Genomic DNA, 115589 nt, shown 5'->3' on the forward strand with positions numbered 1-115589 from the left:
CTACAAGAAGAAGAAAAGGGAATGACTGAAAGCAACTTCAAAATCAGGATCTGGATAAAGAGGGCGTTTGCCAGTTCACAAGGAAAGCTGTAGGACGGACCTCAAGAGATCTGGGTTCTGTTCCTCTACTGTTAGCTTGCCAAATGTCACTGACAGCTTATTTGTTTTTTTCAGTCATCTTGCCAAATGCCTGGAGAGTGTCAGGCTGAAAACCTTTACGCAAGGTGGCGATCCACACCAAAACGTGCCCGTTTCAGCAGCAGCTGTTCCCATTCACATTTCCTCCGTGCGTCTTTGGCTGTTACAAACACGGGGAAGCTGCATCCAGCCCTGAGCTTTGAGAAGGAAGCTTGCATCTTGGCCTTAACATCTCATTGACAAAATATGTCACAGTTTGTCATGAAACACATCGAGCAAACCTGAATTTTTGGATACCTTTTAAATCAGTACTACCATTTTGAAGACCTGCTTCTGATTTGGACAGCTCTGCTTCGGAGCGCCGGATTAGTGGCTTGGCAGCTCTGATTTGCACAGCTTTGTACCCTCCTTGCAACAACGGGATCTGGCAAACCTGGCTACCTCTGATGATCAGGTTGTTTTATGGCATGTAGAAGCAGCTGCTAATGAAGATTCAGCTTTGGCTGCTGAAAATCCTGCCCCAGGGCCTTGGCATTTCTCTATCTACTAGAAATCAGGGTGAGACAGGCTATAAGGAAAGCAGATTGTCCCATCCGTGCCTCGTGCAGCATTCCTACGCCTTACTCGGAGACCTGGCGCTGGCTGCCATTGACAGCTGTTTACGAGGGCAGATACAGCCCCAGGGCTGATCCAAGCTGGGAGCTCCCTTGCTCCAACCACTCAGGTTGGGCATCCAGACCCAGAATGGCCAAAACTAAGCTTGCATTTGCAAACACTGGCCAGTGCTGCCAGTGTCTTTTTTAGCAGGTGACATATGCTAGGAAACTAAGGTCTCGATCCAAAGTCTACTGACGTCAATGGAAATACTCTTGTTGACATCAGTGGGGCTTGGATCCACGCCTACGTTCCACTTCTTTATTTCAGACTGCAATCTGTCAGAGGTAGAAAGGTCTCTCTTCTACTTAGAGACTTTAGCACGTCTTTGAAAGGTCTTGCTTCTTCCAAAATCATTAAATTTAGGATACAGAGTACAGAACAATTCTGAGAGCAGGCTCAAACCTGTTAACGCTGTGCACGTTCCCTCCAAGTTGCTGGCTGTTAGCCAGGCTGCTGCTCAGGTTTAAGCGCTTGCATCATATGCAAGAAAGGTGGTGGCCTCAGCTGTGACATGCTTTGCCTACCCAATGCCTGCTCTAACCTGAATCGGAGCTTCAGACCTGCCTGAACTGCTCAAGGTGGTCTAGCTCAGTGCTTCCAGGAAGCTCTGGAGCTTGGCCAAAGCCCTTCTTGTGGGTTTAAGGGTTTGTCAGGTGGATGATGAGTGAGAGGCTTTGAATCTATCTTTCACAGCAGACCCAGGAAGCTCTGGTTTTCTTTCCAACAGGAACAAAGTCTCCAGAGCCCAATTCACTGTCCCCTTTCCAGATAGGGAGTTTCCCAAGCTGGGAAGAGCATGTCTGGAGTCAGCCCTTCTGCAGAGTGCCATGCTAGCACTTGCCATGCTCCGCTTTTGGGGCAGAGCCAATGCACCAGCGTGGTGCTAAGAGACACGTGCTGAGCCAGTCTGCTGCACCGCTTCCCTGCCATGCCCAGGGCTCACACAGCATCACCTCTGCTGCCTCTGTGCTGCTGCCAGGGTCCTGGGGGCTCCTCCATCACCCTTATATAACTGCAGAGGTGCAAAGAGTGGAGTCTGGGGGTGAGCCTGGCCTAGCACACCTCCAGGAGTCATCAGCCAGTGAGGTCCTGGTCAGGAAAACCACCCTTTCCCCACACTATACTTGTCAACTAGATATACCTGCTAAAATCTAATCGATAATTATATTCTGGATCATAAAATCTGCCCCCACTGCTTTAGTTGCTAGCAGTTGTGTAGTGTTGCTGTGCACTGTTAAAGACTTGCCATTTCGCACCCTGGAAGCAGATAATTTCATTGCTAGATAAACTCAATCCTGTTTCCCTAAGGATTTCCGAGAGCATTAACCCCACAGCCTGTGCAGGGCTCCTGAATATTTGATCGTTGCTACCACAGGGACCTGCAGTCTTCTGCAAACGGTGGCCCTTCCCATCCTGTGAAGTGCTGGAGCGTAGCAGCATGGCAGGCTGGCTTCCTCTCCTGATTCAGAGCATGTATATATAGACCACACAGTGCTCCAGAGTAAAAGGAGCAGTGGGTGGAAGGCGAGATATTAATATCCTCACCTGCTGCTGCCGACCAAAGAAATAAGAGACAGATGACAGGAAATGAGGACTTCAAAAATAGACACCTTTAATGTCAAAACGTTCACAGATTAGTGAGAGCACCATACAAAAAACAGAGAAACTCTCACACTAGTTACCATGTACTCTGAGTGTATGTTGGAGGAGGAAATATGTTGATGTAGCTAAGAAACCTCTCCGTATTCACTCATTGCCCAGATCTTGTCCAGAAGAGCCAGAGGGAAAAATTCTGACCAAAGAAACTGCAGGGTTACTGAGACATGAACTGTAAAATCTTGCTTTGCTGTTTGGCAGATCCTCCTTACCTAGATGATTTGCAATACTCTTTCACAGAGCAGCATGCCCAAATGCTTCAGCTTACTTCTCCCCTTAAGCACTGCCTCCACAAGGCTGGAGCCTTGCAGTGCTCCTCTTACAGCTCCCCTGGGACAAGGGTGGCAAAAGTTTTGATGTGAGCCCTCTTTATTAAAAAAAAAAAACTCTTTGCATATGGAAAATATTTGTTAACAAATAGAACTCTATCCACTTTTCTTAAAACCTCTTAAATATATTAAACATCTAATTTGGCCTCACTTCAATATTTATGTACATCCTCTGATAGTTCACCTCCCCATCAGTACAGTCAAATCGCTTTTTGCCAGATCAGTGTCTTTGCTGTTAATTCTCTTTTTCAAGTCGTACCAATGGTCTTGGTTGGATTGGAACTGGGTTGTGACAGCACCAGAGAAGGTTGGGCCCAAGGGAGAGGAACGCTGGATCATTTTCTCTCTCCCACCTCACTGAAACTCAACACTGGTCCAAAGTCCAGAACTTGCTATATTGAGTCCTAGACAGGTGCCAAGACAACAACAAAGAAAAATAGCAACAGTAGATGAAATTTCAGAGACCTGATGTTTTGCAGCACCAGAGGGCTAGAAATTGGCACTAATCCAGAACTACTATCCATCAGTTACTAATCCAGAGAAAGGAGAATATGGTATAAAATGTTTGATTTCTAGCTCTTGTGGTAAAGGAAATGTCAAACCTTGGTCACGTCACTCCAATGACCATCTTACTGCCTGGCTTTGCTCTAACATGACTTCAGTAGCTGGTAGGTCAAGGGGCTCCAAATCCATAGAATGATGTTTTCTCACTGCTAGAAATTGGGATCTGAGCCTTGAGCCCATTTTATTTCTAAATCTGTAAGGTTCCTGAGCAAAAATCTGCTGCAGTAACTCCAGAATAAATGTGTAAAACAAGCTTACTGAAAGGACCAATATCCTGTAAGGTACCAAATTTGTGCCTGTCAGGAGCACTCAAAGGCTTGGCGGGTCAGGGAAGTTCTCTAAATACCTCTTCCAAGTGGTGGGATCAAAATAATAATACCGAGGACAACACGAGTGAGCAGGTGCTCAACCCCTGTGTGTTTCTTTGATATGGCTTGCAATGTCCTGATCTGTAGGGGAAAAAAGATGCATCGGAATCCAAAATAAAAAACTGTGAATGGTCTTCTGGGAGAGGAAGGAGATTCGATCGATGCCAACTTCCACACTGGTGAGAAAAGTGGATACAAATGAATGTTTCACCGTCTTTTATCTCCCTCCCGCTCCAAAGATCTGGCTCTCCAATTCCACTTTGCCGCAGAGATATTCGATCCTAGCTAAGGCATCTTTCTGGATCTACAAGGTATGATTCTTCAGTCAGCAGCTCTCGTGTTACCCCTTTGGACTGTCCCTTGGATGTGTTCCCTGTGCTGTATGTCATGCCAGCAAGTGCCAGCCAACAAGAGTTAAAAGTGCATCTGAATAGCCCAAAGACTAGAGGTGAGGAGGAGGAGGAGTAAGGAGAAAGAAGTGTGCCGGCAGCCTGCCCCAGCCTGGAAGATGTGCAGTTTCTCAGCATTGGGAAGGAAGACACGGGCATCCTCCAGGGCTCCGTGAGCTGCCATGGTGAAGTTGGCATCCCCTGAGGTCACCACGTCGAAGACACACGACTGGAAGTAGACGTCCTCCACGGGCAGCATCTCCTTGCAGAGCTCGCGGGCTGTCTCGGCTGCCATCTGGCCCCGGCAGCACTCGCTGCGGGAGATGCGCTGGCTGAGGGGGCAGCCACCCACGCAGAGCTGCAGGTCTTGCTCCTCTGTGAAGGAGCGCGCCACCTCCTCGGCTGCCCGGATGGAGAAGGAGAGCTGGCGCCCAGCCTGGCGGATGGCAATGGTGGTGCCGATGTACTCCGCCTGGATCTCCACGTGCCGCCCGGGTGTGTGTTCCCGGATAGCCAAGCTGCTTCCCCCCGGCCTCTCACCACCATTCACCGAGCCGTCCTCAAAGGCAGCAGGAAGGTTGTCTATCTCAGCCTGGTAGACCTTCTGGTCAATGCATTCCTTCATGTTCTTGAATATGATGGTGAGCTGCACACAGAAAGCAGATCAGAGGCAGTTGGATTTGTCTCGCCAGGCTCCCCCATGGGAATCATGGCTGTGTCCCCACCCCAGGTACCAGCTCACCCTCACTGGAGCATCCCCCTCTGCTCCATACCATCTCACCCATATTGCTGCAGTCCTGCTAGGAAAGCAATTTGTGTCCTTCTCTCCTTAAAGCTATTTAAGCAGCTGAAAACTGAGAAGGAGACAGGCCTGGATACTGACATAACCCCTGGACCACACAGCTGTCCCCAGGCAGCAGCGTTATCCTGCTGGGCAGTGGGATTGCTTGCAGGTCTCTCTGGTCCCCTCAAGGACCTTCATCCCACTTGTTCCTGGGAGCATTAATTCTTGATCCCACGGGAATTTAGCTGAAGCTGTTGCTACCCTCCCCAGCCCTTGTAGTGAGACACATCTTCACTTTAGGCATTGAAATACCCTGTTTGAACAGTGGGGTGGGACTAGATGGTCTCCAGAGGTCCCTTCCAAACTTAACCATTCTGTGATTCTGTGAAATAGGTGGTGGTTTAAGGGAAAAGGTGATGCGGGGGCATCTGCCATCTCTGTTACAGAGAGATCATCTCTGTTACAGGGTGGTCATCTCTGCAGGGAGTGCCCAAAGCCATTCCTGCATCCCAGAGGTGAACAGATTTGCTGCCATGCCCTAGGCAAGAACGTTACCTTGCTAGTAACTGTAGCATTGGACCCCTTGGCCACTGGTGAGCTGGTTGCTTGCACAAACAAGTAGTCATTGTCCAAGAGAGGCCAAGAGCCCTCCACCCTGCAAGTGTGGAAGTCGTCATGGAAAGTACGGATGTGGGGGTCCCCGAAGGCCGCGCAGTGCTGGTAGCTGGGGGGCTGGCCGTGCTTATAGAGAAAACTCTTCTCATAGTTGCAGATATCCAGAGACGCGAAGCCCTGATGGTTGGGGGCTGGTGGCCGGGGCCGGGGTGGTGAAACAGGGCCTTCCTTGGAGCAGTTGTTCTGGATCATGAGGTCCTCAATGCCGTGGACGGCAGAGTGGTAGGCCAGGTCGCCCCGGCAAGTGCGGGCTGTCTTGCGGGTGCAGTGGGAGTAGGAGCGGAGAGCGCTGCAGTATGCCGCGTTCCTGTTGGAGCCGCGCAGGTTGAGGGTGGCAGCCACATACTCGGAGTTGCAGCGCAGGATCTTGCACTGGGAAGAAACTGGGGGAGAGACGGGATGGCCCGGGGCATGCCAGGAGGGATGGAGTGCTGAGGAAGGGGCACCTCCCTCTCATCCCACCACTTCCCCCACATGGCTCACTCCAGATCTCATGATGGAGATACCTGCTGCAAGCACCTCTCTGCCCGTATTAAGTAACATGGTGGCTAATTTAAATTACTTGGGTTTTGAGTGCCTGAAGAGATGGCATCCAAGATTGCTGCTGCAGAAACCAGTGCAGAGAGCAGCCCAGGGCAAAATCACGGGGCCAGAGGGGTACGCTGAAACAGTTGGGATGTGAGACTGTACCGGGGCATGAATGTGGCTGAGAGCCAGGATGCCAGTTACGACTGTGACCTGGAACGTGGCACAGAGAGAGATTCTTTGTCCCAGGGCTCGCCAGTGGCCAAATGGGAATTTCTGAGCTAGAAAACCCCTTCCTGCCGTTTCAAGCCTGGCCGTGCTGTGCAATCACTTTTTCATGGTGGACTGGGCTGCCCAAAGGTGACCCAACCCCTCAACTGAGATTTCTCAGGGCCACAGAAGGCAGTGCCATGTGCCACAGCTCCAGAAGGGCCAGCGAAGGGCCAGCTAAGCCCGGCCAAGCAGGAACCACACAGCTTGTTAGGCAGAGGGGTTATAAGGGGCAGCTGCCCACCATGGAGAAGAAATCTGCCCTTGGAGGAGGTAGCTGCTGGCTGTGGGGGTTCTCTGGGCTGAGGTGCCCTATGAGAGGGAGTGGATCAAAGCCTGCTGTTATCTGGGTGCTGGGAAGTGAGTTTAAGCTTTGGGATGTGCAGGTCTGAGCTCTCCTCATAGAGGCTCTGGGGTGCAAGGAGAAAAGCGAAGGTCTGAGCGATGGACATGACTGATGCCTTTTGCTGGAAATGGCTCTGGAAGAGCGTGGACTTTGGCTGGTGGCTGGTTGAGGGGAACAGTGATGGTGCCCTGCTCTCCCTGCCTTATCTCTGGAGATAAGAAAATCTGCTAGGGGCTCTCCCAGGGAAGCTGCTGGACAGCAGCGGGGTGCTCTCCTTGCTGGGGGGGCGATGGTGATGGGAAGTGCTACCTTCAGTGCACTGTGTTTCCCTGCAGCTGAGCTGGGGACAAGGGTGCCCTGAGAGCCTCAGGACTGCAGTGAAAGGCTCTTCTGCTTTTTCAAGTCACCTCTTAGGAGCTCTGCCATGGTTTTACCCTCCCTGCACCCTCAGGCTGCAGTTCCCACTGGCTGTCCTTGCCATGGGCATGGCTCTGGCATGACTCTGCCCATCTGATTCCTTACCATGCTGGCAGAAGAGGAGGAGGAAGAGTGCTGTCAGGAAGAAGCAGGGAGTTTCCAGCTGCCTCGGGCTCTTACTGCCGGCAGATTTCCCCATTCCAATCCATCCAGAGCTGGGGGAGCTGCTTACCCGCTGGCTTGTCTCTGCTTCATTCAGCAGGTCACCTGGAAGCAAGGGAGACACAGGGTCTGAGATGCACCAGCTAATGCGAGCAGTGGCAGGAGGTGCCCGGAGCTGCAGGTATGGAGCTGCTAGGATCCAGGCAGCTGCAAAATGAAGTCCTGCAGGGCTTGGCTGCATCACTGCTGCTCCTGGGGAGAGGCAGGCTTTCAGGCAAAATCCCAAAGGGCTTCATTTCTTTCTTTCTTTTTTTTTTTCAGCTGCTCTCAGCCCCTGCAGCTCTCATCTTCCAGCCAGAGGCAGCTGCATGATGTAGTTCGCCGTGTCAAGCAGTTAAAACTTCCATCTGCCCTCAAACAGGATCGGTTAGCCCTGCAGGCTTCAAGAAACTTTGTGGCATGGATGAGAGCTGCCAATGAGTGCAGCAAGGACCCAAGCTGTCCTGGATGTTGGGTACAGCGTGGGCTGCCTCTGGCACGCTGCTATCTCCAGCCGTGACACCGGCTGGAGAGGATCAGTTAAAAAGAAAGATGTGCAGCCCAGTATCCGAGGGAGTAAGAGCTGAAAAGCCAAATTCTCAGCGTCGCTACTATGAGGTCCACAACCGGCATCACTGGGAGATGTGGCACCCCCTGCTCTGCCGAAAACCCACATGCAACGCGCGGCTCTTCCCCTCAAAGCTGGGAAAGGCACTTGCTGGCTCCCGGCACTCCCTGCGTGCCGGGAGGCTCAAGCTGGCCGAAGGGGGAATGCCAGGAGCACATCCCTGCTCGGTGCACGCTTAATGTCAGACAGCTGGCCGCGGCAGGAGGAGGTGCAGCCGTGGTTAAATTTATCTTCCCTTCTGCTTCATAGAGGCTGCGTATTGCTGTCCTCGGGGGCTCATTTTAACAGCTGGTTATTAGTCACTTGTTAGTCAGATAGCCTTCTGCAAAGGGCCTTTGCAAAGTGCTCCGTGTGAAATGAGTATTTCTCCCTCCAAGCTTGTGTGAGATGCCGGTTGCCAGGGGCTCATGCCCACAGGGATGTGCCTGGCACCTGAGGAGCCCAAGGTGTGCGGATTAGTGATGCTGTGACTGCTATTAAGTGCAAGCTGCAACCAGGCGGGAAGAGAAGCCAAAATCCCATCCTTCCCAAAAGGATGGGAAACTGCAGTCCCTCTGTCTAGCACCTCTCGGCTGCCTTTGCCTTGCTGCAGCAGCCAAAAAATGCCATTAGTCGTGCGGGCTGGCGCGGTGACGTAGCTGAGCACTGGCTGCCCCCGTGTGCCTCTGCCAGCTGGATTAATGGCTGAAGGGGGCAGATGTCTGGAGCAAAACCACACTCCAGCTCTGCTGGCGATGCTCCGGCTGCCAGCTGCTCTCAGCCGCGAGCACTAGCTGAGCCGAGTGCGCCGGAGGAGAGGAGCTGGGGCATGGGGACACGAGAAGGGACCTCTCAAGTGCTGCCCCCAACCCCCTGGAGGAGGTGGCACGGGGGGACCTGTCCCTGCCGTGACGCCTAGGAATAAACACCTGGTTAATGTGTAGCAGAGACGTGCAGCTCTGGCCGGGGCTGGGGGGTGGAGAGGCCCTGCCACGGGCCCCGCAGGCGGTGGGACTTTCTCTGGGACGTCCCCATCCCTGCAGTTTTAGGAGGAGAGAGGCAGTGGCTGGAGGCCCCAGGGCAGCTGGAGGTGATCCTGACTCCCAGGGTCCACCAGGCTCGGACCACCTGCGCCCAGGACCCCGGGGCACCCCTGGGTGCCGCTGTCCTGCTCTCCCCTCCCCTCAGACCCTCATCCCTGCCCTTACCTGTGTCGGCCTCCTGCGGAGACGACCTGGCTCCCGGCGTGGGGACTCCTTCCCTGGAGGACACCCGGGCTGCCTTGTCCTTGTCACCTGGCTCTACCCCCGGTGACAGCCAGGGAGATCCATGGGAGGGCAGCTAGGAAAATGCCACCCTCGGTCCCGGGCATGGCTGCGTAGCCGGATAAAATCCTGGGTGCTGCTGGGGAGAGCCTTGCCGGGGCGCAGGGTGCCGAGCGGCTCGCGCGGCCCCTCCGCGGGGCGGCCGGCTCCCCGCTCCTCCTCCCCTAGCTACCTTTGCTCTGTCACCTTCCCCCCGCGGGGCAGCGGGTGGGTGGCGAAATAGAGCCGCCTAAATTTAGCCAGGCTCGAACCCAGCCAAGAACAGCGGGCGCGTGGTGCGGAGGGGGCCGTGTGCGCCTGGGGGGCCGGGGAGCCCCCCGCCTGCCCGGCCCGGCCGAGCTCTCCGGCGCAGCAGCTGCCTCCGCGGTACCGGCTTTTCCTTCCCTTTTTGGCTCCTATTGCAAAATTGGCTGCAGCCCTGTGGGCTGAGTCTCTGTGACTTTGCTTCCCACCAGGGCCTGGGGAGTTTCGGTCGTTTCCCGGAGAGCTCTGCTCCCATGTGGGGAAACTGAGGCACAGGTGGATTAGAGGGGACGTGGCAGAGCTTCGCCACGTCCCAGGCCAGCCACAGTGCTTGGAGGAGACCTATTTTGCCCCACAGGGAGGACAGCGAGCAGCAAATGGCTTGCAGGTGCCCCGCAGAGTCCCGAGCACAAACACGGCATGGGCCAAAGGTGGTCCGCGTCGCCGGGGGTCGGTGAACGCCAGGCCACGCGGGCTTTCCAAAAGCCACCTGCAAGGGCTCGGATGTGGCAAGCAGCCACATGAGCCCCTACCACCGCAGGGAGGAGGAAGGGGGAGGTTATCAGAGAAAATTGAGTATCCAAGGAAGATGGTTTTGGTATCCTTCATTCGCTGCCTGTCAGGCTTCTCCTGGGGTGACCCATCCATCAAGGATCCCCAGGCTTGGGGCTGCAGCGAGGATTCAAAGCAGGTCCCTCCGCACCCCCAGAGCCAAAGAACCAAGCCTCTGGAAACATTTCAGAAAAACCTCTCCACTTCCTAACCCAAACTCCTGCTCTTTTCCAGGCCTTGCTCTTCACCGCGAGACGCAAAGCGTTGCAGACCCGCAGCGCCCTCGATGCATTTGCACCAGCAGCCTCACACGAGCCTCCGAGGACGGGGAAGGACGCAGAGGGAAACCAAACAGCCGGGTTTACCTGAAACAGGTACTGCAGTGCACTTCCTGGGGGAATCGCTTCTGATTTCTGCAGCTTGCCTCTAAATAAGTTTGGGTTCTTGTTTAATGATGAGGAAAGGGGCTTTCCCCCCTCTGACTCTCTGCTGACCTGCTCTGACTGGGTCATAGCAGCTGCTAAACTGCTCTTCACCCGGGGAACAGGGGAGGGAAGGACGGATGGCCAGTGTATATTGTAGAATAAGCTTAAATCTACAGCCACAGGCTCATGTTTAAGTCTTTTGGAGTTTCCCTTAGAGGCAATGGTTAGAGGAAAGGAAAACAAAGAAGAAACTGCAGGCTTGGGTTGAAATCCCAGCTGGGATTGCCATCAGCAGCCTCCAGCAGAGGAAGAGGTTTGGGACTCCCAAGTCTTTGCTGCTGGGGCATGTGGAGGCTTGGTGGCTCTTTTCCTGCTTGATGTTTATGCGTTGGGTCTCTGTTACCTGGTAACAAGGGGCCGAGATAGCCAGGCAGTGGAAAAAGTCTTGCTTAAAAAAATAAATAAATAAACCCCAAATCCCAGTGTAGCCTGCCGAGGCCCGTCCCAGCCTGGTGTCCTCTCCATCTGTTGCTGCACGCTTCCCCGTGGCGAGCCCCAGGCGCGGACACTCACTGGGGGAATCGGTTACATGCGGGCCTGGAGACAGGGGCAGGCAGGTGGGAATTCTTCTGGGAACAGCAGACGGTACCATCTGGGCATCCCACCCGCCCGCATCGCCCCAAGCCTCTGGACAGGGCTGGGAAACTCCGAATGGAGAAACTGGACCGGGAATCCCAGGTTGCTGCTAAGGCCAGGTCTGGGGTCTTTTCTTCTGCCTCGTAGCCCAGCTGGGCGTTGTGAGCGTGTCTCCCCTTGGGCGTGTGCCGTATTTTGTCCGTGCCGCGAAACCGAGCTGTCGATTGCTTTAACGCCGTCAACGCGCAGCAGCTCTCCGAGCCAGGGGCTGCAGGCATATGTTGGGCCGAGGAGGCTGGGAATTTCTCCCGAGCTGGCAGAGAGTCACGGTACCAACACAGAAGCATCTGTGATCAAACCACTCAGGGACGCCAACTCCCCCCCTTCCCACCGACAAAATCAGCTGGAGGTTTAGGAGGTACAAAGCACCGTGTCGCGCCAGCTGGATGGCCAAATCCTGCCACGGTGGGGACCGGAGCAGCTGCCATCCCCCAAACCCTGCGGACGAGGGTTTCCCAAGCCTTGCAGCGTGTCAGGAGGGAGCTTGTTACCGTGGCCCTGGCCTGGGGCTTTGCTACCGCAAGGTGGATCGCAGTGGGCTGATGCTGCTGTTTGCCCCCAAACTCTGGTGCAAATCACAGGGGAGAGACTGCAAAATCCTGCCGTGGCGATGGGCAGGCATGGCGCAAGCGCAGCGGGAGGTGCACGGAGCCGCTCGCCCGGGCGCCTCCCGGCCTGGCACGGCTCGCTGGGCTCCTTTGAGCAGAAGCTGCCTCGTGGCTGGGAGCGCTTGGATGAGCCACTGCTTCGGCAGGCGGCAGCCGTGAAATCCCTGGAGAAGGGCAGACTTGGAATTCGTGAGCATCGCTGAAGCGGAGCCTCATCCGACACGAGCCAGATGTGGCCGGAGCAGTGCCAGCCCTCTGAAGGTCGAGGCAGCACCGTTGCAGGTCAGTCCCAGCCCTCACCTAGCCTGATCATTAATGCAATGAGTTTGGCAAGGGAATGGTATAAGTCAAGTGCTTGGGGGTGTTAGTCTGCTTAGGGAGCAGCCCTCACCCGGCTCTGAGCTGGTGTCAGTTGTGTCTGCAAACCCACGGCTACAAGTGACACCGGTAGCACCAATTTGCATCCAGAATGGCCTGTGTGGATGGAGAGACTTGGAAAAACGCATCCAAAGAGGCATCGGTCTCAAAGGAGCTCATCTGCCTCCGTCGGAGCTGTGGACACGGGCAGCCGGCACAAACCTCCTGCCGCAAGCGTTGCTCCCCCGGGAAGGGGAGTGAGCGCAGCTCGCAGAGACTTTAAGCACATCCACATGGCTCTCGAATACGCTTCGGTTAATCCACCCTCGGAGAGAGCTCAGCCAGCCTTTCCCAAGCACCCTGGGCAAACGAGCCCGGATCAGCCAAGCTCTTGAGGTTGGGTGCGAGGAGATGAGACAAGCAACGATCATCACCCCCGGCCAACTGCCAGCTGCCGCCGGGAGCTGGTGCTGATGCCACAGGGGAGACCAGGGTCGAGCACTGGGATTAGTGTAAAAAGCAATGCAGGTGCCTGGGGAAGCAGGGATTTACCGGAGGAATTTGCCGGCTCCTTGGGAGAGGATCTCATTGCTTTCCGGGCGCGGGCAGACCCAGCAATGGGAGGCACATTTGCACGGTGCCCACCTGAAGGATTTGCTCTTCTCCTTCACACACAGGTTCTGGCATAGTGCCCCCGTTCGTCCCTCCCCAAAAGAGCCTGAATCTCTGCAAAGGATCCCAGCGCTCCACTTACCCTGGCGAATGCTGCTTCAGCCAGCGATGGTTTGGTCAGCCAAACGCCCCTCTGGGTGCGGGTCCCGACCCCGCGGCGCAGATTCGCCTCCAGGATCCTCTGGCAGGCAGAAGCGCTGGCGGCCAGGAGGGAATCACGCCTGTTAACGCCCCGGGCTCGACGCAGCAGGAGCGGCAAACAGCTGAACTTTACGACAGCCCGATCCGTCACTGCGAGCTGGAGGAGCAAGGGGCGAAGCCGATGCTTTAAAAATAGCCAGTAGTATTTTTGATCCCGAAAGCTGGATTCCAGTGGGGAGGGGAAGAGAATAGGGAGGGAGAGCTGAAAGCTTCCCTGTTGCATGCATTCCCGTGCTTCGAACCTGGGCTCAAAGCAAACCACCTGCGAGATGAACCAGGTCCTGGCAGGGCCACGTACAGCTGGAGGCCTCCGAGGCTGATCTGGGAAAAGCAACTTAGTCGGGAGGACGAACCGCTGCTAGAAATTCAAGGCAGGCTCCTCTTGCAGCAGCACCTGCCTCGTGGAGCGTGGGAGAGCCTGGCCAAGGGGCCTTCCCACCGCCGAGGCATGGGCTGGAGCGGAGGGCCTGTGCCTGGGAGAAATGGCTCTTCCCTCAGCTCTGCAAAGAGCTAGATGGAAAAACCAATGAAAACGCATGTCTTAAGTTAGTCTTCCTCCACTTTTTGCCAGCCTGGATCTTTCCTTCTCCTCAGCTTGGGAAGCTCAGGAGACCCGGAAGGAGGAGGGACTCCAGGTGGACCAGAAATCTTAGTGCCTTAGCTGGAAGATCTTGAGAAGGGTGGGGAGGAACCTGGGAGATGTGTCCTTCAGCTGCCCCATGGGGGTGGCACATCCAAGCAGGGCTGGCACTCTTTCGCCAGGGGTGCCCGGTGGGAATTATCCGTTCACCCGTCCCTGCCCTTGTCCGGTCCCCGCAGGCGCTGCTCAAAGACGCTCCCCAGATGCTGATGCGTGGAAAAATCACCCGCCACCAGCACCTGCTCCAGGCTCAGCAACTGCAGAGGAGGGAAGCGCTGGCCACCGAGGGGCTAAAAAAAGCTCGGAGCAGATGGGACCGGAGCCCGTTTGCCAGTGCGTCGCCCCGTGCGAAGGGACTGGGAGGCACCTGCTGCCCAGTTTGGCCACAGCCAGCCACCAACCCTGGAGCGAAAGGCATCAGGCTCCCTCCCCACCCGCTGCTGCCCGTGGTGCCTCCGCTCGTGCACGGGGCTGCCCAGCCCACAAGCCCGTCCTCTGCCTCAGTTTCCCCATCGGTTAACATGACACGTGTTGGCCTCTGCTTAGCCGTGAAGCACAGAGGGAGAGTGAGCTTCGGGGTGTCTTTGCGTGGCCTCGTTGCAAGGATGCCGCTGGGTGCATGTGTCCCCTCCGGACACGTATCTGAGCCCGGGGCCTGCGTGCACCCACCGTCGTGGCCGTGTCCGGCCGCTCGGCTGGGGTGCAGGGGTCCCTGCCAGGTCCGGCCAAGCGGGGGGGGGGGGGGCTGGCAGGGACAGGGGATGTGACACCACGAGATGGCAGCAGCACTTTGCAAGTGGCTGCGGGGCTCGCAGGGGCCGTGGCCAGGCTGCAGCCCCCGGGGCCTTCCCCGGGCACAGCCGCAGGGCCGTCCCCGGCGCTCCGGAGCGGCGGCGCTGGCCGCTGAGCCCGGCTCTCCGCTCGCCGCTTTGCTGCGGGAGCTGCCGCGGAAAAGCTGCTCTGCTGCGGACGTGCCCGGAAGACCTCCGGCGCACGGGAAACGCGGGCGTGCGAGGTCCCAGCTCTTGGCGTCGGGGCTGTGCAACCGCCCGGGCGCCGGCAGCTTCGGCGTCCGTCTCCCGCGTAGCTGTGCCTCAGTTTCCCCGCCAGCGCCTTCACGTTACCCCGGGACTCTCGAGGCAGGGGGCTCACGCTGGGGCTCAACTGATAAGTGAAACGAAGCTGCTGGACTGGGGAAAATCAACCCTGGGCGTCCTTGGGAGTTGTCCCAGCCTTCCCCAAGCCCGGGGGCACGGGCAGCCCCTCTGCCTCCTGCCGCTGGCGTCTCCGAGCTCCGACACCGGCTCTAAGCCCAAATCTGCGGTTCTCCCACCCTCCGGTCGGCGGTTGCAAACCCTGAGCATTGCTTCCACTGCCATAAGCTGATGGAGAGGCTTTGGCTCGGCGCTGATGGATTAGTAAAGAGCCAGGGAATTGCCAGAAAGCTGCTGTACACGGGAATAACGCCATTTCCCGGGAGCTATCCGGTACCCTGCAAGCACCAGGCCTCCAAAATGCTCCGGGGGGGATTTTTGAACGACCTTTTGGATGCTGCAGCAAAAAAAGTTGGTTTTCTTTGGAAGGAAGCAGAGGCCTGGGGCGAAGATGGGCTGGAGCAGGGAAGTGTCTCTGACCGCATCCGTCCTTTAGGGCAACGGGTTCTCCTTGGTCCCAAACAGGAGAAGGAAATGAACTTGGAGTCGAGCTCCTGTTGGTGTCAGCCGTGACCAGATCAGCCCAAGAATACCTGGAAACGGTTGGATTTGCAAAGGGAAAAATAAACAATCTTCAATTTATGGGATTGTCTAGGAAGGGAAATAGAGAAATCTCCCCCCCCACGCCGCCAACGTGGGGATCGGAAAACGCAGTAAATCACCGAGGGCCCTTTCGCGTTCGCTTTAATTGTGTCCGTGACACGGGATTCGACGGGGTTTCCTCTCCGCAACGGGGCTCTGCCTGGGAAGGGAGGACAAAATCCGGGGGCTCCCAGCGCCCTGCCTGACCCGCTGAACTCCAGCCTGGAAGCGCGGCCGCCGGCGGGAGCTCGCTCCGTGCCCGGTGATGCAGGGACCAAAGCGGGACCGACGGATGCAGCATGGCAGGGGCCGCGGGCGCCGTGGCTGCGGAGCACGCGGTCCGTCGCGCGTTAAATGTGCAAAAGCGTCGGTGCGGCTTTTTGGGGGCGATGCAAGCGGGGTGCACGCAAGCTCGCGCCTGCAAACCCCTCGGCGCCTGCCTTGCTCGGGGCGCGAGCGCAGGTCCTTCCTCCCGCCGGCAGCACGACCGCTAAAATATCCGGCCCCGAGCCACCCTGCCCAGTTCCCGCTGCAATCCGTCACCCGCTTTTCCGTGCATCATCCGCTACTTGGCTGTTTGGGAAGGGGGTATCTGGCCCAAACCCTCCGGCTCGGTGCCCAAACCACCTTCCCCCAGGTTTCCGCTCCCCGTTGGCCCCTGGAGACTCCCAATCCCAAAGGTCTGAGCCATCCGAGGCGGAAGCTTTCCCCAGGGTGAACCCGCTTCGCCCTCGCGGAGGTCTGCGATCTGCGCCAAAATCGGGGCATCTCGAACCGGGGTCCTGGGCTCTCGCCGCGTCCGGATCCGGCCCCTGCCACCGGGAACGCTGCAAAAGCCGTGAATCCACAGAGATTAGAGGGTTGGGTTGATGGGTTGGGTTTTTCCCCCCCCCCCCCCTTTCTTTTCTTTCTTCCCCCCCGTGCCATGCAGGGCTCAGAGGCCGCTCCCGTCCCCCCGAAGCCGGCCAGCTCCCCAGCGCTGCTGTGCAAACCGGCCAGGGCTTCTGCAGGCCGCGTTAGGACGCGGATGAGCAGCAGCTCCGGGGGTTAGACGCCGCCGTGGGCTTGCGGGGCTGGTTTAGGAGAGGCAAAATGAGAGAGGAATGGTTGACTGATTTCTGTGATTAAATAAGAATCAACTCAGAATTTGTCAGTGCGATGGTCTTGCTTTCACTCTTTTTTTTTTTTTTAATTTTATTGCATTTGGGGATCCCATTTGCCGGGCTCGGACAGATCGCGGCTGCTTCGCTTTCACCGGGAAAAAAAAAATCCCGAATCTGCACCTTTACAGGCAGGAGCTGCTAAGCCGCCCCCACCTCGGCAGCAAATCTGGTGCCTGCAGGCAGCCGCCGAGAATTTCTCTGTCAGCAAATCGCGGCCCCGTCTCGCGCGCGGCGGCAGCGGTAGCGCCCGGCCGCCGTCCTGCCCGTCGCTGCGACTTCCCGGCCGCCCTGCAAACTCGTAGTTGACTCGTTCCCCCGGAGAAAAAGCTCGCCTGTGGCTTTCTTTTTCCTTTACATTAAAAAAGAAAAAGAAGGGGGGGGGGAAATTGCAGCAAACATTTTTTTTTATTTATTCATTTTTTTGCAAAAGCAACTTTGCTGCTTTTCTGCGCGCTGGGCTGGGGGGGGACCCGCACGCGCGAGGACGCTTTGCCTTTGCGCTGGCTCGCGCGGCCGGCGAGGGGTTAACGTGGGAAGGACCGAATAGACCGGGCACCTCCGTGGAGACCTGCTGAGGGGTGTTGGGTTTGGGTTTTTTTTTTTTGTTTTTTTTGTTTTTTTTTTAATTTAATAGCCTTGTCAGTCACCGCCTGCTTGCAGCCCTGCCAGCCCAGCAGCTCTCGCTGAAGTCCTTTCCCGCGCCGAGCTTTGGCCCCCGCCGAGGCCGGGGCCCCGACGCGGCAGCTCCGCCGCCGGGCAGCCCGGCGCGGGGTTTGGCGGCGCCAGGACGGGCGCGGGGAGCGAGCGACGGGGAGCGATCGCCCGCTCGGTTCGTCCGCGTCCGTTTATCGCCTTTCCTTCCGAACGAGGGAAACGCTCGAAATAAAGGAACAAAAGAAAAAAAGAGGTGCAAATAAAGCAACGGGCGTCTCTTGAGGAAAGGAGATGGGAATCGAGGCACCCGAGTCAACCGCCGCCGCGATGATCCCGGAGCCGGAAAACCCGGCTGCTGGGCCCGTGCAGAGCTCGAGGCCGGGCAGAAAGCGGCAGCCGGGCTGGATTTAGGGCAAGGCCGCCCGAGCTCTGCGCCGGGGTATCGTCTCCGGGAGCCCCGGTGTCTTTTCACCTGAGTTTTTGCTGACTTAGAGGAGGAATAAAGCTAATAAAAGCAGCCCCACGTTGTCCTGGCGGGGAAAGGCCAGGAGGTGATTTAGCCCTGGAGCTAACGATATATTTATTCCTTCTCTTTTCGAGATGCTCTAGGTGAATCCCAAGCTGGGCCCCCACTGGCGTTGCCCCAGGTTTCTCCTCTGCGACCTCGGCATGGCTGAGGTTTGCAAGCAGCCTTTAAAAAACAGCAATAATGTCCAAAAAAAAAAAAAAAAGAAAAAAATATAAAGGCGGTGGGGGCACCCGGCTGCCCGCGCGGGGCTTAGCTGCTCTGCAGCGAGTGCCCGCGTTCGCCGCCGCGGGTCGGGAATCCGCCTTTGAGGGCTTCCCCGCCTCGCACGGCACCTTATTTCCCCCGCCCGAAGCACAGGTAGCGCCGAAAAGAAACAGCACCGAAGAGGTTGCGTCGCGTTTGAATTAATCCCCTGGCTGGTTTTATCTTTCCGAGAGGGATTTTAATGCAACCGGTTCTTCCAGGGACCGGACACTAGCAAAGCATGGTGAATATCTTGTCCTACGACCGCAGAACAGATCCTGCCAGGAGAAGGGAATGAAGGACTGAAAAATGTGGTTTCAGGAGGAAATATTGACCTGGCGTAAAAACAACCTGTGTTGCTTTTTTCTTTGCAGAACGAGGTAAAGCAAGTCTCGCCGAGAAGCACTTGGGGGCGGAGGTGAAGCTCCTCGGCCCTCTGAAAAGTTTGATTTTGGGCCGACTTAATGCTGGCCGGGCACTGAAAATATTGGGGAAGTGGCCTTCTCCAAAGGCACAAATAACTGAGTCCCAAATCGCCGTGAAAAGGGACAAAGGGGATTTACTAAATCTGTTTAGTAAAACTATCCATTAATACGTCTCCATTTCCCTCCCAAAATACCTTACCAAATACATTCACCGTGTTGTTTCTAGAATCTTAGAGGTGCTTTGTGCTAGATGTGGGGGTTTAATTCCTCTCCTCTTTGTCTTTTGCCCGTTTTCTCCTGGATCAGACACGTCTTTCCGGGTGAATCCTGTTCTCTTTATTCCCACCGTCCTCCCCCAACCCCACGGCAGGTCCTTGCTCGCCCCGGCGACGATGGCTTGGGGGGTAAAACCCATCACCGGAGCAGTTTTACACCCCGTGAGGCACCTCCCTTGGCTTTGAGTTTTCTGCAAAACCCCCTTCCGAGGACCCGAATTAGGTGCCGTATTTAGCAAACCGCGATTGAGCGATCGATGGCCGCGGCATCGACCCGGCTCCTCAGCCGGGATGCTGCAAATGCTCTGGGCACCGAGGTCCTCCTTATGCCAGAGATATCGTAGCAAAAACTGCTTGAAATATCCTCTTCAGTAATTGCATCCAGCAGCTTTCGTGTTTCTTAACTAAATTTATTTGCAGCAAAACTCATCCATGGCTTGCATAGGGTCTGGGAAAGTTTAAGTAGCAATTACACTTTCCGAAGCCTCGGCTATTTACTGGAGGAAAAATAAATGCATTTTTAAAGCGGCTTTAAAATGTCTTAAACACGCTCCGACTGGGAAAATCATCCCCTTCGTCGCTCCGCCTGACGATGGAGTTGGACCCGCCGAAACCCGCCTCCGTCCCCCTCGTTCCCGCGCCGGCGCCGGCTGCCCTTGCTGCGCCGCTCCCGGGCGCTCGCTGCCGCGGCTTTATCCCGGCGCCCGGGGAGCCGAGCGCGGAGCTGCGCTGCCTTTGCCCCCTGTGTGGCCGCTTAGGAAGGCGATTTCCCGGCGTTTTACGCCGCTGCTTGTCCCTCAGGTGTAAATGAGCGCACACAAAGTCCAGGGCGAATGAGAGCCGGAGAGACCTAAAGTGCCGGTTCAATACAAATCCTGGGGCTTTGTTCGAGACATGCTAAATACCGCCGGCACACAAGGACCTTCCCGGAGCCGGAGAATAGAGCCGGGTTGTTATGTAGGGCATTATCCAGCCTCAATTGCTTTATTTTTTTTAAACCCTACTTAATAGTATTAATCTGCAAGTATCTTTTATGCTCTTTTCCAAGATAGCTGCGGAGGCACGCCATGCTCTCGCCGGAAAACTCCCTACTTTTTTCTCCCCCCCCCCACTCCGTCCCTTCAAGAAGCGGGCAAAGTTGCCTCAACATCTGCTGAAAATGCTTTGGGCTGTTGCAAAGGGAAAAATAAAGTTTGGGAGCAGCCGAGGGGAGCTGCAGCCGGCGGCTCGGCCGCCGCGGCGACCCACAAACCCCGCTCTAATAGCGATGCTCCAGCCCGCGCCCCGCGTTTAGAGGGGGGGGAAAGGTCCAACCCGAGCCTCTGTCCTCTCTAATCTCTCTCCATTCTTTTTTTAAAATTATTTTTATTTTTTTTTGTAATGGGAACATGTGTTTTAAAAGGCAGCCCCGCGTTTGCCTGAGCAGCGCCCAGGTTCGGGCTTGCGCTGGAGCGACACGGAGGAGAAATAAATTCCTGGGGGATAAAAGCAGCGCTGCGACGCGGCGCTCGAGGCGTCGGCAGCGCGGCGCGGACGGGATCTGTTTAACGTGGCTCCGAGCCTTCTTAAAACACAAATTAATGAACTTGTGGCGGACGCGACGTTGACGGTAATCTTTCCTTTCTAATTTGCTCGCTTGCCCGTCCGTTTTTCCTGCTCGGCGCTCGCTGGGGCTGACAAGGGCTCTGCACCCCGCGCCGGCTCGGAGGCGAAAGGTTACGGTCCGGCAAGGTGGGTTTTTCAGGATTTCTGGCAAACACCTCATTTCGCAAAGCCTCGGAGGAATGTGTCGGCGTCGCCGACGTCTGGCGGCGGGAGCGGAGAGGCGAGCTGCTGCGCTGGGGGCCTTTCTGGGCAGGGGGGAAGGAGTCGTTCACATTTGCAGGCAGGATTAGGGCTTCATTTAGGCTATTGGGGTTTGCAAGCGAAGGAGTTAGCGGAAGGAAAAGGAGATTTTTATTTTTAACCTCCCAAACCTCTGCTCAAAATTCCCCTGGTTTTGTTTGCTTGGGTATCCAAATTCCTCCATTGGGAAGCTCAAAACCCAAGTTACTCTCCAAAAACGGGTTGCAGTGGTTCGGGGTCTCCTCCCTCTGTTATGAAACGGTGTCAAAAGTGGAGGGTTTTATGATCCTCTTTCCTCGTTTTAATTCCTTTTGCCGCTTCGCCATGCTTTTGTGTTAAAAAGAGGGGGCATAAAGCAGCAATCCTGCAGCTCTGACTATTCGGGAGGATACAGGGAAAACGGACACTCGTGTTTTAAAGAGAAGAGTGTTTTTTCTGCATTTTTTTCCTTTTTGTTACCTCCAAACGCAGCATTAAAAATACCGGGCCAGAGGCGCGGTTCAAATCCTGCAACGGCTTTCGCCGCGCTGCTGCTCGTCCCCGCGAAGCCGGCGCGCGTCCCTCCGCCCCGCGGCTGCGGCAGCGACGTATTTGTGTCCTTATTTCGTAGCAATTTTATAGATTTCCTATAATCAGCCTCGCTGGCTTTTGCTAAAGGTTACTTTGGGGCCTTTCGTGCTTTTTTTTAAAAAAAAAAAGAAAAAAAGAAAAAGAAATGGATTTGGCCCTCCCTGGTTTAACTAAAAGGTGTCGGGACTTCGGGGTCGCAATTTTGAGGAGGAAAATGAGGTTTTGCCGACGGCAAACGCGCGGCTCGGCCGAACGAGCTGCTTTAGCCTTCCGCCTCCCCCAATATTCGCCGAGACCTCTTAAAAAAACCTCCCCGCCGCGCGCCCCGTTTCGCAGCCCCGCGCCTCGGCCGCCGGACGGCGTCGCCGGGCTTCGGCCCGCGCGCGAAACTTTCCCCGGGGGCCGCCCGAGCCGCCCCGGCGGCGCTCGAGCCTTCGGCTCTGCCGTGCAAACCGAACCGGGGAATTTCTCGCCGGAGACCCGCGGCGCGGCGGCGCGGCCCATCCCGCCCGGGAGCCCCCACGCAAGGCCGCCGCCGCCGCCGCCCGTGTGAATTAACCAACTTTGTTTTCCGCCCGGCTTTTCCCTTAATAGCCTTCCCCCTCCCCCTCGCTTTTGCCGGCGTTTGAGGAGAAGTGAGGCGTGAGAGATCCTTTGGAATAATGAGGTGTAATTAGCCCTGGCAGCTCTTATCTTCCACCCCCCCTTCAATTAGATTGAAATAAAAAAAAAAAAAAAAAAAAAAAAAAAGAAGCAAGAAAAAAAAAGGACGAAAAGAACCGAGGGAAGAAAAGGAAGGTGGGAGGGAGCGAGAAAGAAAAAGTTTGGGGCCTGGTCCGGCTCCGTCCTTCGGGGCCCCGGCCGCTTCCCTGGGGGGGGCTGGATCTGTCCGTGGCACCGGCTGGGTGCAGGATGTGGCCGCTGCCATGTGTGTGTGTGTGTGTGTGTGTATGGGGGGGGGGGGGGGTGTCTCCGTGCCTCAGTTTCCCCTCTGCTCTCATGCCCCGGCGGGGGACGAGGGCAGACGGGCGGCTCCGGCCACGGGGGGGGGGGGGGGGGGGCCGCGACTTTTTCCCGCGGGGGCGCCGTGGGAAAAAACACCGTTGAGGGGGGGAAACCGCCGCGGGAAAAACCAACCACGGTGGGAAAAATCAGACGCCGGCACCCCGAATCAGCCCGGAGCCGCCCCGGGGGGGGCAGCGCGAGGGCCGTTAGGGTTTGCAGGCGCCCGGGGCCCCGGCGGGGGCAGCGGCGGGGGGGGGGGGGGGCCGAGGCCGGCGAGCGGCGCTGAGCCCCGCGCGCCCGGCCCCGCTGCCGCCCCAGCCCTGCTCTTTCGTACCCGTGACCCCGAGCTTGAGGCCGACAGGCTGACGGATGGGCAGCGCCCGGCTGATTCCCGCCGTCCTTTAGGATTCGGCAAAGCCGGGGTGGTGGTGGTGGTTGGGGGGGGGGGTCGGGAGGGGGGGGGGGGCCCCCGCGGGTGGCCGGCGGGGAAGGCGGCCGCGAGATTTGTCAACCTTTGAGCCGGGGAGGCGGGGAGGGAGGAAAGTGCTCCGTCTGTCCGCCGTGATTTGTACACCGGCGCTGTGATTAAATTGGCCTTAGCTAATGATAACGAACTTGTCAGGGGCTGACCTTTCCCTGGCCAAGGGGGGGGGGGGGGCCGGGAGCCACGCTGCTGCGGGGTGTCCGGCGGGGATGTTTCTGCAGCACCGCGCCTTTTTAAAATAAAATTCCCCCCCTCCCTCCTCTTTTTCCCCCTCTTTCTCTCCCTCCCCGTTTCCACTGGCGTACCAAAGCGGCGGGATGCCCAATGGCCCCGCTCCAGGTGCTGGGGGTGGGGGGTGTTTGGGGGGGTGTCTCGCCGCACGGCATCGCCGCAGGGACCCTGGATCCCGTAAATGCAAGCGGGTTTTCATCATGGGGAAAGCTCGGGAATAAATAAGTAAATAACTGTTTCCGGGTGGAAACGCTCGCCTCGAGCGGGGAGAGGGATGCCGAGGGTGTCCCCCCCCCCCCCTCCCCCAACCGGCACCCCCTCCCCACGCGCCCCCGCCCCGGCGCCGAGACGGGCCGACAACAGCGGGGCCGAAGGGGCGATTTCACGGCGATTAACCCCGCGCCGTGTGCCGGGGCGGCTCGGCCCTCGGCACCGGCTCCCGCGTCGGGGCCGCCGCGAGCCCTCGATGCCCGCCGGAGCGCGGCAACACCGCCGGGGGACGACGACAGTGAGCGAGGGAGCCGGGAGCGGGCGGGCGGACGGACGGACGGACGGATGGACGGACGGACGGGGCGGTGTAATGACACATTCCATTAAAGCTCCCTTCGGGGCCGCCGCGGCCGCCATGTGCTCCCCATTCTCATGGTAATCGCGAGACAGCTGTATAGAGGCGCTTTTCTCATCGGGGATGGCTCTCTTCAAAGACGCTCCTGGGAAACCCTTCACCCCTGACCCGGCGGGTCAGGCCGAAACGCGGCTCTATAGTGCGCCTTACTGTAAAGCCGAGTATCCTTTTTCCTCCGCAAACCTGGCCCGGGCCCGGCTTTTTTTTTTTTTTTTTTTTTTTTTTTTGGTGGGGGAGGTGGGAGAGGGGGGAAGGCGGCCGTGCCCTCCCCGCGCGCGCGCCCCGGCTGCCGTGGGATGGGGGCTGGGGGGAGGAAAGGGGGGGGGGTTGAAGGAACCGAGGGGCTGGGCCCCCCCATCCTCATCCCCATCGCCATTGCCATCGCCATCCCCATCTCCATCCCCATCCCCATCCCCATCTCATCCCCCCATCCCTATCTCCATCCCCTCCCCATCCCCATCCCCATCCCCATCCCATCCCATCCCCATCCCCATCCCCATCCCCATCCCCATCCTCATTCCCAACCCCTCCCCCCCATCCCCATCTCATCCCCTCCCCATCCCATCCCCATCCCCATCCCCATCCCCATCCTCATTCCCAACCCCTCCCCCCCATCCCCATCTCATCCCCTCCCCATCCCATCCCCATCCCCATCCTCATTCCACCCCCTCCCCATCCCATCCCCATCCCCATCCTCATTCCCATCCCTTCCCCATCCCCATCCTGGGCTGATAACAGTGGGGCCGAAGGGGCTAACCTGGGGGGGGGGGAACTGAGGCGTGGGGCAGCCGAGCCGGGCGGGGGGGCGGCCAAGGGGCCTTCGGGCAGCGGCAGCCCCCTCCGCGGGCTCGGCCGCCCGGGGCCGCGGGTGCTGAAGCATGGTGTTGACTCAACAGGGAATTAAGCTCATTATAAACCACTGGGGACCCGGGCAGGAGCCGCCGGGGGCACGAAATCCTCGGGGGCGCCGGGGGCTCGGCCGCCCCGGCGAGGGGGGGGTAGGTATCAGCGCCGGGGGGGGGGGGGGGACGGCGGAGAGGGGACGAGGGAGGGCTCCCCTCGCGCCCAAGGGGCCCTTTCGCCTCCCCACGTCCTGCCCCGCCGCGGCCGGGGAAGGCCTGGTGGCCGCGGTGGATTCTCTAGTGTCTGATAAAAGGGGTTGAGCTCCCCGACGGCCTGCTTTTTCCATCTTTATTTATTTATTTATTTATTTATTTATTATTTTCCTTTCTTGTGTCTCCTTGCGTTTCTTTCAGCAGGCCCCAGCCCTCCGTCACCACCCGCGCTGTGACCGCGGCGGTGCCGGCGGCGGTCGCTCCCGTTGTGCCTCGTCTCCCTCGCCGGAGCCTGCCCGAGTCTCGGTCTTCGTTGGCACCGTCGACCCCTTGTTGTTCTCTTGCCGCTCAGATTTTAGGAAGTCTTGGCGCTTTGCGGAGGGCGTTCTCCCCGCCCGCCTGGCGCCGCCGCCCCGGCGGTGATGCCGGGCACCGCGGCGCCTTTCAAAGCCGGCTGCAATCGCCGGCTGCTTTGCGGCCTCAGCGTCCGCCCGGCTTCGGAGCTGCCGGCAGCGAGGGCTGGGAGCGGGCGGCCCCGCCGGGTGCCGTCCCCGTCCCCATCCCTGCTCCGAGCGGCACGGCACCGCTCAGCCCCCGGCTGTGGCTTTGGGAGAGGGTCGATCCCAGAGCTTCCCAGAGAGTCAGGGGCTTCCCTGGGGATGAGGATGAGGATGGGGATGAAGAAAGAGATGGGGATGAGGCTGAGGACAAGGAGGGAATGATGGGGATGAGGATGAGGATGGGGATGGGGATGGAAATGGGGATGGGGAAGGGGATGAGGATGGGAAGAAGACGAGGTCGAAGGTGGAGATGAGGATAAGAATGGGGTCAAGGATGGGGATGAAGATGGAGATGAGGAAGAGGATGGGAATAGGGAGAGAAATAGGAAGGAGAATGGGGAAGGGGATGAGGAAGAACATGAGGATGGGGATGAAGAGAGAGATGGGGATGGCAATGTCATTGGGGAGAAGACAAGGATGAAGATGAGGATGATAATGGAGATGGGGGCGGGAACGGGCATGAAAATGGAGAAGGGGATGAGGAAGAGGATGGGAATGGGCATGAGATTGGGGCCAGAAATGGGGATGGAGACGAGGAAGCAGATGGGAATGAGGATGAAGATGGAGAGGAGGACGGGCATGGGGCCAGCTAAGCCATGGGGAGGGGGCTAAAGGGCCGTGCAGACCTTTTTGGGGGTGCGACGGCTTCCAGAGCCGGGAAGGGGCCGGGCGCCTCCGAGCTCTCCGGCCCCCCGTGCCGGCCGATAAATCCTCCCGTCGTATATAAGCCACCCGAGCGCGCGCGCGCGCGCACACACGCGCTTGCCGGATTTTGTCTGGTGCCTTAATGTCAGGACTGTAAATTAGCTCCCGGCAAGGAGGCGACCTTGACGGGTTCCCCGCGGCGGGGAGAGGGGGCCGCGGCGGAGGGGGGCCGCGTCGCCCCGGGGCCCGCGGCCTCCTCCCGGCCCCCCGGCCGCTCTTCCTCGGCGCCTCCCGGCTGCCGAAGAGTTAAGGAGCGGAGCGCGGCGCAGACCCCTTCGCAAGGGTCTAGCTACTGACCGCAAACTTACCTCCGAATTATCGATCGGCTCCCCCCGCCCCGGCCCCGTGCACCGCCACGCGCGCGTGCAAGGGCGCTCACGCGTCGACGCCCGCGTGCGTGCACGCCCACGTGCATGCATGCCGTATATCCCCCCCCCCCCTCCGCTTTTCCATCTGCTTTTTTAGGGCTTTTCATCGCCTTTCTGCAGCTCCCCAGCCGAACCGAGGGGCCCGGGCATCCCCTCGCACCCCTGCGCCGGGGCCGGATCCGTGGCCCCCGGCGCCAGCCCGCGGGAGGAGCTCGTGGCCGTCGAGCATCTCGCGAGGGAATTTTGCCATCTTCTCTTTTAATTGACATAAATTTCGATTTAACAGATTTTCCTGACAGGCAATTTTCACTTGTTTAATTCCACTGACAATCAGTAAATTCGGTGGCAGATGGAGCGGCCCGTCGCGGCGGCCAAGCGGCGAGCAGGGCTGCGGCGCCCGTCCCCGGCTAGCTGCTGGAGCTGGGCGCCGGTCTCCGATCGCAGCCAAACAGCTACTTAATCGATCGATCGAGAAATTTATCCGCCGCCAGCGCCCGCGCCGCTGGATCGCCTCCCCGGCTGCTAAAATTAGCGGCCGCCAGCGCGGCGCTGGCTCCCGGGGAGCACCGCTGCGAACGTTGGGACGGAGGGGTGCAAAGTTTTCCCCGGCGCTGCTCACCACGCCGTGGGGACTGCGGATGGGCTCGTCGCTTTGAGATGCAAATAGATGAGGCGCCGGGGAAATGGCAATTGGAATAGCCCCGGTGGATAGCGAAAGGCAGCAATTTTGTACTTTCTCTGGACATATTATCCACTATTAAGTTTTTTTTTAAAAAAAAAAAAAGGCTGCATTTTGATGTGCAAAACGGATGCACCAACCCCCGACGCTGCTCCAGCAGGAGCTCGAGTATTTAAGAGTGGCTTTTTCCCCCCCTTTTGGTTATTATTTTTAATTTCCGCCTCCCCATGTGGCCCCCGTTCTGCTTCCAAGCCCTCCCCTCCGCTGATTGACGGCTCGGCCCGGCATTTCCAAGGAGGCAACTTCTCGATTTGCAGCTTTCTCGCAATATAATTTTTTGTTGTTTTGGGGTTCCCCCGCCCCCTTTTTCCCAAGGACTCGAGGTTGGGGGGAGGGGAGCTGCTTCGAAGCGGCAGCTCCCACCTAAGCCCCGAACCCCGCTTCGCTCGGAGCACGCCGAAAGCTGCAACCTCTGCCAGGGTGCACCGCGTCCCACCGCTCCCCCCCCCCCCCCCCGGGGCAATAACTTTCCCCGTGGCCTTTTCCGTCTCGTCCTTGAATTAATTCCCAGCGCCTCGTCTCCTGTTGCTCCGCGCTGCCTGCATAACTCACCCCGCTTGGTGTTTGTTTAAAATATTCCCCGCCGGACGTTATTTATAGAAGGGTCAAATGAAGCTGGGCCCGTGTCCTTTGGTTTGAAAAGGCCACTTTTGACTTTTCTCTAATGGGCTTTTAAAAACCTGTAATAAAACACGCCGGGCTCCGGCGTGGGCATCGGCCGCCCGCCCCGGCCGCCGCCGCCGGCTCCGCTCCCGCCGCGGCGGGGTCGATGCCGCTGCCGCGGGGGCCACGGCTGGGCCCGGGGGCCGCGTTCGTCACCGCCGTGGTGGCCCCGGCGGAGCCCCCGTCACCTGCCCCCGGCCACCGCGCTCACCTGGCCGCGGGGGAATGGGGGTGCTTGTACTGGGAGGAGGCTGGGGCTACGGTGGGATTGGACTGGACTTGCACTGGGGTCAGACTGGGAGGGCATGTAGGGATGAGACTGGGACCATGCAAGGATCGGACTGGGAGGGGGTCAAACTGGGATCAGACTGGGGTGGCAAACAGTGATGAGCCTGACACTATGCTGGGATCAGACTGGGGTCCATCCTGGGATCAGACTGACACTGGGCCCATACTGGGATCAAACTGGAGGGGGGGCATGCAGTGATAAGACTCGCACCATAGTGGGGTCAGACTGGGGGCCCATACTGGAATGAGACTGGGGCCCATACAGGAATGAGACTAGGACCATACTGGGATGAGCCTGGCTTCATACTGGGATCAGACCGGGGGACCACACAGGGCTCAGACACGGCAAGCTGGGCGCAGACAGGGCCGTGCTGGGGTGAGACTGGGCCATAGTGGGAGCAGCCGGGCTCGCGGCCCAGCTGGCTGCCACGTCGGGCCCCGGCGCGCAGCCGCGGGCCGCCCAGCGGGCGAGCGCCGCTGGCGAGCATTCAGCAGTCGTCAGCTCTCATTATAATGCCGATTGCACCAAAAAGGAAAAAAAAAAGGTGTCGGATTTTTTTTTTTTAAGAACAGAAAAAAGGAGGAAAAAAACCAGCTCGCGAGCCACCGGGGAGCTCCTCATCTCACAGACAACGGAAGAAAAGGGGGGGGACGACAACACGCGCTTTTCTCGCCCAAAAGGAAAGGGAGGAATTAGGATATAATATAGGTTTTATTTTATTTTTATAAATAGTCCACAGCTCTCCCGTTGCCCAGGGCCCGGGGACTGTCCCCCGCGCGGCGCCGGCTCGGCCTCGCCTGAGCTGCTCGCGGAGTTTCTCGTCGCTTCGGAGCGGATTTTTCCGCCGATCCGAAACCTTCGGTTGTTTTTACTCCCCTCAAACAGGGAGATGGGGAGGAAGGGAGGGGAAAAAAAAAAAAAAAAAAAAAAAGGAAAGAAAATCGCCGTCGCTGCCAAGGCCACTGCGGTCACGAGTTCTCCGTTCTCGGGGGGGGGTCGGGGGCAGCGGCGGCTCCTCTCGGAGGCCAGCGCCGGGCCGGCTCCCGCGCGCCGCTCACTGCATGGCGATGTAGGGCCAGTTGAAGGTGGAGCCCGAGAGCAGCATGTCCCGGATGAGCGTCTCGATGGGCGTCTTGCCCACCAGGCGCACGAAGAAGAGCTGCTCGATGACGGGCGCCGAGACGAGGCGCAGCGAGGGCAGGCGCAGCAGCAGGCGCCCGAAGCGGCTCGGCTGGCTCGGGTGCTGGCTCCGCACGTACTCCTCCAGCGCGCACTGCGACTTCTCCTGCACGCTCTCCACGGAGCCCAGCTCCGACAGCCCCACGGCGTCTGGCCCGGGGGAAGAAGCAGAGGGACGAGGCGTCAGCGGGGCCGCCCCGAAACCCGGCCGCCCTGCCCCGCTCCGCCACCCGCCCCCCCCCCCCCCCCCCCCCGGGCAGAGGGGAGGGTGTTGGTGGAGGAGCGACCGAACCGCCGGGGGCTGTCGGGGCTTTTGCTTTTGCCTTAAAGCTCCTCTCGCCCTTCCCCTGCCACGAAACCGCACGTCAATAGTCGGGCAACCCCAGCGCCGGCCGCTTTCCGTCCCCGCTCCTGTGGCCGGCAGCTTCGGCAGCACCGGGAACAGGCAGGGAGGAAACAACGGGGCCTTTGGAAAAAGCAAAATTTTGGCTCCCGGCGTCTCGTTTGCTTTCTCTGGCCAATCTGGACCTTTCAGCATCGTGCGGCTGAGCCTCGCAGGACTTGTGCGTGCCCTGAAACGCAGGCACGGCTCTCCACGCCCGGGAGCACGGTCCGGGCTGGGAATTTGGGCATCTCGAAGAGGCAGCAGTAACCATTTCCAAATGCTTTTCTCTTCCAAAACTCCAGATTTCAGGGTTAAGAAAAAAAAAGAGCGTGTCGATCACTAAGAGTGTAAACCTGCCCTGAATCCAGCTGTGACTCCCCAGGGATGCGGGATCCAGGGTGAAGTTGCTTTGGGCCTGCTTCAAAGGGTGGAAAACACTGCAAATCTCACTGGACCCCCCTGCTGCAGCGCCCAGCCGGGCTCGAACCCGGCAAGACGAAAGGTCAGTGGCCCTGCGGCGGCTGCGTCCCAGCTGCAGGACGCCGAGCAGATCCCCCCACCCCTCCCAGGGTACTGTCCAGAGTGGAAAATCAGCAAGGTTTTTTCTTTGTTTAGTCCTTGTCCCTCCCATGCTGCTATCTTTTAGCTTTGATTTTTTTAAGAATTAAAAAAAAGGGGGGGGGGGGAAAGCATCTCAACTGGTTTCGTTTGGAGACTGCTCAAACGTGGTCATCTGGGAGGGAAAAATCAAAACCTTCATTTGAAGCCAAACAGCCGGGTTCATTTGGGTTCGTTTTGGGTAAAACAGTTCTTGCGACCCTGGCAGACCCGGCTGCCGTGGGTCTCCCCAGAGCAGCCTCCTTCCACAGGTGGAACCAGCCAGAATCGTTTCCCCAGGGCCTGGAAGGGGCTCCGTGGGGCTGACGGTCCCGGGGAGAGGCGAGGGGGCAGCGCACGGAGGGGTTTCTGTGCAGCAGCAGCTCTCAGCCGCCACCACCGATCCCTCCCTTTGCCGGAGGGGCGGAAACCAGTGTTTTCAGGGCCTGGTTCCCGCTACGGATCCATGTTCTGCGGCACGCGGCGGGGCGGGGGGTGCCGAGCCGCGATGGGACACAGAGGGGGAATTTGGGACAGCGAGGAGGCGTCGGGGGAGCTCCCAGCCCTTGGCCCCCTCATCCTCGAGTCATCACATGGAACAGGAACCACCGAGGAAAAACAGTGGGACTTTCTTCCCCGCCTTGTTTAGCCACACCCCCTTTAGCCACACCCAGCCACACCCCATTAAGTCCCACCCATTCGACTCCACCCCATTTAACCCCACCTTACCCGCTTCCCATTCAGCCTCCCTTTATTTTGCCCCGCCCTCTTAAGCCCCGCCCTGCTTAGCCCCACCCCATTTAACCCCACAGAGCACCATTCAGCTCCAGCACACCCAGCCCTGCTTCGTTCAGCACCACCCACCTGGCTCCACCCATTCATCCCTGCCCCGCTTAGCCCCGCCCATTCAGCCCCATTCACACCCTGCCCCACCCATTCATGCCCATTCACACCCTTCCTCATTCACACCCAGCCCCGCCCATTCATCCCCCATTCACATCCAGCCCCACCCATTCAGCCCCATTCACACCCAGCCCCAGCCCCACCCATTCATCCCTCATTCACACCCAGCCCCACCCATTCATGCCCATTCACACCCTTCCTCATTCAACCCCAGCCCCGCCCATTCATCCCCATTCACACCCTGCCCCACCCATTCAGCCCCATTCAGCCCCTGCCCCATTCACACCCAGCCCCGCCCATTCATCCCCATTCACACCCAGCCCCATTCACACTCAGCTCCACCCATTCATGCCCATTCACCCCCTGCCCCATTCACACCCCATCCCATCCCACCCATTCATCCCCAGCCCTCTTCACTTCCAGCCCATTCAGCCCCACCTTTCCTAGCCCCACTCGACCCCCCCCCCCCCGGAGTCCCACCCTTCCCTGGTCCTCACCCGGCGTGAAGAGTGCCACGGCCTTGAGGCAGGCATACTCGGCGGCATCGACGTGCAGCGCCTTGAGCTTCTCCACCTGCTCCTGGAAGACGCGGATGTGGTCCATGAAGGCGACGACGCGGTCGGCTGACATGGGGGCGGCGTGGAGGCCGGCGGCCGCGAGCAGCGGGGCCACGTGCAGCGGCATGGCGCACTGGGCCGCGTTGAGTACGAACAGCTCGCTCCACGTCATGCGCAGCAGGGCCACCTGGTCAGAGAGCTGGAAGTCCGGGAAGAAGGGGATGCCCTTGGCCCACTCGATGGCACTGAAGAGGAGGCGGGCGGCCAGCTCGCAGATGTTCTCGATGCCCATGACATTACTGGGCTGCAGGCACTGGGCTCCGTAGCGGGCGGTGGGGTAGGGCTCGGCCCGCAGCAACAGCGAGATGAAGCCGCTCAGGTAGCTGTGGCCGGCGTAGGGGTCCCCGTTGCTGAGCGGGTACTGCCCGGGGCTGCTCTGGGGGTGCGCCATGCGGCCCCGCTGCACGGCTGCGGGAGTGGAGCACGGAGGTCAGCGCGGGAGCCCTGGCGTCGTGGCCCCCCGCTAGCTCCCTACCCCCGTCTGCAGCACAGCCCCTTTGCATCAGCCTCGCAACACCCCCCACCTCGCGGAAAAAGAGGCCGGGTCACCCATCCTCACAAGGAGAAAGGGGCATGAGGGACATGCCACCCCAGTCGGGGACAAATCCCAGGAGCAAGCAGCCCCTCTGCTTCACAGCAAAACGAGGATCGAGTCGTTAGCCAGCCCAGGCAACGCTGGCTCGCCGTGAGCTTTTTATTAGGGAAGGGCACAACAGAATTTCGGGCCCCCACATAGGCGTTCAGGATCGCTGCTTCCTTGCGTCCAGAGCTAATGAGATGGGGCTAATGAGAGGCCACCTCCAAGGAGGTGTCCTGGGCACCTGCCAAGCAGCAAACCCCCCGACGGGCACCTGTTAGCTTCCCTGCCTTCATCCTGATTTTGGCCTTGAGTTCCCTCCAGTTTGGAGAGTTTGGGATGAAAAACCTCCCCGAATTGGCTTGGAAACCCTGCCCAGGCTCCAGGGCGGAAAGATCTAGGGAGAGCCCCAAAAAAGCAGACGGAGGAAGAACAGAGGGCTGGAAGGAGGGGAGGGAGGGCAGGCGGGGGCTGCGCTACCTGTGCTAACCGCGGCCCAGACGCCGGCCGCCCAGCCAGATCCGAGGCAGCTTGAGGCCAGAGGTCAGCCCCCGCCGCGCCGGCTCGCACATCCTCCACGAGCCACCCCAAGCGGGCTCCGGCACCCGGCCCCACGCTCACCCCGGGCATCGCCGCCCCCCGCCGCGTGGGCAGCCCTTGAGGGAGGCTTAGCTTAATGCGGCTTGACAATCCCAAGTGTCATCCAGCGGTCGGGATCGCCGCCCCACGCCGGGTCCCAGCTCCCCCAGCTCCCGGCAGCAGGAGCGGCCGAACCGCAGGGCCGCGGCGGGCCGGGCGCTGCGGCGTCCCGCAGGACGCCTGTTCCTGCTCTCCTCCCAGCGCTTCCATCGCTTTGGCTGCGGGATGCAGCGGCACTGGGCGCATCCCACCCTGGCTGCATTGCACTCTTTACCCTTGATATAACCCCCCATTGCATCTCCGCTAGCCCCAAACCAGTCCCCCTCCAGCTTTCACTGTGCACAACAGCAGCACATCTCCATTTATCTAGATTGTTTTGCTGTTGTTGTTTTCAAAAGATCTCCATGCACAAAAGCTATCGGCCTGCAAGGAAGCAGAAGAAAGCAGCCGCAGCTGCGAGGGACGCCAGGTTTTGCAAATGGGCCCAGACAGCCCCGTGGAGCTTTGTACGACATGAGGGAAAAGGCGCCCCGAAAGTCCACGCAGGGCAGCCAGGCCAGTGCTTCGCTTCGTTGCAACCCCTTTCTGCACCGCCCTGGGCCAAAACAGTTGGTTCAGAATCACCAGGTTTAGTTCCCAGAGGATGAAACGACCCTTTTCAGCCAAAAACACATGCAAAAAAAAATAAAGGAAATGCTCACAAAGGGCTTCCCCTGGCCCGAATTACCCACCGCCTGCACCACCTTGAGCTGCAGCCTCCGCCGGGTCACAAAATCACCCGGCGCTGGCAGGGCCGGAGGCGGCAGCCGAACAGACCGCTAACGCCAGGCCGCAGCTCAGCTCCATCGGGCCGAGCTGGTTCCTGTCCCGCACGCCTTGCCCAGAGGGATTTTCCAAAAGCCAAGATTTGATCTCCCCTTCCTAAATCCTGCCCGACACCAGCTTGGTTCCTTGCTCCATTCCCTGGAAGGAGGAGAGAGAGGTTTCTGTCGGTGTTTTTCACCTAAAACATCTTTAAGAAATAAATTTGGCATGTGGCACGGCCTCGCTCCTTGCACCTGGTGAGGAGCTGGGGTGGTCCCGCGGGGACGGCGTCCGGTCTCCCCTTTCTCGAGTCAGGCGAGACGGGGTCCCCACCCCAGTGACGCCATCGAGGCTGCGGCAAGGGAAACTGAGGCACGGAGCGGCCGGTCGCCCGACACCTGCAGGGCTCCTCCCTCCATGCCTGATTCCTCCCTTGAGCCGGAGAAGCCGCCAGCGGCTCAATCGCAGCCTGCGGATTTCCACCGGCCTCACATAGAGCAGGAAATAAGGCAAAACAAAACCAAAAAACAAAAACAAAACAAAAAAAAGAGGCTGTTTTCCCGGTGTGCACCCAAAAACCATAACCCTAACAACGCACGAGCCCAGCGAGGCGCCCGCCGGCGCCGAGGCACCTTGCAGCGGGGACCTGCCCTGGCGCCCCGGGACCGAGGCAGGGAGAGCGCGATGGGAAGGGGCGGGCGGCGAGCCGGCGGAGCTGCCCGACGCGCCGGGGTGAGCCGAGAGGCCGCCGCCGACCTGCTCCCCCGGCCGCACACGGGAATATTTCACCCGAACGCTTTTTAATGGGCGTCTTTTAAAGGTGCTTTCACCTGCGCGCACGCGTCTGCGCCTGGAGGAAAACCCTTCTCCCGTCTCCCAGCATCTGGAAATATCCTAAAAAAAATAATAATAAAATAAAAATAAAAATCAGAGTTGGGAGTGGGGCTAGGAGGAAGGGAGCTTCTGGCAGCGCTGGACCCCGGCGTTAAATCAGCGCCACGGCGCTGGGAACGGGTGCTGGGGCGAGCGGCAAACAAAACCCGCCCGGGCCAGAGCCGTCGCTCGTGGCAATTCCCTTTTTTGAATTAAGACAAAAGGGAAAAAAAATAGAAAAGAAAGGAAAAAAAGCCAAATTCTGACCCTGAACGACCCTTGCTCAGCGCAGCGGCAGCTCCCCTGAGCAGAGTGGCCGCAGTCCCGCGGGAGTGGGGCAGGTTGGCTCAGGACCGGGCTGAAACGACCCATTTTTTGCACAGCCCGTGAAACCCGGTGGCTGCACCTTTCCCTCCGCCACTAAAATGCCACAGCATTTTCAACACAGGAAAACAAACTGATTAAAAAAATAAATAAAATCAAATCAAACATGGCCCAGAAGTCTCCTTTGTTATTAGAAGAAATTAAAGCGGGGCCATGCCGCACGGACAAGGATGCAGGTTGGGCTCAGGAAACGGGGTTAAACTCCACATCTCAGGCAGCCGCAGCACAAACATCAGCTGCAAGCAAAGATGCCAGAAATCCTGGGGAATTTGTCCAGTTTCAGGAAAAGGAGTTACCCCCCCCCCCCCCGCCTATTTAGCGTGGCAGGACGAGGCAGGTTTGCTCGGAGCGGGTCTCGCTGCCCAGCGGGTCTGTCCGAAAAGCCTCCCCTTACGCACACGCCTCCACGCTGCCTTTTTGGCGGCAGAGGCTGCAAATCGCACCTGGAGGCGGAAGGACTCCCTTCGCCTTCGAGCGGGGGCTTTGGGCACGGTTGAGCCCTTTCCAGCTCCCGCAGCAGGCGGCGATCCCGAAGCGGCACGCCGGGATTTCGGTGCCGCGCGGGCGGCTCGGCCGCAGCCATCGAACGGCGCCCGGGACCCTCTGCCAACCCCCCCTCAAACCCCAAATTAACCCCCCCCCCCAGGGCACAACCAGCACCAACACTAATCCCTTCCCTCCTTCCCTTCTAGCCAACACAGAAACATTTACATGGAACAACATTCATACGAGAAAAAAAAACAATAATAATCCGGGAGGAGCGCAGGGAACGGAGCCGCTTGAAAACGCTCTCGGCTTTTGCAGCATTATGTTGACTCAAGCGCTGAGAAGCTGTTCAAAACCCCCACGCTGGTGGTCAGAGCCCACGCGGGGCCGCCAGGCTGTTTTCCTTGCTGCAAAGGGACCAGTGATTTTGCTGCGCTCCGGCACCGCCGCGACACGCCACGAGGTTTTCTGCTTTCTCCGAATTTTACTGATTTTTTTTTCTTTTTTAAAAAAAATCAGAGTGGTGACTTTTCAGCCACTCCACGAGTCACAACCGTCACTGCTCCGACCCGCGGTGGAAAACCCCGGCCGCAAACCGGGCGCCGGAGAAGGGTCGCCTGCCCCCGGCAAGCCGCTTCCCGGCCGGCGGGGAATCACCCCCGGCCTTCGGAGAGGGGTTTCAGCAGCGAAAACGAACCCGTGCGACCAAACACGATGACGAGGGAAGAAAATAGACGGGTGCAAACCTCACACCTTGGCCGTGCCGGGTGGGTTTTGGGAGGCCGGCACGACCGGGGCAGGGAAATGTTGTCCTTCACCCCTTCCCCTGGCCGAGAGCAATATTGCTGCGGTCAACTGGGGCGATGGAGGTAACGGCCCAAATTTGATCAGCTCTAAACTGGAAGGACTGAGCCGAAAACCACCTAGGAAGAATAAAATCGGTGGCGGCTTTGGGGCTTTCTCACATTCCCGGTTCGCCTGCCTCCGGCACCCTGCAGCACTTCACCGCTCGGGTCCGGGGAGCGATCGCTCGCCCGGGAGGCGAAGGGGCCGCGGCGTCGGCTCGCGGGGTCCCGCGAGGGAGCGAGGTCGAACCGTGTCGATGCAATTAAGAAACAAAAATACAGAGAAAATAACAGACACCGGCGGCTCCCTCGTTACGTGCTGCGCGCAGCGGACAAGTCATTCTACACGCTGCTCGGGGCTGAGTTTTCGGCTCGGCATGACGGCATCTAGCTGGGAGAGCCCCCCGCTAGCCGATACCCAAATATTTCACGATCGTATTTTTGCCCTAATGTACAATTTCAGGCTTAAAAAGAAATACACCTACAGCTGATGCTTTTTTTCAGGGGGAGAGGGAAGCGATTACATGGCTGGTCAAAGTCAGACAAGGTAGCAGCACATGTCATATTCTCGTTAGCCTGAAATGCGATTTTAATCCCGGTCATGCCAAGTATTAGAGCGGCCGATTCAGACTAATTAACTTCAGATTTGCCAGACACTCCTCCCCAAAGCCAAAATCCTAATCTTTTAAAGAATATCTGCATTATCACCCTCTAATTCCCTGCTTTTTTAAAACTAGCACATCCCCGATCTACATACAACGGAGAGGAAGAGTAAATTGTTCCCATCCCCGCACAGACACGAACCTATAAATCAAACCTCAGTTAAGCCCAAAAGCCACTAAAAGTTCACTGGTTCAAAAGAGCAGTTTTGCTAATGATTTAATTAAGCCAAATAAAAACAGGTTCCCTCCGCAGAGCCTTTTGCTGCGCAGCTAAAAGCGGAGGGTGCTCGGGCAACAGTTTACGGCCGCTGTCATGTTTCCTTCTCCTTAAAAGCAAATAAAAGAGGGGCATGGGGGCTTCGTTTCGCTTGCAGGAGAAGACGAGAAGCGGGACCGAGCCCGGCGACCGCTGCAGGGCAACGGCGGCGCATTTGGGATTGCAAAAAGGAGGGGGAGGAAAAAAAAAGAAAAGAAAGTCAGGGAGGTTTGCGACGGATGAGGGATTTCGGAGGCGCCAGGGGAACGCCGGGCTGCGCGGCGCGCAACAGCCGGCACGACCTCGCCCCGGGGAAGTTTGTCCCCGATTTTGGCGCATCTGCACCCAAATGATGGGGCAGAGGTGGAGAAGGGCCAGCAAGTGGGTCCCAGGGATCCACGGTCCGGGGGATCCCGCGGCCCTGGCGTCGCACCCAGGCCAGGCCTCGCCGGAGAGGGGACAGGAGGGAAGGAGCAGTCGCAATAGGGGAAGGGAGGATGGAGGGAGAGACAGAAAGAGGGATGAAGAGATGGAAAGAAAAAAAAATTAGAGCAAAATGGAGAAGTTTTCTCTTTCTTTTTGCCCCCCTTTTTCTTTCTCTTTTCTTTTTCCCTCTTTCACTTTTTCTTTATTATTTTCCTTTCTCCTTCCTTCCTTTCTCTTCGGGCTTCCTTTTTGCTTTCTCTTGCTCTCCGCTTTCTCTTTTCTTTCTTTTGTCTTTGTCATTTTTCCTCTCCTGAGCTCTTCCTTCTTTTGCCTCCCTTTTCCCTGTTTCCTTCTTATTCCCTTGTGCTTTTTCTTTCTCCCATTCTTTTTCCTCTTTTCCACTCCCTCCTGCTCTTCTTTCTCCCATTCTTTTTCTTTTCCCCCTCCCTCTTGCCCTTTTTCTCCCTCTTCCCCTTTTCACTCCCTCTAGTCCTTTTCTCCCATTTTCTCGTTTCATTCCTTTTTTTGCCTTTTCTTTTTCTCTTTTCCTTTTTCTCTTTTCCTTTCCACTCCCTCTTGCCCCTTTTCACTCTTTTCCCATTCCCACCTGCTCCCTTTCCTCCTCTTACCCTTTTCCCTCTCTCACCCTTCCTTTCCTCTCCTTCCTTTGCAATCTTTTCCTCCTTTAAGCTGCGCTCTCCTTTTTCTTCCTTTTTTCCTCTCTTTCTATTTTTATTTTTGCTTTCTCTTCGCTTCCCTCTTGCTCTTTTGGACTTTTTGTTTTCTTTTTCTTTTTTTTTTCTTTTTTTCCCTCTTTTTTCCGCCCTGCCGCTTTGCTCCGCTCGCCGCGCCCCGCGCTGCCCGGGGCCGGGACCGGGACCGGGGCCGGGGCCGGGGTTGGGGCCGGGCCCCGCTCACCTTCCCGCCGCATGCCGACGCGGAGGCACTTGCGGAGGCGGCAGTACTGGCACTGGTTGCGGTGATGCTGGTCCACGGGGCAGTCGCGGCCGCCGCGGCAGCTGTACGAGAGGTTGCGGCGCACGGAGCGCTTGAAGAAGCTCTTGCAGCCCTCGCAGGTGAACTGCCCGTAGTGCTTCCCGCTCGCCTTGTCGCCGCACACCAGGCAGTCCGCCGCCGCCGCCGCCTTCTCGGCCGCCCCCGGCCCCGCCGCCGCCGCCGCCGCCGCCGCCGCCTTGGCCGCGCTCGCCGGCTCCGGGGCGCAGGGCGGCGGCTCCGGCCCCGGCCAGGGCCCCGCCGCCGTGGCCATGCGGGGGGCGGCGGGGCCGCTCCGGGGGCACGGAGGGCTGGGGAGGGGGGCGGGCGGGCGGGGGGGTGCGCGGTCGGGACGGAGTGCTGGGGAGAGGGGGCAGCGCGGACGGGCCGGGGGGACAGGGCAGAGGAGCGCGGTCGGGACGGAGGGCTGGGGAGAGGGCCGGAGGAGGAGGGTGCTCGGGAGAGGGGGACGGGGCGGAGGGGAGTGCGCTCAGGACGGAGGGATGGGGAGAGGAGAGCCGGAGGAGTGCGCTCGGGAGGGAGGGATGGGGAAGGGAGGGATGGAGGAGTGCGCTCGGGAGGGAGCGATGGGGAAGGACGGGCGGAGGAGTGCGCTCGGGATAGGGGGACGCGCGGACGGGGCGGAGAAGTGCGTGAGGATGGAGGGATGGGGAAGGGAGGGATGGAGGAGTGCGCTCGGCGGGGAGGGATGGGGGGGGAGGGCCGGGCCGGGAGCGGCGGCGGAGTGCGCGCAGGCCGGGGGGACGGGGAAGGGCTGGCGGAGGAGGAGGAGGAGGAGGAGAAGAAAGAGAAAAGTTCCTTCCCCTCCCAGCGAGGGGAGCGGGGGCCGCCGGCGCGGCGGGAGGGCCGGGGGCGGCTCCGGGGGCCCGGCGCGGCGGCAGCCCCGGGGCCGCCACCGGGGCCGTCGTACCTGCCCCCGCCGTCCCGGCCGGGTCCCCGCCCCGCGGGGGAAGCGGCCGCTGGCCCCGAGCGCCTGCCTGCGTCCCCTCCGGCCCGGCCCCGGGAGCGGAGGGGCGGGTGCCGGGGGGGGGAGGCTCGTCCCCCCCCCCCCCGCACCCCCGGGGGAACTGGGTGGAAACCAACAGAAATTAGCCCCGACTGAGCGGGGCGGAGCTGCCCCGGGGCCGGACCGAGCGCCCCGCGGAGGGCGGAGGATGCCGGCGCCGGGAGCGGGGCAGCGCGTGGGAGCGCGCGGGTGTGCGCAGCCCCTCGCGGCGTGCGTGGCGTGTGCGCGCCCCCCGCGCGACGGGTGCGCCTGTGTGTGCGCACGGGCGCGTGTGCGCGCGCGGAGCTCCGCGCGACGCGTGCGAGTGCGAGCCCGGTGCCGCGCGTGCAAGGCGCGCGAGGGGGGAGGCATGCCCGGAGCCGTCTGTCTGTCTGGCTGTCGGTCTGTCTGTCCGAGCCTGGTGCCGCGTGTGCAAGGCGCGCGAGGGGGGAAGGCATGCCCGGAGCCGTCTGGCTGTCTGTCCGAGCCCTGTGCCGCGCGTGCAAAGCGTGCGAGGGGGGAAGGCATGCCCAGAGCCGTCTGTCTGTCTGTCCGTCCGTCCGAGCCCGGTGCAGCGCGACCCCCGCGCCGGGGCACCCCCGCCCCTCCCGGGGCACCCGCGCCGGGTCACGTGGCGCCGCCGGAGCTTCCCCCCCCCGCCCACAACAATGTGTTTGCGTAGGCGCTGCCCATATAAGGACCTTCCCGCCATAAAAGGATAAGAGGGGGCGGGGCGGCTGCCGGCGCGGGCTGACGTCAACAGCCCCGCCCCCTCGGAGCGCCGGTGAGGCGGAGGGTCGCACCCAATCAGCGCGCCGGGGGGGGCGTGGTCTAACGGGTGCGTGGCCCGGTGGCGGAGGGGGCGTGGCCTGGGTGGTCCCTGGGTTCAGGGCCAGGTGAAAGGTGTCTCCGGGGCAGACGCGACGGGACGGGGATGGGGACAGAGCTGGACCGGGGAGGAGCAGGGCTATGTCCCCAGGGAGGGCGGGTCAGTGGGGGGACAGGGATAGAGACGAGGATGGGGACTGGAAGGGTCCCAGAGGGAGCCCAGGGCCACGTCCCCAGGGGGGGTCAACTGGAGGGTCACCACGGGGGAGAGCAACGGGGGCAGCAACAGGGATGCAGAAGGGTGATGGGGAGGGGACCCGAGGTTGTGTCCCCAAGGAGTGATGGGGGTGGGGACCAGGAAAGGGATGGGGACCGTCCTGGGGGGACCCAGGGCCACAACCCCGGGGGGAGCCAGGTGGAGGCGCTGCCCCTCGCGCAACGCGCCGCATGGCATTAAATAAGGGAAACAATTAATTGCGAGGAGAGGGTGACCACATGCTGCTGAAAAAGATTTAAAAAAATAAAAGAGAGAGAGGGAGAGGGAGAAAACCCTCATCGAGGCATTGTGAAGCTGCCATGCATCCGTCTGCGCCGGCTGTCGAGACGTGACAGTTTGAACGAGAGGGGGGGAGAAAAAAGGGAAAAAAAAAATCCGAGTGAGATTTTAAGTGTCGCCAGGAGGCTTCGTGCTGCACGCGAAAGAAAAAAAACGGCCTTCGCCCGGGAGGCTCCGGCAGCCGCTGGTGGGCACCGAGGAGGCCGCGGAAAACACGGGGAGGGGGGCAAGGAAAAAAATCCATTTCCCATCTCCCCCGCCCCCCGAAAAAAGAAATGTAGTAAAACTGCTTTTATCCCCGTTCACCAGGGACATGCCCGACCTCCCCTCACGGAGGCTTCAAACGGCCACAGCGTAAATCAGCAGAGCTCGGTGCTCGGGAGCCGGCCGCTCGCTGCCCCTCCGCGGGTGTAACGAGCTCGCCGTGCTCAGCGGCGGCTCCGAGATGCACATCCATCTCCCGGCCCCTTTTGAGCTACGCCGTTGGTCAAAGGAGACTGTAAATAAGCTGTTTCCTATAATTGCTCATAAAAGTCGTCACTCGAAATTTCATTCTTTATTCCCGGGGGGGCCACCGGCCTCATAAATCCCCCCGCGGGCTCTCTTTTAGGCAAAAAAATTCATTAGCTTTTACCTCCCGACAGCGAAATCCTTGCGCTGAGGTCGGCGTGTCCAAGGGGGATTTACGGGCTCTTTCCATCAGGGCAGCTCACGCCTGGGTCGCTTTTGGGGGCAACTCAGAAGTTTTGGGGCCGGCTGGTTCTAACAAGCCTCGTCGGGGCTCATTAAGCTTTGTCAGTGGCCCATGATGCTTTTTTTTGGGGGGGGGGAAGGCACAAACCATAGCCTGTGTGCCCTGCTCAGCAGCCTCAAAAAGCACGTTTTGCAGCTGTGACTTTTTCCCAAATCCCTCCAATATTTGTGCGCTCACTGTGCTTTCCAGGCATGTGCTTAAAATGCAACATTAAATAAATTTATACCCGCCCCCGACCAGTCTGTCTTGCCCAAACTGGGGCCCCAGGCAAGGATTATCCACTCCCGCACCCCAGAAGCGGTTGCATTTGGCTGCGCAGGGCGAAACCCCTTTGGGCTCCGATCCGGAGCTTTTGCATTTCTGTATTTTTCTAAGCATAAAAAAAGCAATGCAGCATGTTGCAGCAGCTACTTCCCGCTGCAGGGGCTCGGCCCCGTGGCGCGGCGCCTGTCCGCATCGCGCATCCCTGGGCCCGTCCGAGACTGCCCCAACTCGTCGCAGCTGTGGGGCATCCGCTAGCAGTTATATATAGCGGCGGCTCCCAGCGCCCCCGAAACAGGGGCTGTCGGATGAGCCGGTGATGGATGGCGGCTCTCGCGGCGGGTGTCGGAGCGCCGGAAGAGCCGGGGGGTCAGAGCCCCCCTCACCCGGCCGCTGCGGGAAAACAAGGAAAGAAAACAATTCCTCGCCTCGCTCCCGGAAAAAAAAGAAAATATAACCAGCGACCCCGGGGAGGTGGCAAGGGGGGGACGCCGGAGAGCCGGCCCCGCACGGCGCCCGGGTGTCAGCGCCGGGTCACGGCAAGCAGGCGGCCGCCGAGATTTACGGCCCCGGTGCTGCCGGCTGCGGCTGGGCCGGCAGCACTGTCCCTGGGGGACCCTGCGGCACCGGGGGCTGGCGCCGGGCCGTGCCTGGGGCATTCGTTACGTGGCACGAGTTTGCCAGGCCTCTGCGGCCGAAGCAGGGGCAAATCCCATGCCGCTCCCCCCTTCCCGCCCCCCCATGCAGAGCACCCCGTGCCGGGGTGTCGGGAGGCGATTGCATCCTGTGCCCCACCAGCACCCACGGGTGCCCCCCTCCGGGGCGGTGCAAGCTGAGGGAAGCCTGGGGGGCCCTGCAGGGCTGCCCCCTCCCCCTGGGGACTCCCCCAAAGTGGGCAGCAAGGTCGGGGTGCTGTGCGCTGGGCTGGGGCTCCTCCACGTGGGGACACAACGGACTGCAACCGGGTGCCAGCACACGCAGGCCGGCCGGAGTGGGGTTACTCTGGGTGTCAGGCAGCAGCACGTGGGTGTTACGGCAGCATTGCAGGGGTGTTACACCGGGGTGATGCAGCGTTGCACAGGTGTTACACCAGGAGTAATGCAGCACCATTGCAAAGCTGCCAGGTGTAAGGCAGCATTGCACGGGTGTTACACCAGGAATAATGCAGCATTGCACGGGTGTTACACTGGGAGTAACGCAGCATTGCACGGGTGTTACCGCAGCTGTAAGGCAGCATTGTGCAGATGCTACAGTAAGAGTAATACAGCATCACTCCTGTACACACACAGCTGAGTGTAGCACAGCGTGCCACCAGGTGTAACACAGCAGCACACAGGCGTTACGCTGGGTGTAACTCAGCACCAGCGGTACACTGGGTACGATGCAGTATTGCAGGGGTGTTGCGTCAGCACGGCCCAGGCATCGCACCGGCGTAACGCACCACCGCACTGCCCCTACGCTGGGCGCAACGCAGCGTTGCTGCGGGTGTCACAGCGGCTGTGCCACGGCCTTGCGGAGCTGTGACACCCGGTGCGACGCGGCGCTGCACGGGTGTTGCGCCGGCGGGAACCTCAGCCGTGGAAGGGGGGGGGGGCTTGCACGGCACCCCATGGGGCTGCCACGGTGCACCCAGCACCAGCACCTGCACCTGCACCAGCACCAGCACCTGCACCTGCACCTGCACCTGCACCTGCACCCAGCACCAGCACCAGCACCAGCACCAGCACCAGCACCAGCACCCAGCACCCAGCACCCAGCACCCAGCACCTCGCACCCCGCCGCAGCAGGACTAGCAAGGGCAGGGGCGGCGCGGGGCCTGCTGGGACTTGTAGTTCTGCCCCCGGGCCACGTGACGGGGCGGACCGCGGGGAGGACTCCAACTCCCAGCGTGCTCAGCGCGGCGGTGCAGGGGCGGTTGGAGCCCGGGTAAGGGCCGGGGCGCCCTGGCCGGGCGCGTGTGCAAGGCCGGGGTGGGGGTGGGGGTGGGGGTGGGGGGGTGGGTTTAGGGCTGCCCCGCTGCATTGCACACGCATGTGCAAGGGGGAGTCGGTTTGGGGCTGCCCCGCTGCATTGCACGCGCGTGTGCAAGGGAGGTCAGGTTTCGAGTACCCTGCTGTATTGCATACGTGTGTACAAGGAAGGGGTTCGGGCATGGGGCCACTCTGCGGCTTTGCACTCGTGTGTGCAAGGGAGGGGGTAGGGCAGGCTGGGCGTGTGGGCACGCCACGGCGTTGCACACGTGTGTGCGAGGCTCGGATGGGGCCAGGTTTGCGTGCCCATGGGCCTGCCGGTGGGAGGCCGGGGGCTGGGTTCGCGGGCAGCCTCCCCTGTTGCACATGGGTGTGCACATCGCGTGGGCTGGGGTGCCCCGCTGCACTGCACAGAGCTGTGCAAGAAGGAGCCCCGATGCACGAGCACGTGCAAGCGTGGGCTCAGACCCCAGGGCTGGGCTGAGCCTGGCTGGGACCTTCCCCCCCTCCAAAACCGCCCGTGCAGGAATGTGCTGCAAAAAAAGCCCAGAAACGCCCCAAATGCTGCACGTCCCAGCGCAACACCCCCTATTTCTGTTTTATGGGGGGAGAGGGGGGTTCATCCTGCTGGGCTCCCCGCCGTGCCCAACCCAAACTCTCCCGCCGCAGCTCCCGGCGCGCCGGATGCTGAGGACCCGCGCGGCGGCGGCGGCGGCGACGACGGCGTTGGCGGCGGCGCTGCGCCGGGGCTCCGCCATGGCCGAGGGCCCCGTGGCCCGCGCCATCCGCGCCAAGCTGCGGGCGGCCCTGCAGCCCAGCTACCTGCAGGTGCTCGACGAGAGCCACCGGCACGCCGGCCCCCCCGGCGCCGAGAGCCACTTCGCCGTGGTGGTGGTGAGCGGGCGCTTCGCCGGGCTGCCGCCGCTGCAGCGGCACCGCTTGGTGCACGGCGCCCTGCGCGCCGAGCTCGCCGGCCCCGTGCACGCCCTCTCCGTCGTCGCCCGCACCCCCGAGCAGTGGGACGCCGACCCCCGCGTCCCCCCCAGCCCCGCTTGCCTGGGGGGGTCCAAGCACGAGCGCCGCGGGGCAGAGGCGCCCGGCGGCCCGGCCGCATCCTGACCGCCCCCTCCTGCCCGTTCCCGCGCCGCTGCAGCCCCCAACCCGGCTCCGAGGCTGCTGCAGGTTTGGTTGGGGGAACTTGTTTCTTCTCGCGGCTTTGGAGCCGTTCTGCTGCTCCTTTTCCCCCAAAATATTCAAAATAAACCGCTCGCACCGCCTGGCTCTGCCTCATACAAAACACACCGCTCAAAGCCCACAGCGTTGGTCGGATAATTTTTTTTTTTTCCTTTCCTTTTCATACACAGGGTGGGTTCGCTTGGGTGGGGATATTTTTTGTTGCTGTTTTTGTCTTTTTTTTTTCCTTTTTTAATTCCTTACAAACATCTAAAAACTACACCACGGCACGACGCTGCATACAGACAGAACTACATATGTTCTCTTAAAAAGACCAGCTACACCAAAGGATGGCGAAGGGAGGAGGAGGAGGAGGAGGAAGACGGGGACGCGGGAGGAAAAACGAGATGAAGCACGCCGTGCGGTTGCTCTCGAGGGCGAGCCGGCCTCGCCGCCGGCCCGGCGTCTGCTCGCTCGGCGGCGGGGCCCCGCGGCGCGGCGCCGGCGGCTCCCCAGCGCTTTTGCATAGACCCGAATTTCCCGTCCTGCGCCGCTGCGTTCGGGCGCCGCTTTGTGCTTTGCAAACCGCTGCTGGTTTTTTGTTTTTTTTTTTTTCATTTTTTTTCATTTTTGTTTTTGTCGTTTGTGCTCCAGGAAAGCAGAGAGGGGGGGAAAAGTGGAAAAACACACACGCACCCCCGGCTACAGCCGCGCGCCCGCCCTCGCCGCCTGCGCCAGCTCCGGCTATTGCATCCATTGGGAAAGCCTAGGAAAGAAAAAACCTTTAAAAAGTAGTTAAAAAAAAATACCATGCGCTTCGGGGAGCAGGAGCCGCCTCCCCGCTCCGCGGGCTCCGGCGGGCACCACATCCCGGTCCCCCCTCCCCGTGCACCGGGAGTTTTTACGCCACCGTGCCGCAAACCCGCCGGGGGAATCGCCGCTGGCGTCGCCCCGAGGTGCTGGCACCCGAAGGAGGCGCGAGGCTGGGGGGACCCCGCTGCCCCCCCCCTCCCCCAAGAGCCGTGGGAGCCCGAGGGGCTCGCCGAGCCCCATGGGGTTGTGCCCCCCCCCGAGGGGCCGTGCACCCCCAAAGCGCTGCGCACCCCAAGGTGCACCCCCAAGGTGCCGTGCGCCCCGAGGTGCTGTGCACCCCAAGGAGCTGCGTGCACAGCAAAGCGCTGTGCGCCGTGGAGCATCAATGCGCCCCGAGGTGCTGTGCAAACCAAGGCATTCCCCCCCGCAAAGGTGCTGCGCACCCCAAAGCGCTGTGCACCCCAAGGTGCCATGCGTACCAAGGCCTTGTGCATCCCCAGGCACTGGGCGCCCCGAGCTGCTGGGCACCCCAAGGGGCCCGTGCACCCCGAGGTGCCACCCCTGCTTCGCCTGGCGGTGGACGGGGGGAGGGGGGGGGTTAAACACGGAGCTCACGTTGCTTCGCCGATCCAGCGCCCTCGGCCCCCGAAACGCCGGCCGCGGCACGGGCCTGCGCCCGCCTGGCCCTTCCTCCTCCTCCTCCTCCTCGCCGCGTTCCCCCCCCACCGAGCGAGCAGATACTCACACGCATGATGACACCGAGAAAAGAAACAGGGAGGGAGGGAGGCAAAGGGAAGGCGGCGGGGGGGGGGGGTGCAAACCAAAGAAAAAAATAATATATATATATATATATATATATCCCAAATGCTCCAAGAAGACGGTTCACAGTGTCTAAACGAGACTAATTCCCCCCCGCCCCGGGGAAGGGGAGGCGGCGGCGGGGGCCCCCCCGCCCCGCCGGCCCTCACTGCAGCACTTGGCCCCGCGTCTCGGGCAGTTTCAAGGCGAGGGAGCTGCCGAGGGCCAGGGCGCCCGAGGCCAGGAGGATGGGCACGGCCTTGGTGATGCCCACGAAGGAGGTGAAGATGCTGATGCCCAGCACGGCGGCCAGCTTGCAGAGGGCGTTGAGGAAGCCGAACGCCGTCGTCCTGCGGCGGGGAGGGGGGGGGAGAGGAGCCCGCTCGCCTCCCGCCGCCCGCGTCCCTCGCGGGCACCGGGAGCCCGGCGGCGCCGGCGGGGGCGGGAGGAGGAGGGGTGGGGAGGGGTGGGGGGCCCAGGCGTCCGGGCGGCGTACCGCTTGTCGGAGGGGTAGAGCTCCACGGTGAGCACGTCGAGGGCGTTCCAGGAGGCGATGCTGACGCCGCCGAAGAGGCAGAGCAGGGCGATCATGGCCGACTCGCTGTTGCCGAAGGAGAGGAAGAAGCAGCTCACGCAGGACATGACGCTGGAGCCGGCTGCGGAGACACGGGCGGCGGGTGAGGGCGGCGCGGCGGGCGGCGGCGGCGGCGGCGGAGGCGGCGGGCGCCGCCGTGCCCACCCAGCATGCGGAGGCGGCCGATCTTGTCCATGAGGAGGGCCGAGACGATGTTGCCCGGCAGCACGGCCAGGGTGCCCAGGAAGCTCACGAAGTAGATCATGTAGGCGCTGTTGTCGTCGCTGAAGTCCAGCTGGCAGCCCTCCTTGTTGTGCAGGAAGGTGCTGTTGAGCACGCGGCTCTCGATGAACTTGTACTCGAAGAGATCTGCCGGCGGCGGGAGGCAAGAGCACGGGAAGGGGGCCGTGGGCGGCGGGCGGGTGGGTGCCAGCCCGGGTCCGTCCCCCCCCCCGGCGCCGGCGCCGCGCCGCTACCTGTGTTGTAGAAGACGGTGGAGATGAAGGTGCAGTTCTTGAAGAAGGTGTTGCTGGAGGTGATGTCCTCGAAGTAGCACTCCTCGAAGAGCGAGTCCTCGAAGATCACCGACTTCATCTTGAGGCCGATAAACCTGCGCGATTCGGGCCAGCGGGGCAGAGCCCGGCGCTGAGTCGCCGCCCGCCCGCCCGATCCCCCCACCCACCACCACCACCACCACCGCCGCCCCGATCTCCCCCCGCCGCCGCCGCCGCCGCCGCCGCCGGGGCCCCGCGCGCCCGGGCACGCACTTGTCGTTGAAGTACTCGCCGTTGCGGTGGATCTGGTTCTCCAGGGTGAAGTTGAAGGTGAAGTGCTTGACCCTCTCGCGGGTGAAGAGCTTGGTGCGCGAGGCGTACTCGATGCTCTGCAGGTGCTTGATCATGTCCGGGAACCAAACCGTGAGCCCGTAGTAACTGCGGAGCGGCGAGGACGGGCTCGAACCACCCCCCACCCCCTGTCCCATCCCGGCCCGAGGACGGCGGCAGCACGGGCGCAGCGCCGCCGCGGCGCCCGCCGCCCCGCCGCCCCACCTGAACGACATGGTGAACCACACGGCCATCATCATGAGCGTCACGCGGCGGCACTCGGGCGCGAAGCACTGCTGGCAGTTGCTCCAGACCTAGGGCAGAGCGAGGGGCGGTGGTGGGCGGCGGGGGGGGGGGGTGTTTTGGGGAAGGGGGGGGCACAGCCGCCGCGCTCACCTGCTGCGCCAGGTTGAGGAACCGAACCAGCCAGCGGCGGTACCACGTGCCCGTGTCCGCCTGGATCTCGATGAGCTCGTCCTCCCGCTTGATGGTCTTGATGTGGGTCACCTGGGGACGGGGCGCGCGGACGGGTCGGGCAGCGCCGGCGGGGACCCCCCCCCCCCCGCCCGCCTCGCACCTCCGTTTCCCCGGCCAGAAGGTTGGGGAATTTGCACCGGCACGGAAAGACACCCCCCACCCGGACACCTGGGCCCCCCCCAGTGCCTGCAGGCTCGGTTCAGGCCGGGGGAGGGGGGAGGATCTTACCGAAAAGACCCTCTCGGGGTGGCCCTTGGCCCTCATGTTGGTGTCGTGGACCTGCTTGAGCACCATCCAGGCCTCGTCGTGCTTGCCGTTCTGCAAGGCAGGGCCCCGGGCGCTCAGCACCGCGGCAGGACGCGGCCCTGCCCGCGGCGCCCGGGGGCAGCCGCTTACCTCCAGGAAGAAGCGGGGGCTCTCGGGCATGGTGCTGAGCGCCCCGATGGCGAAGACCGAGGGGAAGGCGCAAACCAGGACGAAGACGCGCCAGCTGTGGAACTGGTACGCGGAGCCCATCTGGAAACTCCAGCCTGCGGCGGGGCCGGGCCGCGTCAGCGGGGCCGGCGCCGCGCCGAGGCCCGGCAAACTCACGGCACCGCTGCCACCGCCGTGCCGAGACCCGGCAAACTCACGGCACCGCTGCCGCCACCGCGCCGAGGCCCGGCAAACTCACTCCATCACTGTGAGACCCGGCAAACTCGCTCCACTGCCACGCTGAGACTCGGCAGACTTGTGCCGTGGCCGCGGCCGCGCTCGCGCCCCGGAACCCGCCTCGGCCGGCCCTTACCGTAGTGGGGGATGATGGCCCAGGCCATGGCGGACGCGTAGATGCCGCCGATCATCCAGAACATGCAGAGCCAGCTCAGGTGCTCCCCGCGCTTCTCCTGCGCCAGGAACTCGGAGAAGTAGGAGAAGACGATGGGGATGGAGCCGCCGATGCTGGGGACAGAGCCGGCGTGAGCGCCGCCGCCCCGGCCCCGCGCGGCTCCGGAGCAACGGGGCTCGGGGGGGGTGGGGGGCGGACGCATGGGTGCCCTTGCAAGGTGCTGCCCCCCTCCCCTTACCCCACGCCCGAGAGCAGCCTGCAGAAGAGGAAGGTGCCGTAGCCCTGGACGAAGGAGGAGAAGAAGGCGAAGACGCTGTTGACGGAGAGGGAGATGAGGAGGCACTGCCGTCGTCCCAGGCGGTCGGCCAGCCCGCCCCACAGGAACGCGCCCACCATCATGCCCAGGTACACGATGAGCCCTGGAGGGGGGGGGGGAGGACAGCGCCGTCAGCCCCCAGCCTCGGGGTGGGGTGGGGGGCTGCGATCAGCCCCCACCACGCCGTCAGCGTGGAGCCTGAAACCTCCCCCCCCAACCACCACCACCAAATCCTGCGCTGAGCTCCTCAGCTCCCCCGGCCCCAGCAGGACCACGCACCACCGGGAAGGGCGATGGGGAGGCAGCTGGGAAAGGGGCCCAGGAGTCCTGCCCCCCCCCCCCCCCACACACACACACACATACTCCTTGGCTGGGAACAGGAGGAGGAGAAGGTTGGAGGACGCCCAGGACACCTGGGTCCTCCCAAGCCCTGGAGCCAGGGTGTCTGGGCCTCCTTTTGCCACCCCTCCACTGGAGCTGGCCAGGGGACCCAGGTGTCCAGGGACCGCTGGGGTCAGCTTTCCCCGCTAGCCAGTGCTGCCACCCCCTTGCTCCCCACCACCTCCCTCTGTGCCCCCATGTCCCTCCATACATCCTCATGGCCCCCTACATCTCCCTGTCCCTTATGTCCCTTCAAACCACCTGTGTCCCCCCATGTCCTTCCATATCCCGTGTCCCCCTATGTCCCTCCATATCCCTTCATGCCCCCTGTATCTCTCCCTGCCCCTCCACACCATCTCCCCCCTGGTCCCTCCATCTCCTGTGTTCCCCATGTCTCCCTCTGTGCCCCCCATGTCCCCTCCATCTCCCTCTGCCCCCTCTAACCCCTCCATATCTGTGTCCTCCCAGACCTTCTCATATCCCCCCCACACATCCCGGTGTCTCCCCCCCCCCCCATCCCACATCTCCTAGTGTTCCTGGGCATCCCCCACGTCCCTGCACACCCCAATAGCTCCGTGTCCCCCCAGGTCCCTCCGTGTCCCCCGCATCCTGGCTCACCCAGCATGCCCTTGTTGGAGTCGGAGAGGCACATGTCCTTCTCGGCGCTGGGCAGCACGAAGCCCACCACGAAGACCTCGACGCCGTCGGCCATGAGGGCCAGTCCCAGGACGAAGTAGAGGGTCCACTGGAAGCGGCCGTGGCCGCACTCCTGCAGGATGAGCTCGTACTGCTGCGCCAGCTCCTCCTTGTCCTTCCGCCGCTGGCCCTCGGCATCGTCGAAGGCGCCGAAGGCGCCGCCGGCCGCCGGCTCGCCGCCCAGGCGCTCGCCGGCCTTGAGCGACTCGTTGCGGGGGATGCCCTGGTACTCGCCCTCGTAGATCTCATCCTCCTCATCGTGGCCCTCGGTGGCATCGCTGGAGGCGCCTTCCTCCTCGTTGGCCGCCTCGCCGCCCCGGTAGTAGCCGTCCTGCGGCGCGTAGTCTTCGTCGTCCTCCTCCTCCTCGAAGCGCGAGTAGGAGCGCTTGGTGTACTCGTCCTGCATGCGGTCCATGCCCTTGCTCACCTTCTTGGCCGCATGCTTCTTCACCTCCTTGGCGATGTCCTTCGCGCCCCGGATGAAGGCCGCCCGGTCTCGGAAGCTCTCGTCCATGTTGCCTGTCGTTTGGCTCAGCCCAGGGGCGGGGGTGTCACGGGGGGATGCACGCGCCTTGGCTGGGAGGGTCCTGCCCTGATGGCCTCAAGCCCGGGGGCCAGTGGTGACCGCGGGTCTCTGGTGGGATGCGAGAGGCCGGGCTGGAGCGCTACCCATTCGCTTGGCACGTGCGAAGGCGGCTGCGGGCCCCCGGCACCGGCCCAGACCTGCAGGAGCCCAGACAGACGCAGCTGTGATTTAGGGGGTCAGGAAACAGCCCTGCATCACTCCCTGGCCCTGCTCCAGCATGAGCTCCATCCCAGCAACGTACAGGTTCCCCTCTCTGCTCATTCAGAGGATCAGGTCATTTAGAGAAACTTTGGCACTATATTTCAGTAAGATTTAGGCACCCAAAGTCTGCTGACCTGAGTCCCTCAACCCAATTCTCCACTGTCTAATACTGTGGTTGAGCACAAGCTATGGCGCTTGCTTGTCTGTCTCTGCCGCTTTTCTCCAGCTGTCTATTTGAGCCAAAAAACACTGGCACCTTGTATCTTTGAGGCATCAGCCCTTGTGTCAAATTCGGTTAGGCCAGGCTTTCTGGGTGGAGGGAACGACATGCCGGCTGTGAGATCACACAAGTTTCATTTCATCAGCACTTCAGGGTTGGGAGAAAAAAAAAAACCAAAAAAACTGTGCACGAAGGGAGCACTGCGTGCAAGAAAGGAAGAGTTCGATACGGATGAGAGGAAAAACAGATCAGCCCAGACGAACAGACGGGCAAGACAAGCTGAAAGACGACGGGTTTGGGGCTGCCACCTCTCCCCTGCCGATGCGACGCTGCCAGCCCTGCCTGTCCACCAAGGGACCTTGCTCCGCTCCATCACCCCGGTGTCCCTCGGGAAGGGGATCGGAGCTCAGACCTCGGCATGGCAGTGCCCCCCATCCAGACCCACAGCGGGGCTCCCAACAGCACCGAGCACTCGCCAGAGCAACTGGTCCCGGTAGGGAGTGGGACAGAAGACGCAGATGCCACCAGCCCCTCTACCACCCAGCGGCAGGCCGGGGCCCCCCACGCCACGCAGAACCCCCCCGCCTCATTGACGGGCCCCCCCACGCCACTCAGCCCATTGAGAAAAAAGGCCACTCCGTTCCCTCAATGGGGCCAGGAAGGTGGGGCCGGGCCGTCAGCCAATGAGCTTCAGGGGGCGTGGCCAAGGCACCCGCATCAATGGGGCTGGGGGGGGGAGGCCCAGCTGTTCAGCCAATGAGATTCAGGGGGCGGAATTCCCTCCCCCCCCCCCAGCCCCGCCAGGACCCCCGGGCAGGGGCGGTCGTGGGGGGGGGGGGGGGGGAGGGACCCTGGGGACGGGGCCCCTGGGGACGGGGCCGGCGCAGCTCTGCCGACCCCAGCGCACCCGGCGTCGCAGTGGCGGCCCCCCGCCGGCAGCGAGGATCTGGGGGCACCCCTAGAAGGGGGCCCCGCGCACCCCGCCCCGGGGGGGGGGGGTCCTCCGGGCACCTAAACCCCACGCTGGGCTTCAGCCTCCGTCCAACCTGGTCCGTCCGGGTCAATCCCGCGAGGACCGGGGCGCGCGCGAGCTGACGCCCCAGGACCGCTGGCCCTGGGGGAAGGGGCTGCCGGGCCCCGAGGCAGCGCTTCCCCCCCCCCCCCCCCCCCCGTCGCTTCACCCAGACTGCAAGTCACCACCGAAAACTAGGCCAACAGCAGGCCTTTGCCTGCAGCCAAAATCCCCCATTTCCTCGGGAACCGCGGGACGGAGCGGCACCGCGCCGCCCCCCCAGCCTGGCACGGGGACCCCGCTCGTGCGTGCCACCGCGGACGGAGCCGGGCAGCGGGGGGCTCGCGGAGGCCAGAGGGGGGGGGACGCAGCGGCTCACAGGGGTGCCGGCGGCCGCGCCGCGCCGCAGCGGCTTCGGCTCCGGGGAGCGCAGGCGCCCGGCCGCGCTCCCGAGGGAGCTTTCCAGAAGGGATTTTGGGGAGCTGGAGCAGCCGCCGAGAGACCCTCAGCTCCATCCCTCGCCCCGGCGCCAGGCAGGGACCCAGCACCCAGGGCTGCGCCAGCTCCGTGACTCTCCTTAAGGCCGGAGCTTGCAAAGGTCACGCTGGCAGGCGGCAGCGGAGCCCGTGCTGCCCGGCTCTCTCGTGCCAGCAGGATGGGTGCTGGGAACCCACGTCCGGGCGGATTTTGCCCCCAGACCCAGCGCCAGCAGCCCACTGGTGCAGGAGCCGTGTGAGCTGGTGCAGAGGGGAGGTGAGCGACCGCCCGCAGCTGCCCGAAGCGCCCCGGGCCTGTCCTTCCCGGAGGGGAACCGCGTCTGGATGAGGCCCCAGGCTCCGGACAGCATCTCCCGGCCCCCAAGGCTGCCTTCTCGGGAAAGGACCCAGGCGTCCTGCCCACCCACTGCCCCCCGACCCATGTAGGGGCCTCCAAGGGGAGGACCCGCATGCCAAAGCCAGCAGAGCCACCGCAGCTCGTGACACGGATGGAGCAGCAGGTGCCAAATACCAGATCGTGAACCCCTTTGTGAGGGACGAATGTGACCCCCCCACCACCACCTCTCCCCCCGCCAAAAAAAAAGGCTGTTTTTATGGCTGGCAGCACACTGATGGTTGGGAAGGGGACAGAGTCGTCCCTGTCGCGTCCCCCACCCCGAGAGCAGGGACAGGGCACGACAGCGAGTTAAAATTAGCCCTTCCAGTCGAGCGGGGGGCCGCGCCGGCAGCGCTCCCTTGGGGCGGACGGGCACCGCGCGGGCACGCCGAGCGGGGAGCAGGCGCTGGCTCCGCGCACGGCGCCGGGGAGCCCACATCCCCTAGCACGTCTGTCTGTCCGTCCATCTGTCCATCTTGCCCACTGCAGTGAGTCCCCCCCCCCCCACCACCACCACGGAGGGTCCGACCCAGCCGATTTCTGAATGAACCCAGGCGGCTGCTTCCGAGCCGCGCCAACGAGCCCAAACGCCCGCTGCCCTCTCCTCCCCGGCACTTCCCTCCTCGACTTTAACCCGGAGGCGGCCGAGGCTCCGGCAGGGAGCCAAGCCGTGGCCTGCTCCCCCCGACAAGGTCATTTTGCGCCAGCCGGGCCCCCGGCTCGCTGCGGTGTCTCCCGCCGCAGCCGCGCCGAGGGAGCGATCCGGGTGCCCGTGACGTAGCCGCGCGGTGGGGGAAGAGGGGAGGAAAGAGGGGCCCCGAGAGCCGGCGGGCGCGCGGAGCAAGGTCACGGCGCGGCGAGGCCGCGCTGCTGGAGCCGGGGGGCCGCGGCGCAGCCCACGCCGCTCGGCAGCCAGCGGCCCTTTTAACATCCGCGCTTTGCTCTTGCAAGGAAGCCAACCCCCCCCCCCCCCCAAAAAAAAAATACGCCGCTGCCGGGCATCCCAGCACCACACGCACGCATTGCTGGCCCTGCTGGACCCATCTTTAGGCTGAGCAAGCGCCACCAGCCAAGGTTATTGGGCTCTGCTCCCCCCCCCCCCCCACCAAGCCTGCGCCGGGAGCGGGCGACGCTCGAGCCCCCGCTGCCTGCCCCGCACCTCAGCAGCCCCCGGCACGGCGGGTTCGCAGCCCCCGGCGAGAGCACGGCGGCCGGGGAGCAGTCTTAAAGCCCCTCCGTGCCCAAGGTCATCTGCCACCTCCCCCCCTTCCCGGTGAGCCGCGTCGCCCCCCGAAAGCCGCCCGGAGAAATAGCCGTTCCTCCGGCGAGATCCCCCCCACCCCGGCCACGGATCCGCCGGCGGAGATGCCTGCGGAGATCCCCGCTTGCGAGGCGGCCGGTGCCGGGGCGATGCCGAGAGGCTGTTAACCGTGCGCGGGGTTGGAGGCGGGGGGGGAGGGAAGAGGAAAAGACGGAGCGAGGCTAAAGGCAAGGTTTTTCAGGACAAAATGGCCACACGGAGCAAAAAGGAAAAGCCGAACCCCTCATCCGTCAGCCAGCGCCTCGGAGGATGCTGATGAAAGCAGTGGGGAGAGGAGGGGAGGGGGGGGATCAGCCTTACAAAAGCATCCGCCGCTCTCCCTTACCTGCCTCGGCCCCGGCCCGGCTCGGCCCTGCTGGCGGCGGGCGCGCGAGGATGCTCCGGCAGGGATGCGGGGAGGAACTAGCTCGCGGGTACCAGAGCCGGCGCTAGCGCCGCAGCCTCCGCCGCGCGCTGGGAGAGTCCATTGCAGCAGCCCGGCGAAGGGAGGGCTGTGCTACAGCCAGCGAGGGGGCGGGCGGCCTGGGGTGGGGGGGGGGAGAGCCGCAAAGCCGGGGGGCTCGCGCCTCTCCCTCGCTTTTTCGCCAAGCCGAAGGGAGGGCGACGCAGGGGTGATTCCCGGGGCCGCCCGCAGGGAAGCTCCGGCTGGGCTCCCGCTGCAGCGACAGCGGGGGAAGGAGGCGAAGGCGGCGCCGGCAGGGGAGGGGGGACAGAGCCTTTCGGGGCCGAGCTTTGATTCCTTGGTTTCATTCCCGGGGGGCGACGCTGGGGTCCCCGATGCTCTTTGGGGGGCGCGAAGGCGGCTGTCGCGGGGAGGCAGAGCGGGGTACGGGCCGCCTGGCCCAGGCCTCGGCCAAGCCCCTCGGCTGGCGCCAGATCCCGTTGGAGTCGGGGCCAAAATGGGAAGGGGAGGGGGGAAGCTGCATCCTCAGAGGTGCTTAGACCCACCTGGATAAGACCCGCTTCAAAAACACCCCTGCCACCTTCTAGCCGTGCCGGAGATCCCTTTCCGGCAAGGAAGAATGGCAGGAGGGGTCGGAAAGGGAGGTTTCCCGGAGGAACGGGAGCCCGAAGCAGCCCCGGGGGCTCCCCTGGCCGAGCAGGGGGGCCGCAGGGGAGGCAGAGGTGGGAGATGCCCCTGTGCAACGAGTCGAGGCAGCCCCAGCCCCAAGCGCCCGGAGCAGGGCGAGCGCAGCCAGGCATGGGGCTCGAGGCTGGAATAAGCACCGCGATGGGGAGGAACGGGCGGCCAGATTTGGGCTCCTGGATCCGGGCCAAACAGCAGTGCCAGCACCAAGAAGGATTTAGGAAACTGGAAGCTGTGAACCAGTTGAGGCCCAGTTGGAAATAAGCCTAAATAAGGGGGACATAGCTGAAAAAATACTGGGCTGGACCCAGGCTGCCAGAGATCGCAGTGGGGAGCGGGGAGCCGACCCTATTTCCCCGCTCCGACAGCATCCGGAGGGCTTTCGGGGAGAGCCGCGATTCGGAGCGTCGTGTGCCACCGCTCCGCTTCCTCCTCCGAAGGGACTGGTTAACCCCAGCCGCTTCCTCGGGGCTCGTGAGTCACGCGCCGCGGCGTCACGCTCGAGCCCCTTCGCGATCGGCACGAGCAGCAAACAGACCCCCGCGAGCAGCCCCTTCCCCGGCGGCCGCCCCCCGGGCGCGGAGCGGGACCCGGGCGCTGCCAGACCCCGGCCCTCGGCCCCGCCGGTCCCAGCCGAGCCGGGCTCTGCCCCAATTCCTGACGCCAGCGCGAACGACCCGGAGGGGGTTACAGCTCTTGTCAATCCCTTCGCAGCCAGCCCGGACCGCGGGTATTCCCCCCCCCTGACAGCCCACTGGAGAGAGGAGAGGAGGAATCTGTTTTTGCCAGGAGCCACTATTAAAATAGCGGCTGCTGCCTCGCTGCACGCACCCGTCTCGCAGTGGCTTCGGAAAGCCCGAACGAGAGCGGCAGGCTGCGGCAGCCGTGAAATTAAATCCAAAGCCGTACAGCGAATGGCACAAAAATCACAGGGTCCGGGGGCTGAAGCTCCTCCGGAGACGGCAGCGTTTTGCCTTCGGAGAAGAGCACGCAGGGAGCAGCCGGAAGAAGGCGGGATTGGGGAAGCGGATGAAGATGCTGCCGAGCGGAGCCTCGGCGCGCACGGCCAGGCGCCGCGACGAAGGAGGGGGCGGCCCGTTCCCCCCCAGGGCGCCCGCATCTCGCCGCGAGCTCGGGGCTCGCTCCGGGGCTGGTCCGACACGGCACTGCCCTACACCGGGGCGGGAGGAGGGATTTCGGCATCTCGGCCTCCCCCGCAAGCACACCTTCCTCGGCAGCCGACCGCGGCCTGGTTTACGGCGCTCGTTTAGGCCTGATGGATAGGTGGCAATTTGGCAAAATTATTTCTGCTTCAGGAAGGCTTTCCGTAGCTGCAGCCAGCGGGGATTTTGGAAGGGGCTGTTTGTCGCCCGAACCTTAGCAGCCAAACCTTCCCCGCCACCCCTTCTCCGACACCTCGTGCGCAGTTAAAGCGCCCGTTTGGCGCTCCTGAAAACGGAGCCACGTTTTCGGCCCTCGCCAGCTGGCTCCCCGTCCATCGCAAACTCAAGCCCGCGGCACTGCCGCCGCTTCGGATTTGTTCCGCTTTAAGCCTCCAGCGACAGAGGTGCTTTTCTCCGCTGCGTTAAGGAGCCCTTCGCTGCCCAGTACCCCCCTCGCCGCAGCCACCTTGTCGGCACCTAAGGGAGGGCGCCGCTGCTCCTAACCGCGGCCGGAGAGACCCCGGCACCCCTCCGACGCGCCGCCAGCCACAGCCGAGAGGCGAACCACAGCCCTGCTAAACCACAGGCTAAACAAACATTAGGTACGTTTTAAAATACGCTCGCCAGGCATCTCCTAAGAAAAACACCTACAGCCCAGCGCAGCCCCTCACAGCTTCTGGCCTCTTAACCAGCTTCGATTCAGTGCTAATTTACCCCTGAGCCCAGCTTTCTCCTCCCTTGCCAGCTCCACTCCTTAAAGTAGCAGCTGTGAAGCCACTTATCGTTTTCCTCCTGGCACAGGTGGAGGAGCTGGAGCTTCGCCCCATCACCTTGTGCACCAGCCACAGGCAGGAGGAGGGACCCGGGAGCCCCCACCTCCCCGCTGCCCCCCGCCAGATGAAGCTTGTGTCGTGCCCCTTCCGTAGTCTCAGCATCAGGACAGGAGGCAGCGGAACAGCTCCAGGCTGGACGCGATCCAGCAGGAATTGCAAGGCACAGTCCTCGGAGGGAGGCTGAGCTGATGCAATTGTGCCGGGCTCCGAAGCAGCCCGGAGCAGAGCCAGCCGGGCCCCGGGGACAGTTTCATGAAATCACTGAGGTCTGTGAGCATCCAGGTACCTCTGGGCCCGCTGGAAGATCCTGGGCAGGTCACATTTCCTTCTCTGGAATTCAGTGTCCCCTATATAAATTTGGGGACACAAATTTATATTAAGCTAAGCATCAAGGGTTAACAGGGGCTGCAGCACCCTGCTTTGATGGGAGTGACGGGTGCTCAGCCTGGCCAGGATCAGCCCACCAGTGCAGCCAGGCTCCTTGACCCAAGGAGCAGGTCCTGGAAGCTGTTCACAACCCAGCAAGCCCCAAATCTCCTCTATCATAGTGACAATGATCTACAGTAACGGTTAGAGCCAAAGACAGCCTAAATGTTGCTTTTATTCCAATTTCTGATTAAGTCTAATTACAGAGCAGATGAAGAAAGCACAGAGCTTTTCTAGGTTCTAGCTCACAGATCCTGAGACTACTCTCACACTCAAGACAACACTACACAGGGGACATAAAGCCACTAGATCAGCTGTGTTATTTCCCCAAGCCTTCAAGATCAGGCTCAGATTTTCTACAGGCCTCACAGACACTTAACAGACAGTCCCACAGCGATGAAAGGGAAGATGTGGCACCTATTTTCCCCCCCTCCGACCCACAGGGGAAAAGAGACATCGGAGGTAAAGGTCAGTTTTGGCCCTAGGAAATTAAACAGAATTAAAATAGGAAAGAATAAAATCAAGTCTGAAAATAAGGTGGCTTCTCCTCTGCAGAGTGCTGAAGAGCCACACCAGCCTTCCAAGAGAAATTCAGACAGACACAAAAGCATGCACAGAACATGTTGCCCTTAAGTCTCTTCATATACCCTGGTTCTTCCATAAAGCCACAAAACAACTTGAGGCAGGCAAATACCTGGCAACACATCAAATTTCTGTTTTTAAATCACCTGAATTTAATGCCTCACATGCAAAAGCCAACACCGCTCTCTCCCTGCCTCCAATTGCAGGCTCTCGCGCCTTCCTGTAAGGCGCTTTGCAGAAAGCTAAGCCTCCACCCTCCTCACACCTTCCCGGCTGCTGGGGAAGGCGTGAAACTTTCCCTCCACAGACTCTGCTTTTACACTTCCCCAATTATCGGTCTCGCCAGCGCAAAGACACTGAATTCATTAGGAAAGGCACGACGGTTCTGGAGACTCAGCCTGAGGAAGCACGGAGACAACACGTCGATCCGATCTGCACCCTCAGAGCTGCTCCACTTCCTCCTCCAAAGGGACTGGTTAACCCAAACTTTATTGCCCCTCGGTTAATGATACCCCACAACAACAACTACAGTGACTTCCCATGGCTGCGATCATCAGGATCCAGACGCCATGCTGGTCTTGGATGGGGGGCTAAGGAGACATCATTTCTTAACAAGCCCTTTTCCGGGGCTCAGGAGAGCAGGTTTTACTGCCAAATTATTTCTCCTGCCCATTTACCCGGGCTTTGTGAGATACCAGTACACAAGGATGTGACGGACTTCAGGGCTGGATCACAGACGTTCTTTACTGCAGGCACGCTGGCTGTCAGCGAGCCTGGGAGCCAACCACCCAAACAGCCTGGGTAAAGCAAAGGGCTGGGTGCATCAGCCCTAACTCGGCTACGTGGCACCAGCCTCAGCAGAGGCAGAGAGGGCTCTCGTGCGCGGTGAAAAGCATCGCAGGCATCCCCAGGGCTGCGCGCAAGGCGAGAGCGGCCAGCAGCCGATCGGCATCCTGATCACAAACAGGCAGAGCCTCGTCCCCATCTCAGAGGGCCAACCCCCCGTTCTTAAAATGCTTTATTTGTAAATGGCAGATCACTGCTTTACATAGAAAAAAAAATCCTGTTAAAATCACCTTGAAAACAATCTTCCAAGACAGGGAAGGAGGGAAGAGGGGAAAAATAATCAAAATGAACACTGTAAAAAGAACTAGGGAAAAAATAAGGGGAGAAGAAAAGAAAGAGGGAGCTGTGACCCCTGTGCTGGGATGGACCCAACTATGCTTCTTGGGTGCAGGTATGTTAGACCAAGGAGAGATCAAAGCCGGAGGGCAGAGAGGGAGGGATTCCCAGCAGCAAGGGGGCTTTGCCACCACTGCATTTATGGCAGGGGGCCTCTCAGGGGGCCGCGCGGCGGCACCCCGGGGGGCCTCTGTGCGGGCCGGGGGGGCAGGGGGACCCTCTGATAGCCATAAGGCGGGGGGCGCGGGGGACCGTTGTACCCGTGGGGAGGCATCAGCGGAGGAGGGCCGCGCATCCCGTGGTGCGGCATGGGGCCGGGGTGACCTGCAGGGACAGAGCACAGACGTTAACAATCCCCGCGGCGGAGGGAACGGAAACACGCCACGTGACCCCCACCCACCCTTGGGTGCCAGCGGGCTGGGGAAACTCATCGGCAAACCAAAAGGCTAATAGGAGCCCTGAGCATGAGCCTCGGCCGACTGAGCAGGCTGCAGCCTCCTGCATCGGCTGGGATGCCCTCGCGTGGCTCCCCAAGCCGGGGATGTGACTGTCCCTACCACAGGGACAGTGACACAGCCCAACGTCCAGCAGTGGCAACGCCACGTGGCCGCACCGCAACGATGGGTTTTACCAACCCACGTCCCCTCCGAGCAAGGCAGGCAGGCGGCCGGAGCCCCGAGACGTGCCCGCGAGCCACTTGGCGCCAAGCTCCGAGGCCACACAAGGCCAACGCTCTCCTTTGCGTCTCCTCTGCCTCCCAGATCCCCCTCCCCGCGCTCAAGGGACACAAAGGTCTCAGGAACCCTCCCTGATGGCAAAGCCCCGTCAGCAGCCCCACTGGAGAGGTGGGGACCATCACCAGACAGCCACGGTCCTGCCATACCCTCTCCCAGTCCTGTCCCCGACATGCAAAGCCCCACGCCGCGACGACCACGAGGAGAGCCCCAGGAGACCCTGCTTGGCAGCTCTTTGCTGCCTGGTCTTGCTCCGACACCTCCCCACAGGGAGGCTGTAATATCACCTCCTTCACGTCCCCGTTAAGCAAGGGCAGAGGGAAGGAGCGGGGCCGAAGCAAGTGCTTAACTCAATAAAGTGTACGTTCAAAATAAAAGAACACATACCGCCTCTCGCAGGCACCCACTTACCCATGGGCGACCCGAAATGAGGCCCTCGGGGCGGCATACCCATGGGTGGGGGTCCAGGGTGTGGCATGCCGGGAGGGGGCCGCGGGGGAGGTTGGCCTCCAGAGCCCGGCGGTCCCGGATGATGCTGGCCCATCCCGGGCGGTCCGTGGTGCACTTGCATGGGAGGCATTCCTGGGGGAACAACAGGTCAAGAGACGCCCGAAACGAGGGCAGTCGCTCGCTCGTGCTACGGCAGCTCCGGGCACGTGGCAGTCCAGAACTCAGGGAAGGAAGGGCGCTAATTCCAGTTGGATAGTGAAAATGGCAAGTGCAAAGGGGGAATTGCTTCTGCTACTTAAAGCAAGTTTAAGGAGAAGAAAGCACCCTGCTCTCCTCAAGGGTGCAGGGTGAAAGGGCAAGAAGCAACAGGAGTAAGTTGCAGCAAAGAAAAGGCCTCTTGGATACAAGGGAATGACGTGTGGGGAGGGAACTTGACAGCAAACATGGTGCAGTCCTGGGACAGGGGCTCAGAAAGGAATCATCCTCCTCAGAGCTTTTGGAGAAGACCTTGAGCAACCTTTGCAGCTGGCTACACTGCAACCAGAAGTTTGGACTGAGACCTCCAGCGGTCCCTTCCAACCGACTTTTTCCCCCCCTTTAAAAAAACCAGACTCTTTTTGCCGTAACAGGAACCCAAGAGCCTGGTGCAGCTCCACGGGGCAGGCACCGTGCAAGCACTCAGTCAGGCTTTCGCTTGCCATATTTAATTGGCTGCCCCAAAGCCTGAAAAGCCAGCTTGTAATCAGGGACAGCAGCGGCCATCTGGTCACTCGCACGGCCAGACCCACGATCAGACAAAGCGCCCTAATCAGCCAACGCGGGAGAGCGCCCTGCAACGCTCAACCATGGGGTCATTTTAGAGCAGGCAGGATTAAAAGAATATATATTAAACCAGGACGCTTTTTTTTTTTAATCAGTGCAAATTTCACTTAGTTTTTGAATTCAAAACCACACAGTCTAGATATATACACGGCTCATTCCCCAGTACTACGGGACTAAAAATGGAAAGAAATCAAAGAAACATTTTGTTCTCATGTCTTGAATTAGCTTCTGCCTAGCAGAGCTGCAGAGTGTACTAAGAAGGTTCACACTTAACGTATTAGTTTACACCAGGGAAAAATGACAATGACTTGGAGTCTCATTAACCTCCTTCCAGCCAGAACAGGCCCCGTTCTCCTAGAGACCTGAAAAGCCTCTGCTGCGACTGCCCTGTCCTTCCCACGCCCTCCACCTTCACAGCTCAGTGTCTTGACCTGTCTGGATGCCTCTCGCAAGGGCACCATCTCCTAAATTACCCGGGTGCTTTAGAAATCCTACTGGGCCCTGCTCCAAGCTATTTTTTGCACATTTCAGAACATATAGGAAAGACACCCAGAAACCAGACACGGCACCGCTGACGTGTCACACTTGCTCCTACACAGTCCCTCCCTTTTCTCCCATGGAGGAGAGCAACCCTTAGGTTGCTCTATGCTGCAGACAGCAAAATCTTGGGGGAAGACACAGCCAGCACACGAACAAACACGGTGCCAGGAACCTACACGGCTGCTCTGCCTGCTTGCCTCGCCACGACAATACTGCATTCACTGCCTTACACAGGATGTAGTTTTCTCCCCATCTTCCAGAAAGGGAATCTTGGGGAAGAAACAGGAGGAGCTGATTTACCCAAACCCACGTAACAGAAGCAGAAAAGTCAGGTTTCTCGAGCGTGGCGCCTGCCAGCTGCTTACCTGGATGGTGCATCCCACCCGGCGGGAAGGGATGCGGGTGAGGCGGGTGTCCTCCACTCGGAGCGGCCCCGGAAGGGGGGCCGGGAGCGCCGGCTCCTGGCGGCATGGGTGGGGGCGGCATGGCAGGAGGCATGCCGGGGGGCATCGCTCCGGGGGGCGGCACCGGCGGCGGGAACGATCCCGGGGGCGGGAGGCCTGGCAAGAGAGAGACAGCGAGAATTTGGCCCAGTACTGCAGGTAACGAGCAAACAAAAAAAAGAAGCAAAAACCTCCCAGGCAACCGAGAAGGAGGTGAAAACACAACTTCAGCTGCGACAAAAAGAAAACCCAGCAGGTGGGAGCACAGCCCCAGAATCCCTCCTCTCAGCACCGGAAAAGCCTCCGCTAGAGCCATGTCCAGGCATCGCATGCTGGTCAGGGCCAGCCTAGATCGAGTTGATCCTGCCAGGAGGAGGGGGTGCGAAGGAAGACGCTTTCCTAAGGCTCCTGTCAGCCTAGTGAACCTAGAGCTTGCAGAGGGTTTCACAACTGTCCCCCCGGAGAAGTGCCACACGATGCTGCTGTCCAGAGCATCCGAGCACGACACCTGGCAGCTCCAGCACAGCACGGCCCTCCAGCTCTGCCCACAGCCACCCCCGGGGTCCGTGGCTGACGGCAAACAGGATCCAGGAATGCTGCTGCCGGTCCCACCTCTAACCAGTGGGGATCACTGCCAGGTGCGAGCAAAGCTTCCACTCTGATCCCTGAGGGAGCAACAAACACTCCTCCAGCCCCCGGAGAGTCACCCACCTGGAGGCGTGACACCAGGTCCCAGGGACGTGACCACAGGGGTAGGGACAGATGGAGGAGGAGGAGCGTCAGCAAACAGCTGATGGGGTCGATCAGCCTGCGAGAGCGGGTTCTGGGCTGCCAGGAGACGCTCGGCGGCCGAGCCGTGCCGCTCGCCTTTGGAATCTTTTTTGAAGGCGTAGGAGACGGTGATGGGCCTGTTGCAGAGGTACTGTCCGTTCATGGCCTCGATGGCAGCATCGGAGGCATCGAAGCTGGCAAAGTTGATGAAGGCGTAACCCTTCGAGTTGCCCGTGTCGGGGTCTCGCATGATCTTGGGTGTCTGCAGGATGACCCCAAAGGCGCTGAAGGTGTCGTACAGCAGCTTCTCATCGATTTCAGGGTCCAGGTTGCCGATGAAGATGTTGGCCCCCACATCCAGGTTCTTGTTGTGGGCCGAAGCTTTGTTCACCCGGATCGGCTTCCCGTACAACTTGATCATGTTCATGATCTTAATGGCGTAATCCGCGTCTTCCTCGCTGAGGAACTCCACAAACCCATAGCCTGCAACAAGTCCCCAAAGAGAGCTTCACAGTACTGCAGACCCACAGCTTTGCGCTGCTCCCCGCTTCCTCCGAGGGGCACACTGCTCCCACGGCTCGCCGGTCCGCCTGCGGGCACCAGCTCAGCCTGGCTGAGAAGCAGGAATGTCCACAGCACCCCCCAAGGCAAGGCAGGTCTGTCCTGAGGGCAACTACGCTCCTGCAAGGTATCTCAGTGCAGATAATGCACCATCCCCTACTGAAACGTGGTCCATCCCTCACCCTTCTTCCTGCAATAATCTCTCTCCCCCTCTTCTATTTTACTCAACACGCACATTTGGAGAGGGAATAGCAAATATCTCACCTTGGTGCTGGCCTGTGACTCGATCCTTGGGCATGTGGGTATTGACCACTGGTCCCGCCTGGAGAAAGAGCTCCCATAGCAGCGGCTCGCTGACCTTCTCATCCAAGCCGCCGACATACACAGTCGCATCTTGGGGGGGGGGGGGGGGGGGGGAAAGCCAAGTTAGACAGATGTGCCAAGTAACCTGAAAGTCCCAGCTATGCTGGAACTTGCTTGGAGCTGAAATCACTCAGCTGGTTTCAGTGGTACCAGATTAGATCCTTACTCCAGAGAAATTTAGGGCACTGCGTATAGTTGCAAGCTGTACAGTGAGTGACAGCAAGCGGACAAAAGCCCTGGCACGGCTCAGGGAGACACAGCTCGAGAGAGTCTCCCTCACCTCCTGCCTGCCCTCAAAACATTTCTCATGCCCCGGCCCTGTTCCCCTGCGTGTCTGGGTGCTTCAAAGAAAATGGGAAGCGTCTCGCCTATGCTGGTGGGAAATGGCAACACAGAACCCTCCACCCGAGGCGTGAGATTCAGCGAGGCGTCTTCCTGATGTTCTGAACTAGATGTTTTACATCAAACAAGGCTTTTCGCCAACACAGCCCGCTAGACCCCCAAATGCCAGAGCAGACTGCAGCAGCAGGAAGGCAGGCCTTCCTCTTGCAATCCCACGGCAGGCTCGCAAGGGAGAGGACACGATGTTAAACTCCACCTCCATGGAGCAGGGGAGAAGCAGGCCCAGGCCCTCATCCCAAGCCAGGGCCCAGCTCCCATAACTGCGAGGGAAGAAGAAATCGAGACCTCCTTCATATCCCAGCGACAGGAAGCCAAGAGCCCCATGAGCTTTTAATGAGAACCCAAGAGCGATCCCCCACGACCGGGAGACCCAGGCACAGGGAAGCCCTACAGCCACCCCTGGGCCGGCAGAAAGCCCTGCAAAGCCCCCCAAAGCTCTCTCTCATCTTCACGGTGGCAAGGGCTACTCCAAAGAGCTCCTACCACATCCCAAGGGAGCTCAGGGCACCTCAGAGAGTGCCCAGCATCCCCAAGGAGCCTACCTCCATAAAACCTCCCACATCCTCAGGGAGCAAAAGCCTCCCCACAGAGCCCCCAACATCCTCAGGAGACTCAGTGATACCCCAGAAGATCTCTCAGAGAGCAAAGCACTCCCCAAAGAGCCTCCCAATGCCCCCCTGGGGCTCAGGAGCCCCAGGGTACCTTTCCAACGTCCCCAGAGGGTCAGCCTCCCTATGGATCACCACCAGGTCCCTAGATGGTCCTGGACACCCTAAAGAGCCCCCACATCCCCAAAGGGTCCTGACCTCCCTACAGAGCCCCCCACATCCCTAGAGAATCCTGACCCCTTATAGAGGCCCCCACACACATTCCCAGGGGGTCCTAGCACCCCTACACATCCCCCCTCCATGTCCCCAGAGGGTCCTGGCATCCCTACAGAGCCCCTTCCACATCCCCAGAGGGTCCTAGCACCCCTACAGAGCCCCTCCATCACCCCCAGAGGGTCCTAGCACCCCTAGAGACCCCCCTCCACGTCCCCAGAGGGTCCTGGCACCCCTACAGGCCCCCCTCCACGTCCCCAGAGGGTCCTGCCCCCCTACAGACCCCCTTCCACGTCCCCAGAGGGTCCTGCCCCCCTACAGACCCCCCTCCACGTCCCCAGAGGGTCCTGCCCCCCTACAGACCCCCCTCCACGTCCCCAGAGGGTCCTGCCCCCCTAGAGACCCCCCTCCACGTCCCCAAAGGGTCCTGCCCCCCTACAGAGCCCCCCATGTCCCCAGAGGGTCCTGCCCCCCTACAGACCCCCCTCCACATCCCCAGAGGGTCCTGCCCCCCTACAGGCCCCCCTCCACGTCCCCAGAGGGTCCTGGCACCCCTACAGACCCCCCTCCACGTCCCCAGAGGGTCCTGCCCCCCTACAGACCCCCCTCCACGTCCCCAAAGGGTCCTGCCCCCCTACAGAGCCCCACACGTCCCCAGAGGGTCCTGCCCCCCTACAGAGCCCCCCATGTCCCCAGAGAGTTCTGGCCCCCTATAGCCCCCCACACACGTCCCGGGGCTCCGGACCCCGCCAGGCCGCGCACGTCTCCGGGAGCGCAGGCCCCGCCACGAGCCCCCCCGCTGCTCGGCCCCGCCAGGCCCCGTAGCGGCGCGGGCGGGCTCCGGGCGGTGCCGGCGGGCGCCGAGGCTGCCGCGGGCGGCGGCCGGGCCCAGGAGGCGGCCGCGCTCACCCTGGTTCCTCTCGGAGATGGGCCCCGCCGCCATGGCGCCCGGCCGCCCGCGCCCGCGCCTCACGCCCTGACGTCAGCGCGTACGCGCAGCGCGCAGCCGCGCCGGAAATAACGTAGCTCCGAGCGTGGCGAAGCCGGGGCGGCCATGTTGAATGAGGGCGGTGGTTCGCCCGGCCCGGCCGGGCCCGGCCTGGCCTAGCGGCGCCTCCGCTGCTGTCGCGCCGGGTCGCGACATCCCTTGTCGAGAGGGGCGGCGCCTGGTGGCGACACGACCCCGCCACCACCAGGGGCCGGCCCCAGCATCGGGGATTCTCCCAGTGCCGGGGGGCGAGAGGGGGGGGAAGGGGGCTGAGCCAGGGATCCCAGTGTCAAGGGTGTCCCGGTCCCAGGAGATCCCAGTGCCGGGGGGTCCCAGTCCCAGGAGATCCCAGTGCCGGGGGGTCCCAGGAGATCCCAGTGCTGAGGGGTCCCAGTCCCAGGAGATCCCAGTGCCGGGGGGTCCCAGGAGATCCCAGTGCTGGGGGGGGTCCCTGTCTCAGGAGATCCCAGTGCCAGGGGATCCCAGTCCCAGGAGATCCCAGTGCTGAGGGGTCACAGTCCCAAGAGATCCCAGTGCCAGGGGGGTCCCAGTCCCAGGAGATCCTGGGACCGGGAGATCCCAGTGCTAAGGGGTCCCACTCCCAGGAGATCCCAGTGCCCAGGGGTTCCCAGTCCCAGGAAATCCCAGTGCTGAGGGGTCCCAGTCCCAGGAGATCCTGATATCGGGAGATCCCAGTGCTGGGTGGTCCCAGTCCCAGGAGATCCCGGTGCTGGGTGGTCCCAGAGCTTGGTGGTCCCAGTCCCAGTCCCAGGCAGTTCCAGTGCCAAAGGGGTCCCAGTCCCAGGAGATCCCAGTGCCAGGGGGGGTCCCTGTCTCAGGAAATCCTAGTGCCAAGGGTGTCCCAGTCCCAGGAAATCCCAGTGCCGAGGGGGTCCCAGTCCCGGGGGGGGGGGTGTCCCACAAGGACCCGCGTCCCAGCCCCTCCAGCACCTCGTCCCTCCTGGGCCTGAGCTGGGCCCGCGGCCCGGCTCCCGCGGGACGGATGGCTCCCGGCCACGCGTCCTCCTGCCGGAGACGCTGCGCTTTAATGGCATTTAAATAGAAACGTCGCTACAAAAATATACAGACTAGAGCCCGGCCACGGCCCCCGGGCGCCGCTCGCTCCCTCCCCGGCTCCGCCACGGAAGCGGCTTTTCCAGCTGCCCGGGGAAAACGAGCCGGTTTTCCTCTCTCTCGGTTCGCTCGGCGCAGCCGGAGCCGCTGCTCTCCCTTGGTGTCTCCTCTCGGGGCCCGGAGCTCCGGCTCGTCCTCCGGAAACCCCGGAGTTTTTCGGAATAAAACGGAGCGTGTTCAACCCGCCGGCGGGCTGCCCTGCGGACCGCGGACCGAGAACCGGACGGGAAAAGCGGCTCCGGCGTCCTCCTCCCGGAGCGGGTCGGCGGCCGCGCCGGCGCCTTTCGCCCCGCTCCGGCCGGGGTCCCCGGCGGGGCCGTCAGCGCGAGGGCGGCGGGGGGCCGTGGGGGTCCGCGGGGCGCCAGGCGCGGAGCCGCTCCTGCAGCAGCCGCAGCTCCTCGGCGAGGCCGGCCGGCGAGGGGGCGAAGCGCCCGCGCTGCGGGGACGGGCGGCACCGGCTCGGCACGGATCCTCCCCACGCATCTCCCCCGTCACAACCCCCCACCACCCCAAAAAAAAAAAAAAATAAAAAATAAACGCCCGGTTTGAACCACCCGCCAGCTTTCCCGGACCCCAGTGACGGGAGCCGCGGAGCCGCACGGCCCCGAATTTAACCGCTTTTAACCAGGATTGGGCCGGGGAAGCAACCCAGCCCTCCCGCCTCCGCCGGCCGGAGCCGAGCCCGGGGATGCCGCCGGCGCCGCCGGTACCTGGCTCTCGGGGACGGCGCGCAGGTAGCAGCGGTGCCAGAGGCGGATGGCGGGGCCGGCGGCGCAGGGCAGCAGCGGCCCCCGGGCGGGCGCGGGCAGGGGGCTGCCGCCGGGACCCCGCTCCGGCTCGCCGAGGCTCTCCAGGGACAGCGCCCAGCGCGGGAGCCGCTTGGCCCGCCAGGGAAAGGGCTGCGCCTGGGGCCACAGCGCGCCCTTGGCCAGCACCCACACGGCCCCCGCGCCCTCGCCCTGGGGGGGGGGGGAGGAATGAAAATAAAAATAAAATTAAAAATAGCAATTAGGGAACGGTCGGTGCTGGGGAGGGGGCAGAGCTGCAATGGGCTTTGGGGAGCGGGATGCACTGAGACCCCCCCCCGGCACTGCGACCCCCCTGGAAGAGGATCACCGCAGAAGTGGGATCCCTATGGCACTGGGACCCCCTGGAACCGGGATCCTCCGGCACTGGAACACCCCCCCCACACCCCACACTGGGATCTGCCAGCACTAGGACACCCTGGAACTGGGACCCCCGGGAACGGGGACCCCCATGGCACTGGGACCCACTAGAATCAGGATCCCCTGGCACTGGGACCCCTCCCTCCACTGGGATCTGCCCACCCTGGAACCAGGACACCTCAGAAGTGGGATCCCCACAGCACTGGGACCCCCTTGTACTGGGACCCCCCCCACACACACTGGGATTTCTCAGTACCGGGACACCTGGGAAGTGGGATCCCCATGGCACTGGGACCCCTTGGAACTGGGATTCCCCAAAACTAGGATTCTCCTGGCACTGGGACCTCCTGGGCACCGGGACCCTCTGCAACTGGGATCCCATTGCATTGGGATCCCCCAGTAACGGGGTTCCTCCAGCACCGGGATCCCCAATGGGACACCCCCCCCGCCCCCCGCGCTGTCGCCAGCCCCTTCCCGGCTCCGCCATCCCCCCCCCCCCCCGGCCAAGCGCAGCCCCGACTCACGCCGCCGCCGGGCTGGGGGGCCGCGGTGCCGGCGGGCGCCGGGCCGGCGCGGGGCCCCGCCGGGTTCCTGAACCGAGCCCGCTGCTGCCGGCTGTAGCGCAGCCGCCAGTCCCAGACGCTGGGCAGGCGGCGGGCGGGGGCGTCCCGCCGGCCCCCGGGCTCCGCCGCCGGCGGCTCCTGCCAGCCGCCCACCGGCGTGTAGCTCTGGCCGGAGACCGGGGGCTGCGGGGAGAGGAGAGCACCGCGGGGAGGGGGGTGAGCGGCGCTCACCGGGCTGGGGAAACCGAGGCACGGAGCCGGGCAGAGGGCCCGGGCGCCCTGCGAGCCGCTCACCTGGCCGCTCCGGCTCCGCTGCCGCTGGCAGTTGAAGAGGAAGGTGCTGAAATACGGCACGAAGCTGCTGTCGTGCAGCGCCAGCAGGTAGCTCTCGGTGAAGCCGAAGCAGGCGGGGAACTGCCGCACCAGCTGCCAGGTGCAATCGAGGAAAAGCAGGAAAACGGGCGCCTGCGGGGCACACAGGCACGCGTGTGCACGTGCATGCACACACGCGCGTGCACGCCTGCGGGCGCCGTGTGCCACCTCCCCCCCGCCGCCCTCACCTCGCCGCGGGCGCCGGGGCGGCCGAGCCCCAGGCGGCGCCCGAAGGGGTGCCCGGCGGCCACCCACTCGCGCTGCAGCAGGCTCTGGAAGCCGGGCAGGGTGCGGGCGTGCGGGTCGGCCAGGAGCTGCGCCAGCGAGGCCAGCAGGCAGTTGAGGTCGCGGTCGTCGGACTCTGGCAGGGGGGGGACGGGGCGGGGGGGGGGGGGTGAGGGGCGCCGGCGTGGCGGGCGTCCCCCTCCCCGTCCCGCGGCGACGCTGGCTCTCACCTTGCAGGACCACGGAGCAGCGGGCGCCGGCCAGCAGCGAAACCACCTCGCTCGCCTTCCGCACGCAGGCCCTGGCGGGGAACCCGGCGGTGCCACCAGCCCCCCGAGGCGCGGACGCCCCGGGGCGCCGTCCCCCCCCCCCCCCCCCCCGCGGGTCCCCCACCCACCCCGCTACCCACCGCACGTGCTCCAGCCAGCGCGTCCCCTCCAGCGCCGACAGCCACTTGTCGTCCGCCACCGGCGACTCTGCTCCCGCGGGGGGGGGGGGGCAGGAGAAAGGCAGCGGGTCGGGGGGCGCCAGGGGCACACGGGGCCGGCGGCTCCCTCCCCCCCAACCCACCCTCCGCGGCGCCGGCTCTCACCGGGCAGGCAGAGCGCCCGCAGCTTGAGGTGGGCGAGCTGCAGCTCGGCCAGGCTGGGCAGCTCGGCGGCCGCCTCCACCAGCACGCACCGCGCGTGGCCCGCCAGCATCAGCGCCTCCAGGCACCTGCGGCGGGGACGCTCGCGTTTGCTTTAGCCTCTCTATTTATTATTATTATTTTGGAGGGGTTTTTGGGGACGGGGGGGGGGTCCCCACCTGACGTCGTCGTGCTGCGGGTCCGACGCGGCGTGGAAGCCGGCGGCTCGCAGCAGGTCGCTGCCGCCCGGGTGGTGCCAGCAGAGACGCTGCCGGGGCGAGAGGGGGTGATGCCCCGCGACCCCCCCCCCCCGCCCCGTCCCCATCCCCGCGCTGCCCCATGTTGTGGCCCCCCCCCCACCCCCCCATCCCCAGCATCCCGTCCCGCTCCGGAGCGGTCGGCCCCCGAATTTCGCCGGCACTCACGGGCAGGCGCCGCTCCTCGAAGTGGGCGAAAGCCCGTTTGAGGTCCTTGTCCAGGAGCCGCCGGGGCACCCAGAGGTACCGCGGGAGGCTGCGGGCAGAACGGCCCCGGGGCGGAAAAGCGGCGGCTGATTTAACCACCCGCCGCCGCGACCGCGGGGCCTCTCCGGGGCCGTTCCCGCGGCCAGCCCGGCGCGACGAGCCCAGGGGGGGCCCCGGCGTCCGGCCGCCCCCGGTACCTGGTGGCCATGTCGAAGCGCTCGTTGACGGCGCTCACCCGCCAGCCCGCGGCTCCCTGCCGCTTCAGCTCCTTCTCCCAGTCGCGGAGGCTCTCGAAGAGCAGCGTGGGGCCTTCGTCCTCATCCTCGTCCTCTTCATCCTCCTCCTCGTCTTCCTCCTCCTCCAGCGCGGTTTCTGCAGCCCCGGCAGAGCCCGGCTCAGCGCGGCGCGGGCGCGGGAGCCGCCGGCTCGCCGGCCCTTCCCGCGCCGCTCACCCCGCCTGCGCCGGCCACGCCGCCGTCTCCCGCGCCCGCGCGATGGCCGTGGCGACCTGCGGCAGAGGAGCAAGGGGCGAGCGCGGGGCCGCGGCGTGTGTGTGTGTCCCCCCCTCCACCCAACGCACCTCGCCGCGGCCCCGAACCCGGCGGGGGGGGGGGGGGTGGGGGGCTCACCCGAAAGGCCTGCGGCTGCGGCCCGCTCTCGGGGAAGTGGAAGCGCAGCACGCGGAAATCCCGGCAGTGCACCGCCAGCTCCTCGGGCACGAACTTGAGGCTGGAGGCGGCCGTCAGCTCCTTGGGCTTGGCGAAGCTGCTCGCTGCGGCGGGGCGAGACCCGGCGGGGCTGGCAGCCGGCGCGGCCGAGCCCCCCTTCCCGGCGCCGGCGCGGGGCCGCGGGAGCTGCCCCGCGAGCCCGGGGCGCCCTTTACCTGCCACCAGCTTGCGGATGCAGGGCAGCGCCACGTCGTACTCGCTGTGCAGGAAGGTCCGGGAGCCGGGAGCCTGCGGCGGGAGAGGGGGGCACAGCTGGGAGGTGCCCCCGGCCCCCCCACACCCCCTGCGGGAAGGGGCAGCAGGGCTGGTGCTGCCCCACGGCGAGGGGCTCCCTGGGGGAAGGGGCTGCGGTGGGGATGGGGCCAGGAGGGGGATGGGGGCAGGATTCTGCAGGGATGGGGATGGGGATGGTTTGGGGATTGGGCCGGGATGGGGAAGGGACTGGGCTGGGGATGGGGAGAGGATTGGGCTGGGGCTTGGGCTTGGTCCAGGACAGGGATGGGATTGGGCTGGGATGGGGAAGCGACTGGGGTAGGGATGGAGAGGGGTTTGGGATTGGGATTGGTCCAGGATAGGAATGGGATTGGGCCGGGATGGGGAGAGGAATGGGCTGGGGATGGAGAGGGGATTGGGACTGGGATTGGTCCAAAATAGAGGTGGGATTGGGCTGGGATGGGGAGAGGATTGGGCCAGGATGGGGAAGGGACTGGGCTAGGGATGGAGAGGGGATACAGACTGGCCCAGGATAGGGATGGGATTGGACCAGGATAAGGATGGGATGGGGCTGAGATGAGGAGGGAGCTGGGCTGGGATGTGTCTGGGACCAAGATGGGATCAAGACGGGGATGGGATTGGGCTGTGATAGGGATAGGACAAGGCCATGATGGGGAAGGGACTGGGCCGGGATGGGGATGGGACCAAGATGGGGATGGGATTGGGCTGGGGCTGGGGCCAGGGAAGGGCCGGGGGGCCGGGGAGGGCGGGCGGGAGGGGTGGGGGGGGGGGCGAGCCGGGCCCCTCACCTGGGCGCCGGGCACGAAGGCCAGGCGCAGGTTGGTGCAGTACAGGGTGCCGCGCACGGAGCCGCCGCCGCCGCGCTGCCGCACGCCCGCCGCCTGCTCCAGGACGCGCTCCCCTGCGGCGGGGCGGCGGCGTGCGGGGGCGGCCGGGGACACCCGCGACCCCCCCCCCCCCTCCGCCGCCCCTCCGAGCATCCCCCCCGCCGCCCCCCGGGTCCCTCCCCCCTCCACCTCCCCCCGGGTCCCCCCCCCCCCTTCCAGTACCCCCCTGGGTCCCCCCCGCCGCAGTCCCCCCGGGTCCCCCCCCCCGCCCCCGCCGACCTCCCCGGGTCCCCCGCCGCCGCCGCCCCCTCGGGTCCCCCCCCCCCCGTACCGGGCACCCCGCGGAAGGCGGCGCCGCGCTGCGCCGCGCTCATGCCGCAGGACTTTGGCCGCCGCGCCGGAGCCGCCGCGGAGCCGTAACCCCTTCGGCGCCGCCGCCGCCGCCGCCTCCCCCCGGGGCCGCCCCGGCGCCGGCTGAGAGGCGGCGGCCGCGGGGGGCAGCGCGCAGCGCCGAGCACCGCGGAGGGGCAGCGAGCGCCGCGCCCCCCCCCCCCCGCTCCGCGCATACACACACACCCCGCGGGGGGGGGGGGGGGGGGGGGGGGGGGCCGCAGCCGGGACGCCTGGGCCCTTCGGCAGCCGGGGCGGCTCCGTGACTCATCGCTGAGGCATCGCCGCCTCCTCCCAGCCCCGAAAACCCGCAGCGCCGGGGCCGAGGCGGCGCTGCCCCGGCGGCCGCGGAGGGGCCCAGGAGTCCGGGGCTCCCGGCGCGCCAGGGGGTCCTGGCCCCGGGGCCGCGCGTGCCCCCAAGCCCCATTCCACCCCCCCTCCCCAAACCCGATGCCCTCCCGGGCAGGTTTTCTCCCCAGGAGCCGACAAAGCTCCTTGGGAAGACTCCAGCCAGTTCAAGGGAGCGGAGAAAACGGGAGGGCGAAAACGCCCGGGCGACGCCAGCCTCAAAACGGGGGATTTGGGGCAAAAAAGGGGCTGGCGCACGGGGGTGAAAAACGAAGATTCGGGGACTCGGGGGCCCGGCGAGAGGCAGAGCGCGAAGCCCCGCGGCCGTGAGCGGTCGAACTCTGATTGCTGTCGGGGCACCGAGGGTAGGAGTAAAAAGTTGCCAACCTCGTATTTAATAATTATATATATATATAAAAAAATGCGAATAAACAATTGCAGAATTTATTCAGGTCACTTCGCAGAGGACTCGCGAAAAGCCAAGTCTCCCCGCGCGCCTTCCCAAGGAGAGGCCGGGGCAGCGCGCGGGCGAGCTTGGAAAGGGCGTCGAAACCCCCCGAGCCGCGGGAACCCCAATAAAATCCTCCCGGGAGGAGTTTTCCCAAGGGTAAAACAAACAAACAGAAAAAAAATAGCTTTGCCGTTAAGTGCACTTGTTTGGAGACCACGGGAACGGAGGTGCTGCCCTTTCCCGCGGGAACCCGCGCAGGGAGAAGGGCCGCAGCGCCGGCGCCCTTCCTCGGGGGGACGTGGTGCCCTCGCGCCCCCCAATCCCCCCCTTTTTTAAAAAAAAAAAAGAAAAAAAACAGGTACCAAAGGCAACGCCTGGTCCCGCTAGAGTGACCCCGAAAATACCCGGGGGGCAGCGGGGTTCAGATGCGCAGGGAAAGGCAGACAGCGAGCATCATCTTTCAATAAATAGGAGGTGTGGTTAATAGGCCCTTAGGGAAAAAAGGAAAAAAATAAAGAGGAAGAAAAACAGTTTCACCATAAAGAAAACAAAAACGATTTGAAGAAAAAAAGCCCTTAGCAGTTCTGAAGAAATCCAGGCGACTCCCTCTGGTCAACTCGGCGGGGGGCTTCGGACTCGGGCTACATTTGCGATAGCAGGAGAAACTCTGCGCGCGGTAGAAAAAACTTATTTCTCAAATATTTTCAACCTATCTTTGCCTGGAGCTCAATTCCACCCCCCCGCTTTGATTTTAGAAAAAGCTACAAACTCCATTAACCGCAATACAAAAACCAAAAGCGAACGCCGGCGAGGGAAGAGCCTGCAAAAATCTGCTTTGGGGAAGGGGCGCCGGCACCGCGGTCCCGCTCGTGCAAAGATTGCGGGGCCGGGTTTCCCCAAAAAAATCCAAAATAAAATAAAACAACCCCCCAAATGGGAAACGAGCCCCGCGAGGCGCCCCCCGGCCGGGAAGCGCGGAGGTTCGGGCGCTCCGGCCGGAGCCCCCGCGACGCAGCCGCCTCGGGTAAGGCCCGGGGTTAAGGACACTTCCACCTCCTCCGCCCCTCGAGGGCGGCGGGCAGCATCCCAACGGAAAGGAGTTGCATAGTTTTGCTGCCTTCTGAAAAATAATAATAATATATATATATATAAAAAAACACCCAAAGGGAGTGTTGTGAAGCTCTGACTCATCGGTACAATTCACAATTTTTTTTTCTTTTTATTTTTGCATGGAAAAACGCTCAACCTTGCTCTCTACGCGGGAACGAGTCCGGTTGGGGAATCTATGGTTACCAAAAAAAGAGAAAGAAAAAAGGAAAAAAAAAAAAAAAAAAAAGAAAAATCTGTGCAAACGTTGCAGTGCTAAAGTTAGAGCCCTCCTGCAGGAGGGAGCCGGGGAGGGGGCGCGGGGAGCGCGGTGCCGCTCGCCGCTCGCTTTCCTCGCGTCGCGCTCGTTAGCCCTATTATCAAAAAAAACAAAAAATAGCTTTAACGTTACTCAGTCCGAAGGTCAGTCGAGGGGCTCAGCGAAAACGGAGCCAAGTTAATTCTATTCGGCAGAACAGAGGTAGCACGGAAGTAGCTCGATCAAGTAGGAAGTTATCGCGCGCGAGCGTGTGTCCGTCCGTCCGTCCATCCGCGTCCGTCCCGTCCCGTCCGCGAGCCGGCGGCCGCTCCCGGGCCTCTCCGCTCCTCCGGGTATTGCTGGGCGGAGACGGCCGCTGGAAAGCTCAGAGCCGCTCGGCGCCGCGGCTTTCTCCTTCCTCCCCCCAAACCAAACAAGGAAAAAAAAAATTAAAAATAAACATTTTAAAATACAGTGGAGCCCCGGGAAGGGCAGAGCCCTGAGCCTGCGGCGGAGAGCCGGGCGCAGCGGCGTCAGGGCTCCGGCGAGCTCCTCGGCTGGGGGGAAGGAAGAAAAACAAAGTCCAACTCCAACTCTGCGTCTCTCCGTACCAGCAAAATAAAAAAAAAGAAAAAAGGGAAAAAAAAATAGTATATATACTAAGAGTGTTAAAAATCTCTCAATGAAAAGGTCTGCGGTTTTTCAAGCTCGGTCTGGAAAAGCGGCGTTAAATTGGGTTACGCCGGGCTCCGGCTGAACGGAGCTGGCAGGGCGCTCCGCGTCCGCCTTAGCGGAAAGCTTTGGTCTGGATCCCGGGATCCCCCCCGTTTTCACCCGCCCCTACCGCGGCCGCTGACCCCAGGCGCCCCGGGCGAGGAGAAGCCCCTGGGAAAGCTCCCTCCTCTCTCCGCCCGTCCTGGGAAGGGCGGTCGCGGCCGTCGGCCCCGTCCAGCCAAACGCCCGCTCCCTCCTTCCGCGGACGCGGAGGTGGGGGGGAGGGGGGAAAAAAGGGGGAAAAAAAAAATCTTTTATTGCATTCCCCACGTCTCAGGGGTCCGGAGGGGAGCGCCGCGGGGCGGCCGGCCTCAGAACCTGTGCACCAGCGCTTCCCGCTCCCGCTCTCTGCGCTTCAGTTCCTCTCTGTAGCAGCAGGAGCAGAAATTCCCGGTTTCCGGATGCCCGTAAAAACCGCAGTTGGGCTGCTTGCACTTGGTCTGCTGGACGCCGTAAAGCGCTCGCGCCCTGCTCCTGTCCGCGCTCGCGCCCCTCTGCGAGCCCTCCTGCTCCGCGTAGTCCCGGTAGCCGTTGCTGTGCGGGGCGAGGCAAGCCGGGCCGTCGCGCTCCGCCGGGAAACCGGGCTGCGCGTCCGCGTCCGGCGGCGAGAAGGGAGCCCCGGGCGCCGGGCCCGTTTGGTAGGGGCTCGGCCGCGCCTGGGGGCAGTGCCGCGGCAGCGTGGCGTAGGGGGGAAGGCTGCTGCAGGCCCCCCCGGCTACCTGCCGCCGCGCGTCCTGGCAGCCGCCGGGCTGGGAGCCCTCCGCGCTGCTCACCACGGAGGGCCTGGGAAAGGTGAAGACGCCCGAATAGCTGGAGGGAAAAGCTGCCATTTTCGCTCCTAGCGCCAAATCCGGGCTCTGGATGGCGTAAGAAGGGGGAGGCTGCGGGTAAGCGGGGTTCAGCATCCCTTCCTCGCCCTTGTGCGCGTTCACCTCCGGCTCCAGCTTCTTGGCGGCGTTGCCCAGCGCCTTCTTCTCCGCCTCCTTCTGCTTCTGCTCAGCCAAGAAGCGCTCCTCGGCATCCAACAGGTACCTCTGGATCATCTCCTCCTGGTACTGGTGCCGGCTGCTGGTCTTGAGGTGCCCGGCGAAGATGAACTTGCGCTCTCCCTGCATGGCCGCCCGCAGGATGCTCAGGCTCAGCCGGACGTCGTTGCTGTATTTGTAGGGATCTGCCTGCTTCTCGGGGGCCGCTTTCCCTGGGCAGGTTTTCTCCACAGGAGCCGACAAATCTCCTTGGGAAGACTCCTCTTTGCTGCCTTTCCTCGACTTCAAGGATCCTTTCTTCTTCTTCTCCAAGGTGTCTCCCTGCCCGTTGCTCACGCCTCCCTTGATAGTTTTGCTGTGCATCAACCCACCCATGTTCTTTTTTAGTTTGCTCCCTAAAGTCTTGCCGAAGCTGCCCAGCTTATTAGCAACCGAGTCTGCCCGCCGTTTGTCTTTCTCCTTGTCCTTCTCTCGGTCCTTCTTTGGTTTCTCTTTGTCCTTGCAAGCCCTGCTGCCGCCGTTGCTCGCTGAGCTGCTGCAGACCGACTCCTTGTCGGACTCGCCCGACTCCGCGGCCGAACGAGCGTCGTCTCCGGCGGAGGCTGTAGGCGATTCCGGCTGGGCCAAAGGCGCCTAAAGGAGAAAGAAAACACTATCAACAAGCAAATAAGTTCCTCAGATAGCAGCCTGCAGCTGAAGGTGGAAGGGACAAGCAGCGCGAGACGCCGGCAGCCTACGCAACGCCGCAGCTCTCGGCGTTGAACGGCTAAAGCTTTTGAGACCGCTACGAGCGAGTCCTCCCCGCGGGAGGTCCCAGGGAAGCTGCGCTCCAACCGTGTCTCCCAAGTCGGCTTCTGGCGGCTGCAAATCAACGGTTCAGTGTTCGCCTTGGACCGAGCAGCAGCCGCAGCCGGGCGCCCACGCGAGAGGCCCGCGCCGCACGGCGGGCTGCACGAGGGCTCCGCGTCTCCAACTTCCTTCGCTCTTAAAAACGGGCGCAAAGAGAAGCTGCCTATCTGCTCCGAGCAGCATCGCCGCGACCTCGAACGGCAACGCGGGGAAGCTCACGCGAAGGAGCCCGCGCGAGCCGGCGACCTCGCTGCTGCCGCTGCCCTCCGCGGAAAGGAGGCGCGAATAGTGTGAAAGAGAAAACGCTGCTCGGTTCTTTACCTGCGTGTCGCAAGGCAGGGTGATCCATTTAACATTCATGTAGCTGTGCAGCAAGTGCAACTTTGCTTCCAGCGACAGCGTCACGCTAGAAGAAAACAAGCATTAAAAAAAAAAAATTAGAGCAAAGGTTTATTTTCTGTTTTCCACATTGACATTTTTTAAGACTGTATCAAGATGGCAGCAATATGAAATTAATTTAAGGGCTTTCCAGTACTCAAGCTCAATGTCAGCAGCATGCAAAATACGCAGGGGTCCACTCCCACCTCCAGGAGACGGGGGGCTGCGTGGTTCTGCAGCACGCAAAGGGACAACCGCCTCCGAAATTAATAAATCGCTTAGCGAGTCCGGAGGAAGGGAGGATTAAGTTACACCCAGTATACAAACGCACAGCTAAAGCACAAGTCTATCATGCTGTGAATTATTCAGAGAAGCTCTGTTTCTTAAACGGACTGAAATTTAAAGACCAGATAGTCAAACGTGGGACCACATTTGTATTACGTGCTTTTAAATGCTAATAGGTTAATCTTATCCCCTCGGACCTTGCAACAAGCTGATTTAAATTTCCAGAGTTGCATAAAAGAGAATGACAGCATGGCGGGTTTTTTTGCAAATGCACATGCAACGCTGAGTTGTAGGAAGATAATATTTTCGCAGCCTTCCAAATCTTTCAATTAAATTAAAAAAAAAAGTAAATGAGTCTGTAGATCAGAACCACGTTTGTTTAAAATTAAAATTGACTGCAAATCACCTTATCTGCTCATGAAACAAATGAAAAATGATGTCACAGCTCTAAATAAAGGTAGTTTCAAAATGATTTTTCCTTTCCACAAAAACAACTTCAGGAAAAAAAAAAAAAAGATGTTTTCTCAAAACATTTCCACTTTATCAAAAAAAAAAAAAAAAAAAAAAAAAAAAAAAAAAAAAACCACTTTCCACTAAAAACATATGGACAGAACATTTTCCATTGGCTCCAAAACCTCAGAACAGGGTCTCTGTACCGCACAAAACAGCATCTCTAAGACCCGCTCTGCATTTCAACGCTTCGACCTCGGAGGCTTCTGCACTTCCTCACCCCAAGTCAGAGGACGGGCGAGTCCCGCGTCCCGCTCCCACCGCTGCCAGCCCCCGGCTCAGCCGCGGGGAGCACCAAACCGCGACCCGCTCGCCCCCGGGCCGGGCCCGAGACCGGCAGGGCGCCCGCCAGCCGGGGCCCCGCGTTCCGAGGAAATTTGCTCTCCGAATTCCTGCTGGTTACGCTGGGGACAAAGGCACGGGAACCCCCCCCGCCAGGTTTTGGCGACCGCGGGCTCCGTGGCTTCTCCTTTACGAGCTAAGCCCGGTCGGAAACGCCAGCAGCGGGAGCCATCGCATCTCTGCCTCGCTCAAGGGCTTTGCCCTTTACCGAAACGCTCGCGAGTTTGGAAAAGAAAGAAGTGGAAGGCGTTTCGTCCCTGCCGAACGGGCTCGCCGCCCGAGCACGGACCTGAGCGGACGCGAGAAACGTCCCGTGCCCGCGAGCAGCTGGGGATGAAGCGCCGAGCCGCCCCGGCTCCGACCGTCCCGGCCGCCAGCGAACCAACCTGGCCAGTTTGACGTTGTCGCTGTCGTCTTTTCCCCACTGCCACTCCTTCCCGGGATCCACGGCGAAGTGCACGGGCAGCAGCTTGTGCTCGGAGTCCGTCAGGGGGATCACCGCTGCGCGCGGAAGCCAACGGAGAGCCCTCAAAGCCCGAAGGGGCTGGAGCCGGCGCGCTCCCCGCGAAAACCGAGCATCCCTCGCGCCCGCGCCGTTCCCCCCGGAGCTTCGCCGGGGCCGCCGGCGGCTCGCGGTGCTCGCTGGCGTCAGGCCGGGTCGCCGGCCACGCCAACGTCCCTCCCAAAACCGCTCGGCCCCTCCATCGCCTACCTTGCTCTTTCGCGGGTTCCTTCTGCTCCATGGACACCAGAGCCGAGAAATGGGCCTGGTCGTACGCCAGAACCAACGGAGAACGATGGCATTTGTTGGCTGGGACTTCGAGGGGAAGATAGATGCCTCCGAAGGGAATAGGTGCAAAGGCTGGGAAGAATTCAGCACAGTTAGGGTTTTCAAAAGAGGTGAAAGAATTGCTCAGACCGAAACTGCCGCTCCAGAACAAGCTGGCTCGTTTCACTTCAAGGTTTTACCTGTAATTAATTTGGAGGAGGGAAAAAAACAAAACAAAAACCCAAAAAACAAAACAAAAAAAAAAGAAAGAAAAAAACCCCACCTAAAGAAAACCTAAAATAGATATTTATTTTAAATCAGGAGGTATATAGTTGCAAAATTAACCTCAGTTTTCGGTAAAGCCCCGCTTTACTCCTCCGCAAAGCAGCTTAAATTTGCACATGAAACGATGGTAACCGATCGTATTTTTGTGACAGGAAATTAAGTCTGCTAGTGGAAAATTCTGTATGCAGGGAACGGAATTTCCCTTCTACACACACGCACTCCTGCACGAGGGCAAAAAAGGTAGAAAAAGCCCCACAGAAATGCTCGTAGAGCATCGGACTACGACGCTTAGACGCACGTCTCGCCCCGACGCGAGCCAGCAGGAGCTCAGCGCGCCCCTTGCCCGGCGGGCGGATTCGAGATCCGACAAAAAGGCCCCGTAAAACTGCAGAAAGGGGGAAACGGGCGTTTGGAGCAGAGACGACGGATAAAAGCTCCCCGCGGCGGGGCGGAAGGGAGCGCGCGGGGGTGCGACCTACCTTCTCCCCCCGAGTCTCGCAGCATAGTGTCCGCGACCACCACTACGGGTCTCTTCAACACGTGGGCAAGGACAAAAACGTGAAACTCCTCCAGGCTCTCGTACACCGGCTCTTCGGAGCTTTCCACTCTGCGGGAAAATAATAAAGAACCGCGACCTGACTCGCGTTCCTCGCGGATTTAATCATCGCTTTTAAGAACAGCAAGGGAAGAGGCCTTCACGGGCAGCCTACGAAAGCAGATCACACCGACAGCATTAAGTCTGATCTCGCCTCTGCTTGCAGATTTTAGACGTAGCTCCCCAAATTCCCCCGTTCTAAGGCGATGCCTTGTTTGCAGGAAATACCATATTGCTGCCTGGAGCTTCTGGGAGCCTCTTATCCAAAGAGCTTCCCAAGCGGTGGTGGCTCGGGATGGCTGCAGCGATAAAGCGCCCTTGAAACAGAGCGAGGGAGGGAAGACTGGGGAACTTGTCAGCTTTTGCGCATTATTCTCATTTTGGGCCAGAAGCATGAAGACAAGGGAGAAAAGATCAGTTTTCTGTTCAGCTCTGGGGGACGTGCAGCGTTTCAATGGTTTCCCATAGCACTTCACTTACTTCTCGCTGTTTCTCGTGATCTTTCATCCTTCTCCCTAAAAACGTACGGTGAAAAGAGGACCAAAGCAGCAATCCCCTCGGCTGGCCCCCGCCAGCAGGTCCCTGCTCCTACCCTTGAGTTATCCCAGCTTGTGCATTTAAGAAAAGTATTCTTTAGGGTTTCACATCTAGACACTTTTTTTTCCCCCCCCCTCCTCCCAAGGTGAATTATAACCGCTCAGGAAAAAGGCCGCGAAACGCCCCAGCCCCTCGCGGGCGCCCGGGCGCGCTGCCTACCCTCCGCAGCTGCCTCCGTTCGTGCCGTAGTGGACGCGGGGCTCGCTGGACGCCAGCTTGATCAGCTCGTTCCACTCCTTCTGCCACTCTTCTTCCGTGTAAACAAGGCCAGACTGGACAAGGGCAGCAAAGAAAACAAGAGTATATTTTTAACCAATTTCTGCATATTTTTTTATATGCACAGACACATCGTTTCTCAGTAGACTTATGCAAAAAAAGAATTAATTCATCACACTGAAGAGCACGTGTTTCCAGATCAGTGCTTTAAAGCCAGCAGGGGAGATAATCTGCCTAAAACACGAGTTTGCATTTTTGTAGGTGGAAGTAAACATTTCAAGCCACAGAACGAGAGCTAACCTTTACTCTAACACCAATCCTTCCAGTATTCAGGATGATATACCGTAGGGGCGAGAGACAGCGGAATAGATGATAACCGGACTAATTAAAACACAAGATCGCCTTTAGAAGTTATTTCTCCTCTTCACTGAATTATAAAAAGACGCATTATAACACCCAGAAGATCCACTGGGAGGGCTGCGTGGGTATTTTAACACACTATTAACACTTTGTATTTTTCCAAAGCGGAACGGGGCATGGCTAATTGTAACAGCGGGAAGGATTTTCCGAGCGAGTTTGTTCGGAAAGGAAGAGCTCAAACACCCCGACTTCGGGCAACCGCCTCGATGCTACCTGTAACACCGATTTAGCCTGGACCGTTTCACGCTGTTGCAGGCACCACCTAAATCTCACGTCTCTGAGATCTTTCTGCTTGCGCTCAGGACTCCCGCCACCTCCTATATCCTGAATATTTTCAAGTCCTTTTAAGACTTGAACGCCTCGCAACGCGCTCGCAGCCCGCGCCGCGGCAGAACGTAATATTAAGCGCGGCCATAACGTGCTTGTAATAGAGGGATTTCCCTACCCTATAATAAAAAGAGTTTTGCCCAAGTTTCAAGGCTGTAATTTAGACCAGCGGATATTTCTCACGCCGTGGCATAGCCAAGAGTTGCCCAAAATTCAAGACAGAGACTTTATTGCGACGGGCCGCGCCGTGCCGCGGCTCTCCGCTCCGAGGGCCGCTCCCGGTTGGATTCCTACCTCCTTGTTCTGCTGCGTCTGCTGCCAGCGCCACCTCCGCTTCAGGGCTTCCCTTTCCACACCTTTATCCATCAAGGTATAAAGGGATTTGCGAAGCATGAGATCTCTGTCGTGAAAACCCCACATACCTGCAGGGAGGAAAAGGAAAGACAAAAAAAAAAAATTCCGAAAGGATTAGCAAGGGCTGGCATCGCTCCATCTTCCGCCACGTAACTGCTGAAGTCCTGGAGCCTCCTACAAACCAGGGGATAACTCAACTGTGGAACAGAGAAATGCACATAAAAAAAGTGATGATAATAATTTGAATTAAAGACTATCTCCCTCCTGGGTCGAATGCTGCATGCTGCGCCTACGACGAGCGTTTACACAGCTAGAGGTTGCTAATTCTGCTTTCAGCTGTAACAGATCTCACAGATGCAGTAAAATATTTGCACAAAATTTTGTATACACAAAAAAGAGTCACGTGCTACTTTACATCAGCTCTAGACCGATCCGTCCGGAGGAGACGAGACCTGGTTAAACGGGACGACGGCTTCGTCGCCCCTGAACCGAGCTGGCCGCGCAGGGGAACCGCGCGGCTCTGCTCGCTTCCAACTCCAGACGCCCCAAAAAATTCACCGCGGTCACGCTCCCCCGGCTTCGGTCCCCGGCCCCCGACTCCCGGGTTCCCCAAAGCGCTCCGCGATTTCCCGCTCCCTCGGGGAGCCGGGCGAGGAGAGGGTGCAGAGGCCCCGGCCGGGAGCCCGTTTCCCCTCCCCGCCGCCGGCCGTGGGAGCCCCGGCTGCCCGCGGCGGACGGACAGACGGACGGGAGGCTGCCGCCGCTGCCGCCACCGGGTCTCGGCCCGGCGCAGCCGCTTCGCCGGACCTCCCCGCCGCCGGGGCCGGGGCCGCGACGTGGAGCTCTTACCCAGGGAGGCGGCGTGGAGCAGGCAGTTGCCGTCGCCCGTGGTGGCCAGGGGCAGCAGGCGCTGGCAGCTGGGGTCCACGGCAGCCCACCAGTTCAGGCGACCTGCGGGGGAGACGCCGGAGGGTGAGCAGGGGCCGACGCAGATCTGCCCCGAGAAAGGAGGGGGGGAAACCAGCCCCGAGCGCCAGCGCCCTCCCAAACGGGGCCCAACAACCCTCCCAGCTTCGAGACTCTTTTTCGTTTCTTCTGGTAACCGAACGGTTGGTTTTACACCCTCTAAAACCAGCAGCTTTGGGGTAACACAAGGCACCCGAACGGCGGCGGCGGCGGCGGGGGGCACCCCATCAGCTGCGGAGCTGACTGCAGTTTGACGCCGGTAATTTCTTTTCTCAGCAGCAGGAAAGGAGCCCGCTGGAGCGGAGGAGCGGTTAGGGCGCGGGCTCGGGACAACGGCGCCTTCGCTACAAGGCCGGGCTCTTTCCGCGGGGAACGACCCGTCCTCTCGCCCCCCCCCCGGGGCCGCCGCGACGGCTCTGCCGTCGCCACCCGTCCCTCCGTTCGCGCGGTTATCGCACGACTCACTTTTCCCCCCCCTGCTGAATCACGGGGCGGAGGTGAGCAAGGAGGATCAGAGCCTGGAAGGGGGTTAAAAGACAGACCAAGAAAGGGCAAAGAGCGGCGAGAAAAAGCAGCATCTACGGCGAAGCGAGCGCATTTGTTAGCTCCAAAATCAGACCAGGAAAACACAGATCACTCATCGAACTCATCCCCTCCACAAAAAGTCCCTGCTGAAAACATCTTCGTTTCAAAACCCGGCAGCTACAAGAGGTCTGAAGGCCTCTCTAGCCCCTGCTTTCTCCCCAGACAGCAAGTTTCATGCAGTATCTCAGGAAGCGCGAGAACTCAGCGCTCACCCGCGCACGGCGCGGCCCAGCGCAAACCGCCCGCGAGCCTTCGGGGCCAGCGCGGAGCCAGGCGTCAGCGGCCAGGCCGGCGACCTACGGGCCAGAACGCCTGCCGAAGCCTCGCGAGTCGGACGCAGCGAGGCCAGGCCAGAAAGCTGCCCGAAGCCGGGGCGACACGGCGCCGAGCCAGGGACGGCCGCGCACCGACTCCTCGGATTTCCCGTCCCAGACGCGGCACGTTTGCACTCCGAGAACGGGGAGCCTTCAAGGGCAGCGAGCGACGCTCTGCGTAGCCAAGACACAGGGCCAGGCTTAACCCGCTTAGGTTTGGGGCAAAAAAAGCCGAAGGAGTAGGTAGGGTCAAATTCTCCGTTCCAAAAAGGTCTTTTCATACAGTTCTGAGCACGTTACAAGCTTTCCAAGCAGACGTCGTCACGATTTACAGTCGCTTTAAAGCTTGCTTGCTCCGCCACAGTGGTGTAAAGGGATCTTTGGATACGATGAGAAGAGGATCTTAACATTTATTGGTCTATAAAATACTTGCTTAATACCCTAAGGACAGCACATACTAGATTAATAATGGAAGTCACTGTAGATCACAGCGCCGCACTCAAAACTCGACTTCAAATTAAATTTGCAGTGTTTTACGTGCGCTGTGCAGCCCTCTATTAAAAGATAAACGCTCATTTATAACAAACCCGCACGCATAATGCGGATACGCTTTGTCTTCAAAAGCCACGTTACAAAAATCAATTACTTAACGCTAACGCCATCCCGGCGCGCGGACGGAAGAGCGCAGCCGAAGGGCCCGCCGCAGCCGCCGAGGAGCACAGCTCTTCCTCCGGGCTCGCGGACCTTCCCACTAGACACGTAACACGCTTCACGTAAATAAAATTCAGAAAGCAGTCAGGTGAATTACAGTTTCTCAAAGCACTCGGCTCCATACCGAAAATGAGATCCTAATCACCCGAAAGCACCCGCGTTTCTCTAAAGCGGAGCTTGGGCTGAACCACAGCAATCCGACACCCTGCCGAGCCTCCGGGCAGATGCAGATAGCTACGTTTTATTTGCATCAGACAGGACGGCTTCACCGCCGAGGAACAGCACCATCGCTGTAACAGGATCGCTCGGATCGAGTGTTCATTTCCAAAACACGAGAATATTTATTACAGGAACACTTCAGCAGGCTAGGGCTAAAATTCGACATTAAGAATATACTTTATCTCACGAGGAATAGTTTTCTAGATACGCGGGCCGGTGCCAGAACGCGCAGGACATAGGTTGTTCTCTGCCACTACACAGCAACTATTCAGGAGGAAAAGAGTACGCTGGAAAATAAACACGTCCGCCTGCATAAGGTGGTTTCTCTCCCGGCACGCGGAAAGTCAGCGGACAGGTTTTCCTGCATTGAGGCAGCAAGCATACAAAAAAGCATCGTGACTCTCATACGTCCGTAATCGCTTCTAACATTTTTTAAGTGGTGATCAGCTGCTGCAATAGCTCTTCCCCCCTCCCCTCCTCCGTAACGCTGAAGAGCGGTGCAGGAGATAGGGGATCTCAGCTGGCGAGATAACGCGATTTTTTTGAGCGTTACCATTCACCTGCGGGAGAGGCGACAACACGTTACACCTGCGTTTCGCCCGCGGACAGCGAACGCAGCAGACTCTTACTCAGTTCTTGCGCCGTGCTATAAAAAAAAAGGGGGAACGGGACCCACCGCAGACGGGCACCCCCGTAACGCGCTCAGGCCGCCGCAGCCCGAGGCCCGTACTCCAGCGCTCCGCGGTCGGCGCTGCCGCAAACCGCCGCCGCCGCGCTCACGCTTTTATTGGCGTCCAGGGGGAAAGCAACGGCCCGCAGCTCGCGGGGCACCGCTCACCAGCCTGCTCCAAGGCCACCAGCATCGACTGCTCGATGAGGTCGCGCTCGATGAAGCTGCGAAACTCCTCGGTGTACACGGTGAGGTCGGGCAGCTGGAAAGTGCAAACGGGCATCTCCAGCAGGTGCTCGCTGCTGCCATTGCTGGAGACGTGGGAACGGGCCAGAGACACGATGGTAGAGCTGGCGTGGGAAATGCCTCGGGACAGGCGTTTCTCTGGAGGGAAAAGGAAGACAAAGCACGCCTGAACCGCGCAGAAGAGGCAGAGCTCCCAGACGCGAGGCGTTTCTGAAATCACTGCCTCCAGCTGGCACGTTTTCGGCTGCAAGACCCCAAATTGCTCCAGGCTCCAGAAGGAAAAGCGACTCGAGAGGTATCGCTTCCGCGACGCGGCTAGCCGGCCGCTCCCGGGCGACGCTCACCTTGCACGATATCGTCCTGCCGCTGGAGCGGTGGCCGCGCGGGCCGCGCCGCCTCCTTCTCGGGGGCTTTGCAGCCGCGTCCTTCGTTGAAGGCGTGCGGCAGGTTCCCGGCGTGCACTTGCCTCAGCTGTTCAAAGTCGCTCAGGGCCGCGCTCAGATCCCAGTTTTTACCTGGATTGGAAAAACAGAAGCAGGCGGTCACCGTCACGCGGAGGAAAAAACAAGTTAGCTCCCAGAAGCGACTAAATCCGCACTAGAAACCGACCCCCTAAAAAAGCGTCGGGTCAACGGAAGCGGGTTGGAGGGAGGGTTTGCGCGCAGCAGGCACGCGCAGAGCTTCGAGGGAGCCGCTGCTCCCGCTCGGGTGCCGGACGCCTGCAAACCCTAAACAAGACCTCCAGCTTTGCCAGGCTAGTCAGCAGCCAAACCAGTTTGCAGGCAGCCTGTGCTGGCTAACCAAATAAATTATTCAGCAAAACAGCATGAACTTAGTGGGGTTGAACAAATCCTTTCCACTTTTAATACTACCCAGCAAAGCCAAAATAACATGATATATGTTAATACGCTGCAGTCTTTTAGTATGCAATAAACTGACCTTTTAGAAGACACCATCTTCTAAAGGCAGGAATATACAGCAAGGAAAGCCCACCACATGGCTTGCATTTTTGGGAAAACTGTGATTTTTATGAATACTGTTAATCTGGGCTCTTAAATTAGGAAGCTAGCAGACAGTGCAGAAAGAAAGCCAACTGTATATATAGTAACGCCACTACAGGAAAGATATATAAACTGCCAGCTGGTTTAAATGATGGGTCGTGGACAATAAGAGCAGCCATCATGTCTAATTTCCAAAAGGAAACACGCTTTTCAAGTATTTCAGTTCCGCTGAGGGATGCAATTTGCAGCATTTAATGACTGACTACAAACGGTAAGTTATTTTAGGGCTTACCTTTTAGGGATTTTTTTTTTTTTAATGAAACAATGAATCAGGATCAAGGAATGCGAATGACCTGTCAGACTAAAATTAGATTCACTGTCACATCAGTATCTGCCTCCGCCTGTAAGCAACAGGAGGGCACGCTAGTGACGCTGACCTGCGGCTGCTTGTATTTACCTGCCGTCTTCGCCAGCAGCTGTTCCAGAAACCGGGAAAAAGTGGCAAACTTTGGAAAGCCTACATGAAACAACGCGAGGCCTCATAAATCCCGGTATTTACAAGTCACCTGCCAGCACCGGGGAAGGGCGCGTTTCACGCACTCGGCGCTAAACTGCTTTTTGCAAATACAAGACGGAGGTTACACCCGAGTTATGGGTGCGCCGGGAAACCTCTGCCCAAAGCAGGTTTCCTTGGCGCTCCGGCGATCCGGGAGGTTCCTCCCCAAGGGCACAAAAAGCCGGCAGCGGAAACCTTCGGCCCGCGACGCCCGAGTCTTCGTCGCCCGAACGCGAGATGCTCTCAAAGAGCAGCGGCTGAACGGCTTTGCCAGCCAACGCTCCGCACTGCTCCGCAACCCTTTAGCTTTCGCGCGTATAAATACGTTGAAATCTTTGGCAGTTAAGGCAATTAGATGCAACGGCGCTCGGGATGCGGGTGACAGGGCCGACGTCAAGACCTGCAGGCTGCGCAGGGAGGCGCAGAGATTTAAGCCGCACACCAGACAGCGACTTTGCTCGAAAGGCACGTTAAACCCCAAAGACCCGCAGAAAACGCCACTCGGCGATTGCTCGGATTTCGCGTCTGAATCGTTGCCCTCATACAGCACATCTTGTTCTACCTGACGGCTTTCAGAGCACCGCACGGCCCCACTAACACGCACCAAACCCAGAGAAAAAGTCTCGTCGTCTTCCCTCACTTCCACATTGTCAACGCTGCAGAAAGGCTCCAGGAAAAAATAGCAGCACGTTATGGAAATTAGGTTAAAAACCACCGTTGTCAAACTAAATCAACAGCCACGGAGCAGAGCGGTAGGCAGAGAGAGAGAGATCTGCTTTAACCTTCTCCTGCTGCAAGCGTAAGTATTTCTTCAGAAAGATAATATTAGAAATGCTCACACCAAACAAGGAAACCTAAAACCAGAAACCAGAACACAACGACACCACAAAACCCACAGCTTGCCAGACTTCCGCCGCGACGGCGCTCGTTTGCGAAACGAACGGGCGACGTCCCGAAGCCGGCAGAGCCAAGGGGGGCTTGGAAGAGGACGAGCAGCCGGCGCTCGCCCGCGCCGCGAGCCCGAGAGGCAGCCGAGGAGGAAAAGCAGCGCAAGGGAGGTGGAGCGAAGCGCCGGAGACCCAGATCACACCAACGATTTCGGCGCCTCGGACTCGTCACGGCCGCAGCGGCCGAAGCGGCAGCAGTCGGAGGAGCCGGCGCAGGCGACGCGGGAGCGTCGGCTGGTCCCGAGTTCAAGCAACGCCGGATGCGACCGTAAAAATCACCGGCGCCGGGCGTCCGTCGGCCTTCCCTGGGCGCCGGAGCCGGGGGGGAAAGGGCAGGAACCTCCCTGCCCCCTCCCAAGCGAGGCCAGGGAGCCAAAAGCAAGTTTATCCCCACGCTGTCGATTTGCAACGAGAAAGATCGCGCGCGCCGAGCCGCTTGCAGGTGCCAGCGAGCCCGGGCCGAGGCTGCAGGGAGATGGCACTAAGCCAACCCAAGCCGCGGGCGCTTGCCGCCGAGCGCGCAGCCTCCCCGCGGGCGGATCGCGACGCGCGGCGGGGGCGCCCGGCTCCGCGCCGCTCGGAAAGCGACGGCGGCCCGCGGCCACTCACCTTCGAGCAGGTCTCGGGCCAGTCCCGGCTCTGCCCCCGTTGAGCGAACAAAATCCGACAGCACGACGTCCATATCCGAGGTCGCGTGCTCCTGGAGCGCTCCCGGATCAGCACCTCGGCCTCAATCTAGGAAGGAGAGCGACAGCGGGCCCAGCTCGCGTTACGCAGCGCGCAACAGCGAGCCGGGGGCCAGCCGACGGCGGGCGCCCCGCTCCCCTTCCCCGGGCGGGGAGGAAAATAAAATAAAATAAAGCAAAGCCCTCGGCCCCGTCTCGGGATTCCCCGGCCGCCCCGGCCTCGGAGGAGCTTCGCTTCCCAAGCCGGCGGACAAGTGGCCTAGAGGAACGACCCTTCCAAGGCTACCCAAAAACATATATAAACGAGTCGGCCCTTTTTTCAAAGGGGCTCAAACGCGCCGGTCCAGCTCTCCAGGACGAGGAAACCGTGGCAACCCGCGCTCGGCTTCGGCGGGTACCCGCGCGACGGAACGGCCCCGGCCCTCGCAAACGCCTCCGGCCGCCTTTTGCGATCTCGAAATACCCTCCGGATCCGCCTCGCGAGGGCGGCGGCGGCGGCGCGATTCAGTCCTGGCCTTTCCCCTTGCACCCTCTTTCCACCCCTAAAAAAAAAACCAAATAAATCACCGCTGCGTTCGCTGCCAGCTTCCCAAACCCAACGCGCCGTAAACCCTTGCGATAGCTAAAGCCTTATCTCCTTCCCAGGAGGGAACAAAAAAAAAAAAACAGTCCAGCCCAATATATTTTATGCAAAGCTTAAGTTTTAGGAGGTCCGGAGACGTGCAAAGCCACGCGCAGGTGTGGGCGCCGGCCGCGCACCCGAAGCCTGATTTACCGCATTCCTCGGGGCGGAGAGCAGGAGCAGCGCCCGGCCGGGCCGCGGCAGCCCGAGCGGGCGGCCGCGTTTCTGCGGGTAGAGGGTTATCGTTAGAAACCCCCCTTCCAGGGGGGCTCCACTCTTAAGCCGCGGTTTGGCACACGGAGAAGAGGGGAGCGAATCCACGCGGCCGGGCGACAGAGGCGTTGGCGCGCTGAAAGCGGAAATTTTGGTATTATAGGTGGGACAAACCTGTTTGCTTTACTGGTGCCTCAAAAATATCCTTTTCAGGATTATTCCTAAAGACCGGCAAAACTCCCCAGCGGTATAGCAATTCCCAAATGCAATTCCCAAACATGCAGGCTTTGACCTGGAATTTGCCGGCTTTCTTGGCTTAACACCACTTTGACCAAGCATCATGCTCACTCATTACACACGTGATGCATGAAGTTTTCGTGCACGCAAAAAAGCAATTTAATATCCTCCTATCGCGGCAGCGACCTCGGGGGCTCGCGTCATTTGAGGGCGATCCGAAAAAAGCGCGTTCGGACGTCGGGCAGGGATCCGGCAGGCGGTTCTCGTTCCCGCATCGAGGGTGCGGAGGGGACCGCGAGCCACGGGCGGGCTTCTGCGCCCCCCAAAATACCGGCAGACGAGAGCTGCAGGGACGGCGACCGCCGTTTCTACCGGAGAACTCGGCATTACTGGAACAAAAGATAAGTCTTCCTTCTGGCAGGGGAAGCATTTAAAAAAAGAAAAGAAAGAAAGAAAAAAAAAAAAAAGAAGTGTACGCAGCAAAGCTTGCCCTTTTGGAAGGGAGGAGAAAAGAGCAGCGGCACAGCCTACGCCCGCTAGCTCCCGGCATCGGCAGCCGCTCGGAAAACTCCCTCCCGCGCACAAACGTCAGCGTCTCAACGCTGCGAGGCAAAACACAGATGGAAAGCTCCACGTCCAGAGGCACGGGAACGAACCGTTGAAAGAGATTTATCACGAGGGCTTGGAAGAAGAAACGTCCTCTCCCTCCGTGTTTGGCTTTTAAGGTTTTCTTTTCGTTGCTTGCTTATTTTCCCCCTTCCAAGCGCGGTACCTCCAGGTGCTCTCGCCGCTTGAATAAGGTTGTTTCGGGCGAGGAAGCTGATCCACAAGCGAGCTGCCTCCCCACGTCACGCAGAAAAACGTAACGAAGGAGACGCGGTTAGGATGGAAATCAGGCTTTTCTACCGCCTCTGCGATACCGGCAGTTACCCGCGGGCCACGCCAGCAGGCGAGCCGCTCGAGAACTGCGGAGAGACGTCCGGAGCGCACCCAACTCGGATGCAAAACCCCGCTGGGAGGGAGGACGCGGGAAGTCCTCTAAATCAGAGCGGCTTGTCTTTAATACTGTATGGATCCTGGGGATAAGTGTGCTTTTCTGTCCCTGCAGAGCTGGCGGTCTACCCAATTTAACGTACATCTTTGCTACAAACCTGAAATACCGAAAAAAGCAATCGTATTCCATCGTACGCTTTCTTTATCACAGACAGCACATTTCTTCCAGCTCTCCCAGAAATACTTCAGAGTCAGTACTTAACAACAGACATGCTATTTCTCAACTATTTATGTTTTTAGCTATTCCAGCAGGAAAAAAGGCTATTAAAAGTAACGGTTTTGCACATTTGAAGCTGCCCACTGCTAAAGTTTTTGTGCGAAATAAAAGCTGAACTGCAAAAATTGCAACCCGTAGCACTCACGTTCAAGGGGCAGTGTCCAAACTTCCCCGTTTCCACCAGCGCAGAGCCCCAAAAGCCCTCAAAATCGCCTTAATTCGCAGAGGTTTATTTAATTTCGAACGCCTCTCCTGCCACCTAAGCACGGCCTGGAATCGAGGCGGCGCTTCCGCGCGGAGGGCGAAGCTGGGCTTAGGCAAGCGGCTCGCGGGAACGCTCCGGATCCGCTCGATCCGCCCGGCATCTCCCAAGGTCCCTTCCCGACCTCTACTTCTGCTCCTCGTTCCCGACGGCCTTTGCCGCTCGGATCTCCGGGCAGGCACGCAGAAGCGCCGACGAAGCGTACTTTGCAAGAAGGTCCCTCGCTTTTTCCCCCTCGTTTTCCTCCTGGCAAATTAATTGTAATTATGCCTTAATTGCATTTGCACCCCAAAACGTTCAGAGCGTGCACTGCCAAGTGCCTCTAACCAGCAGGAAAAAAAAAAAAAACAAATCTCGATTTAAGAGGGGCCAAGCAGCGAGGCTTCCTTACCGACTCCAAATTAAGACACGCGCCTCGGACTTTCGAAACACTCCTCGAGTTTAAACACGGGGCAAGAACGCTCTCCAGCAGCGCTCCGCGCGCGGTACGCCCCATCATCTCCTTCAAATCACTCTTTGGCCAGAAGCAAGAAACTTGCTTGCTGCTTTTGGCAGCGGCAACCGCGCCGCAGCCCAAATCACGCCGGATCGGGGCTCAGATGCAGCCAGCGGCGGCCGCCAGTCGCCCGCGGGTAACCGCTTTGCCTGCGGGCGCCGGGCCCGGAGCCGTCCGGGGTGACGCGTAACCCCGCGGGCCACGTACCTGCGGCGTCTTGGCAGCACCCCGGGGAGCAGCAGACGCGTTTCTGCTCAACGATTAACCTAAGACGGAGGAGGACGGGGTGGGGGGGAAAAAAGGCAACTGCCAGGCTCACCCCGGGCAGACTGTCCAAAATTAAAAACCCAACTTATTTGCTAAAACGTGAGATTGCTAAAAACACTTCTTCCTTTTTACCCCCGGGACGCAGCGTGGGCGGCTCTGTCCGGGCTGGATTCGCGTCTCGTTTGACCTCACGTGAACGAGGTTTCCACGCAACGCAGATGTGAAAGGCACGTTACCAACCCGACGACTGAACGTTAAATAAGAAGAAACTTTTCGCTGTGCATTGACACGTTCCCAAAGCTCAGGGAAGAGGCGCCCGGCCGGGAGGCAGCAAAGCCGTGCCGCTTGCAGCTTTTAAGCTACTTTATCCTCCTTTACGTCTTCTCACGGCTTGCACCTGCTTAAACCACGCCGGAAGCCTCCGAGGTGGCAGGAGAGCAAGTGCTTTGACGGACAAGGATCATTAATCTCATTAATTAACAACCTCATCGGAGCGTGCTGCAAGGAGCTGCCCTCCACGAGGAACGGCAAGAGCGTTGAATTCGTGGAAGATTTCCCTCCCAACTTCTCTCGGTCAAACGTTTTGGAACCATACTAGTATTTTAGCCTGGATGCGCCCCTCATTTGCTTTTTTTTTTTTTAATTTACTTTTTTTTTTAATTATTTTCCGTTGCTGCGTGTGATGTTACGGACCCCATTTTTCCAGCACGCAAAAGCACGCTTCGGAAAAACGATCCGGCAAACCCCGAGGCGGAAGCAAACCCAGAGCAAAACGCAGCTACGTTTAAACGCAAGCGAACGAAAGGCGCGAGCCAAGGGAGAAGGTAAGAGGGGAGACGCCAACGAGGAGAAAAGCTCGACGGCAAACAAACCTTCGCGTGGCGTCCGCCCCGCCAACGCGCCGGCGACGACTGCGCCCCGGATGTTTTCTTTAAGCTGGGCACGAGCGCTCGCTCGGAAAACCGCTGCGTCCTCGACGGTTAGGAGCTCCCGACGCGTCCTCCGCTCGCAGATGCGCGTGCGAAACGGCAGCGAGCGGAGCGGGAGTCGGGCGGCTGCTTTCTCGCGCCGCCCGATTTTTAAAGCCTGCGTTTGAGACGGACTCTGGCAGCTTTCGGGTCTCCGAGGATTATGACTTTCTTCCCCAGAATTTACTGTATCCCCCCCCCAAACGCATGTTTGCGGTGCAAATGCTCCCAGCGGGTGACTCCCACCCGCTGCGCAGGTCACGAGGGTAGAGCCCAAAATATCGGGCTTTCAGCGCGCAGCAGACGAGCTCAGGGGCAGAGCAGCAACGCGGGCGTCGGAGAGAAAAGCCGTCCTAAAAGCGGCTCCTGTTTAAGGACGGGCGCGCGTCTCGGGGAGCTCCTTCCCCGCGCCATCCCAACCTCCCGCCGGCCACATCTCACGGGCCCGGGATAACGGTGGTACCCCCGAACCTCGGGGAACCCGTACGTCTTCTCGGGGCGCCCCGGCACAGCGCTTCGGACGCGCGGCGCGGCGCCACCGGGCGCTTCGCTCTCCAGGGGCCTCCCAATTCCGAGCGCCGGCATGGATAGAAATAGCTTTTTAAGGAGAAACTAAAACACCTACCCCATAGGGATGTCACAACCTTTAGTTAGCTAATGCTTGTAAAATGCTATAAAAAGATTAATTAAGCCTCGCCCTTATGAGACACCAGGAAGAATTCACTGGCTTATTCCAAAGGCAGAGGGCAGGGAAGCGCTACCCAGGGAAGCGCGGGTACGATGCCGCCCGCATCGCGTTGGCTTTAGCTAACGCCGACTCAAAGCTAAAAAAGCTGTAATTATTACCCCTCCAAACGAACCGTTCCCAAAACGCGAACAGCCACGGGGCGTCGCTTAAGTCAACAGAAGCGAGGAAAAGCCAAGAGGCAAAGTCACCGAAACGCCCAGCGCTTACCCGCCGCGCGCGGGCGCTTCGGGCCGGAGCTGGGCGCTCCGCCGTCGGCACCGGAGCGTTTCGCGCAGCTCCTAGCGAACGGTTTCGCTCTGATTTACCGTCGTTTTTATTGTTCTCCTGTCCGGGAAGGACGACCGAGTTCAACGGTGCTGGAAACATTTCACCTTGTTCTGCTCTCCTCTCCGAGCCCGCGTCACGAGCGGGGGCCTGAGGACATCAGCAATAGTTAACGCGAGAGATGACCATCGTACGAGCCCCTTTTTGGCCAACAAGGGTCTTCCAGCGGTCTGATTTTCCCAATCACCTCACAGCGACGTCCCCAGCTTCGCTTTTGCAGACTGTTCCCGTCTTTAGGCTTGGCACCAAATCAGACCAGCCGATACACGCCAGCTGCTTTATCAGTTATGTGCAAATACAAGAGGAAAAACAGAAGACGCAAATTTACAACCGTACGCTCGCCGCCGCTGATAAGAGCCGTCTGAACGGCAAACGTTTAGGAGCCACAATAGTTTGGCTCGTGCAATAGGCCTGCCCTGTTTTCCGTGGGTCAGTCTTATCGAGACCAGCAGTGCAGCCCGAAAGCTGGAGTTTTGGCGCAAAAGCACGTTGAACCGAAGAAGAAACGAAACTCAGTATTTATATATTTAAGCAAGTGCTGAAACGCTGCTTAAAGGAAGACGAGCTCGTACGCCGAGATGCCCAGCGGTCCCCGCACCAGGAGCCGAAGCAAAACCAAAGCGGACTGCCGACGCAGGACCCGGCTCTCGCAAGCCCCTGAAGGATGTCTCGGTCTTAAAATAAAATGGAAGTAAGAAACAGGTGTCCTCCTTCAGCACTTCGGCATCCGTTTCCTGTTCACGCGGGGCAGCAGGACACAACAACCAAACCCGTATTAGGAAACTTCACAGTTTTGGCTCAAGGAAAACGTTTCCTTTCGCGTCAAAAACACAAGTGCTTCGCTCTGTCCTTCGTTTTTAAACCGAAGCTTTTAAGTCAACATCATAAAAGTCATCGGCAACCAAAGACAACTTTCACCTCCGTTTCAGGTGCATTTAAATCCTCCCTTTGCACTGCATGCATTTTGCTTTTAAACAGGATTTGGGCTAGGTAGGTGCGTTTCCCAGCCTAGTTGCAGAAATCCGCATTTCTCAAGATTTAGGCACGGATGTTGGCGTTCCCACGTCACGCAACGCTGCAACGTCTCCCGTGGAGCGCTGCGCTGTAAGATTACACCGAGCAGCCATGAGTCACGCGTAGCTCTGCGCTATAATAAGCTTGATCCTTACACAAACAGTATTTCTTGCTCGGCCACCACACCCACAAAGCCAGAGAGCGAGTGAAAGCCGCGCATCCCAAACCGCCCCGCGGGGGCCGGCGCGCCTCCGACCTGCTGCAGCGCCGCGCGCCACTCCGACGTCCCCGTCCGGTTTCCAAACCTAACGGTCGGGCCGCTCCTGGATTCGAGGGCGAGCTGTGCAAGAGGAAGGTCTTGGCGCCGAGCGACTTAAGGCACGTTTTGCTTGAGCTATAAGTAAGGAAAAATCTTCCTAATCTTCAGGCTGTTCCTCTAAAGCTTCAGCACGCAGCGCTCGGAATAACCAGTTTGTCCTCCCAGCGCGTTACCGGCGCAAAGAGCCGCCGGCCAACCCAGACGTAACTCGCGTTAAACCCAACGGGCAACCGCCGAGGAAAAAGCTGCACGTTCGAGAACCGTGAACGCGCCGAAGCGAAGCATTTAACGCCGTCAGCCCACGCAAGCAAAAGTAAAGACGGCAAAACCCCGCAAACGCAGAGCGGCCCGCAGCTCGCTCGCCTCCTCCGTCCCTCTCCGCGGGGCGGACGGCAGCATCTCGGTGAAAACCGCTCGGTTAAAGCTCGTTATTAACTCAGCAGCAGCAAAACCAAGTAGGGTTTTTTGGTTCCAGCATCCCTGTTTTCCCATGGTGGCTGGCAGAAACTGAAGAGCCATGTTCCCTGCCCTACCAGATCGGGCAAATTAAGAGACACCAGGGAAAGGAACGAAAAGGAAGCGAAGTAAAATAATTAAGCGTACCTCAGCTTCATCACCGGCGGCTTTCGGAGCATAACGGGGAAAAATAATCAAGTATACTTAACCACATAAGCATTCTGGTTTGCAAAGGGGGAAAAGGCAGCCGAGAAGGACGCTGGAAAAGCGGCAGCTAAGCCAGGGTTGCAAGGATGCTAAAGAAAGCTTGTGAAACGTGGCCGTTTCCACACGCTTAACTTTCTCCAGGTGAAAGGTGCACCCTATTTTTAAGGGCTATGATCACCTGTTTCGCCGTGCTCTAAGTACAGCCTTCCTAATTGCACCGTCCAGGCTATTTTACAACTTCCTTTGAAGAAGTAGCATCACAGGGCAAAAAAGAAAAACAAAACCTCAAAGCCATAGAAAGGCAGAAGCCAGCCCGAATATGCTTGGCACAGCCTCACTAACGCCCAGGCCCTTCCCACCCCACCACTGTTATTTATCAATCGCTCTTTCACGACGGTTTGCGCTTGCCAGGACCCTAACTTTGCATTCCAGAACTTCCCTTAAGGCAAGGCGACCGCTCAAAACCCGACGCGGGCCACGTATTACGTTAAAAAAGCATCGTCCTTACGGCCTCGTAATTAATAAGGACAATTACCGAGCACGCACGGCCTAATTTTTTGCAATGTCGTCGCTCCCACCCGATTTTAATTTGCAAGAGCGCCGAGCCCGCGCCGCTCTCGCCGGCCTCCCTCCGCGAACCAGGCCGCGGGAGGTGCCGCCCCGCTCTCGGGCGCCGCGTCCCTCCTTTGCCAACACGGCTTGCCGACACCGGAGGATCCCTTGCGTTTCCCGAGCAGAGGATGTTCTTCTCGCCGAGCGGCGGTGACGATTTGCCGGCAGCAGAAAGGAGCTCCCTGCCCGTGCTCCCCACTCGGCGCAGGCCGAAGCAGCGCTGCCGCGTGTCGCTGTGCCAACTGTTTCCTTTAAGCGGCAGCTTTTGCTAAACTTTATAATTAGCATTGCTGAGCTTTTAAAACAAACAAACAAAAGCCTATTTCAATTAAGAAAATGTGCCAAGCAAAAAAAACTTGCATGATATTTTAAAGGTCGAGAGAGCAGCCTGCTCTTCTGCTGCAATACAAAGAACTCGCTCACCCCAGCGCGCTGCTATTTCGGAGTCAGCGAGAGCTGGACACCCTGCAGCGGGGAGCAAACCCCAGCTTCAAGAACCTAAACGCAAACCAGAAAGCCCGACTGCAACGTGTGAACAGGAGCGTCAGCGAAATCAGCCCTCGCTGTTCAAGCCAAGGCCTGGAAACACGCGGCGGGGGTAGAGAAAAACAGAATCGACGCGGTCAGCAATCGGACACGAATGATTCACACCACCCAGTTTTACTTTTCCAGCTGCGTGACTTAAGCTGACGATAACTTCTGCGTTTATAACTAGCCCAGCAACCCAAAGTCGAAAATCATACCCGCCGCGTGCCCTCGGCACGTCTCCGCGGGCAAACGCGCCGCGTAACTAATAGTCACGCGCACCGCGCCCCCGGCACGATTCAGCACGCATCAGCCCCTTTTACAGACGGATAAACCGAGAGGCTACGGATATTCCCGGCGGAGACGAACCACTCCGCCTCGCCGGCGTGGCAGGCAGGTGCCGCAGGCTCCCGGAGGGATTCCCGTCCCGTTCACGTCGAGGGACGGGCCGCACCTTTCCACCGCGGCAAAGCCCCTGGCGCGGCCGAGGGCGGCGGCAAAGCGCGCTCCTGCTTGCAGACGCGGCATTTAAAAGCCACGCGGGCTTCCAGTTTGCAAACGATAATCCTGTTCGGTCGACACCAGAGGAAATCAACTGGATCAAAATTATTTGGTACCAAACCACTGCAAGTGAGAACATTTTTAATAACCTAGGACCCAGGCTGGAAGCCAGCTGCAACTGCTAACGACTTCGCCCTGCCCGTTTCGCCGCAGCGGCGATCCCCGGCGCGAAGGGGGGCTCGTCGTCCCCTCCCCGGGGCATCGCTCAGGTCTAAATTATTTGGCTCTGCTGCACAAGGCCAGAGGTCGCGGTGACGGAGGGCAAGGCGCCCCGCGTTCCCCCCGACCCGGCCCGGGCCCCCAACGCTCCGGGCAGGAATTCCGCGGCTGCCTCCGCTCCCGAGCCGCTCCGGCGCGGCGCCTCGGCGGGAGAAGAGCGGAAACGAGCGGCAGCTTCGCCCCGGGAGCCGCTAACACCGGCCCCGTCCGGGCGCTCCGAGGGGCCCGGGATAACCCGGACCGGAGGCAGCAGCTCCTCGGCCGACGGACCCGACCGGGCCCCGGGGGCTGCCCCGGCCCCCGTCGCGTCCCCCTCCCCTTCTCCCCGCTCCGGTCCCGGTCCTCGCCCCCCCTGCCCCCGCCGGCTCCGGTGCCCCCACGCTGCCTCCGGTCCCAGCTCCGCTCCCGGTCCCCCCCCGCCCCCGTCCCGGCTCCGCTCCCGGTCCCGCTCCTGGTCCCGGCTCCGCTCCCGGTCCCCGTCCCGTCCCGGCTCCGCTCCCGGCTCCGCTCCCGGCTCCGCTCCCGGTCCCCCCCCCTCCCCCGGCTCCTGTCCCAGCTCCGGTCCCCCCCGCCGGCTCCGCTCCCGGTCCCGGCTCCGCTCCCGGCTCCGCTCCCGGTCCCCGTCCCGTCCCGGCTCCGCTCCCGGCTCCGCTCCCGGCTCCGCTCCCGGTCCCCCCCCCTCCCCCGGCTCCTGTCCCAGCTCCGGTCCCCCCCGCCGGCTCCGCTCCCGGTCCCGCTCCTGGTCCCGGCTCCGCTCCCGGTCCCGGTCCCCCCCCCCGGCTCCTGTCCCAGCTCCGGTCCCCCCCGCCGGCCCCGCTCCCGGCCCCCGGCCTCCTCTGGGAAAAAGTTTAACGAAACCGGTAAAACCGACCCGCGGGCGCCGGGCCGGGCCCTGCCGCCGCCGGGCGCGGGGCCGCCTCAGCGGCCGGGCGCGGCGGGGGGCAGGAAGGCGGAGGAGAGGTGGGAGGGGGGGGGGGGAGCGCCCGCGGGGCGCGTTACCTCGGGGCGGCTCCATCCCGCGCCGGGGCCGCCGGGGCCGGGGCCGCTCCGCGCCGAGGCCGCGCTCCCGGCGGGGGCGCGAGGGGGAGGGGAGCGCGGGGTGCGCCGCGCCCGCCCGGAACTCCGCGTCGCCCTCGTTTCCGCCCGGAACGCTTTGCCGGGCGCACGCCGCCGCCCCGCCCCCGCCCCGCCCCGCCCCCGCCCCCGGCTGGGCACGGCTCAGCCAATGGCTGCACGGCGCCGGGCCCCGCCCCTCCCTCACTGCGCCTGCGCGTGGGCGGGACCCCGCCTCCCGCGCCCGCCCCGCCCCCCTCCCCCGCCATCCTGCGCGCGCACCCGCGTCTCGCGCGTGGGGTGGCCGCGTGCTGAGCAGGGGGGCCGGAGCCGGGGCCGCAGCGCTGCGTGGGGCCGGGAGAGTGCGCGTGACCCCGGCGTGGGGCCGAGACAGTGCGCGTGACCCCGGCGTGGGGGCTGCAGCCCTTGCGTGGGGCCCGGATAGCGCGTGCAACACCTGCGTGGGGCTGAGATGGTGCACGCACCCCCTGCGTGGGGGCTGCAGCCCCTGCGTGGGGCCCGGATAGCGCGTGCAACACCTGCGTGGGGCTGAGATGGTGCACGCACCCCCTGCGTGGGGGCTGCAGCCCCTGCGTGGGGCCCGGATAGCGCACGCACCCCCTGCGTGGGGGCTGCAGCCCCTGCGTGGGGCCGGGGCGGGGCCTTGCAGCCCGGCGTGGGGCGCGCGTGGGGCCGGGCGGGCGCAGCGGGTGCCGGAGGAGCCCCCGGGGCGCTGCGCGGCGGCCGCGGCCTGGCGGACCCGAACCGCCGCCCGGCCGCCGCCTGCGCCTTGCCGCTCGCGACCGCGTGCCCGGGGAAGCGCCGCGGCGGCGGGGACGCGGCCCGCGGCCCGCGGCGCGGCCCGTCATGCGCGGCCTTCAGCTGATCGCCGCGCTCAATCGCCGCCTTTGTTCCCCGGCAGAAGCCCAGCGTTGTTTGCGTCTCGCACAAAAGGATTGTTTGTCGTGTCAGGGGCAGCGAAAAGCCCGGTGAAGAAAGAACGGTCTGTGCGGCGGAGGCCAGGCTTCCCGAGAGGCTTTTCTTCCCCCTGCTGCGCTGTTTGTTCAAAGCTTTGCGAGTGCCCCCAGCTTGCAGGAAAAAAAAATATATATATATTGCAAAAAAGCAAGAGCAGGGGCTGTGCAGACCGTCCCGCGCGCCCGGCCTCTGTGTCGTCTCCCTCCTCGTTCCATGCATTGGCCGTTTCTTCCCAGTTGCCTGGAGCAATCGTGACAGGTCAACAAGGCCGGCGCGGGGCTGAATAAAAATAAAATCTTGCCCCTTTTCTGCCAGTTCCCATTTCAACCTTTCCGTTCCCGCAGCTGGCGGCGACGGTTTTGTCGGCGAACTTGCCTCCGCGAGCGCCGCGCCGTCGCCCGGCGCCGCTCCTGCTGCCGCCGCGGCAGCCTGGGGACGGCACCAGCCTCCGCGGGCGCCAGCGCCGGCGTCGCTGCCTTCTCCCAAGCCGCTCTCGTGCTTAGGAGATGATCCGCGCAAGCAACCCGCGGATCCCTGCGGGCTTCGCTTCCCTCTGCAGAGGCCCCTCCAAAGGCCCCCGGCGGGTCTCGGCTGCTGAATCTGCTCGCGGGCTCCCTGGTCCCCCCCGTTTCTCCGTTCGCGGCCCCTAGGGAAGGGCTCGTGGTCGCCGCTGCCCCTGGCTGACACTTCCTCGGGCCACCACCAACTGCGTCCGAAGCGTTAGATGAAAAGCGCTCGCGCGGACGTAAGCCAGCCGCGCGGCTCGGCTCCCGCGGGAAGCCGCTGCGGGCAGGTCGGGGGCCGACGGAGATCCTGGGGAGACCGGGAGATCCCGGTCTTGCTGCCCCGGGCAAGCGACGGTCCGGTCTCCTCCGGAGCTCGGCGACGTCGTGATCCCGTCGCTGCCGCTCGGGGCCTCCGGCGGAGCGGCCTCGTCCAGCGGGCGCCGCGGTTCCCGGCAGCGCGCGCGCGCGCGCGCGCGCTCGGACAGGCTGAACTTGCAAGTGCAACGTGGTTCTTAAAACGCATCTCGGCGCCTTGGTGGAAAATTGGTGGGGGAAAAAGAAAAAAAAAAAGGCGAGGGAGCGAGGGAAAGGGCTTTTGGGGGGGCAAAACCAAGCAGCGGGGAAGGGCGCGGGAGCGAGCCCCTCGGCGGAGGGGCCGCGGCGGTGTTGGCGGCGGTAACGCAGCTGCTCTGCAGCTGGCGGATTTGCCCGCGTCCGGCAGCGCCGAGGTGGCGGGACTCACCGCCGCGGGCAGCGCGAGAGGCGGCAGGGCGAGCCGAGCCGCGACGTTTCCTGCGGCCCTGGCGCGGTTCGGATGGTGCCATCAGTCAGCCCGGGGCCAAATCCCGGCGCCGCGCAAGCAGGGACGGCTCTGCCGAGCTACGCGGAGTTTCAGCCGCCTACGGCAGCTCCGAGCTGGCCCCTCCGGAGTTGGTTTCTGGATTTGATGTGATTTTTTTTCTTTTTTTGCATTCAGATGAAAGCTTTCTCAGAACTTCCTAGCTGGAAATCTCGCGGCTCCTGTGCAAGTCGCTCTTCAGATGCCAGGCAAATAATAGTGCTCTGCACTTCTAAAGAATATTTCATCTGAGGATTTCGGAGGACTTCACGTATGGTAATGCATTAACCCTTCCTGCAGTCCCTGGTTTTATTCCGTCCTCTCCGCCAACGCAAGAGGCAGCCCCCAGTTTGGAGAGGTTATTGGACTCACCTGAGTGTCCGTGCAGGCTGGGAAGGGAGAGCAGGATTCCCGATATCCAGCCCTAATTGGCAAGAGGGGAAGGTGACGATCCTGATTTTTCCAAGTCCGGGCAGCCTGACGCCAAGCACCTCTCCGGAGCCGCAGGGTCTGAGCATCGCCACGTGTTTAACCTTCGGGGCCGTGGGCAGAACAGCAGGGAGCAGGCGAGAGGAGATGGGAACTGCGGGTGATCCGGGGGTGCAGAGCAGTTAAGGCCGCCCTGGAGCATCGGATTTGGAGCACTGAAATGTTTGGGTTTGGGCTTGGAGGCGCTTTGAGGCAGGCGAGGCGGCTGGCGGAGAGGAAGCAGGGCAAAGCGTCCTGAAAAGGAGAGTACCGGCTTCAGAAGAGGAGGGAGGGGGCACCGAACAGCTCGGCCGAAACGCTCGGTCTGCGACGAGAGCAGAACCTTCATCTGCTTGTTTTAGCCAGATCCGTGTCAGAAACTGAATGAGAGAGAACAAAACGTGCAAAAAATAGTAGGATGAGGCAGCATTGGCGAGAGTCAGACTCTGCCTATGGGGGAAACCCACGGCTGGGGCTGCCGGCGCCGGCACGCGCCCGGGTATCCCCATTTCTTGGGAAAGCCCCGAAGGAGAAGCAGGTCTGAGATGATTGTGGGGCTGTTTGGAGACATTTGGCTCGCCCAGGAACTGTTGGGTTTAATTTTGCGGCAGCTGGGGTGGACAGTCTGGGTTTTAATGCCTCGGAAACTAAAAAGCATTGTAAAAGAAATTAAAAACTCGTAAAAGCCAACGCAGCACAGGGACTGCGAAAGCAGCCCTTAAAATGCACCTAGTCCTTAGGGCATCCGTGGCAGCCTGACGGCGCGACGGAGCAGCCCCGCCGCGGTACCTTGCACCGCAGATACGAAGGAGGATTAAAGCGCGGTCTTGACGGAGCGCAATGACTCGCAGGGATTTGTTAGGGGACATTAGGCTAAATCAGAGTGCCACAAAGAGGATAAGGGATTGGAGTGGAGGGGGATAAAGACAGGGACAGATGGCGAGCGCTGCCGAGACACCGGCGAGGTGAGGCAAGGCGCTTGCGAGCCCGGGACCGCTGGTGTCAGTGCTTGGTGCAGGAATCGTTTCACTAGCGAAGAGCAGCAGGACAAGGAAGCGCCGGGGTTTGACGCACGGGGTCTTTGCAGCTTACCCTGGACTTGACCAGTTCGCTCTGGCCCGATTTGTGACGAAGACTTTAAAAAGTCGTAGCTGGCAGGAAAGAGCTTGGGTTGTTGAAAGAGCTTTTCTTGCCTTAAAACTCACTTGACTTTTTCCAAAAAGCTTATGGAGTGGCCAATTAGCTCAACGTAACCGACCTCCATACACATGCAGTTTCCCAAAGCCAGTTGATAAGGTTCTGCACCAAAAAAAGAGCCTTTGTTTGCTCGTTTGCTTTTCTCCCTGTCACTGTTAAAAGGGAAAAGCACAATAAGACTATGAAAAAAAAAATAACGAGGTGAAGTAAACCATTCCACATAATGAAACGTGCTGGTTTTCCAAGGCCAACAGGAAACCACAAGACTTACTGTATGCCAGCTCAATAGATGCAGAAATTGTTCCCAAGGCAGTTAAATGGGGTTATTTGTATTTTACTAATGAGAGATAATTGAGTAGGAGAGAAGACATGCATGCTCATGGTCTGATGACTTTTTTTACCCAGTTGAAAAAGCAGAGGGTTAAATGGCAGCTGACATGCAAAGCTAATAGGAAAACAAGCTAATTTTTGGCTTCACAGGCCTGAAAATCTTTTAAAAAAAAAAAAAGGAATCTCATCCAAATCTTATTTCATCTGACGAATGCCTTTTTTTTTTTTTTTTTTTTTTTTAATGTAGCACTTTTCCTCAAGAGACCTGAATGCTCTGGCAGAAGATGTCCCAGGCATTAGCATCATTTTACAGTGAAGGAACGGAGGCACAGAAAGGGTTGTGATTTTCCCAAGTCACCAGAAATCAGATGCGGAGCCAGGACTAGTATCCTGGTCTCCTGCACACTGTAAACTACATCGTCTTTCTTGCACGCAGGAAAGAGCGAGATAAAGAAAATTACTTCACATGAATGAAACCCAGAGGAAGGAAAATATCACAAGCCACACAGGCACAATTGTTTCCAAGTGACTGCTCTGTTTTTCAAAGTTTGCATGAATTTCAGCTCCATTCTGCTGGCAGAAGATAGGTTTGCTGGTCATCTGTTTTTTCCCTCTCCTGTAATTCATGTTATTACCCTTTTACTGACATGATAGGAATGTCATTTTGTGGCTGAATTGAAGATATTAATTTCTAGGAGCAACTGCTTAGTGCTTTGGCTATTTCCAGAGCTGTGTTCACTCATGCCACGGTCCATGGTGTCCGAGCAGCAGTGCCACGAGCCACGTGGATGGGGAGAAACGGGGCCCAGGGCAACACTCAGGGCACTTCTTCAGTTAGAAGGCTGCTGCTTTTAAGAAGTATTCAGTGCTTTAAAGGGATCTTTGGTCTGATGTGGTATTTTCACTGCATGCAGAAACGTTTCCATTTCCTCAGTAAGGCACAGGGCCATGGCAGAAAGGTGCAAGCTGTCTGAGACTGCTGAACAAGCGTGGCCCTTTCGCACCAGGACCTCCGCTGGTGCCCATCGCTGCTTTGCGCACGACGCAGTAACTGGATGCGCAGGATTATCTTCTCTTCGGACCCGATACCTGATCGTGTGGCTTTCTGCAGCTCTGTCCTCTCCCGGCAGCAGGCAGAGAAGCTTTGCAACGGGAGTATCATATACGTTGGCTAACCAGTTCATCAGGCACAAACGATATTAGCGGAGAGCAGACGCCGACGTCAGAGCGGCCGAGACATCTGGCTCAACTGGGCGCCCCACAATCTTTGTACTAGAGGTGCGTCTGGCTTGCAGCTGGTACCAAGAACACATAAAAAAGTTATTCCACGATGCTGTTTTCAGCAAGAGGGTTCACTATCCTCATTGAGGCCGTCTACATTCCCACCTGTGTCTCTGGGAATTCATAGATCTGCTTGCGTTCAGTCAGTTCACTCTGAGCAGTTATGCATGAGTGTCACAAACACAGGTATGGCTGGAACCGTGGTTTTTATTTTAAAGTAAGGGAAAAAAAATGATAAAAACACAGACTGACGCAACAATGTTACTCGTCTGACACACTAGTTCGAGAGATGGGTCAAATATAAAACAGCCACTTGGAACAGAGGTCAGGCGAAGCGTGAGTTTGTGGAATTTCTCTGAACAGGCAGACGTACTCTCCTGTCAATCCCCAGTCCTTGCTGTTCCAGTGTATCCAGAAAGGCTCCGCTCTGATCAGCTGCACAGAAGACTCTTCTTGCCATAGATGGCACAACTAATCAAATTTGGCAAAAGAACCAACATTGTCTGCTATAGCAGAGATGGTGGAAACTGATTTCCTACGTAAGAATGAAGCAGAGCTATTTTAAAGATAAGAGGCAATAGTATGTGAGTCAAAGGTTGTAGAGAGAAGAATTTTCTGGTTTGTGGTAGCCCATGATGTCCCTGAAAACACACGCTGCCTTTGCCTACTTTCTCTTTGAAATGAGAAAAAAAAAGATCTATTTCTTTTAAAATAATCAAGATAAAATTTGATCTCTTAAAATAGACATCACCATAATCCTGGGACAATCCCATTGACTGAACTGAGGTACAAAAATCTGCCCCGAATCTGTAATTGTGCTGTTTAAATAGTAATTGGACTAGAATTATTATTAGTAAGATTAAATAGATTTTTATTTGTATAAATATATATATTTGAATATATTCTTACATAAGACTGAAATTTGAAACAATGTCAAACATTATGTTGTCCAGCAACAAGTCACGTTGACATTAAATTGCTCTTCCACCATCCAAAGTCATCCTATGGGAAAGGAAAATCATAAGATTTCCTCAAAATATGAAACAGTTGCTTTAAATATCTTTTCTGAAAATAATGCATAAACTTCTGACAAAGCCAGATGGGCATCTTCACTCTCAATAATTAATAAAATAATATTTGGAATTATTTTTACCCTAGATTATTTCATTTCTATTAGCTACAGAAAGTTTTATCGTGTTCATTGTTTGTTAATTTGTAAAAGCAGTAGATTGTTATAGATCAGTTCCAGTGAGTGAAACATGCCTGATTTCTGTGCAGATGAAACGAGAGCAAGAGTGAAACTTATTATGGCAACTAGGGAGTATTTCATTATATTGGCATCATAATGGTAATGTCACCTTCATCGCACACTGACCTTTTGCAGGTAGATAAAAGCCACAGTATAAAAATAATTACGGGAATCAAGGAGTCTGAACTTTCTGTCTAAAAAATCTAGAGCAAGGAGGACCGTTCTGTTCAACAGGCTTGCCATGACAGCAAGTTCAGGACTACGTCCTAATATCACACCCTTCAGTTTCTGGAAACTGCAGTTCTGATCTTAGTGGAGGTAGCCAAGCAGTAAATATATTATGATTTTATTGCAGTTCCCTTTTGTCCACAGTTACTAGTGTACCGCACCCTTTGGTACAAATGTAACTGCTCCGCAGAGTTTCAGGGCTGATTTGGAGGTGAACAGCATGGCATATTAGCAAAGCTGAGAGGTGGAAGGGGAAAAGGGAAGCACATGAGAAATGTGTGGCATCTGACCACAATTTTCTGGATTCATATGAAGCCACAGTATTTGAATTACCAGGTTAGTGACTCTTAAACCATCCGGCAAAGTTTAGCAGAAAAACGAATAAACTACACAAGATAAAATCTGCACAAAGAGATCTACTTTATCTTTCGAAATAAACTGCAAAATCTTTTTCCCAAAGCTTTATGTAGCTATCACTAACCTGTCTCTAATCTATATTCAGTATTATTGTTTGCAAGGATCCAACAAGTTGCTAGGATCCATTCACTATCCTTATTATTTTGTGTATTAGTATTACCATGTATTAGTATTACTGGAACTTGTAGGAGCTGGGTGCCACCCCAGCTGCTAGGCTCTGCACAAAAACAGAACAAAAAGACAGTCCCTGACTCACCGGTATTTTAAAGACACATTAAAAATGCAGCCCCTTAATTGGCAAGTTTATAACCAAGCTGAAGGACCAGAGGACAATTTACAACCGATTATGTAACTTTCTGTCATTGAATGGCTTGTAAATATTAGGCTTTATCTTCAGACATGCCCGATTCTACCTAAATTTGACTAAAAATAAGTCCCCTGATGTCTCAACATGGACATTCAGAATTATAAAGGAGATGTGATGTTATAGTTCTTGAAACAATAACAGGTTTCAACATCAAAAAAAAAAAGAGCTTAGGATATTTTTGTGTCCATCTTGCAAATTTAATGTGAAAATAATTTACAGTCTACATACACTTTATTTTTTTAAAAAAAAATCGATCACTTTCATACAAATTTTTAATATGCTTTCATACTCTGTATCATATATTACCTTGAGCTTTCTTCACCTGTCTGAGTTGCAACAGTCCTGAAATGAAAGAATAACACCCCCCAGCAACTACATGAATTTGGATTTTTTTTAAGAGTAAAATATTAATGTTAAGATAACAAAATAACTCTTGCATTATACTTTTGATCTGTAATTCATTTAGTCAAATCTATCACTACAGGAAAAATGGCTAATGCACAAAAAACATTTGTATGCCTTTAAGGACAATTACAAAGACGAATTTAAAGAGGAGACAACACACTGGGCTTATTTAGTTGAAAAAATCATCGCTGACATCACTACAAAAACATTTCCAGAAACAGAACAAATGATTAAATTGTAAGTACTTTCCAGACACCAAATCATTTAAAATCTAAATAAGGCCAGAAAACAACAGAATGCAATTAAATACCATTTTTTCCTTAGTTCACAATTCTTATGCATATCAATTACTTTTTGCCAAGTGAGTAGCCCCACTTACTCCTTAAGCGAGGTGTTAGTCAGTTTGAACACGAAAAGATAATAAATGTGTAGCTTACAAGGTGAAGAAATGGGGAGTTACTTAATTGGAAGTGAAAGATAGGATTTACCCATTTGAAATTCTTCTAAAAATAGTGATCTGACAGTTAGGGTCCATTGGCTCAGTTACGTTTAGCCCCTTTTTAGCTCTGTCACTCTAGGAATAGCATCTAATCCCATCTGCTATTCTTACTGTGATTAACAGGACCAAAGAGTGTTCTGTGTTCTTGAACATCAGTGAACCAGAGTTGATATTCTTTAAAAGGGGCATTACCTAATTTTCAGTAAAAATAGGTAACACTTCTGTACTCTGAACCTTGAAGTACACTTTGATTTTCAAGTACTCCTGTCCAGATTAGCAACAGCATATAGATAGCTATGGAAGTCTGTAACAGAGGATTTGCAGTCAGGAACATGCTTCACCCCTATACAGGGCAATCTGATCACTCAGGTTTGAAGTCAGCCTTGCTGGTGACCATAGGACTTTGACAGGAACTGGAAAGAAAAATTCTCTGCAGTTTTGGAAGGAAGGAGCAGAGGAAATAAGGGTGGAAGAGCAGGGACCATAAGAAAAGAGGTGCAAGGATAAACAAAGCTTTCAAAATAAGTGATGTGCAAAAATGTATGAATGAGTACTACGGGGTGAGGGGGGAAGGCTTTAATGTCATCTTTAGGTTTCCCAAGAGAAAGGTAATCCATTTCAGTTTTTTTCTTAGGGTTGAAATGGATGAGGAACAGTAGGTTGTCCAAGACAAGGAAGTTCCTGTATACTAAATACTGACCATGGGGGAAAGAAAAAGGAGTGCTACACTCCCATGTCTCTTTCGCAGGCTGGATTTAGCTCTTCCATGCCAGCACACTGTGGGCCAAAATTACAGTTTTTCTCCTGAGCTCGCCCAGGCCAGAACTGCACTGTACCCCAGACTGTACCCTCAGGAGCCTCCTGCCTACTGCAGGAGCCTCGGCTCAAGTCCTCCAGCCTGCTGCAGTCCATGTGCTAGGATCATTTTCCCACAGGAAGAGAAATAAGATCTCCGGACTTTCAAGACCAGATTCTTATTTCCCGGTCTCTCTCTTTCTGGCAAGATACATAAAGATTTATCTGTGTGACCTTCAGGTGTTAAAGGCAGCTAGAATGTTTTATCCATCCCCCTTCCCCTCAACAAAAATTACTCCATACAGAAACTGAGGTCTGCAGTTGACTCTAAGATCCTTCACGAGTTACGAAAGGGAACAACCACATAATGCAGACGAATCTGGTGACTCAAGTATCACAGCTATGCGCAGAAGAGTCCAAGACGTATTAATATTACTCAAACATTTTCCACCAGGCTGCCAAGTAGGTCTCTTCATTACAGTTACATCTTGCAACTGACCCCATTTGTCACTCCTTTATACTGATTTTCATTGCAACTGGTGAAAAGCAGCTTGAATGATATGCCCTGGGTGGCACAGAAAACAAGGATCTATCTTTGGAAGCAGCATGACACAGACATCACTTGCTCATGCCACTGGTTTTAAATCCCCTTGCAAATTCTGTGCCACAAGATGCTGAGGAAGAGCTCTGAGTCACTGAACACATCATATCCCCAGACAACTTCACCTATTTTGGGGCACTGCTGCATGTCAGTAACATCCCTCCAAGTATGAAAGCTACAGCCAAAACAATCTGCTTAATTCTGTACGGTCAATATTTTCCTAGCATAGGTGCCAAGAAAGAACAGCACTGGGGTGAATTTAGCAGTGAAGAATACACAAGAGCAGCCGTTACCTTTCCTCCGCTCTGCAGGCGCCCTCTGTCTGAGTGCTGCAGGAATTCAAATGCAATTAAAATCATTTTAAAATGCCACTGACCTTTCATAGTTTGCCCCCAAAGTTGCATTTTACTGTTAATTTGTTATCTAATCTAAGCTGCTACCAGTTTCTTGTTAAAATCCAGTTTTTAATTAAAATTGATAAATAATACTAAAGCGGAGTGTGAATGGTTTTTTAAAAGTGTTTCCTAAACTAAACAAATGAAAACAAGTATTTTACAGTTGAAACCTAGGTATTTTAAACAACAAAGGTGCATAAGCAGCCACCAGTTTCAGGAAACTTCCTTGAAATGCACTCAAAATTTCTGCTTAATTAACCGGCAAAGGATCACCTAAGCACCTCTGAAAGACTTAGTTTTTCTCTTAACGATTCATCTAACCTGTTCAGTTAAAAACAGAACTCTGCAAAGCGATGACGTACCATATTATCTCATGCTATTATTCTGAGAGGTGTTGGTAAAGCAAACATTTCCCATTGCTCACCTCGCATGTTTGGTCTGTTCCCTTAGTGTTTTCTTATCTGCTAATTTAAAAATAGAAGTACAATCATTGTAACATTTAGAATTTCCTGCAGTCTGTATGCTTGACATCCTAGTTTTAATTTCGAACTCAAAATACTTTTGTTATAATTGCTCTTAAACTATAACAATGCTGGTCAGACTCCTAATATTATGCAAATGTTTTCATTATAAATCAGTTATTATTATGATGGCTATAAAATAGATAGGAGGTATATCACTGTAGTATGTAACTGAGCAAATACATAACATTTTACACAGAAAGAGGAACGTGCTTTATAACTATTTTTAGCTGTCTTTCAGTTGCTAAAAATAACATACCTGGGCCATTCAGAAGCTCTGACTCTTCATACTAAACAAGAAATACAGTTCATTTTACAAGCAATCATAAGAAGCTAAGTATTTTTTACGAGGCTTAAAAAGTCAACTTTGGAATTCACACAAAATTCTTGCACTTCATGTATGCATCACTAGCAAGTGTTTCTCTAATGCAGGTGGAAGAGATAAGGCACCAGTTTATAATTTGTTTTCCTTCCCTCCATTTTGGGATACAGATTTTTTTTAACTCTTTCTGACACTTGTCCAATCTCTACAGACAAATGGCACAAACTCCAATCGTTTCTAAAATTAATGTCTCTAGGGCTTGCTTCCTTTGTTCTGACTATTTGTCATGTCACTGCAGCATTCAGCAAAACTGCATCTTCAAGAGGACATTTAATCTCATTAAAACCCTCTCCAAATTTTTCACAATACTAATATATTTACCCAGAAATTGGTGACATTTAAGTAGTTGGATATCTCGCCAGAAAGTCTCTCGATCTCACTTTGAAAACAAAACAAAATGCAAATAAATGTGTTAGTTGTCAGAAGGATTCTGGAGTACAAAGCTGATAAAGACGTCAATTCGTCACAATTTGTCACAGAACTTTAGCCACTAGAAATTGGAAAGATTTATTAATCATAGGTGAAATTCGCTCTGCCCTTCTAAACCACAAAGCGACATTAGTTTAGCTCAGCTGTATATCATTTTAACTCAATGTAAGACAATTCTTGTCCTTACTTTTTATACTCTTCTTTCCTCAATGCCCAATCTAGGAAGGAAAAGGAATAATACATTATTTTTGCTACCCAAACTAAAAGATGAAGCTCCATCTAGCAAATTCATAGTAAAAGGCACTATTATTTTCCAACCAGACGGGTTGGAGAGATGGGAACAAATTATTCCACAGATATCTTAATAGACTTTTCTTTCATTTCAGTGTGTTTGGCTATGAATGATATACGTGCCTAACTCTGCAAAATGTCGTATACTGATTTTAGTGGTGGTTATTGCAAAACTAGGGCCTAAGGCACATATCCTTTCCCATTTTCTACACAAATTCCCATTGTTTTAAATGGAAGCTGCAGGTATTCAACACTTCCTCAAATAAGAACAGTCACTAGGTGAGAATTTACATAATGTAAGTTACATTTAGATCACATCTAGCTCATCTGATTAGCAGTTAGTTTTATAAGTATGCATAATTCCTTTTTATTATTTTCCTAATATGTTGTTGTATAAAAAGATTTTTAGTAACAAATGTTTTTTGCTCTTCAATTCAGTTGCTAATTTAGCAAATGTTAATGACAGAATTTCCCATTGGGAAATGCTTAGGTGCATTTCAGATAATATACCTTTTGTTTTATATCGCAGCCTTGAGTTCTGAGGAAGAGAAAACAGAATGAAAACAGCATTGGGCATAAATATAGAAACATTAACAGTGAAGTTTCTGTACGCTAGAGAAACCAAAGGTGTTAAATTGATGTGTGCGATTATTCCAAGGGCAACTGCAAAAAAATGACTTCCAATTTAAATAAAAATGTAAAACATGTACCGCATTTTTTAGCTTCCTATTTTCTGTCCTCAAAGCATCAATTTCTTGGACCTAGTATAGAAGAAAACACATTATGTTTTGAACACTAAAATCAGTATCAACTTCATACATTCTGAACATCAACTTTTTAGGGCTGATTAAGCACATCTGCCTGATTTTAAAATACCTGTAACATTGTCCTTTAGTCTTCAGTTTGCATGTTGTTTTGAGTAACAGTAAGAAATTGATGCTCAACCAACAAAATATCATAAAGCTAATAAATATTCTACTAGCACTGGCTTGCACTACTCCTGCATCGTATTGTTTATGGCTTTCCGGATGCAAGGAAGAATACAAAAACATCAAATTATTCCAGAGGTAAGGGACATTTTGAGTTATAGCGAAAATATTGAAATTTAATACCAGATAGCAAAAATGACAGCAGCTAGATGATGTTTACTTATACATGTTATATATATTGTGGGGAGTCGGTGTTACCCTTATTAAATCATACTTGTAAACAAAATACAAACAAATTCAAGTGTGTTAATCTGCATGCTCGGACTAAAGGGAAGGATTTTAAGATTGTGGCCTTCTGCATTATTTTGGAGATATAGTTGGATTTTCTTCCACATCTAAGCCAAGTTTCTAGGAATAGTGGGTAGACACTTGGGAAAGCACTCTTTTACTATATTTGATAACAAGCAAAAAGATTACTTTCACTTTAGTCCTGCACGTTTAATGTTGCTTACAAACATGAGGCAGCTTTGGCAAAATAAAGTCTTGCCTAAATCTTCATGCGGTACTGCTTTAATATAGTTTTTTATAGCAACTATGTGTGTTTAAAAGCCAAACTTTTTCAGCTCACTTCATTGTAGGGACCTACTTTTTCCTCAGCACCTGGCCAAAATTGCCTTTTTTTTTTCTCTACAGTAAGGAAGATTTCTAAATTGCCTCCTATTCATTCACTAGAAGGGTATTGTGACTACTAAGGAGAGAAAATATTAGCTGTATTCAGCCTAATATAGCCAGGAAAAGTGTGACACAAGTCAACAACCCAGTTACGCTGCCACCGAAACTGTATGAACAAACTTCATGTCTCTGACCTTCACACATAAACTTCATTCTATAGCCTGCGTATCAATAACAGATTGTGAATGTCTCCAAGAATGCTTTTATAAGTATTACTTACAGACTGACTGCTGTCTAAGAAGGAACAGATTTCATGGACAAGTCTCTTTCTTTGATCTTTATTTTTCCTATAAAATACAAAAATTTTAAGCTATATCCATATTTCTGTAATGTATTTTGATGTATATTAAATGTAAATCAAGCAGAACAAAAGATGAACTGTAAGCGTGAAAGAGTTCCTTTGTGTCAGCTTTTATGAAAAGGTACTTACAAGATTTGCAAATAGCTTTCATTTTTCATCAACACCTGCTCACCATTTTCTGTATAAAACATGCACGTTATATGATTACATTTTTATGAACATAACAGCCCTTTTCCAAAATTGTCACACTCGGGAATGATTATAGCAGCAGAATAAATAGCTCAGGGACCCACTGCTTTAAAGGTTAGCAAAATATGTTATCAGCTCCCGTCACGCAACTTATGCCATGAAGGTCAGTCGCTGAAGAGCGGGGATGCGCAGGGGGATGCTGCCCCAGCCCGACCGCGCGGGGCTGCACAGCCGCAGACGCGACTCCAGCCTCCCCTCCGCTACCTTTGAGGAGCCATCGTAAAATATAGATTATT

General features: G+C 58.9%; 8 protein-coding genes across 11 annotated transcripts; 2 read left to right on the forward strand and 6 right to left on the reverse strand.

The window, feature by feature from the left end:
- Window positions 1–4126: 4126 nt before the first annotated feature.
- HJV (hemojuvelin BMP co-receptor) lies at window positions 4127–7521 on the reverse strand. The gene is made up of 3 exons (XM_062597619.1): window positions 7224–7521; window positions 5441–5943; window positions 4127–4747 (listed from the first exon to the last, which is right to left on the reverse strand). The coding sequence occupies exons 1-3, from the start codon at window positions 7519–7521 to the stop codon at window positions 4127–4129; spliced, it is 1422 nt and encodes a 473-aa protein (XP_062453603.1).
- A 21331-nt stretch (window positions 7522–28852) lies between these two features.
- Window positions 28853–41585, reverse strand: LOC134152351 (nuclear receptor subfamily 2 group F member 5-like). Its single transcript, XM_062597620.1, has 4 exons — window positions 41520–41585; window positions 38421–38646; window positions 31431–31958; window positions 28853–29198 (listed from the first exon to the last, which is right to left on the reverse strand). Exons 1-4 carry the CDS (start codon window positions 41583–41585, stop codon window positions 28924–28926), a joined length of 1095 nt encoding a protein of 364 aa, XP_062453604.1. The 3' UTR covers window positions 28853–28923.
- Window positions 41586–43776: 2191 nt separating this feature from the next.
- BOLA1 (bolA family member 1) lies at window positions 43777–45147 on the forward strand. The gene is made up of 2 exons (XM_062597709.1): window positions 43777–43826; window positions 44540–45147. The coding sequence occupies exon 2, from the start codon at window positions 44555–44557 to the stop codon at window positions 44987–44989; it is 435 nt and encodes a 144-aa protein (XP_062453693.1). The 5' UTR covers window positions 43777–43826; window positions 44540–44554; the 3' UTR covers window positions 44990–45147.
- A 1594-nt stretch (window positions 45148–46741) lies between these two features.
- Window positions 46742–51468, reverse strand: SV2A (synaptic vesicle glycoprotein 2A). 3 transcript variants are annotated; one of them, XM_062597694.1, is made up of 12 exons: window positions 50671–51468; window positions 49594–49774; window positions 49317–49468; window positions 48926–49059; window positions 48758–48847; window positions 48449–48559; window positions 48278–48366; window positions 47996–48160; window positions 47705–47838; window positions 47394–47597; window positions 47151–47310; window positions 46742–47004 (listed from the first exon to the last, which is right to left on the reverse strand). In XM_062597694.1, exons 1-12 carry the CDS (start codon window positions 51260–51262, stop codon window positions 46821–46823), a joined length of 2196 nt encoding a protein of 731 aa, XP_062453678.1. In that variant the 5' UTR covers window positions 51263–51468; the 3' UTR covers window positions 46742–46820. The 3 variants fall into 3 exon arrangements, with proteins under 3 accessions (XP_062453678.1, XP_062453677.1, XP_062453679.1); XM_062597693.1 differs by having other exon boundaries at window positions 48758–49059; XM_062597695.1 differs by lacking the exon at window positions 47996–48160 and having other exon boundaries at window positions 48758–49059.
- Window positions 51469–60032: 8564 nt separating this feature from the next.
- SF3B4 (splicing factor 3b subunit 4) lies at window positions 60033–67116 on the reverse strand. 2 transcript variants are annotated; one of them, XM_062597703.1, is made up of 6 exons: window positions 67051–67116; window positions 64820–64948; window positions 63935–64477; window positions 63146–63340; window positions 61380–61550; window positions 60033–60558 (listed from the first exon to the last, which is right to left on the reverse strand). In XM_062597703.1, the coding sequence occupies exons 1-6, from the start codon at window positions 67082–67084 to the stop codon at window positions 60374–60376; spliced, it is 1257 nt and encodes a 418-aa protein (XP_062453687.1). In that variant the 5' UTR covers window positions 67085–67116; the 3' UTR covers window positions 60033–60373. The 2 variants fall into 2 exon arrangements, with proteins under 2 accessions (XP_062453687.1, XP_062453686.1); XM_062597702.1 differs by having other exon boundaries at window positions 61356–61550.
- Window positions 67117–68153: 1037 nt separating this feature from the next.
- MTMR11 (myotubularin related protein 11) lies at window positions 68154–73885 on the reverse strand. The gene is made up of 16 exons (XM_062597712.1): window positions 73802–73885; window positions 73432–73544; window positions 72565–72637; window positions 72311–72453; window positions 72135–72189; window positions 71879–72053; window positions 71643–71730; window positions 71397–71485; window positions 71182–71306; window positions 70999–71065; window positions 70820–70890; window positions 70553–70725; window positions 70287–70457; window positions 69954–70175; window positions 68974–69222; window positions 68154–68699 (listed from the first exon to the last, which is right to left on the reverse strand). The coding sequence occupies exons 1-16, from the start codon at window positions 73842–73844 to the stop codon at window positions 68583–68585; spliced, it is 1974 nt and encodes a 657-aa protein (XP_062453696.1). The 5' UTR covers window positions 73845–73885; the 3' UTR covers window positions 68154–68582.
- Window positions 73886–74646: 761 nt separating this feature from the next.
- Window positions 74647–100980, reverse strand: OTUD7B (OTU deubiquitinase 7B). Its single transcript, XM_062597688.1, has 12 exons — window positions 100912–100980; window positions 90516–90641; window positions 87747–87917; window positions 87325–87540; window positions 84541–84642; window positions 83632–83759; window positions 82534–82646; window positions 81662–81789; window positions 80841–80990; window positions 80515–80629; window positions 78935–79019; window positions 74647–78397 (listed from the first exon to the last, which is right to left on the reverse strand). The coding sequence occupies exons 2-12, from the start codon at window positions 90586–90588 to the stop codon at window positions 77090–77092; spliced, it is 2589 nt and encodes an 862-aa protein (XP_062453672.1). The 5' UTR covers window positions 90589–90641; window positions 100912–100980; the 3' UTR covers window positions 74647–77089.
- On the forward strand, window positions 100280–101522 carry LOC134152352 (tetrapeptide repeat homeobox protein 2-like; the record flags this gene model as incomplete). The annotated part of the gene is made up of 2 exons (XM_062597621.1): window positions 100280–100395; window positions 101285–101522. Coding segments are annotated over 2 exons (324 nt in total), but the record flags the coding sequence as incomplete, so codon positions are not given.
- Between the last annotated feature and the right edge of the window lie 14067 nt (window positions 101523–115589).

This window comes from Rhea pennata, chromosome 31 (assembly GCF_028389875.1).
Source record: "Rhea pennata isolate bPtePen1 chromosome 31, bPtePen1.pri, whole genome shotgun sequence".
NCBI lineage: Eukaryota > Metazoa > Chordata > Aves > Rheiformes > Rheidae > Rhea > Rhea pennata.

Bases quoted from the DNA above. Each gene is read 5' to 3' on its own strand.
- SV2A (XM_062597693.1), bottom strand. From the start codon at position 51,262: ATGGACGAGAGCTTCCGAGACCGGGCGGCCTTCATCCGGGGCGCGAAG. The intron at 49,775-50,670 runs GTGAGCCAGGAT...CCCCCCCTCCAG, and splicing joins CTCCAACAAGGGCATGCTGG to GGCTCATCGTGTACCTGGGC. The intron at 47,311-47,393 runs GTGGGCACGGCG...GTGTCTCCGCAG, and splicing joins CGGCCGCCTCCGCATGCTGG to CCGGCTCCAGCGTCATGTCC.
- OTUD7B (XM_062597688.1), bottom strand. From the start codon at position 90,588: ATGGACGTCGTGCTGTCGGATTTTGTTCGCTCAACGGGGGCAGAGCCG. The intron at 83,760-84,540 runs GTAAGAGCTCCA...TCCTCCCTGCAG, and splicing joins GCTCCACGCCGCCTCCCTGG to GTATGTGGGGTTTTCACGAC. The intron at 80,630-80,840 runs GTAGGCGATGGA...TTCCGCGCGCAG, and splicing joins GGAACCCGCGAAAGAGCAAG to CGGTGATCCCCCTGACGGAC.
- LOC134152351 (XM_062597620.1), bottom strand. From the start codon at position 41,585: ATGGAAAGAGCCCGTAAATCCCCCTTGGACACGCCGACCTCAGCGCAA. The intron at 31,959-38,420 runs GTGAGCGGGGCC...CCACTCCCGCAG, and splicing joins CGTCGGCATGCGGCGGGAAG to CCGTGCAGCGGGGCCGCATG. The intron at 29,199-31,430 runs GTGAGGACCAGG...CCCCCGGGCCAG, and splicing joins CGTGGCACTCTTCACGCCGG to ACGCCGTGGGGCTGTCGGAG.
- BOLA1 (XM_062597709.1), top strand. From the start codon at position 44,555: ATGCTGAGGACCCGCGCGGCGGCGGCGGCGGCGACGACGGCGTTGGCG.
- SF3B4 (XM_062597702.1), bottom strand. From the start codon at position 67,084: ATGGCGGCGGGGCCCATCTCCGAGAGGAACCAGG. The intron at 64,478-64,819 runs GTGAGATATTTG...GACTTGTTGCAG, and splicing joins AGTCACAGGCCAGCACCAAG to GCTATGGGTTTGTGGAGTTC. The intron at 60,559-61,355 runs GTATGTGTTCTT...CTGTCCCTGCAG, and splicing joins GTGGGTGCCTGCGAGAGGCG to GTCACCCCGGCCCCATGCCG.
- HJV (XM_062597619.1), bottom strand. From the start codon at position 7,521: ATGCAGCCAAGCCCTGCAGGACTTCATTTTGCAGCTGCCTGGATCCTA. The intron at 5,944-7,223 runs GTAAGGAATCAG...TCTCTCCCCCAG, and splicing joins CCTCCTCTTCTGCCAGCATG to TTTCTTCCCAGTGCAAGATC. The intron at 4,748-5,440 runs GTAACGTTCTTG...TTCTGTGTGCAG, and splicing joins ATGCTACAGTTACTAGCAAG to CTCACCATCATATTCAAGAA.
- MTMR11 (XM_062597712.1), bottom strand. From the start codon at position 73,844: ATGAGCGCGGCGCAGCGCGGCGCCGCCTTCCGCGGGGTGCCCG. The intron at 72,454-72,564 runs GTAAAGGGCGCC...GCCCCGCCGCAG, and splicing joins CATCCGCAAGCTGGTGGCAG to CGAGCAGCTTCGCCAAGCCC. The intron at 70,458-70,552 runs GTGAGGGCGGCG...TGTGCCCCGCAG, and splicing joins GCCCCGGCGCCCGCGGCGAG to GCGCCCGTTTTCCTGCTTTT.